Source organism: Impatiens glandulifera, chromosome 1 (assembly GCF_907164915.1).
Source record: "Impatiens glandulifera chromosome 1, dImpGla2.1, whole genome shotgun sequence".
Classification (NCBI taxonomy): domain Eukaryota; kingdom Viridiplantae; phylum Streptophyta; class Magnoliopsida; order Ericales; family Balsaminaceae; genus Impatiens; species Impatiens glandulifera.
Genome location: NC_061862.1, coordinates 67,016,179 through 67,160,357, shown reverse-complemented (window position 1 = coordinate 67,160,357; position 144,179 = coordinate 67,016,179). Strand labels below are relative to the sequence as shown.

Sequence of the window (144,179 nt, the reverse complement as noted above, 5' to 3'; positions counted from 1 at the left end):
CAACTTCTAAATAGAAAACATGAATGAATGAATGGATAAATAATACTATTTGAAGTGAAAAGGGAAGTCCTTCGCGTAACGTGAAGTCCTTCGCGTAACGCGAATGGAAGTCCCATCGGGAAACATAAACGAATCAGAGCATCATGGTGGTGTAAATAAACAACAAACATATCAGTTGCCACAGTGCTCATGCTCGTCGTGCTCATTGTCGCCATCGCCGTTTAGGGTTAGAGAGAAGGAGGAGAAGAGCGGGAAGAAAGAGAAGGAGAAGAAGAGAAATGAAAAAAATATGCCAAAGTTATATTAATTAGTAATGTTATTCTGGACTTTTCACATTTTTTCACTTCGCATTACGCGATAAGGGTATTTTCGTCTAAAAAAAATAAAGTGGTCACTAGAGTAATAAAAATTATGGGGTGACCACGGATGCTAATAAATGACTTATTATGGTCATTCCGTCAAATTTCCCAAAAAGAATAGATGTGGGAAGTGCCGTGTTGTGTTTGGTTAGAATTATATAATCATTCTCTTTCTCTTTATTATAATGTTTGAATATATCAGTGATAAATTATTATTATTATTATATTTTGTAACTAAAATTATTATAATTCTTTTTTTTTTGTTAAATATAAAATATTATTATTTTTAGCATTTGAAAATAATCTTTATCACTTTATTTTTTTTAATATTTATAAATTGAACACTTAATAGTCTATATATATTTTAAAAATATTACCATTATTTATGCCTTCTTAATCTGTATATCTATAAATAAGAACTTTATTTGTCGAAACAATAAAACCCTAATAAAAGATTGAGTCTCGACTCTCGCCGCCTTCATTTCATTCTGTCGTCCGAGAGTGCTTTCTCTCTATCGATTCGGTCCCTAGGCAAATCCCAGTCTTTTGTGTGGACGATGCTTTTGTTGATTGTCTCAATAAGAAAAGTTATTCCTCTTACTAAGTCCCCTTATGTGAGTAAACTCTGAGGATGGAGTTAGAGAGAGTTCGAATTCGATCAGAGAACCATTTTGTTTTGTGATTGTCACATTGATCACAAGGCACTTTCATTGGCTATTCGACATTTTCAATTCTAAACGATTGATCAAATTGGAATTTGGCTTCAGTGTGGAATCCCAAATTTTAATTTACGTGGAAATCTTAGTTGCAGATTCACGTGGACAAATCTTTTTTCCACAATATTTATCCCAAAATGGAAGAACCCCAAATAAAAGTATTGTTTCTTCACGAATAAAGGTTAATTTTCTATATTTTAGCATTGTTAATTTTTATCATCAATCAAACTTGTGTGATAATATTTAAAAATATTATTTCAATTCTCTTTATAGTAGATTAGTGTGAATCACATTTAAAACTATGAGTGTTTCCTTATAAAATCTATAGATTTGTGTATTCACCAATTGTTCTTGTTATGCCTTTACATATGAAATTGTATCTCCAATATAGTCTACATAGTTATAATCATGATTACTTTTATTTTTTTAATAATTAGGTCTCAAGTTTGACTCCCATTTAATGTACTCAAAATCGACGGTCCTGAAAGATTGAAGGATTCAACGCCTCAAAAATTTTGATCGTCAATATAAACTCCCGCCTTATGAAAATGGTAACAAAAAGTATTTTTATTTATAATACTGTTTTTTGTTATTTGTTTACATTAGTCTATTATTATTATTATTATTATTATTATTATTATTATACATTACAAGGGTATAAAATTATTAATATTTTTTATTGTTTTTAATATTAGATTCCAAGTTTGATTCGCATTGAAAAACACTTTGAAGATTTCGACAAATTTTTTACTACTCATCTACCTGCTCTACAAGACCGGATGAATCTCCAAGACACTCTTCTTGCAGGGGAATAGGGGATATAAAAGTAGAGTAGAGAGTAAATGTAAAATTAGTAAATAAACATAGATGATGGTTTTAGTCTTGTACATATCAAATTTCTCTATAACCCTAATTCTCTTGTCTCTTGAGAAGTGATTCATGATCAACACTAAATTCACAATGATTCAAAGAATATCCTTGAGAAGTGTATTATTTTAGTTGATAATTATGTAAATGTATTTATTTTCAGTTCATTTTCTTTGATTGGTTAAGGATGCAATATTCAAAAACAAGAATGAAACATATAAAGAAAAATGAATAAACTTGTATTAGTGAAAGTTGGTACTAACAGATTAAGTTATAGAAATATACAAGAAAAATTTGCATGAGAAATGACCAAATTTATTAAAAGAACATATGATTATAATCATCCTCCTACATTTTAAAAGTTAAATAAACGGTTAGAAACTAACTACTAATTGCTACTCACTAAAGGATAAAGAATAAAAAGTTATACATATCCTTGTACAATAATAAATTAATAAAATATAAACATATTTTTCTTAAGATCCTTCTATAAAATTAGTAACACTTGTATCAATTTATATTTGGATGTGCGCCGGGTCAAGGTCAATCAATCTGGTCTCTGTCTGGTAGTAGGTCGCCAAAGAAGGAAGTGAGAGCCCCGAGTTCGTTGGAGCTCAATGGTGATGTGAAAGCGATCAAGGTTCTCAGAACTTTAATTCTAAGCGCTCCTAGCTCAGAAACCACACAAAGACAAACACATGGAGGCCCAGTCCAACTCATAAATCATAGACTAACCAAAGAAAGAACATGAGAATTAGCAACATTCCGTAGAGTGCTTGATCAACACAAACACTTAACAAATCTCACAGTTTCTCAAAAGCATGTCTGCAATTTATTATTGAGTATTGCAATACTCTATATTTACAATTTCATTCTGGGTAAGTTCACGAAAAAAAATAAAATCTGGCATCTATATGTTTGATTCGTCCATACATGAAAGGATTTGTTTGATAGCTTGATTGTTAAATTATTGTCACATAATACCGCGGTAACACAACAAGAGCATGATTTACTTCCTTAAATCCTTCTTAACCATATAGCTTCTTACAAAAACATGATGCAGCTGCAATGAATTCAACTTCTTCAGTGGAGGATAAAGACACTTTAAGACCAAGATACTACTCTCCATAACAGACCATAAAAGATATCCACAAGTTCTTTTCCTATCATTGAGGTCCTGCAAAATCACTATACTGAGGCACATAGAAATAATTTGATTTAGAGATTTTTTTTTCAATTATATTATTTTTTTAATTATTTAATTAATTAAAATATTTTTAAAATTTGAATTTTAAATATCAAATAACATTATAATAATTCACCCATTAAAACTAAAATAACTTATTTTTCATCAAATAAAATAAAAAACTTAAAATAATCAAAATTAAAAATTTTAAAAGTAAAGTAACATTATAATAATTAAACCCAATAAAACTATAACAACTTATTTTTCATCAAATAAAATTTTAATAAAAAATTATTAAAAATCTTAAAATAACCAAAATTAAATAAACTATATGAGTAACTCTTAAAAAGAAATTAAAAATAATACTCGATATATTAAGATGAATAATAAAACATATATTCACCATATTGTAAACTATTTGGAATTTATTGGAAGAATCTTATTTTATCTCAATAATTTAATCCAAGCAACCCCTTATCTATTATTGCTCAAACCATTAACCAAAATATCAAATTACCCTTACTTTAAATTTTTTTATAACATTTTAAAAAATATTAATACAAAATTTTATTCATTTATCAAAACAGTCCTCTTTTTCATCATAAAAGGTTCTTTCAAAAAACAAAATTGGTTTTGTTTATAAAAAAAAAAACTATATGAAACAAGCTCTTAATCTTCTATGATCATGAAAAACAATGGAGACATCTTTATTAACATTTTGATTAAGAAACAAAATCTTTACCTACTATATTCCAATGCTGAGACATCTCCAAAAGTTGTTCATCCGATTTATCATTTTCAGTGCTTAACACGCCTATAAGACTTCCATCTTGTCTCAGTCTATGTGTTATGGCACGTGTATTGAATACTACTTCACCAACTTGGATTCCTTTACCATCTTCAAGAACAAGCCTCGCATCAGCCGTCTTCCATGGCTTTTCAGTCAACCCTACGAACATTAATACATAAAACTCTCATCATTTAACTTACTTAGGCCAATTTCCTAGAGACATGTTATCTAGTTAGGAAATTTTCAATAAGAAGAAAAGTAAGGCAATATTACTCATGCAATTGGGAAAATAAGGCATTTCTATAACATAGCTCTGAGAAAATGGAGCCTTACCAACAGATAAACCGTCCATGGGGAGTGAAGGAGAAGAAGAGCATCTGATTGTAAATATCCAGCCGTTCCTTGACGTAAAATGGAAGCAAGCACGTTTCGGTAGGACAAAGCTTGTCAGAGAGATATCCATTGATGCAGCGGCCATTCCTTCTCTATCGGGTTTGCAGTTACAGTGGCCACTGATGAATGTAGTACTGGTACAAGGGACAAGGCTTTGATTTGATAAACTACCAATCACCGTATGTCTCAAAAAACATTGAAAGTGTCTAATTTACGACCAATCAGTACACACACTTACAATAGAGCTAATTCTGTTATTGGTTAAGAAAATTGACTCAAATTCTGCTTTTAACAAAAATACATTTTCCAAAGACATGATTATTCTTAACCTTTAGCTTCAGAGATAACCAACGTATTACTTTTTAAGCTGGAACGCAAATGATGGAGTGGTTTCATTTGTTTCCTCTTTTTCCATTTTCCAATACTTGCATTCAGGTAAATGTTTCACTAAATAACACATCACTGCCTACGATGTACTAGGATATTACGTTTTTATCTTATGTATACCCAAACTGCTCAAGCTATAAATCATCTCTACATTACAACATCAGAACATAAGTTTATAAGAAGAAACAAAGGGACCTGAAAGGTGAGGCTAGACGGATTCTTAAAACCGCGCTTTGGCAGACGCTGCCTGAGAGGAGTTTGGCCACCTTCAAACCCAAATTTCATTGTCCCTCTCGCTTTCTGACCCTTATGACCTCTTCCAGCAGTCTTCCCCTTTCCCGACCCTTACGTGTCTTCTGCTTTGTCGCTCCTTTATTATCTCTCAGATCATTCAGAGCCAAATTTGAAGAATTAGTAGCATAGAGTAATTTTTTGTTTCATTCAATTAATAAGGAAACCTAATCCCATCTCATAAACCTAGAGTATGACAAAATAGCATAGTTTTAGTCTCCAAATCCATAAGGATAACTATAGTAAAAAAAATTGTGCACAAAGATTTGAGCTAATTGCATCACAAGGTTCATTAAATTTGTCCTGGTAGTAGTTTTTTACCTCATTGAGCTACAAATCCATCTAATTATCTCCGCAAAAAATATCCCTTCCAACTAGTTAAAACCAATCACCATCAGGATTTTAAGGTGTTATATATTAAGCATGTCAATAACCGAACTACACTTGAAGTAACTGGAAACTGAAAAATCGATTTAATTTGTTATTTAAAGAGTTGCCTACTCAATACATGTCCAATCTAGTAGGAATCTTCTATAGATATTTCCAAATGGCTGTCAAGTGTAATTGATTCATATTTTGGAGCAGAGCAAATAGTTCCCAAATAAACACACCAAGCCATTTGACTACAAATTTCCAGATGCTCCAAACTATTGAAATGGGTTTGAAGTGGGTTATTTGATATTATTTCCAAATAACACGCTATCCAAACAACAATCACTTCTTGAATCATTCAAATCATCACCCAAATGCCATCCATCTTATTTATTTTTCATTGCGACTTAAAAAGCCTGGTTATTTGGATAGATGATCAAACAAGGCTATTAAGAAATAATTATAAACATAAGGTTGTTTTTCCTTTCTACTTATAAATATAGTAGCATTAGTCATCTATTTTCCAATACCCAACTTAACAAATAAACATCAAAAGATCATCACACGTGAAAACTGCTCAAACTACAATAGCAATTAGATTATCAATTGCATCAATTAGTATGAAGAATCTTTTTGAAATTAGTTTAGGACATTTTGAGCAATCGACTTAAACATATGACTAACTACACGCATATATCAAACAACATGAAGAGTCACAAATCATATTACTAAATCAACCAATAACTAATTGAAATTTCATCTTGTAACAAACATGCTCAAGATCTGAGAGTTTTAGCATTAAATTGCGTATTGCAGCAATAGTCAATAATGCAACTAAGAATCATTCATACAAGTATTTAAAATCAACATAGAAGTGTTTGATTGAAGTTGCATGAAAAATATGTGACATTGCCATCTTACTTTGCTGCAGGGAAAGGATGAGCAGTCAGTACTTGAAGGAGAAGAGAGCGGCTAGGGTTGTGAGTCGGAACTTGAAGGAGAAGAAAGTATAAATGTAACTGCATTCATTCATTTATTGAAATTGAAGAAGAATAACAAATTCATTTCTGCAAGCTTGAACCTGAGTCCTCTAGAAAGTATAAATGGAACTCCAAGCTTGAACCTGAGTCCTCTAGAGAAGGATATGCCGAAGCAAAAATGACTAGCCAAGGATGAATTTCAACACCCCCATTCTTAGGCACTAAATTGAAGTTCAAGGGCTTCTCATTTATAGTCGCGCTTACAAAGTAACAGTTACCTATAAAGACATGTGTCCAGACGAGCAGCGAAACAGAGCTCCTTGCCCCGTATTTTAAAGAAGGTTATAAATATGAGAAATAGTTTTTAGAATAGTTGTAAATATGATAAATGAATGGAAGTAGTAAAGATTCAAATTATTCCTGAGAAATTTTACAGCTTATTCTTTCCAACCAAAACATATAACTGAATAAGTTTCATTTTAAGGGGAAATTAGGTTATTCTGTTATTAACAGTTTTTCCATCTTTTTTACCTATCTACATATGTTATTTTGTAAAAAAAACAAAAACCAAAATTATCAAGAAGTAATATGAACATGATTTATAAAATAATCTGATCATAAATATCATCTCTATACTAAATAAATCAAAAAATTAGAATACAATTTAAATCAAGATTTCAAAAACAATTTATATATCAAACAAAACGTTACAAATCACATAACTATCTAAATCTTATAGCAAACAAAAAATAAATCAATTTAATTTTGACAATTAAGAAGATTGGAACAAGATAACCGATTAAGAAGCCAGTAATACTTCATATTGAGCAGTAATTGAAGTAGACAACAATAGTATGAGCTCTTTCAAACCAATTCCAATATTTTTCTGAAAAAAACAATTCCAGTATTTTAAATGTTTAACTGCAGCCAAAAATAAATCCAGTATTGAAACAACAGACAAGTCTAGATCTCTACTCCAAAAAAAACACAAAAATTTTGGACAAGACATAAAACAGCCAAACAGTTTAGAATAAAAGAACACTTCATTTCTTTTTACTCTTTCCAGAAGAGGATGGGATTTTACCATAAGCCATAAGCCTAGACCGCGATAGCTTAAGTTCAGCTTGCCTCTTCCTTTTCCTGCTCCGACTTGACTGCTTGCTCTCACCACCACCATCGTTACCTTCTTCCAAGACAGGTGATTTCCCCTTATCGTCTTTCTGATTCTTCTTATTGTTGTATTTATGGTCGTTCAATCCCGCGCCTTCTAGAAGAAGCATCCTATTCCTCTGTTTTTGTTGGTATCGTTTTTCACGTGGTACCTTCCATTCTTTTTCCACGTAAGGAGCAAGTTTCTTAAGAGAAACATATTGATTCAACTCGTTATCGTCAAGCATTAAGATTTCTTCTACAGTTAAACCGTATCGTTTCGAACCTACTTCTTTGTACTTGAATCTTGTCTTCAAGTCTCCAATCGTATCTTCGTAGTCTAACTTATAATACTCATCCAATTCCTTGTCTAGAATCTCCTTCTCAGCTGTTGATAACACCTTTCCCCTTTGTTGCTTCTCATTATCATCTGAATCCGAATCAGAATCAGAATCAGAATCAGAATTTACTTCTCCTTTTGCGTTTGATATTAAATATCTCTCTTGAGTGGCTAAGAACCCATTTCCTGATTCGCTCCAACCTTTCTGGAGTCCAAGCAATTCATCCTCTTTATCGAAATCTGGTTTCTCCAATTTTTCAACACCGTCCTTTTCGTCATCGCTCTCAAAATTAGGGTTAGCATCGACTGCATCGTAGTATTCGTCGTTGAAATCTTCTCTCATCTTTCGATCGTACTCGTCAGGATCAAACTCGTTTTCTAGATCGTCAACATCCAACGGACAAAACCCCTCTTTCACTATACCCGATGTTTCCCTGATCTTCTCAAGCTTCTCTTTCATTTCTTTTTTCTTCAAATTCTTAAGGTGTTTCAACTCTTCCTTTCTCTTGAATTCTGCTTGTGCTAACCTCTCCTCTTTCCGTTCCCTTTGAGTTTTTCGAGCATTCGTTTTCTTCCTCACGGAACCCTCGATGACCCTCGAGTGTCCTAATATTCTATCGCCCGCGCTTTCTTCGTGCCGGAAGTTGTATCCGATCTCGTACTTCTCTTGCTAGTTAATTACCTCTTCATCCTCAGAAAAATCGAGTAAGTCTTCGTTCGCTGGCTTATTATCATCTTTCTCATCACCAATCCAAAACCTGTTTTTTATATACTCCTTGAGAAACTTATCATCCTCATCTAGATTATCGTCGACACCAAAAGCCTCGTCGCATAGAACTTGAATATCTTGGTCATTTTCGTTATCGATTTCCTCCTTTCCCCTTTTTTTCTCCGTCAAGAGTTCTCCATCACCATCAGCAACACAGAAAGCTGCATTTGCCTCGTCGATAAATGCTCGCCTCATATCCTCCAACTCCTCAGATTGGCTCTTGATCACCGATCCCATATTCTCTTCAATAACATCATCAAACTCAGGTCCCTCCTCAATCAAGTGTTTTGCAGTCACATCTTTCAAGTACATTGGTTTTACGCTTTTGCCCCTCCTCCCCTCCTCTTTGTTTTCTTCTTCGTCATCGTCCTCTTCATCTTCGGACTCGAAAAGCTTAACCTCTTTGTCTTTTGAGAGATCCCCTTTCTTTGCTTTAATCAAAGCATTCAAGAACTCCAAATCCTTCTTCGGGTCAACCAAGTGAGAATCATCATATTCATCTTCTGATGATTCATCAGAGGATTCATTAATAATTCCTTTCTTCTTAAGCTCATCTAACTTTTGCAGATCCTCCCTCTTCTTGTTGTGTTCAAATCGACGGGCGTACTCTTTGTCGATCTCAATCTTTGATATATCCTCCTCAAAACTGTCACCGCCATCAAAGAGCTTCATCGCCAAATTTTGCTACACCAGGAAATGAAAACCTTCAAGATCTATGACAAAGTTAATGAAAGAGTGAGATACTTAATAACAGATCAAGCTGCAATGAGATTAGCAAAAAGAAGACAATAACAGTCTTATGAGCCAACAAAACAAAAATATAGAATTGGAGAGACAAGTTAAAAAAAACAATCAGTTCCAATTGAAGATATTACGAAATTATTGGGTAAGTGACATATGATGCTAAAAGAATCTGATTGCCAATTTTCTTCATTTAACCCAAATAAATCAACTTATTCATCAAAACTATATTTTTTTTATTTTTGAATTAGAAAAGTATGTTACATATTTTTGCAAAAATCTCCATATTAAACAAGCTCCTAGCTTTCATAGATTCCAACTCATTGTACATCCCAATCCAACCTTTTTTAGGGTTGATTTTTTTTAAATAGTCCGGGTGTAAAGACTCAAATCTTTCTTTGTTTCATTCAGTCAATCAATAAGGAAACCTAGTCCCATCTGATAAACCAATGACTACTTCCAAGTTCCAACTTATATCCTCTCAAAGCCAACTCAAGACAAGTTAAGTCATCAATTAATATTTCTACTCCATGTTGAATAAACTTTAACTAATAAGGTATTTAGTTTTTGATGTTTAATAATCCTAGAGTAATAACTAGGGGTGAGTGGGATAACCAAGAGATTTGGGTGGGAGCTATTTAATATGCAGAATAATTTTGTTTTGTAATTTGAAGAGTCAAGCATATGAAGAGTCTATGCTTTCCTATAAAGAGTTGTAAAAATCTATTTGAGATAATAAGAAAGATATATTTTGGCATCTTGTTATCAACAAATTGGTATCAGAGCTATTGTGTGTGAGGTGAGCGTGAGAAAACCTGTTAGTCTCAAAAGAGAAAGCCGCGGTGTGCGCTGGCCGAGAGAGAAAAACAAGAGCGACCGAGAGCCTTGTGAGGTGTGTGTGTTGAGTTTAAACACTTGAGAGGAATGGCAGGTCTAACCAATGGCATCCCGCTACCCAAGTTGACAAAAGGCGTCAACTACGACAACTGGAAGGTGCAGATGAAGGCCCTTTTCGGTTCCCAAGATAACTGGGATGTGGTCGAGACTGGGTATGAGGAACCGGAGAACACAGATGGGTATTCAAATGCCCAGTTGAACGCGTTGAAGGTCGTTCGAGCTAAAGATAGGGCGGCTCTATATCTACTATACCGATCTGTCGACGAATCTGGTTTTGAGAAGATAGCTGACGCAAAATCTTCCAAAGTGGCATGGGATACACTCGAAATAACAAACAAAGGAGACGAACGGGTGAAGCAAGTCCGACTTCAAACCTTAAGGGGCGATCTGGAAAACATGAGGATGAAAGAGTCTGAAAGCGTATCTGAGTTCATTACTCGAGTGGAGACCGTGGTGAACAAACTAAATCGGAATGGTGAGAGTCTTTCATCAAACCGAGTTGTTGAAAAGATTCTGAGGTCATTGACAGATAGTTTCAAAAATATTGTGTGCGCAATAGAGGAATCTAAGGATCTATCAACGCTCACCATTGAAGAGCTTGCTGGGTCCTTGGAAGCGCATGAGCAGAGAAGGAAAAATAAGAAGGGGGAGTCTCTTGAACAGGCTCTCCAGGCGAAGGCGACAATAAAAGAGGAGAAGGTGTTTTATGCTCAGAGTACCAGAGGCAGAGGAAGAGGCAGAAGCCTAGGTGGTAGAGGAAGAGGTGGACGAGGAAGTGAGCAAGTCGGCCAACAGAACTGGCATGGCAGAGGTCAAGCTCGGGGTGGCCGAACAAACACAAATAATAATATTGAGTGTTATAACTGTGGAAAGAATGGACATGTTTCCAAGGATTGTTACTCGATAAAATGTTACAATTGCGGAAAGCTGGGGCATATTTCCAAAGATTGTAGATCCGAGAAGAAAAAGGAGGAACTAACAAACTTTTTTGCTGAGAAAGAAGATGAAGGGTTGTTGCTGGTGACAAAAATTCCAGAAACTGAGATCAAACCAAGTTGTTCTGATAACTCATTTTGGTACTTGGATACTGGGGCAAGTAACCACATGTGCGGCGACGAGAGCTTATTCAAAATACTCTCAAAGGTGGAGTCCGAATCCATTTCTTTCGGCGATGCTTCAAAAGTAGCCGTCAAAGGTCGAGGAACGATCAGGTATCAGCAGAAAAATGGGGGAATCGGAGAAATCAGAGATGTTTACTACGTACCTGATCTCAAAAGCAACATACTGAGCATGGGACAGTTGATGGAGAAAGGGTACTCGGCTATAATGAAGGACCGAGAAATGCAACTGAAGAATAAACTTGGGAGACTCATTGCCCAGGTAGAAATGAAGAAAAACCGTATGTACAAACTTGAGCTTAAAATAGTTCAAGATAAATGTATGCAACTTGATCTAGAGGATGAGGCCATGAAGTGGCATTATCGGTTCGGTCATCTTCACTTCGGAGGGTTGAACGAGCTGGTGAAAAAGGAGATGGTGCTTGGACTGCCTAACATTATATTCGAAAAGAGGTTCTGTGAAGAATGTGTGATCGGGAAACAAGCGAGGACTTCTTTCCCAAGCAGTTCTGAATACAGAGCAAAGGAGCAACTCAGACTGATTCACACAGATTTATGTGGGCCAATAACTCCAGAATCATTTAGTGGTAAAAGATACTTCATTTCTTTAATTGATGATTTTTCGAGAAAGACGTGGGTTTATTTTCTGAAGGAGAAGTCAGAAGTGTTTGAAAACTTCAAGAAATTTAAAGTGATGGTAGAGAAAGAAACAAACAAAGTTATCAAAGCAGTTCGATCTGACAGAGGAGGTGAGTTCACTTCTAACGAGTTCAACAAATACTGCGAAGAACATGGAATCAAGCGTTTCTTGACTGCTCCATATTCTCCGCAGCAAAACGGTGTAGCAGAACGAAAGAATCGAACTATACTCGATATGGTTCGATCTATGTTGAAAGGAAAGAATATGCCGAAACAATTTTGGGCAGAGGCAGTGCAGTGCGCAGTTTATGTGCAAAATAGATGTCCACATGCTAAGCTAGGAGAGAAGACACCTCAAGAGATTTGGAGTGGTATGAAGCCGAGTGTCTTTCATCTCAAGGTATTCGGTAGTGTGGCCTATGGGCAAGTACCAAGTCAGCATAGGACAAAGTTAGAAGATCGAAGCAAGAAGAACATATTTATCGGGTATGATGAAAAATCTAAGGCATATAAATTGTTTGATCCTATTAATAAGAAATTGGTGGTGAGTCGAGATGTTCACGTGGAGGAATCAGTGACATGGAACTGGAGTAACCCGATTGAGGAAGAAACTAGTTCAGAGGCTGTTATGCCTCCGATATCAACAACCACCGAGCTTTCAGAAGATGAATCTGAGCCTCTACAGCCCAGAATGAGAAGTCTACGGGAGATATATGACACTACAAATGAAGTCCACATTGTATGTCTTCTCGCCGACTCAGAAGATTTGAATTTTGAGAAAGCTGTACAAGACGAGAAATGGAGATCGGCTATGGATGAAGAAATTGGGGCAATTGAACGCAATAAAACCTGGGAGCTAACCGACCTTCCTGAAGGAACTCGACCCATTGGAGTAAAATGGGTGTACAAAAAAAAGGTGAATGTCGAAGGAGAGGTTGAGCGTTATAAGGCTCGACTTGTGGTGAAGGGCTATAGACAAAAGGAGGGAATCGATTATGATGAAGTTTTTGCTCCTGTCACGAGAATGGAGTCAATCCGACTTCTGATCTCGTTAGCTGCTCAAAACCAATGGCCAATTCTACAGATGGATGTGAAATCAGCATTTCTAAATGGAGTGTTGAAGGAGGAAGTGTACGTCGAGCAACCACTTGGGTATATGAAGAGAGGTGATGAGAAGAAGGTGCTGAGATTGAGAAAAGCCCTCTATGGGCTGAAGCAGGCTCCTCGTGCTTGGAATGAGAGAATTGACGAGTATTTCAAGAAAAATGGGTACCAGCAATGTCCGTACGAGCATGCCTTGTACACAAAGAAATCAGAAAATGATATGATGGTAGTCGCTCTCTATGTCGACGACCTCATATTCACCGGAAGCAACACAAAATTGATTGAGGAGTTCAAGGAGGTAATGAAGAAGGAGTTCGAGATGACAGACTTAGGTTTGATGAAATATTTTCTTGGCCTAGAAGTGAAGCAGTCAGAGGAAGGGATTTTTATATCCCAAGAGAGGTATGCGCTTGAAATTTTAAAGAAGTTTAAAATGGAGGACTGCAACCCAGTTTCAACTCCAATGGAACCAGGCACTAAACTCTCAAAGTTTGATGGAGGAGAACGGGCTGATGCTGGGAGATATCGAAGCTTAATCGAAAGTCTAAGGTATCTTACAAGCACGAGACCCGACCTAATGTTGAGTGTTGGGATAACAAGCAGATTCATGGAGGATCCAAGCTATACACATTGGAAGGCCTTGAAGAGAATTCTGAGATATGTTCGAGGAACTCTTTCACTTTGTATCTTTTATTCAAAATCAGATAACTACCGATTAGTGGGTTACTCTGATAGTGATTGGTGTGGTGATGTTGATGACCGGAAAAGTACTTCGGGTTATGTATTCCTACTCGGAAATTCAGCTTTTACTTGGTTGTCAAAGAAGCAGCCTATTGTAACTTTGTCGACCTGCGAGGCAGAGTATGTGGCGGCCTCTTGGAGTGTGTGTCATGCAGTATGGCTTTCAAATTTACTAAAGCATTTGGGAGTGATCCGAGACGAAGGGACTGTGATTCGAGTTGATAACAAGTCGGCGATCGAGTTGGCAAAGAATCCAGTTAATCACGGAAGGAGCAAGCACATTGACGTCCGATTTCATTTCATTCGAGAACAAGTCAAAGAAGGAAATGTTGAGTTAGAGCATGTTGAAAGTCGAGCTCAAGCCGCTGACATATTCACCAAGCCATTACCGACCACACTGCTGGAGAGTTGTAAAAGGCTGATTGGAATGAGAGATGAGAAGAATATTTAAGTTTAAGGGGGAAATTTGTTGAATAAACTTTAACTAATAAGGTATTTAGTTTTTGATGTTTAATAATCCTAGAGTAATAACTAGGGGTGAGTGGGATAACCAAGAGATTTGGGTGGGAGCTATTTAATATGCAGAATAATTTTGTTTTGTAATTTGAAGAGTCAAGCATATGAAGAGTCTATGCTTTCCTATAAAGAGTTGTAAAAATCTATTTGAGATAATAAGAAAGATATATTTTGGCATCTTGTTATCAACACTCCATTCTCATATCATTTTCAAATCAATCCTGGAGGTTAAACAAGCTACATGAATATACTAAGTATTGCAATCAAGTTATCAACATAGGTTAAACAATATGATTCAAAAGACAACTCACAATCACTTCAAGGAACTATCATTCAATTGAATTAAATTATATCACAGTAAATTAAATTCCACTCGGTACATTTAGGTCACGGTGTTTCAAAGGAAGATGAACAAAGTTTCAGTTTATAAATGCTTCCATAAACAAAGCTCGTTATGTCAGTTAAAAATCATCAACAGAATGCTCATCAGGATAAAAATAGAGCACAAATCATTCAACTAGATAGTCTAGATTCAAATCCATCCTAATCGCATTCAAATCGAAATCATACCTGATGCAAAAGTAGAAATTGGGCTAAATGATGAGATACTTAAATGATGAGATCCTGCTTGATTATCGTCGTACAAAACTGAAGCACGTCTCTGCCAACGGGTTCAACTGGACTGCCGTTTCTAGAAACATCCCAAAAAAGAATCCATTGGTGAAATTAGCCCTCGCCTTAGGTTACCAATTCCCCCTAAGGGCTTGTTTGAACTGCAACATGCTCCCCTATTTTTTTCATTTTCAAATGAACCTCTGAACTTTCTATCGTTTTAAAATAGTCCCTGTAGTAGACTGCAAGTTATTATCCTACATATTTTGATTTTCATGGACATTCAAAAATCTATACAAATTTTTTTATATTTTTTTAACTTTTTCCAAAAATAATAAAGACTTACTTCGTTTGAAAAAATATTTATTAAGATTTTAAATTAATTTTTATTTATTTGACTTTATTTTTAAATAATTAATTTAATATCGGATTTACATGAATAATAATCTTTATCACTTTTTTCTAAAAATATTTGTAAATTGAACGCTAAATAATCTATATATTTTTTAACAATATTACCATTATTTATTTATGTAATCTTAATAATTTATTCTACACATCTATAAATAAGAACTTGGTCTGTCGAAACAAAGAAACCCTAATACAATATTGAGTCTCGCCGCGTTCATTTCATCTCTTCATTCCGCCGTCTGCGAGTGCTTTCTTTCTTTCGATTCAGTCCCTAGGCAAATCCAGTCTTTTTGTGTGGATGATTCTTTTGTTGATCGTCTCGATAAGAAAGTCATTCCTCTTGCGATGGAGTTAGAGAGTGCTCAAATTCGACCAAAAGAACCATTTCGCTTTGTGTTCGTCACATTGATCACGAGGCGCTTTCATTGGCTATTCGAGTCTTTCAATTCTGAACAATTGATCAAATTGAGATCTAACTCGAGTGTGGAATCTCAAATTCTTATTTTGCGTGGATATCTTAGCTGTAGATCCTCTTGGAAAAATCTTTTTTCCACAGTTTTATCACAAAATAGAAGAACTCCAAATAAAAATAGTGTTTCTCGCACGATTCAGGTTGATTTTCTATATTTTAGCATTGTTAATTTTTATCATCAATCAAGCTCGTGTGAATCACTAAATAATGTTTAGAAATATTTCAATTCTATTTAGAGTAGATTAGTATGAATCACATTTAAAAATAAAAGTGTTACCTTATCTGTATTCACTTATTTATGTTATGCTTCACATATGAAATTGTATCTCACGTATATTAAAGTCTACATAGTTATAATCATTATTTTTTTTTTTAATAATTAGGTCTGAAGTTTGATTCTCATTGAAGTTACTCCACACGTTGCTTGAAGTTTTAAGTTGACTTATGGGTTATGAAGGATCTTTTACATGATTCTCCCCCTCATCATGGATGGATTCATTTGCCATGTGAAATGGTAACAAAATTAATTTTCTATTTATAATATTTGTTGTTTCTTTGCATTTGTTTATATTAGTCTATTATTATTGTTAATTACAAGTGTGTAAAATTATTAATGTTATTTATTTTTTAATATTTAGATCTCAAGTTTGATTATCAATGAAACACATCTAGATCGAAGAATCTGCAGAACAACTTTTGGATTACACCCATCTACCTCTTCTACAAGCCTAGATGAATCTCCAAGGCGTTCTTCTTGCAGTGAAATAGGGGATATAAAAGTAGAAAGTCGAGAGTAAGTGTAATATTATGTCAAGTCTTCAAGAGTACATTTAATAAATAGAAAAACATAGAGGATAGTTTTAGTCTTGTACTCCTCTATATAAGTTTCAAGACATTCTTTACAATTTGAATAACACGTCAGATTTCTTTAAACCCTAATTCTCTTGTCTCTCTTATTTGTGATTCATGATCAACACCAAATTCACAATAACCCAAAGAATATCCTTGAGAGGTGTATTATTTTAGTTGATAATTATGTAGATTTGGCTAAGGATGCAATATTGAAAAACAATAATGAAATATTATTTTTATTTTTAATATAGTTGGAGTTAAAAAGATAATGGAGAATAGTTAATGAAAAATAATTAAAAAAATCTGAATAAAATTAATTTTAATTTTCATAGGTGTAATCTGATGGTCAAAGATGAGATTTGCGGATAATAAAGTAACTACTATATTATCACATTATGTACTAGTGAATGCGACATTTAAATACAAAGTTTTTTTTAGCAGTAATGATTACCGACTCAGCTTAGTCGTAACATACGTTAATACCAATATTCAGACTTAGTACATATTTAAAGGCAATATATAACCCGACTTTCTTATTACCACTTTGACTAACCAATCATCTCATTTCACATTTATCCACCAATCCAACATTGAAATATGAAGTTTATAAGGTAATGATTACCAACACAACTTAGTTGTAACATGCATTAATACAAATATTTAGACTTAATATGTATTCAAATTGGCAATATAACCTGAATTACGAATCCTCATTTTGGCTAACCAATCATTCATTCTGCATTGATCAACCATCTCAATATCCACTTATTTTGTGACATTACACTTCACTTCAATCAAATTAACTATCTTCAATATTACCAATTTCTTTTTACCCTCACATTGGCCTATCAATCTCATATTTAAGCTAACTAACCATCTCATTCCACATTTATCCATCAATCACAATCAATCTTTCATCTCGTGACATTACACTTTCACTTTCAAGTCAACTTAGACGTAATATACATTAATACCAATATTTAGACTTAGTGTGTATTCAAATTGGCAATATACAATCTGAATTACGTATTCTCACTTCAATTAACCATCTCATTTCACATTAATCCACCAATCTCAATATCCACTTATCTCGTGACATTACACTTTCACTTCGATCAAATTAACCATCTTCATGAAGGAATTGTGTCCTTTAATTTAATGTGCAATGACTAAACTTGGATAGGACAAATTAACCGATATAATTTAATCCGATTATTTTAGGAGTCGTAGTGCTTTACTAGAAGCCAACTACGATTAATGGGGTTAAACTTATAACTATTATAATCGGGTCCTATGAGGTCACACACTTAGAGTTGACCGACTAGATAAACTAGAAAGATGGTTAATTATTAATACATATTAGATATTATTAATAATAATAAATATTATTTATTTGTGAAATAAAATAATATATAATTAATGGTTAATTATGGAGTTAAGATTGTGAAATAAAATAATATATAATTAATGGTTAATTATGGAGTTAAGATTGTGAAATAAAATAATATATAATTAATACATATTAGATATTATTAATAATAAGAAATATTATTTATTTGTGAAATAAAATAATATATAATTAATGGTTAATTATGGAATTTTATTTAATACAAAAGGATTCACTTATTTGCAAGAAAACGGAAATGAATAGAGAGAGAATTGTTCCTCTTTTAAAACGGTTTTTGCTATATTACGGTGAGAACTCCAAGAGGAAGAAATCATCTTTTAATCTAGCAATTGGATTGCTTCCCCTTTGTCTTTTTCGTCCTAGCAGTCGAAAGTAAAGAGATCTAGTCGGGCTCGTGTGGACCAAGTAGAGGAGCAATACGTGGGGCTCTCGACTATTCATTACTACCATATCTGATCCGGTTCACGCATCAAAGTTATATTTCTATAAACTATATATCATGATTCTATCAATTATGCATGATCATATGATTAGATGTTTATATTAGATCTATAAATTATTCCGCTGCGAACATCTAATTAACCAATAGTGGTATTAGAGCGCAAGGTTGCATATATTGAAAGGATCAATAAATTAACTGTTAATTTTGATGCGGATCTATATCGATGATATAATTTTACATAGATTAAGATATAAAACTATCTTTAAGAAAATAAAAAGAAATATTTAATTTAATTGGATTATATAAATATTTGGATCAAATAAATATGATATATTTGTTTTCTAAAAGTTAGGAAATCCCACTTATTAAAGATTAATATTTTTCTAGTATGGCCCAGAAATACGATCTGAGCATCGTTATGTTTTCTTATAACACGATCTACGTATCGTTATGTATTTTGTAATTTATTTTGATAATTAGATTATTATAAATAATTATGTAATACAAATAAGAACCATGAAGTTCAAGGATGGAGATCCATGAAGGGTGCAAGCATGGAGACCAAAGAAGTTTAGTTCTTTATATATATTTTTTTTCCTTAGGGGCCATACTAGGATCACAATTTTCATTACATTGTTTTTATTTATAATAATTTTCACTAATAAATAAAAGACAATCAAAACTTAAGTTCCTAATGAAAATTGGGGCAATGACTTTCCGTGTCATGACCCATGAAGTTTATGGTTTTGGTTGGATAGGTTTCGCAAAAGCGAGGGTGTCTTTCCTCAACCTTAGGCTCCTGAGGATGAATCTATATGGGGATTCATAAACCTTGATACGGTTGTACCCAACAAGAGACCAAAAGGCAAAGTTTTGGATCTTGAGGCATGGGGATGAATCCTACATTAGATGTGGATCATCAACCAAGAATTATAAGAAGTTATAATTAGTAATTGTTACTTACCTTGAACACACAAGACCTAAGGCAGTGCAAAAGTACGTTAGGGATTGTCTGTAATGGGATCTTGGAATAATTTTATTCATAAGGGACTATAAAAACTTGAATAAAATGTGCATTCACTTATTTTAAATTGTTCAATTATAAGTATTTTGCAAACTTCAAAACATAAACTGATTTGTATGTCATTTATATTCTGTAGAATATGTCGAACGATAATTTGAAATTCTCTCTGCGCTCAATTGTTGAGAAAAACAAGCTCAATGAAACAAACTTCCTTGATTGGGAAAGGAATCTGAGAATTATTCTCAGGTCTGAGGGACGTGAGGACATCCTAACTACCCCTATCCCTACTGTGACCGGAACCTCATCAGATGAGGAGAAGGCAACATCAACTCGGGTGAAAACTGAAGCATTACCTGTTACTTGCCTCATGCTAGCTGCAATGGAGCCTGAATTGCAAAAGAGGTTTTTGCATTCTGATACTTATACTATCATAACTGAACTAAAAACGCTGTTTCAGGATCAGGCAAGGATAGAACGATATGAGACTCATAAGGTTATACTTTATAGCAAGCTTGTGAAGGGAAAACCAGTGAGTCCTCATGTAATTAGCCTGACTGGGCTTTTCAAGAGGATGGAAAATCTGGGGACCCCATATGACCAAGAGTTGGCCACTGATATTGTTCTTAGATCCTTACATGATGGTTTTGCACCATTTAGAATGTAATACCATATGAATGGTCTAAAGCATGATCTGAATGAGCTCCATAACATGCTTAAAAATGCTGAAGGCAATATTATTGATGACAAGAAGAAGGAAGTTCTAAATGTCAACAATGGAAAGGGGTTTAACAAGGTGGCTAAGAAAAAGAACAATAACCAAGGGAAAGGCAAAAAAGTTGCCAAACCCAAGGGTGGTGAGAAGCCAAAGATGGCTGCTAATCATGATTGTTTTTACTGCAAGGCCAAGGGACACTGGAAAAGAAATTATCCCAAGTACCTAGAAGACAAGAAGAACGGGACTGTGAGTTCCACTTTAGGTATTTATGTTATTGAGATTATGACAACCGATGTTCTCACATTAAATAATGGTCCTACTTGGGTATTAGATATTGCATGTGGTGCTCACATTATTTCATATGTGCAGGGACTTAGAAATAAAAGACAAGTGAAGAAAGGAGAGATAGACCTGCGCGTTGGAAATGGAGCAAGTGTTGCTGCACTTACCGTAGTAGATTTAAGTCTATCTTTACCTTCTGGTTTAATATTAGAACTGAATAATTGTTATTATGTTTCTTGCATTACTAAGAACCTTGTTTCGGTTGCTGTATTACATTCTGAAGGTTTTGAATTTAGCAATAAAAATGGAAATAATTCTGTTTTTAAGAATGATATTTTCTATGCGACTGCTCCAATGAGTAATGGACTATTTGTATTGGATCTCAAATCAGAATTGTATAACATAAATAATAAAAGACAAAAATTAAATAGTTTGAGTGAGGCCTACCTATGGCATTGTCGATTGGGTCACATTAGTGCGAATCGCATGAAGAAGATCCACAAAGATGGGCTTCTAAAAGACATGGATTTTGAATCCATTGATACATGTGAATCATGTCTGATGGGCAAGATGACAAGGTCACCTTTCAAAGGAACGTTTGAAAGGGCTACTGAACTACTGGGCGTAATACATACTGATGTATGTGGTCCAATGAGCACTGAAGCTAGAGGTGGCTATAGATACTTCATCACATTTACTGATGACATGAGTAAATATGGGTATATTTACCTTATGTCACATAAATCAGAGTCCTTTGAAAAGTTCAAGGAATTTCAAAACGAAGTAGAGACTCAAAGTGGCAAGAAAATAAAAGCACTTCGATCTGATCGTGGTGGTGAGTACTTGAGCCACGAATTTGATCATCATTTGAAAAACTGTGGGATAGTCACACAGTTGTCTACCCAGGAACACCTCAGCTAAATGGTGTGTCTGAAAGGTGAAACAAGACTTTGATAGACATGGTACGATCAATGATGAGTTTTGTTAATCTTCCGGTATCCTTTTGGGGATATGCCTTCACTACCGCTGTACTTACACTAAATAGGACTCCGTCAAGAGCTGTAAACAAAACTCCATATGAGATATGGACTGGAAAGGTTCCAAAGTTGTCTTTTCTGAAAATATGGGGATGTGAAGCTTATGTAAAGCGTTTACAAACAGAGAAGCTTGCCCCAAAATCAGATAAATGCTTTTTTATAGGGTATCCAAAAGAAAGTTTTGGATATTACTTCTACAATCTAACTCAGCAAAAGGTGTTTGTTGCAAGGGATAATGTCTTTTTGGAAAGAGAGTTCCTTTCCAACAAGTCAAGTGGGAGAAATATTCATCTTGAAACAGTTAAAGATGATGAAGAGCAACAAACTCAACAACAAAATGGCATGGATGATGTCGATACAGAGATGATTACTTTTGAAGGCTTAGGGCCTCAGAACATCCAAGAACCAGAACAAGAGGATCTACAAACAGTTGTAGATCATGTTCCGGATTTAGTTGTTGAACAAGTTGAACCCACTCGTAGATCGGAAAGGCCAAGGGTACAACCAAGACGTTATGATGATTTCATCTTAAATGTAAGCCTTGATGTTCTTATGCTAGAACATAGTGAGCCTTTGACATATAAGCAAGCAGTGACGGGTCCAGACTCTAATAAATGGCTTGACGCCATGAGGTCTGAAATGGATTCGATGTTTGAAAATCAAGTATGGGACTTGATAGATTTTCCAGATGGGGTAAAACCCATAGGAAGCAAATGGATTTTCAAACTCAAAAATGACAAGGATGAAAATGCATCTGTTTACAAGGCAATACTAGTTGCCAAAGGTTTTAGACAAATTCATGGTATAGACTATGACGAGACATTTTCACCTGTTGTCATGATTAGATCCATTAGGATAATCCTAGTTATTGCTGCATATTATGACTATGAGATATGACAAATGGATGTCAAAACCGCTTTTCTAAATGGTTTTTTGGAAGAGGATGTGTACATGATACAACCTGAAGGTTTTGAAGATCCAAATCATACTAGGAAGGTATGCAAGCTTAAGAAGTCCATTTATGGACTTAAGCAAGCATCCAGGAGTTGGAACTTTCGATTTGATGAAAAGATCAAAGAGTTTGAATTCATTAGATGCGAAGAGGATCCTTGTGTTTACAAGAAGTTTAGTGGGAGTAAGGCAGCCTTCTTAGTCTTGTATGTGGATGACATACTACTTATTGGGAATGACATTCCGATGCTAGAGTCCGTAAAAGAATGGCTGAAGAAATGTTTCTCAATGAAAGACTTAGGAAAGGCCGAGTACATACTTGGAATTAAGATCTATAGAGATAGATCTAAGAGGCTTCTTGGATTAAGTCAAGGAACTTATATTGATAAGATTCTTAATAGATTCAAGATGCAAGATTCCAAGAAGAGATTTTTACCCATTCAACAAGGTGTATATCTCAGCAAGACGCAGTGTCCTAAAACACTTGCTGAGCTTGAGAAGATGAACAAGATCCCATATGCTTCTGCTATAGGATCTATCATGTATGCCATGGTATGTACACGTCCAGATGTTGCATATGCTTTGAGCATGTGTAGCAGATACCAATCAAGTCCTGGAGAAGCACACTGGAGTGCAGCTAAGAATATCCTGAAGTACTTAAGAAGAACAAAGGATGATTTCTTAGTATATGGGGGAGATGAAAAATTGATCGTACAAGGCTATACTGATGCAAACTTTCAGACTGACCGAGATGGCTTTGAGTCTCAATCGGGTTATGTCTTTATCCTTAACGGAGGAGCTGTGAGCTGGAAGAGCTCCAAGCAAGGTACTATAGCTGATTCTACAACAGAGGCTGAGTACATTGCTGCTAGTGAAATAGCAAAGGAGGCCGTTTGGATGAGGAAGTTCCTAGATGAACTCAGTGTTGTTCCTAACATTTTAATGCCTATCGACATCTATTGTGACAACAATGGTGCCATAGCTAAGGCAAAGGAACCGAGTTCGAGCTCCAAATCCAGACACGTTATGAGAAAGTATCACCTTATTCGACACATCATCACTATGGGTGATATTAGGATGTGTAAGGTGCATAATGATGACAACATTACAGATCCATTAACCAAACCTATGCCTAGTCCCAAGCATGAGAGTCACACTAGGGCTAAGGGTCTCAAGCACATTGGAGAATGGCTTTGAGTTTGCTTTTGTATTACATTATGTATTTATGAGTGTTAGACACCTGTTTTATGTTTGACTTGATGATTTTATGATATATGATATTTCATCCTTATTTATATTGTTTTTATCGATATTGAATAATATGTCCAAATAATTCATTATTAACAAATGGGATCACCTTAAGTGTTCTGGTGAATGAAACCGCATTAAGTGAAATGAAGTTTTGAATTATTAAAAGTCTATAGTTTGAAATCATCAAATGGACATAGATGATTTTATAAGTTACTATATTGTAAGCTGACTGATAGCGTCAGGTTTCATGGGCTATAAGGACATGGAGATGTATAGTCAATTACATATATGTGTATGGATGATACATGTAAGACTGACCCACCTTAAGGCTCTCCAAAAGAGATTGTAGAGTTTTAAGTTAAACCATGTTTAGTAGATTCCTCAGACATGAGTATGTTGTGGCCTCACTTGATGATTGGTATTTCTTTGACACTGTTAAACGCTTTCCGTAAAAAGGAGTTATAAAGGCAGTAGTTGGGATTGCTAAAAATTGAGTGGGAGCCATAGTCATACAAGAATGGATAAGTCCTCCTACTTCATGTATACTGTGATACATTGAACAGGAATGGTGTCTCGACCACTTGAAGAGCGAGAACTGAAAATGCATGGCCATGCTCGGATGAATTAATATGAATCATCCGTTTAATTGACAGTTCAAACTCAGAGTTCAAGAAACATATTTGATAGAAAGGTATGAATGTTACCATATCATCAAATAAGACATTAAGAGACAAAGGTATCTTATATTGCACACTTGTTTAAGGACAAGTGGGAGATTGAAGGAATTGTGTCCTTTAATTTAATGTGCAATGACTAAACTTGGATAGGACAAATTAACAGATATAATTTAATCCGATTATTTTAGGAGTCGTAGTGCTTTGCTAAAAGCCAACTACGATTAATGGGGTTAAACCTATAACTATTATAATCGGGTCCTATGAGGTCACACACTTAGAGTTGACCGACTAGATAAACGAGAAAGATGGTTAATTATTAATACATATTAGATATTATTAATAATAAGAAATATTATTTATTTGTGAAATAAAATAATATATAATTAATGGTTAATTATGAAGTTAAGATTGTGAAATAAAATAATATATAATTAATGGTTAATTATGGAGTTAAGATTGTGAAATAAAATAATATATAATTAATGGTTAATTATGGAGTTAAGATTGTGAAATAAAATAATATATAATTAATACATATTAGATATTATTAATAATAAGAAATTTTATTTATTTGTGAAATAAAATAATATATAATTAATGGTTAATTATGGAATTTTATTTAATACAAAAGGATTCACTTATTTGCAAGAAAACGGAAGTGAATAGAGAGAGAATTGTTCATCTTTTAAAACGGCTTTTGCTATATTACGGTGAGAACTTCAAGAGGAAGAAATCATCTTTTAATCTAGCAATTGGATTGCTTCCCCTTTGTCTTTTTCGTCATAGAAGTCAAAAGTAAAAAGATCTAGTCGGGCTCGTGTGGACCAAGTAGAGGAGCAACACGTGGGGCTCTCGACTATTCATTACTACCAGATCTGATCCGGTTCACGCATCAAAGGTATATTTCTATAAACTATATATCATGATTCTATCAATTATGCATGATCATATGATTAAATGTTTAGATTAGATCTATAAATTATTCCGCTGCGAACATCTAATTAACCAACACTCCAATATTACCAATTTCTTTTTACCCTCACATTGGCCTATCAATCTTATACTTCAACTAATCAATCATCTCATTTTACATTTATCTATCAATCACAACCGACCTTTCATATCGTGACATTACATTTTTACTTTCATCAAATTAACCATCTTCAACATTATCATTCTCTGTTTACCCTCACTTTGATCCACCAATCTCTAACTAACTTCTCATCTCGTTACATAATTTGTATTAAATGAAAGAGTAACACAACTCTGTCACTTAATTAAATATTCATTTGAATTAAGTTTATTTAATAATTGAAATTTAACTATACTTAATTATTGAGATTATGTTAAATTAAAATAAAAAAAGCTAAAATTTTAAAACTTTAATCCAATATTCAATTGATATTATGATATATTCAGAGAGATTTTTAAGCAATTCTTTTGACGAATTCTGTTCTCTATTTTGTGCTAGGATGACCACATAGAAGTAGGGATGGCAACGGGTACCCTACTCGTCGGGTAGTGAAGTACTCATCCCCGAACCTGATTTTCAAATTACTACCCGATCCCGACCCCGACCCCGACGGGTATCTCCATTTATATCCTCATCCCCGATTCGTCAGATACCCGATCCCCGACGGGTACCCCATTACCCGATATTAAATATTAAAAAATTATATTTTAATTAACTAAAACAATATAAATTAAATACAATATATTACTATAAAATATAATTAACCTAAAACTATTAATAAATATTATATCATTAAATAATAAATAAAAAAAATCATTCACACTATATAATATAAATTCATCCATACTACATCATATAAATTCATCCATACTACAAAAATACAAATAAACTTAAAAGTGATAGAACATAATTTTTAATTAAACACAAAAACTTCAAAAATCATCAAATTAATTTTCTCATAAAAAGCTTCTTTCTTGAATAAACTTCTTCAACACAGGTAAATTACAACCTACAAAATCAATAAATAAAAAATCAACATTAACAAATAAAAAAAAACAGAATTAAGATTAAAGTATTTAACTAATAACATACCTCAAATCTTCGACAAAAATAATAAATAACTAATATATTGAACTATTATTCCCTAAATATAATTAAACATAATATTTAAAAAATTCTTTTATTTTTGAACTAATATATTGAACTAAATATGAGGAACTTTTAATATTCCTTAAAAAACTCTTGACCCTTTATTTTTACCTTATAAAAATAAATAAATTTATTGTATTATTTTATTAAATTATATATTATTTTATAAAAATTTATAAATATTAATATTCTATTATAATTTACAAAATCCTAGATTGTGAGTTGTGAAAATTCATCTAACACTGGATAAATTTATATAATGTTTAATAACTGAGACATATTATATATATATATAATGAAAGTATGTCATATATATCAATTATATATATATATATATATATATATATATATATATATATATATATATATATATATATATATATATATATATATATATATATATATATAATAAGAAAATGTCTAGTAATCAAGAAATTCTATATATTAAACAAAAAGTTTAGAAATAATGAAAGTATTACTTACCTAAGTGTAGAACTTACAAAAAAAAAAAATCAACTTTATTATTGTTAAAACAGAAGGAGAAACTACAAAATAGAGATTAAAGATTAAGTTAATAAATAAATATAAGATTGTAAAAATTGTAGAACAACATGCATAACTTTATTAAATGAAAACATTACTTACTTACATAATCATGTAACTTATGTGGTAGAGATTGAAAAATATAACATTTGTTGTGTTGTTGGAGACTTTGAACAAAAACTAGAAGAATGTTGAAGAAGATAGAAGTTGAAGACTTGATGTCTTGAAGTAAGGTTGAATGGAGATATTATGAGAGAGAAACAGTTATTACAAATAAATAAAATAATGTTAAGCGTGATTTGCCTAGGAAATGATGTTAAGCGTGATGTTGAGAGTAATGATAAAATAATTAATATATTTATTTAATGATATTCAGTAGCTACAACTTGTGATGTGGAATTTGATAAGTCACTTAAATTTTATTAATATATATATATATATATTAATATTAATATATTCGGGTATCGGGTTTGGGTTTCCAACACTCCCCATCCCCGACCCCGAACCCGATCGGGTACCATTTTTCACTCCTCATCCCCGACCCCGAACCCGATTTAAAATACCCGAACTCGAGCATCGGGTACCCACGGGTATCGGGCATACGGGTACCCATTGGTAGAAGCCTAAAAGGTCACTTAAATGTTATAATTATTGGAAAATTAAATTAATATTTATAAAATGTAAAAATTATACAAAAACATTTTAAATTCGTTACGTTACAGACAGTCTTGTGACCTATTTTTCATAGTATTGTGTTTAAGGAGCTTCTCAAAAAGTCTATTGATCTTGTCACTTGATGGTCACATACAACTACCAAGTTAGATTATATATAAATATTTATTTATATAGATCTCTTAATTTTTTTAAATCTTTAAATCTAACTCTTAATTTTTTCCACCTTAATGGACATAAATTCGTTTGAGAAGACCTATTTCACTCGACTAAATGAACATTCGTGGTCAAAATCTATACTTGTCATAAATTTTGTTGTTGACGAAATCTAAATAGCTTTAAATTAAGGCTTGTTTAATCTTTAGTTATTGGGATAAAATTAAATTTTTATCTCAAATTCAATCATTATATCAACTAGCATTTAGCCCGTGCATTTGCACGAGTAATAATATAAAAAACCGTGAAAAAAATTACGGATAACATTTTTAATTTTATTTTTAACCGTTTTAAATTTATGGGTGGGTCAACACATAATCCGACCCAAGTATCCATTTACTCAACATTATTATATATTAGTTAGTTAAAAAGTTGAACTTATATTAATATTAAAACGTCCCTCATTTATCAAATTTGGTGTTTGAATTTAATATATAAAGTCTTTGTAGCCTAGTTGGTTAAAGAGTTGTACTTGTTTTGTTAGGTTGCAAGTTCGAAACATACCTCTAGCATTTTTAATTTTATTTTTAACCGTTTTAAATTTAAAAACGGGTAAACCCACAATCCGACCCAAGTATCAAAATTAACCACAGCTCTCGACCCGGCAATCCGGACACTTTAAAAATTAAGCATCATTATATATATATAGATTAGTTAGTTAAAAAGTTGAACTTGTATTAATGTTAAAACGTCCCGCATTTATCAAATTTGGTGTTTGAATTTAATATATAAAGTCTTTGTAGCCTAGTTGGTTAAAGAGTTGTACTTGTTTTGTTAGGTTGCAAGTTCGAAACATACCTCTAGCATTTTTAATTTTATTTTTAACCGTTTTAAATTTAAAAACGGGTAAACCCACAATCCGACCCAAGTATCCAAATTAACCACAGCTCTCGACCCGGCAATCCGGACATTTTAAAAATTAAGCATCATTATATATATATAGATTATCTAATTAATAATTTTATCAATTTAAATACTAAAATTATTTTTTTTAATTTTTTTTAATTTTTTTAATATAAATTAATTATTAAATAAAATATAAAAAAGAAGAAGAATTTGGTAAACAAATTTAAAAACCAATATTTTCCTAATTTTAATCCAAGTAAGAGTTTTATTTTTACTAAAACTCAAACAAAAAGCCCAATGAGGTCTTATTGGACACCGAGAATACCAAGACGTTGCAATCATACAAACTACAACAAAATTCAAAATTTTACAATTAGATAACCATATTTAAAAAACGCAAGAATAACCTATTATGAAATGTGCATAGTTGGAACACAAACATTATAAAAGATGAAAAACAATAAAAAACTATACTATTTCAATTGTCACATTTCTTTTAACTCTGTGACGATTTTTATATCCTTAAAGTTTTATACAATGCCAGGCCACATTAATCAAGTTATGTAAAAAATGGGTTATTCAAAATTTCAAGGTACATAAATTTGAAAAAGTAAAGTTATGGGTCAATATTAAAATTTAAAATAGTTGAAGGGCTTTACTTTTTCTCAAAATAAAACATTGAGGTGTATGATGTCATCTGCTTCAGCTTTTAACTACCACATGGCGCACGTTAGTGTTGGTTAAAAGAAGCATTTTCTTGCCAAAGGTGGTCTGGTTTTGCGCTAGGGCTTCGAAAGCGGTTTCTTCAATAACCGAAAATTCCCATAATTCTGTTTCCCGTCTACATAGTAGCTGTTTCGCACTTATACCAATCATCAGCCGCCGGCCCTGATTCACTTTCCGGCGGCAGTTTCCGGTGGCCTGAAGAAATGGTGAGGAATAATGCGAATAATCAGCGAGAAGAGGAAGAAGAAGACGAGGAAGTTCTCGCTCCGAGGACTATCAGTGGCTCTTCACAGAGAGGTATTTAGAGCTTGTACGCGTTTTATTCTCTTCTCCATATCCCTTTCAATTAGAGAATTTTGTGTTAGCAGTTCAAGTGGATGGGAGGAGTAATGATCAGAAGAGCAATGCTTCTCGGTCCAAGCATTCTGAGACGGAGCAGCGTAGGAGGAGTAAGATTAACGAGAGGCAAGCACATTCCGTTTATCTTTTTCTGCTCTTATACTTCTTTGTATGATTAACGTGTTTTGAATTTTGATCCATCATTTTTGTAACAGGTTTCAGGTTTTGAGAGATATTATACCTCAAAGTGATCAGAAGAGAGATAAAGCTTCTTTCTTGTTAGAGGTGCAGTAGTTAATGAACACTTTATGGCTTGTGTTGTTTCAATCTCGATCAAGTTTTGTTATGCATAATATGTTCTATGCAGGTTATTCAGTATATTCAGTTTTTACAAGAGAAGACACAAATGTATGAAGGATCCTACCAAGGTTGGTCTCATGAGCCATCAAAGTTGATTCCATGGGTAAGACACTGATGCAGCTATTTTTGGTCCTTGTGATTGAATTAGTCTTGAATTTTTCTTCTGTTATCGAAATCAAAATAAATGGAGAACTTGTCCTGCAACAGAAGTGCCAAGCGAGGAAATTACTAATTTGGTTTACAATGTTATATGAGATAGATTATAGAATTTAAAGTTAGAAGGGAGGAATTGGGTAAACCATAGTCCATAGATGAGAATATAAAAAAATAGGGGATGTCAGAGGCTCACAAGAACAACCCAAGGCCTAGATGAGAAGAGAAACTGAACTATTTAAGTTCATTCAATTCTTATTCAACCTACTCTATCTCACAACCAAGGCTGTGTTTGTAGCAGCCATTAACACTAACTTCCAAATTACTTGAACTGTTAAGGGTTTATTTATCTGTCACATATCTGCTTTATAACTGTTGGAAATTTGTATTTAACTAGGTGACATTTTATATATTTACATGTTGCTTGATGGACTATTGCTACCTAAAATAATACCTACTGTTGGATGACAACAATGTATGTCTCGTGATCTAAGAAGCATACAGATTTTCAACTGACATAGCCCATCAAAGGTCCTATTGTTACCTTTCAACTGACACAGCCGATCAAAGGTGACAGTTTCTACTTCCTACTTGGTTTTCCTCCTATGTCACCCCTCTAGTTTTGGCTCTCACTATATTTCTTTTCGTTTATTGAAAAAGGTCAACTTTTTCATTGTAATAAAAATATGATCCCAAGGAGCCACCGTTTACATTTAACAGAATTTAAAAGAAAACAGCATAAAACAGAAGACAGGTAACATCCATGTTTAAATTCCAATGAGATCAAAGTATTCCCATCATGCACATGTCCCTTTTTTTATGGAGGCGAACATGTGAAGGAGGAAACCTTTAATTCTAGTCTCAACCGCTTTCCTTGAAAAGATCTTTTATTTTGTTCCTTCCAAGTCCACCACATAATGAGTAGTACCAGTTCCAAAAGTCTTTAGTGAGCACCACCTGTTCCATTGATTCCAAAGCTCGGAAGCATGTTGGTCATAGTACACTGAAAGTTGAGCAAATTCTGAAGAAGCACCAAATGTCACTGACCATCCTGCAGTGGAAGAGGATATGATCAAAAGTTTTCTCTTTGTAGCAGCAAAGATCGTACATATTTTCCAAATGAATCCCTTCCCTCTGCAATCTATCGAGGGTAAGGATTCGACTGTGAATCGTCTTTTGCTTTCCATACTTCTTTCCAGGGGTAAGTTGTTGCTTCTTTTTTGGAGCAATGGCTCAAAAAATGATGTTGGTTTGAGCTACCTAGCAGAGAGCAATGCGAAAAGTAGATGAGTGATTCTTTGATTTCGTCTAACTGTTCCAGCATTAAGACCTGAGATTAGGCCCAGGCAAATAAGGCCTTCTTAACAATGGTATAAAGGGATAATAGATCTCCTTGCCTTAGGCCTCAGGAACTGTTAAAAAAGCCGGTAACTTTGTTTTGTATAAGAATTGAGAATCGTGCTTCAGAGATGCAAGTCTTTATCCAATTTCTCCACTTCAAGTCAAACCCTATTCTTTGAAGCATACAGAGCAATGAATCCCAGTTTACATGATCAAAAGCCCTTTTGAATATCGAGTTTACAGAAGCACCCATTATATTTTCTCCGAATAATTGAATCGATACACTCTTTTGCGATAAGTGAGGCATCAGTGATTTATCTTCCCTGAACAAATTCCGACTAATTTTAAGAGATGAGTTGCGGTAGTAGCTCCTTTAATCTGTTAGCAAGTACTCTGGCTAGGACTTTGTTATTTTGAAAAGGTTCAACTTTTCATTAAAAAGGAAACGCAAGATGCTTTTAAAGAATTACAGATGGAAGGGAGAACAAAAGGAGAAAAAGAAGACAAATGCCAATAAGATCAAAAAATTTTCAAACCTGAACAAAATCCCCTTTTACGAATAGAAGCAAACACATGAAGCATAAAGCCTTTGATTCTTTTAACTTCAAAACTTTTTTCTTGGAATGTTCTTCTATTCATTTCTTTCCAAATTGCCCACCAAATGATGAGGGGTATAGGCTTCCAATCGTCACTGATGTTATTGTTTGTTCCCCGCCTTATCCATTTTTCCCAGAAGTCAGCGACGGTAAGCGGGCACGTCCCAATGAAAGTAGTATAAACTAGTCACTAAGCTATTAGCTCAAATGTGTTTTAACTCCTTGACCCTTTGAATCTTCTTAACAAGAACGGTGAAACTTGAATTCCAGCTGTCCTTTGTGGTCCACTGTGGTATATTCCAGTAACTCATGGGTCTCTTCTCACAAAATTAACCTTAGCTATGTTCCATGATGAAAACATTACATCTAGCTTCAGGGGAGTGTAGATATAGTCAATGTAGTCTTTTATTATATTTTGAATTGTTTGCATTCCTCGTGCAGATTTATAATTGGTTTTAGTTAATTGTAATTTGAATATATTCTATTAATTTAACCCACCAAACTCTTATCTTCTCTTCGTTCTTATTCTATTGTTCTAAGAGATCTGGGCAAAGATCTGATGTTCGATTCCCACTAAGAATGACTTGTTGGAAAGGGAGTCGAACTAGCTTCAATTAAGGAATATATATATATATATATATTTAGAACTGAGAGATCGGGTCTTCCTCCATTAATTCTGAATTGCTCCTAACTTGCTAAGAGTTCTTATCTTCTCTTCGTTCTCATTCTATTATTCAATTGTTGTTGTAACAAGGTATTTCTGCACTTGAAATCTAGGTTCCTGTTATTATAAATTCACAGCACATAATACAAGAATTTTCAACTAATTCATTTTCTTAACTTCAAATCTATTTATACTACTTTGTTTGTAACTGCCACTATCTGCTACTAACCGCTATTCAACCCTAGGACATTAGCCCTAACCTTTTCCCCTCGTCCACTTCCTTCTTTGTGGATATCCACTTCCCGACAAGTTTTTTCTATAGAGAAGGTTCAAATTAATGTTGTACATGTGATTTCCTATAATAGTCCTTGCTATGGTCAGCAAACCTTACCTGCTTTAATTTAGGGTGTGTTTGATAAAACTGAAACTAAGTGTTAGAATGAATTTTAAGTTCAGAGTTAGAGTTGTTAAAGGTGTTTTGAAAATAAGTTGATAAAACGTGGAACTAATATTAGAAAAGCACTTAAAGAAGACTATTTTATCTTACGGTGACAGTTTGATTAATTTTCAAGGGTTAAAGTTGTCTTTTGTATGTTCCTACTATATTACCTAGTTAATTCGTTCATATGTTACAGAATTAATTCAGATTTTTTTAACTTAATTTGAATACTACAGAGAACGCATAGTGGACCTGTTGAAAGCTTTATAGATCAATCTCAATATGTTGTGAGAAATGGTGGCTCTGGTCAGGAGGATAATGTTGTTACACCACCTCCTGCTATCTTCTCCAATGTTCATCAGGATTCTATGGAGTCTGATTTTTGTGAGAATGCTGAATACCAAGAAACTGCTGATCATCATCAACTTCAGTCAATGCAACAACAGCAGTCAAATAATTTATATGATGACATACATATTCAAGAAACTGAGAAACTGGCTCCTTCTTCCTCGGGATTTGAATTTCCTCAGTTTACAGCTTTTGCAACTGATAATTATGCTGCAAATAAACTGGTTGAAAGTGAAGAAAGTAACCTTTCGAAAGCATGCTCTCAACGGTGAGCACCTGTATTCATTTCCGGTAATTTTTTTTTGGGGAACGTACATTGTGTCATTTTTAATACAAAGGTCTCAGGTTTGACATGCTAGCTTCCTCCAGAGAATATACTCTAATTTAAAAAAAAAAATAGAAAAATGTTGAAAGGAAAGTGAAAATACAAGTCATTTTCACACGTTTCAAGAACAACAAACAAAATGAAACATTTTGAACAAATGAAATTTCGGGTAAAACTTATGGATCTTAATAAGTGGATGTATCTCAGACAAGACTGTTTTTTTAAATCTGTTTTAGGTTGTTGAACATGATCAGTCAACGGCTGAGATCTTCTGGGGTGGAATTGTCACCGGCTAGTATGTCTGTTCAACTTGACCTTGGAAACCAGTCAAAAACTGCAAAGGTATGTAAATGTTTTTTTTAGGGGTTTTATCAATAACTGACTTCTTCTAACTGCATTTCAATTGTTATGAATTCAGGATCATCATGAGAATCTGTCTGTGGGCAACCAATCAAGGGTGATTACTGGAATGAGGAGCGGTTGTGAGGATCAGGGTCGGAAAAGGCTGAAGTCGATAATCTCTTAGACATGGCCTTGGCCTTGGCCGGTCTTACTAATATCTCTCGTCCAATTTTGTTGGGTTTTCTTCCGGAGTTTCTTAGCATGCAAAGTGTGGGGAAGTTGCTATGTGTATATCGGTTATGGCTTTGCTTCTACAGTTCAGGTGCATGTTTTTGTTTGTTTGTTTGTTTTAAATTGGTGTTAAAAGAGTTGCTGCCTTTTAGAGACTTAGTTTATGATTGCTTGAAGCTTCCAGTTTAACATTATTGAGAAGAAGTTGTTGCTGCTGCTGCTGCTTATTAATTAAGAAAATTACCTTTTAAACTAATTTCTAATCTTGTTGTCTTTTGTACTATGTTGTATTATCACTGTCTAAGTATTTAAAGAATGGTGGGTAATATCATGAATATATATTAAGCTTATTTAAAAAAATTGTTTAGACAATGCTCTTAGATTATTAATTTTATATAGTAAAAAATACAATATAATTTAAAAAATATGCAAGAGAAAATAATTATTTTAATTTTTTAATCAGTTTAAATAAAATGGGAGAAAAATCAGTTTTTTCTAGATCAGATAGTTTGAAAACAAAGGTTTGTTAAATGTGGGATTATTTTCTTTTATATGGTGAGTGTTTTACATAAAGTTTATCTAAAATTCTTTATACTCTTAAATTATGAATTTTTTATAATAAAAATTACAATATAATTAAAAAAAACTTATTTAAGGAAAAAGAATAATTTTACTTTTTTAACCAGTTTAAATAAGATTGTTATAAAAACAGTTTTTTCTACTATCTCAAAGAGAAAACCACAGTTGTTTGCCTTGATTTTTAGTAGTTTTGCACTTTAATTAGATAGTTTGAAAATAAGGGCTTGATTTATGTGGGTTTATTTGGAATAATCTTATTTGAGTATAAATGATAAAAATATTCTTACTTACATTCAATATAAAATCGAAATTTAGGTACATTTATAAATTGAGATCGAGGTAATAGGTAAGTAACGGTGAGATGAATTGAACAAATTTTACACAAATTTATCTTCAAAGTTACATTTTAAACAAATTTATCTTTTCTATATTGTACTTCTTTGTATATCATGATATGAGTATTAAAAAATAAATAACAAGTACTATCATGACACATTAAGTTTATCTAAAAGATTGTTCATATAAAACACCTATATTATGAAAATTACATTATAATATAAAAAAAAAATATTAGAATAAATATATATTTTAATTAATTTAAATAAGTTTGTGACAAAAACCAGTTTATTCTTGATCACAAACAGAAAGTAAACACAATTGTGAGACTTGATTTTCTTCTTCTTCTTTTTGAGTTCTACAATCTAATAAGATTAGTATGATTTGGGACTTTTTAGATTAGTTTTTTGTTCTATATTTATTTAATATAAACTCGAAATTTTTGATACATTTATAGATCTATATATGTTATAATATGTAATCATGGTTAGATGAATACAACAAAATAAAATGCTTATCTATTATTCTTCCTCTTTTACACACAAAAATAGAATTATATGATAATTTTGAATTTATATATATCTGTACATTATTTTTATTTATTATTTAAAACAATTAATTATATTTTTTTAGTAACACATAATAAACAAAATATTAAAAAATATATATATTCATCTAGATTTTAGACCATTAATTAGCTATTACCCAAAATATAGAGATATATAGTTTTTTGATTTTATAATTGTTAAAAAAGATTTAACAGAAGAATGTGATATAAATTGTTTTTTATTTTAATTTATTTATTAAAAAAATTATCATATTATTAGTGAATTTTAGATTTTAGAGTTTGTTTTATCTGTTTTGACGGAATAAAGGGAAAAATGAAACTGAGAGGAGAATATGAGATAGCACATGAACCCAATCATTCTTCAGAAATTTTGAATATATTCGCAAAGAAAGTTTTCATGCACAAATTATTTTTTTCATAATCCACTCTCTCTTTATATACATACTATATACAAGGGCGGAGTCACGTTCAACCTTATCAGGACGGTAGCCCGGGTAGTACCATCGTTATTGATAATTTCCCGTCACTAAAGTATAATAGCTACATTAAACTTGTTTTATTTTGATTGTTTGCTTTATAATAGCTCGAATAGAATTTTTGAAAATAATTTAGCTCGGGTAACTTTCAAATCCTAGCTCTTTCTCTGTTCATATATACTTTTTTTAATTATTAATTTTTAACTTTTTCATTCAAATAATTCACTTTTTTTAATTTCAAACTAATACTATCAAATTATAAAAAATAAAAAATATATATATATATATATATATATATATATATATATATATATATATATATATAATTTGAATTTTGAATGATATATTAGTTTAGATGGATTTTATATAATATGTTATGTTCCCAACTTAATTAATAAATTATATTTGGTTTTATTTTATATATTTTAAAATAAAATCTAATTAAGGATTTAGTACTAGGATTTGTGAAACAAATTGGAAATATAATTCTGATTAATTTTAAATGGTGGTCTCATTAATATTTCCTTTCCTATCTATTATATATATATATATATATATATATATATATATATATATATATATATATATTTATTTATTTATTTATTTATTTATTTTTGGAAGTGAAGTGATCAAGTAGCTAATTTAGCTATTTTTAATTCACTTCAAATATGTCACATCATTCTTTTACAAATTCCTGTTATATATTTTTCGTTCTCTATTAAAAATGCCTATGATCCTCTAGACCCTAACAGAAACATTACATTACTATCAAATGGGATGTTACATCGTGGATTAAGGTGGGCAATGGGTTAAATAAATACGATCCGACACGATCCAACACGAGATTTGTACGTAACAACACGATACGATATTATCTCACTCGGGTCTTGGGTTGACATGATACAAATACGAAACGACATGATCACGACACAATTATGAATTTATACGATCATAAAACGGTTACGAGTCGACACAGACACAACACGAATATACACACAAAACAATATAAACACAATTAGTCACATGACCTAAGCAACTTACATTTACATTAACATTCTCTAAACATATTATATTTTTATTCAATTAATAAATTATTTAATTTCATAAATATAATATTTATAATTAAAATTAAACATACTAAAATATAATATTAAAATAAAATATTAACTTAAACAATATAAATTAAAATAAAATAAATAAATTATATAAATAAAAATTTAAGTCTATTAATAATTCTTTTGATATTATTTTATTAATTACTTTTTAATTTTTTAATTATTTATAATTTTAATTATTATTAATACCTTAAAAAATAAATATATGATAATAATTCTAACTTTAATAATATATATTTATAATTTATACCCACATTTTTCACTTTCTTTCCCATTTTTTTACTCAAATTACCTATCTATACACTAACATTATCAAATTATCACGTCTCTCTAAATATATTTACATTTTCATTTAATTTATAAATTATTTAATTTTATAAATGTAATATATATAATTAAAATTAAATATACTAAATATTAAAATAAAATATAAATATTAAATAAATAAATTATATTAATAAAAATTTGAGTCTTCATAATAATTCTCACACTACTTTTATTGATTTACATATTTATTTTTAAAATTTTAATTATTTTATTATTATTAATAATACATTAAATAAAAAAATATGATAATAATTTAACTAACTTAATATATTAATTTTTTAAAATAAATTAATAACTTTAAAATAATAAATTTAACTAATTTTATTAGTATGTTTTAAAATACATTTTAAATATTTTACATTCAAATTATTATTTATAAAACCATATGTTAAATTTATATCTACACATTTTACATATTAAATAATTTTTTAAATAAATTAAATAAAATTTAACTTATTAAACTAATTTAAATTTTCTAAAATTTCTAAATTAATAATTATATTTTATAATTTTTACTAACAATATAATTTAATATATATAAATAAATGATTAACATAAGTGTGTCAAGACACAGTTGTATTGACACGATTACAAAACTAGTCGGAATAATGTGAAACACATATTTAAACACGGGTTAGAACAATACAAATAAACTCATAACAAGAATAGCACGACACGAAAGAGTCCATGGATCATAATATTTTGAGTGGGTCAAGACACGATACGACACACATAAGATTGAGACACGACACAACACGACACGATTGAGAGTTTAACACGATTTATTCGAGTCGAATACGAACGTTTATGCAAGATTATGAACGTTTATTCGAGTCAATTTTTTTTTGTATTTTAGGGTTTCATTTTTTTTATTAAATAGCTACAACTTTTTTTTTTAAATAATTATTTAATTTATTTAAGTTCATAATTTAATTATTTTGAGTTAATAGATAAATATCTTTCTCAAAATAGTTATTTATTTTATTTTTAATCTTTTTAAAAATAATTTAGTATTATGAATACAACATTTTCCCTAAATAATTATTATTTTATTTATTTTAATTATTTTGAACTTAATGAATAAACTATTTATCTAAAATAATTATTTAATATCTATTTTAATTTAATTAACTTGAATTTATTGAATACAATATTAATATAAAATAATTATTTAATCTTTTTTCTCAGGATAAGTCTAGAGTTTTAGAAAATTATTTTAATTGCTCATATTTTTTTTATTTGATCGATGAGTTTAATTTGAATGTATACACACATCTATCAAATTTTGTGTTGGTTTTAAAATATAAAGGTCTAGTAACTTAATTGATTAAAAAATTTACTTATATTATTAGATTAAAAGCTGAAAACTTATATATATTATATTTAATTTTATTTTATTTTAATTTAACCGTTTCAAGTTCTATGGACGAGTCAACTATAAATTAATTACTTAGGCTCGTTTACTCTAACAAAACGAGATGTGTGTACCACAACGAGAACTCTTTGAGACAATTGTGTTTTTATATATATATATATATATATATATATATATATATATATATATATATATATATAATTTTTAATTATATAAATGCAATTTCACATGTTTAACAAATTTTATGTTAATTTAAAAATATAAAATTATATTAGCTTAGTTTAGTATGTTAAAGTGTTATATTTATTCTTAAAGTTTAAGACTTATATTATATATCTCATTTTTAATCTTTTTTTTTATTGAAATTTAACCGTTTAAAATTTATGAACGGATCAAACCACAAACTAATCATCCCGCTTACTCTAACAAAATGGGTCGTGCGTTATGGTGCAAAAACCCATTAATGATTTGAGTAAACTATGTTTCTACATATAGAAATAGATTATAAAAATTAATACAAAATTTAAAAATTATATAAATGCAATGTCACATGTTTATCAAACTTAATGCTCATTTCAAAATTGTAAAGCCTTATTAATTTAGTTGGTTAAAGTATTATATTTATATTGTTAGGTTACAAGTTCAAGACTTATATATCTCATTTTTAATCTTATATTTTTAATTTAACCGTTTGATGTTATATGGATGAGTCAACCCACAAGATAACAATTAAACTCGTTTACTCTAACAAAACGGGTAAACTCGTTTACTCTAACAAAACGGGTAGTGTGTTATGGTGCGAAGATCCAGTAATTTGAGAAAATTGTGTATGTATATAACAAAACGGGTTGTGCGTTGTGGTGTAAAAATTTAGTGATTTGAGAAAATTGTGTTTCTATATATATTATAAACATTAATACAAAAAATTTAAATTATATAAATTCAACATTAATACATGTTTATAAATTTAATGTTATTTTAAGATTAGAGTAATGATAGGGGAGCGAAACATTTGCAGCGAATGGGGCAGCGAAGCTGACTAGATAAGCTGACTCAATATATATTTATTTTTTTTCTTTATTTTCATTAATAATTTTCTCTCTCCTCTCAATACTTACCTTTTCTCTCTATATTAATTAAGACTCATTCAATAAAAATATCAATTATTATTATTAAAAAACATTTAATAATTATTTTCTTTAATTTTTATTATCATAAATATGTTTTTTTTAAATTATTGTATATATGCGGTTATTATACACGTTTTAATTAATTCTCTCTCTCAATAATTTATTTTTTTTTATTAAAAAAAATAATTTTTTTTTTATTGAAAAAAATAATTTTTTTTTATTGAAAAAAATAAAATTTATTTTCAATAATAAAAATTACTTAAATTAGAATGAATAATAATTAATTGTGTTATATTTAATTAAAAATATTTAATTGGATTAATTTACTATTTTATATTAATAAATTACACAATCTAATTAAAGTACTAAAAAAATATGATCCAAAATATAAAATAAACTTACCAAAAAAACATGATACAAAATGTATTATAACATCTACTTTTAGAAAAACAACATAATATAATCGATAAATTGTCTTTAATCATCTCATCGCAATAGTAGTTTTCACTAGTCTTCTATCGTCAACATATTGAAATCGAAAATTTCAAATCTACAAGACAAATTAGAAATAATATATAATTTAGAATAAAAATAATATAATTTAATACTAAAAATAATTGTCTAAAACATAATAAATCAAACCTTTTTTCGAGCCTTTGTAATTGATTTCTTCACAATTTGTTCAATAACATATTGTTTTCTCTTTGTGGGTGGATGACTCTCATACTTTTAGTGGAGAGTATATTGTTTTTACACTAGATATTTTCCCTCCTTTAAACTTTTCAACAATTAAGAGTTTAAAAAAGAGAATTAATCAGTTGAGTAAAATGATTAATAATTTATTATTATTATTAATATATATTATTAAATTAATAGATGATATAATTAATTAATTGAATTTTAAAAAAATATGTTTATGATAATAAAAATTAAAGAGATTAATTATTAAGTGTTTTTTAATAATAATTTTTTTTTTATTGAATGCGTCTTAATTGATATATATAGAGAAAAAGTAAATAGTAAGAACTGAGAGAAAATTATTAATGAAAATAAAGAGAAAAATAAATATATACTGAGTCAGCTTGTCTATTCAGCACTCCACGTCCTTCGCTGCCCCATTCGATGCAAATGTTTCGCTCCCCTATCATTACTCTTAAGATTATGAAGGTATGTTTGTTAAAGTGTTATACTTATATTCTTAAGATATAAGTTTAAGACTTTTATATATATATATATATAATTTAACCCCTTCATATTATATGGACAGTTTAAACTTTTATATATATATATATAATTTAACCCCTTCATATTATATGGACAGGACAGAGGGAAATTTGATGAAATGCCCCCATAATAGGTTAAATTCCAAAAATGGACCGCGCCGATTAATGTTGCAAAAAGGGCTATTTTGCCTTGCGAAATGTCAGAAATACCCCTCGGGCGCCATATTTTACACTCATTGACGAGATTCGTCATTCACGCGTTTCATCTAAAACGCGTGAGTTGATTAACGCGTTTTAGATGAAAACGCGTGAATGACACTTCTCGTTTTTTAATTTACAAAAAGTGTCATTCACGCTTTACATCTAAAACGCGTTAATCAACTCACGCGTTTTATCTAAAACGCGTGAATGATGATTCTCGTCCTTCGTCGTATATATAACTTTTTGGCCATAATTTAAAATAAACCCCCCTGATTCTCCCTCCCACCCCTACTTCCAAAACTGCATACTTTACAACTGCAGACTTTCCATTCCGACTTCGTTCAACATCATCGATCAACCTCGTTCAACATCATCATTCCTCGTCCAACATCATCGACTTTCCACCGTCTCTTCGACATCATCGACTTTCCACTGTCTCTTCGATATATTCAGGTGAGTTTAGGGCTTAAGGTTTAGGTTTAGGTTTTGATGTATATTATACCGTTTATATTGATGGATATTTGATGTATTTAGGTTTAGGGTTTGGTTCTGGTTTCGTTTATGTGTGTAAATGCTTTTAGGGTATATGACGAGTATTATATTAGTGTTCTTATTCTGTATGCATGCATTTCTCGTTTATTCATTCATTTCTCGTTTACTAATTTCTTGTTTGTTATGTTCTTGTGAAAAATGGTATTTTCGTGTATTCTTTGATGTTGCTTGAGTTGTTATATTAAGAAATGACACATCATATGCTTAATGTATTTAGAACTGTCAATTTGCAAGCATTTCTCAATGGTTAATTCTATTAGTGATTTTGGATTATTAAAAACTAATAAGACAACTAGTTTTAACATGATTTTGGTTGCAGTATGATGTGCAGTATGAAACTGGGAAACTTAGATCTTATTTGAAATAGTTTGCCAATAGTTTAGTTAATTATAATTTTCTCGATTTGCTTACTCCCATGTTGTTCCTTGTTTTGTAGATGGAGTCCACCATAATTCCTGAGTTTGCTGGGAGGGTATCATGGAAAACCAATATGGGAAATATTGCCGCCAAGTTTGCGTCAATGAATCTAACTGAAAGGGTAGAGAAAATCCAATTCAGATTCTTATTCAAAGGGAACCCGTTACTGCAGTTCTCAGGAGCGGTTATACACCAAATGCTCCTTAGGAAGTCCAGCTCAAATTCTATGAAGATGAAGTTCCTTGTGAATGGAGAAGAGTTGTGCTTCGGGATGAAGGAGTTTGCATTGGTCACATGTCTCAATTTTGGGAGATTCCCTGCGGAGGAAACGATTTTCAATCAGATTGAAGAATCTCCAACTTTGGTTGTTAATAATTTAAAAGTAATCCACTTATTAGAACAACAGACCTTCATTCAAAATTTGTGTCCTGCTCTGATAGGGAAGATGCATGGAAATTGGGACTGGTATACCTAGTTTCCCATTATCTCTTTGTCCTTGACCCGAAGAGGATAATAAATATCAAACTCCCCAGCATGGTCGATGACATCAACACCTTCCTCAATTTTCCATGGGGAAAAGTGTCCTTTAGAGCAACCATAAAGGGTTTGACCAAGGACCTTAATCGCTACAGGTTGCTATATCTGCAGAAGAAGGATGCCTTGGGGAAGAAAAACAAAGACAAAGATGTCGATGTTTCTTATATCGTATATGGGTTCACACTAGCCTTACAAGTGTGGACATATGAGGTTATCTAAACGTTTGTCCCCAATCTTGCAATTAAAACGATGCTTCAAACGCAAGAGTCTGTCTTCCCAAGGATAATACAGTACAAATCCAGGAGGAAGAGCACCGCCTCTGATCTTCACACTTCCCTGCAAGGCAAGATTGTTAGAAAATGGAATTTTCTGAAGAAGAGAAGATCTTATATACTGGGAATGACTTTGAAGATATGTGAGGTAATGTTTATGATGTCTTTTTTTATCTTGATTGTAGAAAGAGGAAATTTGGAGACATTGACGATGTAGTTCCTCATAAATCTGTCATGAGGAAGAAAAAACAAATTACTCCTGCCAAAGCCAAACCTTCCACGCGTAGAAGAACCCGCAACCCTACCCCCAGCACCAGCACCATCAGCTCTTATTCTGTCGAGAGCGCCACAAATAGAAAAGACGAAGAATCCTCTCACACAACTCCAACAACAACAACTCCCCAGGATAGACGTAGATTGGATGAACTTACAAATGAGCTAAATGAATTCAAAACTGAAATAAGAACTGAAATAATTCTCATTAAAGAGATGTTAAACCAACTACAACAAAAGTTTGGCATATTATCAGCCACACTAGGGATGAACAGAGAATGAGAAGATTTAATGAGGAAGATTTAACAGAGAAAAAGAAGGAGAATGAGGAAGATTCTGAGGTGAATGAGCAAGATTTGGATAAGGTGAATGATGATAAATTTGAGGTATGCATTTCTTGCATTTGGTACATTTCTATTGTATGGTCTAATTAAAAAAATTTGTTTTTTTTGTAGGATGGGGAGAAAGACAATGATGGGTTTGTGGAGGAGAACAAAAATGACGATGTGTGTATTGAGGATTTGTTGATTCATGATAATATTGAGGTATGCATTTTTTGCATTTGGTGCATTTCTTGCATTTGGTGCATTTCTATTGTATGGTCTAATTAAAGACTTTTGTTTTTTTGTAGGATGGTGAGAAAGACAATGTTGAGCCTATGGAGGAGAAGACAGATGAAGATCGTGATTTGTTGATTCATGATAATATTGAGGTATGCATTTCTTGTATTTGGTGCATTTGGTGCATTTGGTGCATTTCTTGTATTTGGTGCATTTCTTGTATTTTGTGCATTTCTTGCATTTGATGCATTTCTTGTATTTGGTGCATTTCTTGCATTTGGTGCATTTCTTGCATTTGGTGCATTTCTTGCATTTGGTGCATTTCTTGCATTTGGTGCATTTCTATTGTATGGTCTAATTAAAGACTTTTGTTTTTTTGTAGGATGGTGAGAAAGACAATGTTGAGCATATGGAGGAGAAGACAGATGAAGATCGTGATTTGTTGATTCATGATAATATTGAGGTATGCATTTCTTGCATTTGGTGCATTTGGTGCATTTCTTGTATTTGGTGCATTTCTTGTATTTTGTGCATTTCTTGCATTTGATGCATTTCTTGTATTTGGTGCATTTCTTGAATTTGGTGCATTTGGTGCATTTGGTGCGTTTCTTGCATTTGGTGCATTTTTTGCATTTGGTGCATTTCTATTGTATGGTCTAATTAAAGACTTTTGTTTTTTTGTAGGATGGTGAGAAAGACAATGTTGAGCCTATGGAGGAGAAGACAGATGAAGATCGTGATTTGTTGATTCATGATAATATTGAGGTATGCATTTCTTGCATTTGGTGCATTTGGTGCATTTCTTGTATTTGGTGCATTTCTTGTATTTTGTGCATTTCTTGCATTTGATGCATTTCTTGTATTTGGTGCATTTCTTGCATTTGGTGCATTTCTTGCATTTGGTGCATTTCTTGCATTTGGTGCATTTCTATTGTATGGTCTAATTAAAGACTTTTGTTTTTTTGTAGGATGGAGAGAAAGACAATGTTGGGCCTGTGGAGGAGAAGACAAATGAATATCATGATTTGTTGACTGATAATAATATTGAGGTATGCATTTCTTGCATTTGGTGCATTTCTTGCATTTGGCCTATTTCTTGTATTTGGCCTATTTCTTGCATTTGGTCTAATTAAAGACTTTTTTTTTGTAGGATGGGGAGAAAGACAATGTTGGGCCTGTGGAGGAGAAGAAAGATGAAGATCGTGATTTGTTGACTGATCATAATATTGAGGTATGCATTTCTTGCATTTGGCATATTTCTTGCATTTGGCCTATTTCTCGTAGTTGGTCTATTTCTTGCATTTGGTCTAATTAAAGACTTTTGTGTTTTTTGTAGGATGGAGAGAAAGACGATGTTGGGCCTGTGGAGGAGAAGAAAAATGAAGATCGTGATTTGTTGATTCATGATAATATTGAGGTATGTATTTCTTGCATTTGGCTTATTTCTTGCATTTGGCCTATTTCTCGCAGTTGGCATATTTCTTGCATTTGGTCTAATTAAAAACTTTTGTTTTTTTTGTAGGATGGACTAGTGGAGAAAGACAATGTTGGGAATGTTGAGGAGGCTGATGTGGTTGATGGGAAATCCAATGTTGGGAATGTTGAGGAAGCTGATGTTCTTGTGGAGGAGAATGTGGTGGAGAATTTGGAAGAGAATGTGGAGGAGAAGGTGGAGGAGAAGGTGGAAGAGAATGTGGAAGAGAAGCTGGAGGAGAAGGTGGAAGAGAATGTGGAGGATATTGAGGTATGTATTTTGCATTTCTTGCATTTAGCCTATTTCTCGCGTCGCGTTTTGGCCTAATTCAATGATTTATTTGTAGGTGGACGATGATTTCATTGTGCAAAAGGGTAAGAAAGTGGTGCAGAAGGGTAAGAATGTGGTGCATAAGGGGAAGAAGGTGGTGTAGAAGAAGGTGGACGATCATTTCGTTGTGGAGAAGAAGGAAGAGAAGAAGAAGGACAAACAGATAGAGGAGGATGTGGTGGAATTGGAAGATGCATCCCACATCCAATTTAAGATAAAGAGGACGATGTCGAAAGCTCTAATTAGTCCCTACACCGTCCCTCGTCCAAGAAAGAGGACGATTGTTGTCGATCCTATGTCGAAGTGTAATCAGAAACTGAAGACAAAGTTCAAGAAAGAGTTGGCGAAAGGGGCTGCATTTAAGAAGATCCACCTCTCTGATGGCACTATAGACCATGTATTCTTCACTACAATTCTGAGGTTACATAGGTGGCTAACTGATGTGGAGATGAATGACGGATGTTCTCTACTAAGAGCAAGAGCATTCGCCTACCCTAAGATGTACCCGTCGGATTTCACCATCTTAGATTGCCAGTTTTCCCCTTTGGTTAATGCATTCTATGCCGATTTTGTTTCTGACTCGGCTGATCCTTCTAAACCAGATGGCCATATTTTTTATGAAGCCATTTACCACTGCTACTGGGGTAGAAAAGATAAACATATGCTCAATTGGAGCACTGTTGATGATGTTTACTTCCCCCTCAACCTCGACAACTTACATTGGGTACTGTGTGTTATTCGATTGCAAGAATGGAGAATTGATGTTTATGATTGCGATCAGACAATTTTCAATGCCGACGATTTTGGAGAATTCATGAAAGCCATTTTTGAGATGTTGCCGCCCTTCCTTCATAAAGCAATGTCTGAAGTTGAAATGGCCAGGTATTCTAACATGAGAAATGAGACTTTAAGATTTCAGAGAATCCCACATCCTGAAGTACCAAAAGCATAATGGAGTGGGAACTGTGGCGTTTTTGTATTAATGTATTTAGAGTACCTGACTGCTAAACTTGGTCTAGAAAATTGCATATAAAAAAATATTCAATTATATAGAGAAAAGTGGGCAGTTAGGTTGTTCCACCAGATTTTAGAGCCATGAAGTTGTAATATGTTGTTAATATTGTTTAATATGTGTAATACTGAATATTGTAATATTGTTGTAACATATTATACTGTAATACTAAATTATTGTTGTAACATGTTGTGTAATACTGAATATTGTTTATCATCATCATTATAGTCATGAATGTTGTAATAGGTATCATAAAAATGTTGTGTAATATGTGTATGCGTGAGTTATGACTCACGCGTATTATAATATGCATCAGTTATCACTCACGCATATTCGAATATGACTCACGCATATTGTAATATGCGTCAGTTACTACTCATGCGTATTACAACATGACTCACACATATTGTAATATGCGTCAGTTACTACTCACGCATATTACAATATGCGTCAGTTACTACTCATGCATATTACAACTTGACTCACGCGTATTACAATATGCGTGAGTCACTGTATATCATTAGCATGGCCAACCTAGATGCATTAGACAATCTGTATACAACTTTCAAATAAAAAAACATAGATAATATTCATGTAATTAAAAACAATTTGTAGACAATTTTCAAATAAAAAAACATAGACAATATTCATGTAATTAAAAACCAACAATCTGTATACAAGTTTCAAATCAAAAACCATAGACAATATTCATGTTTGTGGCTGAGATGATGGATGCTGAGATGATGGCGACTGAGATGATGATGCTCTTGCAGCTCTTGTAGTAGAGGGTGCATGCATCACTGATTTGCATGTTGCCCTATTATGACCTTGACCACCACATGAGCTACATCTTCTCGGTACCTTATGAATTTCACATTGGGATGACCTACGCTTTGTTTGAGGTCACCCTTTCTTAACCTTAACATGTGGTTTAAGGCACACTTGTTGCTTGATATGTTTTGGAATATCCCAATATTCTTCATGACAAACTGGATAGCATGTTTCCGCATATGCATTGATCCATAAATCACTTGAGTAATACCTCAAAGATAACAATTGAACATGTGAGAAATTGGTTAGTTAGTTAGATAGATTCAAGAGCAAATAAAGTAAAGTAACCTTGAGCAGAACTTATAGGCATCCAATTTATGGGTACGGGCAACAGCTAAGGCATGAGTGCAAGGAAGACCAGATACATCAAATACCCTACAACTACAACTCAATCCTTTCAAGTGAACTTTATAATCAGATTCACCGTCATGGGCATAAAACTCGAATCGGTTAAGTGGATGGACGTTATATAATCTGGCCTTCTCAGCTTGATCACGTAAGAACTTTTCATAATAAGGAGATAAACATTCATTGTGATTGGACGCTTTTCTCTTCTAATATTAAACCAATCTTGTAATGTGAATCTTAAATAATCAACTAAGATTGATATGGGATACTTTCTAGCTTCCCTACTTTGACTATTGAAGATCTCAGCGTAATTGCTTGTCATTTGATTGTATCGTTTACCAGAAAAAAGGCACGACTCCATCTCTCAAATCCAATATCTGCCAAATACATGACAATACGAGGGTCCTTAACATTGATCTTGTCAAAATGCTGATTAAACTTCAAGATTGTGTATGCTTGAGAAGCCAAACCAAACTCGGTGTGGCAGTGATTGGTTTTGAATTTGTCCATAATATTCATCTTGATGTGATATGTGCACGCATCGTGGTCAGCTTTTGGAAAAAAACAGCACACAAGGCATTGGCGATGCTTGGGTATCTAACGGATACGAAGACGAGATCATCAACCAATCCAATTGTATCTCTAAGTTTTTGCATGAAATAAGTCCAAGAGTTGTTATTCTCTAAATCAACAACGCCGAATGCAACATGATAGAGTTGTTCATTCGCATCTAATGCTATCGCCACCAATAGCTGATCTTCAACCTTGTGCTTAAGAAAACTGGCATCGACGCACAATACTGGATGACAACAGTTTTTGAAACTCCTAATTGAGAAGCCTAGGGACATGAACATATACCTGAAATAACTGTGCTCATCCGTCTGGATGTCTGTTATAGTACCCGAATTGTTCTTCTCCAACATGTACAGGTATGATGGCAATTTACCATAGGAATCTTCTACAGTTCCTCGCACCGCCATTAGGGCCTTTTTCTCTAGACCTCTAAGCCTTATTATAAGACAACTTTATTCCATAAGTTGTCTGTATGTCTTCCATTATTTTCTTGGGCATGTGGTCATGGTGATGGTCCATATACTTGCTCTTCATGCATTCCCCCAAAACCCATGCTGGTGTTTGACTTTGATTCTCTTTCCTCGTCACAATTGAACATGTATGATCTTTTACAAATTTACGAATCTTAAACATTTCCGAGAAATTTACTCTGAAAACACGCAATCTCCACTTGCAATTCTTATTCAAACATTTCACACACCAAAGTTCTTTTTTTGACTTCAACACTTTGAATTCAAAATGGTTAGTCATCGCATATTTATATAACCTCAGTTGAAGTTCTTTTTTATTCTCAAACAACGAACTGACTTCCAATCCGATTCCACTAGTTACTGCTTCATGTATAGGATTTTCACTACTTGGTATGTTACTAGCAACCCATTCACTGTAGCTTGGTTGGGTACGAACAACAATATTGTTTGGTTGTGTACTAGGAACCCAAGCATTGCTTGGATTGCTACTAGGAACCCAATCAGAACTATTAGGTTGGGTAATAGGAACCCAAATCATCATCATCATCATCCCCCAGATTCAGACGCAAATGTTGATCTTCAATTTCATTTTCAAAGAAAACCTCACGCTGCTTCGGGAAGACGTTAGGGTCATCAATTTCTAAAACCGCTACACTTTCTTGAGTTTGTAGTGACTTCTCTACTAAGGATACACACAATAGAGTGCGGTTGTGGACTGAAACCGCTTCATGTAAAAAGAACTCCACATCCACATCTTTTTTATATCAATTATGTAAGAAAATTTGGCAATCATGCCAGGAGCATTATACTTGGCTTGAAGCAATAAATCATATCTAGATTTGTCAACATCAGTAGCAGAATAAATTAGATCAACTAATTGGGCTAAAATTTTGGGGAACAATCATACCGCTGTTTGACTTTGCAGAAAAATGAGTAAGATCATCCGTAGTTTTTAATTCTCCATCAAAGTAAAGAAGTACAGGTACTTGAGCTGCAATTGAAAACAGTTCAACAACATTACAAGAATTGAAAACAATTCAACAACATTACCATAACTGAGGAGTAGTTTACTGGTAGAGTTTTAGGAAATCCAATGCAACAACTTTTCCATAAGTTTGCTTCAATGAATTAATGGGATAAGAGCCCCTTATCCAATAGGTTCATTGAAACAAACTTGTGGACAATTCTTGACACATTGTATTTCCATGAAACATACCAGCAAACTCCTCCTCAGTGAGTATTTCGCGTGAGTGGGAAACAATACGCGCGAGTGAAATACGCGTGAGTGAGCTACACTATGCCAGCAAATCCTAAACCTTAATACTAGAATAACAACATAGTATTGATTCACATTCATTCGAATACAACCTAGCTAAACTATAATATATATAACCTATTGTTCATAATCACTAAAAACCATAAAATAAACATACCCATTTTGAGAACGAAGAGTAGTGGGTCACGAATTCAAACGGAGAGGTCTCATGGTGTCGTCGTAGTTGTCAGCTGTTGCTGCTGCTCATGGTCGAGTTCTTTAGGGGAGTACGGTTTGAGGGTCGAGTCGGAGTGGGGAAAGCGAGAGAAGAGAAAAGGAAATTAGTGATTCGTGGTTTTCTTATAAATTAGGGCAAAAAATTATATATACGATGAAAGAAAGGGAAATACCATTCATGCATTTTCATCTAAAATGTGTGAGTTAATTAACGTGTTTTAGATGAAAATGCGTGAATGGTATTTCTCGTTAATTGAAAGACGAGGAATGTCATTCGTGCATTTCATCTAAAATGCGTAAGTTGATTAACGTGTTTTAGATGAAACGCTTGAATAACAACATTGTTCCTTGTTGCTTGAGTTATGTTGTAAACCAAGAAAGCCAATATGCGTGATGATACACAATACGCGTGTGTTGGATTGTTCTTAATAAGCATAAATTATGATACTAAATTCACGTATTCTACACAATATACGTGAGTAATGTTGTAGTATGGTGTATCATCAAATTAGAGATGGCAATGGGTACCCGTATGCCCGATACCCGTGGGTACCCGATAGTCGGGTTCGGGTATTTTAAATCGGGTTCGGGGTCGGGGTCGGGCATGGGGAGAGGGAGAAGGTACCCGGTGGGGTACGGGATCGGGGATGGAGAGTGTGCGAAACCTAAACCCGATACACAATACCCGGTTATATTAATATTATTAATTTTTTTATTAAAGTTTAATGTGTGACTTTTCAAAAATGCTTCATCATTGCAAATGTATCATAAATATACATTATTTAATTTGATCTTATCCACACTTCACTCCAAACATAGTCATAAATACACTAAACTCCAACTTTAATTATTTTATATTCCCAAAAAACTATTTCTCTACATAACTTCAATTTTTATTTTAATAACAAAATATTACTCTCTCTCATAATTCTTCATATTCAATCTCTAATTTTTTTTCAATGTTCATTCTATTTTTTCTCCACTCTAGTTTATCTTCTTCAAGATTTACAAAAATGATGAGGTAGGTAAGTAATGCTTTTATTTTTATTTTTAATATTAATAATGTTAAAATTATTTATTAAAGTTGTGTTTCTTTTTATTCAATCTTTATAATCTTATAAGTAATTTAATCGGGTAATGGGGTACCCGACGAATCGGGGATGGGTATAGAAGTAGAGATACCCGTCGGGTTCAGGGTCGGGGTTGGGTAGTGAAATGAAAATCGGGTTCGGGGATGGGTACTTCACTACCCATCGGGTAGGGTACCCGTTGCCATCTCTACATCAAATCGATTAACTCACCTAAATTATAAGAAAGTCAACACAAGTAATAACTGATAACTAAGGCGTATTGTAATAAATCAACAAACCATAAATAGAAGAATATTCAGTATTACATTAATGATGATAAACCATCATAAATTGAAGAATATTAAGTATTGTTAACAAAAGTTTAAACAACTTCAAATTAAGTAAGCAAATGCTGCAAATCACAAGCAGCAATAGATTGAAGCAACCTTGTGTGAGGAACAACATGTTCATCCAATATTTATGACACAGCAGCCACTGTCTCAAATAGCCAATTGTCGGGAAAAATATCAAAATCATTTTTCATTGGTCGATTTCTGCTGTCTATCTCCAAATATACTATTATAGTTTTTTCGTCCCTTGGCTCAACAAATGGATTATTCATTTCTTTAATACTACCTCCTCTAGCAATTATTAACTCAATTAGATCTTGTTTGTAAAGTGGGAAGAAATTCCCTACAAATATAAAAATATAACTGTCGAACAGTTTTGAAAGTTGAAAAACAAACAAAATAATTTCAGTTATCAAGCAAAATAATAAAAGTCCATAGAGGAGGAATCAGACCAAACTCGCATTATTCAACAACCGAAGTCTGCCATTTCTAGGACCACATTGGGCTCCATGATTATCTTGTTTAACCTCATACGGTTCTTCATCAACATAGTTTTTGGTTTTCATTGATAATTTTATCCCTACACAAAAACAATTTTTATTTTAATTTAACAGACATATATATGAAACAAATCGTGTTAAGAGAGACTCACAATCAATTGTAAGGACCCATTTCCCGTTCAAAATTGCCTTCAATACTTTTTGAGTTCGGCCGCATGCACCATTAGGATCAGTGTAAGCAATAACATGAGTAACATCTTCTCTCCACTTCATAGACACCCTTGCACCAAAAGTGCGAGCAAATTGCACTATCAACAACTGTGTCAAACAATAATATCATGGTTATTACATTCAAAACTAGATAATATGGACATGGTCAGTGAAGAGAATAGTACATTATCTTCACAAGATAATTGATTGGGACATAAGGTCATCACAGGGTTTGTTGCCTACATATTATAAAAAAATTGAGTTCTGTTATTACATTCGACCGAATTCATCAAATTATCTTAACTAGGGTTTGTGAAAAAACATAAATATGAACATTTCAATTCAACATAACGACCATTTTATTGAACGAACTAGGGTTTAAGGTTTGTGGTTTCCTAACTAGGATTTTTATTGTACGTACCATTTTGTTGAACGAACGGATCAACCCGGTTGTGGTGGCGGTCGTGGCAGCTCCTGATCTAAATACATCAATATCCATCAATATAAATAGTAGAATATACATCGAAACCAAACCCTAAACCTAACCTAAACCTAAATACATCAATATCCATCAATATAAACGGTAGAATATACGTCGAAACCAAACCCTAAACCTAACCTAAACCTAAACACATCAATATCCATCAATATAAACGGAAGAATCCAAAACCTAACCCTAAACCTAAATACATCAATATACATCAATATAAATGACAGAATATACATTGAAACCAAAAACATAAACCTAAACCTAAACCTTAAGCCCTAAATTCACCTGCAGAGACGGACGGAGGACGGACGTAGGAAGGATGGAGGACGAGGAACGATGATGTTGAACGAGGTTGATCGATGATGTTGAACGAAATTGGAATGGAAAGTCGGCAGTTTTGGAAGTCTTGGTGGGAGGGAGAATTGGGGGTTTTGTTTTAAATTAGGGTCAAAGAGTTATATATACGACGAAGGACGAGAATCACCATTAACGTGTTTCATCTAAAACGCGTGAGTTGTTTGACGCTTTTAAGATAAAAAGCGTGAATGTCAATTCACATAAATTAAAAAACGAGAATCGTCATTCATGCGTTTTCATCTAAAATGTGTTAATCAACTCACGCGTTTTAGATGAAACGCATTAATGGAAATTCTCGTCAATGAGCGTAAAATCTGGCGCCCGAGGGGTATTTCTGACATTTCGCAGGGCAAAAAGGCCCTTTTTGCCAATATTAGTGGGCGCGGTCCATTTTTAGAATTTAGCTTGTTATGGGGGCCATTTCATCAAATTTTCCCAGGACTGACCGGTCAACCATAAATTAACAACTCAATTAATTTACTCAAATAAATTGGATCGCGCGTTATGGTTATGGTTATGGCGTGAGGATCGTGATTTGAAAAAACTATGTTTATGTTTATATATATATATATATTTGTAAGAAATTAATTTAAAAAAAGTTTAAATTATATAAATTCAAGGTGACAAGTTTATCAAGTTTTATATTGATTTTAAAATATAAAACTCTATTAATTTAGTTGGTTAAAGTATTTTACCTATGAGTAATGATATATACAGCACCTTTATACAGTACCTTCGCATAGCACTTATCTCATTTGGAAAGAAATAGAAAATATTATTCTCTCTTGTATTTTTTTTAAGATATATTTTCTCTTTCTTTTCAAATGAGGTAGGTGCTGTATAAGGGTGCTATATGTATCATTACTCTTTACTTATATTATTGGTTGTAAGTTTTAGATTTATATATATCATTTTTAATCTTATTTTTTAATTTAATCGTTTCAAAATTTAGTGGGTCAACCCGCAAATTAATAATACGCCCCGTTTACTCCAACAAAACTAGTTATGTGTTGTGGTGCGATAATCTAGTGATTTGAGAAAACTGTGTTTCTATATATAAATAATAAAAATTAATACAAAAATTTGAAATTATATAAATTAAATGTCACATGTTTATCAAATATATTAATTTTAAAATATAAAGCCTTATTTGCTTAGTTGATTAAAGTATTGCAATTATATTGTTAGGTCGTAAGTTTACTATTTATATATGTCATTTTTAATCTTATTTTTTAAATTTAATCCCTTCAAAATTTATGATCAAGTCAATACGTCGTAAAAATGGGTTGTGTGTTGTGATTCGAGTACTTAGTGATTTGAGAAAAGTGCGTTTATATATATATATATATATATATATATATATATATATATATATATATATATATATATATATATATATATATATATATATATATATATATATATATATATATATATATATATATATATATATATATATATATATATATATATATATATATATATATATATATATATATAATAAGAAATACAATTCACACGTTTATCGAAATTTATATTGATTTAAAAGTATAAAATCTTAGTTATATTGTTAAGCTGTGAGTCAAGACTTTATTTATATATATATATATATTTTTTTTTAATTAAATATAATCATTTAAATTTTATGGGTGAATCAACCCGTAAATTAACAACCCGACCAGTTACTTTAACCAAATAGGTCGTGCATTGGGGTGCAATTACTCCCTCATATGGAAAAAAAAAGCATTTATATATATATATTCTAGTAATTTTACATTAGATAGTTTGAAAATCTTGGCTTGTTTAGGTATTATTTGGAATAATCTTGTTCTAAGTATAAAAGATCAAAATGTTCTCATCTTAATTCAATATAAAGTCAAAATTTTGGTTACATTTATAGATTGTGATCGAGGTAATATGTAACAATGGTTAGATAAGTATAAAAATCAAAATATTCTCATGTTTATTGAATAAAAAGTCAAATTTTTAGGTACATTTATTGTTCGAGATTGTGGTATATGTAACAATGTTAGATGAATACAACACAAATTATTTTTTATTAATTAAGAAAATTACAATTTTAAACAAAATTATCTTCTTCTCTATTGTACAATATTGTATTATCGTTGTTATGTTATTCAAAGAATGATATGTGTTATCAAAATTATCTTCTTCTCTATTGTACAATATTGTATTATCGTTGTTTAGTTATTCAAAGAATGATATGTGTTATCATGATAAGTTAAGTTTATCTAAGATATTGTTTAGTTATTCAAAGAATGATATGTGTTATCATGATAAGTTAAGTTTATCTAAGATATTGTTTACGTAATACAGTGAGAAATTTGATGTAATAATTCTAAAAATAGTCAAAATTTACAAAATGACCTAGGCTCAATTAGGGATGGCAACGAGTACCCTACTTGTTGGATAGTGAAGTACCTATCCCCCTACTCGATTTCTATTTTACTACCCGATCCCGACCCCGAACTCGACAGGTATCTCTATACCTTTCTCATTCCCAATTCGCCGAGTACCCGATACCTGACGGGTACACCATTACCCGAATAAAATCTAAATTTATATATTTTACTATACAAAAATACATTGATGAATAACTAAACAATAAATAACTTTAAAGTAGTAATATCAAAATATAAAAAATAAAAACATTATTTACCTATATAAAATGTTATAGATGTCGAAAAACATAAAGTTGTTACTATAATTGAAAAAAAAAATATTGAAAAATATTAAGAGATGAAAATGAAGAAGGATGAGAGAGAGAATTTTTGATAAATGAGGATGAAGAGATAAATAAAAGAGTGATTAAGGAGAAAATAAGTTAAGTATAGGAAATGATGAAGTGTGAATAAGATCAAATTAAATAATGTAATTATTATATAGATAATGAGGGGATGTGAAAAGTAATATTAATATTTAGCAATAAATAAATATATATATATATATATATATTAATATAGTCAGTACTGTGTATCAGGTTTAGGTTTCGCACACTCTCCATCCCCGACCCTATACCCGATCGGGTACTTTCTCCCCTCCCCATACCCGATCCAAACCCAATTTTAAATACCCGAACCCGACCATCAGATACCCACTGGTATTGGCATAGTGTACCTCATTCTTAGGCTCAATACATTTTGGGCATTTGAAATGATCCCTTTGCTCTTATTTTTTTCTTTTTTCTTCTCTTTTTTTCTCTTCGTTACGCAAACTGATTTCCCCTTCTTCTCTTCTCCGTCACCGCAAACTGCAGATTCTTCTCTTCTTCGTCAACGCAAACTGCAGATTCATTTGGAACCGCGAACTCCCTCATCTCGACGACGTCTTCAGCCTTCAGCATTAAGCATTTCCGACGCCTTCAACGCATCCATTATTCATGTGAGTTTGTGTTTTTGTCGTTTTCTTCATTCCCATTTCTGAGTATGAATGGTTTTATGGTGAATAATAGTTTGTATGAATAGTTTTAGGGTTTTAGGATGAAGAATAGTTTGTATGAATGGTTTTAGGGTGTGAATGGTTTGAAATAGGTATATTATGTTGACGCAAACTGCACTCTATGTAGACACAAACTGTTTTTAGGTGTGAAATAGGTATATTTTGTATATAAATTTCACTTTGCTTTGACACAAATTATTTATAGGATATGAATGGTTTCTAGGTATATTATGTGAATGATTTTTAGGATGTGAAATAGATATATTATGTATATTTCGTTACGCAAACTGCACTTTTTGTTGACGCAAACTCCACTTTTCGTTGATGCAAACTGCACTGTGTTTTAACTAATCTAACAAACTGTTTTTTTTAGATGGCGCCAACCAAAACCATTAATGAGAAGTTTTACTGGCGTGTTTTATGGAAATCCATCAGCACCAACTTGACAATGATAAATGAGAAGTTACTTATCTTGATCTTTTAGATAAAGCTTTACAGACTCAATTTCAGTATCTATTCAAAGCCTCGGCCGTATTGTTCTTAGGAACTAATTCCATCAGATGCTGATTAGGAAAAACAATCTCATTAAATAACATACTCATTGATTCAACGTTTGTTAGAGATCTAATTCGACTACTTGATGGAGTCAGAGAGAGATCGCATTGCTGCGTTGTTTGGAGAGTCGAAAATGATCGTGGGGAGGAAATAAAGAAAATAATAAAAAGAAGAAAGGAAAATGGGCAAAAGAGTTATTTCACATGCCCAAAAGATTATTTTGGCAAAAATTATTGGGCCTGAGTCATTTATGGAATTTTGACTATTTTTTTTTTTTGGTCAATTTCATCCAATTTCACATATAACTTGAAAATAAGGGCTTGTTTGATGTGGGATTGTTTGGAATAATCTTATTATTATAAAAGATCAAAATGTTATCATCATCATTTAATATAAAGTCAAAAAATTTGATACATTTATAAATATGAGGTTATTTGTTAGAATGGTTAGAGAATAAAAGAAATAAAATAAACACAACGAAATAGTTAAAATTGAAAATTGTTTCTTAATTTACTTTAAACCGCAATAGTTTACTTTTATAAAATATTATTTATATATATAATTAAGTATAAAAGTAATAATACATAAATAACATTAACAAATTAATTACATTAGTTAATTTATTTAAATAAATAATATATTTTTTTTATTTGTAAATATAAATCTATTTTTTTTAAATGTAAAAAACTTATAAAATATTAAAATCAAAATAATTATAAACTTATAAAATAGTAACATCCAAAATCATTAATCAAGATATTTTTATAAAATATTATTTATATATATAATTAAGTATAAAAGTAATAATACATAAATAACATTATAAAATTAATTACATTAGTTAATTTATTTAAATAAATAATATATTTTTTTTATTTGTAAATATAAATCTATTTTTTTTAAATGTAAAAAACTTATAAAATATTAAAATCAAAATAATTATAAACTTATAAAATAGTAACATCCAAAATCATTAATCAAGATATTTTAACTATTTTAAACTACCTCTGCATAATAAGTGAACACTAGAAAAAGAAAAGAAAAAGAGTTGTTAATAAACTAATTCATTTAAGAACAACCTGAACTAAGTGGAGTTCAAAAAAAAAACTAAGCTAGTGCATACCCAAAGGTGACTACAAGTGTATAATATAATGTATCAATCAAGGCATATAAACTAAGAATGGTCAATTTTTGAATTTTTGAACCCTCTCAAATATATATACTCAGCAATGTGAACTAGCAAAATTCAATGCTTGGGTAAAATTTTCGAGTCTTGAGGAGGCCAAATCGACGACAGCCCTTCACTCAAACCTTGGCAGTATTCCCATGTGGAACAAAACAATCCTAACTTCGGTCTCCTCATATATACATCACATGATCTGTCTCTTCTTCTTGTTGTAGTAAGCATTCTTGAGGATTGGCGTGAAAATAATCCTCCTCTTTCGGTCTCTCCTTGATAACAACACGTTTTCTAGGTCTACCCATTCGCCCCGAATGTGCTTCCTTAACCATTGATGAGAATGAGTCCCAGCTAAGTAGCCCATTACTATATCTGTCCATCAAATCAATCAAAACCTTCCCGTTCAATTGAATTGTCTTCTTGAACCCTAAATATCTGGAAAAAAAAAATGTCTCATTGTAAATAAAACAACCAACCAGACATGTATACATATTCTTCAAATGTCCAAATCAAAATGTACCAGTTATTATTTATTTACATGCCTGCGATGTCCTTCAACAACTTTAGCCATGTTTCCGTCATAAGTTGGTATGAATATGTCGCTTTCAAGAGATACCAAATAGTCTAATGCAGCCATCTGAGAAGAATGGTTCTGGAAAACCCTCAAGTCTGAGGATTCCAAAAGGGTTTCCTTGTTCACCTGTTAAAACCATACAACAAAATTTGATTTCATGCTATAACCATTATTATTAAGAGCTTGTTTGATGTAGGATTACTTTACACATAATCAGATTATTTTTTATAAAATTGTTTGATGAAAAAGGACTCTAACACAATTTCTCACCGTCGTGATCATCCTACTATAACAAAGGTCGAACCTGAGACACCCTCTTAGGTATTGAGCTACCATGGGTGGGTAAGAACTAAGAACTAAATTCAAATACCTTTACTTTATTTGAATTAAATGACTAAACCTTTGTTTATAATATTTTTCAAATTTATAAAAAATAAAGTACAGGGTCTTTTAGGGTCTTTTAGTTGATGAATCGCATGATTTGGTTGATCAAGCAATTTATGATGGGATAAGGAGTTACTACTTGGAATTAAATTCAAATAACCCTTCATCAATCAAGGTCTAAGTTAAGACAAGAGTTTGTTTGCTAACCAATTGGGGGAAAGTGGCCGCCAAGCTTTCCATTCGTTTTTGTCCACCGTAGATTTCTCCAGAAGCAATGTAAATTTGATATTTTGGATTAATATCAAATGCCCTCAATATTAAAGCAGTCTCTTCAGGTGTCAATGGACATAAACCTTCTCTCCTTTTTATCTCAGAATCTATCACTTTCTCCTTCCACCATGGATAAGCATATCTATAAACACAGTGAAAACAATGTTTGGCCTTAAATTTAAAAAGGATAAATAAATAAATAAAGGAACAGTGATATAACATTACCTCATTCGAGTTAATTCATCGACTTCATCGTTTGTACAACCACGAGTGCAACCCGAAAAGGCTAGCATGTCGATTTCATATCTAAGATGGAGGACAACAAAGGGTCCATTCTTCTTCAGAATCTTGACAAGCTTTCTACCCAATTCCTCAATCCGAGATGTGAATCTCAAACCTCGGAAATTCACCATGCAACGTAACTTCTGAATCTCTGGCGCCAGCCCATTATTAGCTAGTCGCGAATCAGTTCTGTTCAGATGAACAACTTTATACTTCTTCACTAAAGGAAGAATCTGTTAAACCATATTATCTTCTAAGTCAAGTGTATTAAGAAAATGAAAAGAAATATACATAAATATATACATATAAATAATTAGACGGTTATGGTTCAAAAGCCGACCTCCTTTTTGTAGTAGGATATGTCTGACCAACTAATGGGTGGTAAGGAGTAAACTTTTCCCACTTCCACTCTCCGTTTGAGCCTTGGAGGTAATTCTTTTAGTATTCTAACCTCACCCCTCAAAGAGGTAATAAAATGATCAACGTCAAATATATCTTGGAAATCACTGGTGACAAAAAATGAGATAAAGAGCAAGTGTAAGGATTATGAAGAAGAAAATTTCAATGAGAAAAGGAAAGAAACGAAGAAGGAAACCTTGGATCAGCCCAAAAGGAAGTTTTATCTAGCTCTGGGACAATAAGTGTGACATTCAAATATCTTGCAATAGTGACCATATCGCATATCTGCATGAAACAAGAGAAGCAACTCATATAGAGATTAAGATAACTTATTACTTAATCTAACATATAAGTGCCTAGTTAAATACTTAAGTTCATTTGGTAACTATTATCAAATAAATCTAGAATTCCTAGTAAATGACTTAACTCGATAATATAGTCCGAACATACAAAAGAAGCAGCTTTAAAATTAATAAAACACATCATTATAAGGGTAACATATTCTTTAACTACTTTTGTGGAATTAATTCATCCTCTTTTTTCAGGGGTTTCATAATTGGACATTGAACCCTTTACATATGATGGGTTTCACATTTTATCAAATCTACTTATATATCAAGTACTCAAAATTCAGATACTTACATTTGCTTTATTCAGCATTTAATTTTTAGACACTCAAAATTCAGTATATAACATTCAATACTTAATTTTCAATTATCAAATCAACTTACCTACCAAGTACATAAAATTCACACATTTTCCATTTAATTTATTTTCAGATACTTAACTCATTCAACACTTAAAATTAAGTATTCATTCAGCATACAACACTTAATTTAATGTTCTATCATATGCACCTTTAAGCTTATTAAAAATCCAAAAGAAAAGGTTGCCAGTCAACTTACTGCTGCTCGCATTTGGTTGAGTCCTCCATTGCAAGAAACCATGAGATAACCATTATTCTTGTAGATTCCTGCAATAATATTCTCCAATTCTCAGTTTTGGTGGCTTTCTCAGCAAAAAAAACATTCAAAATGGAAGAAAAAAGGGAAAATTTATACATGATACCCATATACTAGTGTAGCATTCTATACTAATAGAGGAGCAAAATTGCAAGTAACCTTTTTTTAGTAACAAATTGTAAAACAAATCAAACTGTCAAATTAAATGAGATTTATTAGCATAATAACCATTTCGTTTACTCAAATTCCATAAAAGGGAGAACCGTGCAGGGGAGCACACAATTTAAATAAGCATAACTAATTTTATTTTGTAAACAGGGTGACTAATCCTTGAAAGGGGCTAGCACAACAATCCACTGTCATGGCTTCTCACTTCAATCTAGTGTTTTCAGTGGGAATCGATCCTTATACCTCATGATAGAACTATCAGTAAATATGTATTTTTGCCTCAATTCTAAAGGTTTCATTTATAAATATGCCCAAATTCTTCGAAATGGAAAAACTAAAATAATTTAAAATACTCTATTGCGCAGATCGCAAACACTAATTTAAACAGTAGAGGATGAACACAATTCATACCGGTATTGTTCATTCTTTTATCCTATCATCTATTGTTTGTGATCACTCAACAATTAATTCACTGAAAAGATTGATATTGAATGCTAATAGTGAAATGAAGACAAAAAACTGTAAGCTGCAAAAAAAGATGAAGAATAAAACAAATAGTGAGCTAAGAATAAAAACCTTAATAAAAACTCACTTTTTGGAGGAGGAGAAGTTATGTGAGGAACAGAGGACAAAGTATCATCTGAAGAAGACACATCAGAATGACCAGAACAAGAAGGCCAACTTTTCAATAGTCTAGGTCTCCATGTTTCATCCAACGCCATTAGTTGAACCAAACCAATCCACAGTAACATCGTTAACAAGACTCTTTTCATCCAAACCTTCATCCCAGCCCTAAACACAATTTGATTCGACTTCTCCACAAAAATCATATTCACATTCAGTGTTTCCTCTCTACATTTGCATTTCTCGTCACCTACGATTAGTCTGACCATTTTGATACCATCAGCAACCGTTTCAGCCTCCCCCGCGCTCTCTCTTGATGAAAGACGTTTTTAGGGCTGATCCGAATATTTAAACCCTAAATATGTTTGATAAAATAATATTCCCTGTAAAACTGGTGAATCCTAACCCACGAACATTGATGAATTATTTTAATTGTGGGAAAAGATATACCAAATCCACCAAGGTGATGACTGATGATGAACAGCAATTTCAATAATTGATCATTGTTTGATGAATCGTGAGTAGTATAATACACCTAGAGAGAGATCTGAAAAGAAAAACCTCAAAAAATGGCCGCATTCATCCAATCCAGCGATGATTTGATTAGACCAATAATAATAACATTCTACTCTTCGCTCGATTTGCCACCAAATTGATAGGTATCACTGTGGAATGAAATCTAAGAAGAATGCGACTAAGAACCGGAAGCAGATTCCGACAATGGCCGATGGCCGCCGGGAAGCAGAATGGATGAATTCTGCGTAAGAAGTAGAAGAGTGAAAGAGAAGTCGTGGAGAGAAAGAGAGAGAGAGAGAGAGAGAGAGAGAGAGTGAGTGGGGGGAGTAGTTGGAAGGAATGAAACCGGTATTGCCCTTCAATTACGGCGTCATTGGTAAAACTTATTTTAGTTTTAACCTAAAGTTATTTATTTAATTATCATATACTAGATTATTCTATTTGTTTTATTTTATATTATATTATATGACCGATTCAAGAGGTAATTAAGATGACTCCAATAAATGACTTGTTAATAATGTAATATGAGAAATAGTCAAACTTATATATATATATATCATAAAGAGCTTGTTTTATTCTGAGTTATTTTAGATTATTTTTTAAATAATTGAATATTAGGTGTAGTATATAATTTTAACTATTTAATTTATATTTCTATAAAAAATAAATTTTAAATATAATAAAATATTTTAATAATTTAATTTATAAATAAGATTATTAATCACGACCAATTTGTTGTAATTGAGGGTAGTACTCATTTTCTACTAAGAACAAATTCTACTTTATTTATTAAATTTTAATTCAAAATAATCTAGTTCAAAGAAAAATTAATTAAGGCATGCTTAGTGAATTTTTTAGTTCGAAATAAAAAAAGGATTGAATATAAATGTTTGATTGAATGATTTAAATTTGTAGAAATGAAAATTATTTTTTTTATTTATTTTTTCTTTTCATAATGTTTACTTTCTATATTATATATATTCTTATAATTATAATTTATTTATTGAAAAAAATTATTTTAATTATTTAAATAATATCAAGTGATTATTTAAAATAAAATATAACTAATAATAATTTTAATAAAATAACTCTGTAATAATAATTACAATAATTAATAATAATATAATTAATTTTAAATATTATATATTAATAATAAAATTATAATAAATTAATTAATATATAAAAACTTTAAAAATAATATAAAAAAAATATGTATTTTATATATAAAATTTTTATATATAAAAAAGGAAAAAATATTAATTTTATATATAAAAGTTTTTTACCATCTTATTAAGTATAACATATATTTAAGTGATTCACTATTTTTATATTTAAAGACTTTATCTTATATCGGTAGAAAGCCTTTTTTTATTTTGAATTAGTATGACAATTTATATTAAATGTTTATATCTTTATTATTTTATTAAATTATGACATTTTGTATATTTAAAAAAAGAATATGATGTAAACAATAATAATATCTTATATGGGTATTTATAGTTTTTCTTTCTCTTTTGTATGCTTGTGAGATTTAATAAGGAAAATAAAATGTTTCTTTCCATTGGAAATGGTAATCAAAAGTAAGAAAACACATATATATATATATATATAATAAGTCTCCCTTCACCCTATTTCAACCCCATATCAATAAGAATTGAACCTTTAAAAGAGTTTTCAGGGTTTATTTCCTTAAACAAGTGAACAGGACTATATATAGAGTCATGACCTCTCCTAAATCATAACTCTTATAGACAATTTCTCGCACTAAGATTTCATATCGACAGACAATTATATCTCTATTATACTAGTTTGGTTGGAAATCATTTGCAAAACTCTATAAGAGGTAAATGCTCCTCCCCTTCGAGGGAAAAGAAGTACAAAAAAGTTGAGTGGATCAAACAACATTACTCTATTATTTATGCAAGTAGAAAATAATTGTTATTTTAACCTTGCTAGAGCATTTCAGCGTATACAAATAAAAAATGAAGAACCTGAAGAAGAAATAGCAAGGGGAGGGCGTGGATAATAGCTTCAAGAGTGCGCCTGCCTGAAATGATTTTAAGAGTAATCAAATGAGATATCCATTCGTCAACCATTAATCAAAAAGGAATACATCTATAGATAGAGGTCGATTCTATTACCAAACCTTTTTCAAGTATCCACTTTTCCTCCACCACCACCGATCGAATCAAACACGAAATCTTCACATTTACCAGCGGCTGAGATCACATCACCTAAAGCTCCCATAACATCAAACGCCTCTTGTAAATCCGCCGCACTATTTATATCGTCCAGCCACGATTGCAACTCCCTCGACAACCCAACCATCTCCTTCACATTCAACAGTCTCTCTTTCATCCTCACTTCCCACCCTTCCAACTTTCCATTCTCATCCACCAACGCCTCCTCCTCCGATCCCACATTTCCACTTTTCTTCACCTTGAAGAAACGCTGCAGCTGCTCAATCAATCCCGTGTAAATGAGAATCGGTTTCACAATCGGATAGAGCTCGTGCGATTCCTTTTTAGGTTGATTGGAGGATGACGATGCGTGAGTGTGCTGCATATAATTATGGTATATACCACGCTGCAAGAAGGCTAGACGGTGCTGCAGCCAGGACTCATAAGATTCGGATAGAAGGGAATTTACCATCGAGAATTGCACTGTTTCTTCTGATTGTTGTTGTTGTTGTGTACCAGATGATGATGGCGTTGAAGCAGATGACAAATATGTGTCTATAGCCTTTGCCATGCTACTGCGTTGGGAAGGGTTGCCCTGGTCCAGGAAATGACGAGCCATTTGAATCATGAAAGGAAGAAATTTCGAGTTACTTTCCTTTCCTCCACCTTTACAATCCGTACTAAAAGAAGCACCCATAGCAAATCGAGCAAGCATCTGCAGATTAAAAATACCACACCATTGATCAATACAAGTTCCAACAAAATGGTTTTGGCTAACTAGAGATAGATGTTGGATCCCATGGAAAAACTTCAAGTTTAGAAACAACCTAACCAAACTAAATATTATATAAGGAAAAGATTCAATCACTTGATAATTTTCTAAAATGAGAAGATGAAAAACTCCAACAGTCAAGAAAGTTACAAAGGCTGTGAGGGCAACTTACAAACAAATAACAAGATTTTTACCAGAGTAAAACTTACCAGATTTTTTCATTTCCTGTAGTTTTAATGAAGTTTCCTTTTTTAAATAAAATTACCAGACAACTATGAGCTTGTTTGATGTATTTTTTTTTGGGGGGGGGGGGGATGAAAAAGTGGATTATTTGGCGTTATCTGGGCTTGTTTGAAGAAGGGTTATTTGGATTAAACACCCCTAATCTCATCAACAATAAAATTATCAACTAAAATACCCTTACTTGAGTTTTTATAACATTTACAAGAAAATACTAAGGATATTTTAGTTATTCAACCCAGCAAATCTCAAATAATATACTTTTTCATCAAACAAGGTTTTTGTTTTTCATATAACCAGATTATTTCTATATAACCCTACATTAAACAAGCTCTTGGGTTAAATGACTAAAATAAATATCCTTGGTATTTAATATGTAAAATGTTATAAATAATATACATATCCTTGGTATTTAATATGTACAATGTTATAAATAATAAAGTAACGGTAATTCTGTATTTTGGTTGAAGATTTGAAAGATGATGAGATTAGAGATTATTTGGATTAAATCCAAATAACCCTTCATCAAACAAGGCCTACATTTCTAAAGTAGAGAATGCATAAATATATTGAGAAGTAAAAAAAGAATGTGACTACATACCAGAACAATGTCATATGTCAACAACCTGAGACGGCTTCCATCTGAACGCCCTAAAGCATGAAGGTTATCCCAGTACAGATCCACATATCGAACATATTGTGAGACAGGGACGGATGGACCTCTCAGGGGGAAGAGACTATTGCAGAGGGTCTCATTGTTCCTAAGGGCAGCCCCATCCCATTCCTTTTTGGGAGTTTTCAATGCAGCATCAGCTCTTTTGGCTTCTTGATGACACTGAAAATGTATAATATTAAAATGGCTAACAGTTGTGTAAACATGCTCCACACGAGCAGTACTACTGCCTGCTGTTGTTCCAACTCCTAGGTTAACACGCTTGCTGAAAGTGTAAACTCCAAGCAGGTCAGTGGGCCTTAAACCGTATCCTTCCCTGCATACCATGCATGCTAATCCACCTTCCTCCTCTTCCATTTCATCCAAACCTTCAAGAACTGGCCGAGCTACTACAATTCTCTCGCCTCCATCTGAAGAAATTTCCTGTCGCATCCCAAGTCCCTGTGAAATTAATAGAGTATATCACGTCAGACAAAGACCCCCCATTCAGACACACCTGGATACAAAACTTGTGGAACCAAAAATGAGATTATGTTTGGAAACTAAAATTATTCCAAGACAAATTTGGAAATTCATTGCATGTTTCTCATATAGATTCAAATTAGGAAACTGAAATTTTAAGTATTTTCAAATCAAAATGAAAAATATTACTCGTATTCTATCATTCATCATCTCTTTATACTTCACTCTTTTTGCATAATGAGAATCAAGGACTGGAAAGAGATAAAAAATAACTCACGTCCAAAGATTACCCACCAACACGTCCTACTACAGTTAACATCTTTTACATAGTTTTTTCTGTATAAAAATAAAGGCACGACAATCATATCAGAAATTGGGAGTCCATTAAATTTATATCTAAGGCCTTGTTTGATGTGAGAATTCCAAATAAACCAATATCACATCAACATCATCAACTAAAATACCCTCTTTTTAAAGAATATAAAATAAAAAATGTATTCATGATACATTTATACCCCTCGTGTCTTTTTACTCAAATAATACCAAATAACCTGTTTTTTTCCTTTTTCCCAAAAAAAAAAGAAAAATAAACTGGTTTTTCATAACCTATATCAAACAGGGTTATTTAAAAATAACCCCATATCAAACAAGGCCTGAATGATTCATGAACAGAAATAAGATGCAAAAGAAAAGTAAAGAGAAAGAATTTGAAATCAATAAATCTAGTATTTAGAAGCTCTGAAAATTTCAAACCTTAAGCATCTGTTCTCTCTTTATCAAAGCCTTTCGCCTCATCTCATCCTTGGTAGCATCCCTCAGTTTGTGAACCTTCTCAGCAAGGAACCCATCTCCTGTACCCTCCTTGTTAGAAACAACATCCAAAAGGTTCTCAGCTCTGGCTCCAATTTCATTTTCTCCCGGGACTCCTTCCAGAGCATGAAGCAAAGGCAATATTCCTCCATCGTCGATACATTTTTGTGTGGGAAGGTGACCCATGGACAATCCCCTCAGCATAGACAGCACAAAAGGAATGGACGGAAGTTTTAAAGCTGACGCCCATTCAACTGAAGATCTAAATGCAGTCTGATCAATAAATGCAAAACTCTGTCTCAGATGTTTCACTGCAGAACGAGTTATTCCTTTCTCCAAAATTATGTCCTTAAATCGTCCACCGCAGGAACTTGTCTTCAGCGACTCCGAGACTCTGACAAAGTTCTCTACTGAAAATCTCTGTTTTTCTGCGTGCTGTGTGGTACTGTCTTCATGATCCATTTGTTGCAACTTGTCAAATTCTCTCCAGTCTTGTAGGTATGGGTCAAAGTGCTGTATAAGGGTTTCCATAGCCGCAGGTTCCCCGTAGGTCAAGTAAGGCAAGATTCTCGCAACCATTTCAGTATTTCTCTGTTGCTTATTTGATTTTTTAAGACCTGGTGGATGACACAATCTATCAAGGAACATGAGAACTATTTTCTTTGCTTGTTCACCATCACCAGTTTCTCCACTAGTAACAGTAAGAGATCTCGGTGCAAAGCTAATGTTGTCACTTTCATTTGCCTCCAGTGTAAGACTTTCCACAATCAGAAGTATACCTTCAGCTAGCTCCATAGCATCCACAGTGAAAGCATGCCTTACAGTTTCAAGCAGTACAGTTAAAGCTCCCAGCCTAAGTAAGGCCCTTCTATTCTCTCTTATTTTGCAGCAAAGCATTAGGAGATTAAGCACTACAATCAACTGCTCCTGACTCGACTTGAAATCATCACACAGACGCTACAAAACAGAGATGTGGTGGTGACTATACAACAAATTTTAATATTCAAAAAGATTAACAACTGATGTGGTTTTCCAAAATTATGAAAATACCAAGAGAATGTTCACTATCAAATTAACAACTGATACAGTAAAACCTAAAATTAATAAATTATCATGCACCAGTTATCACATTTTTCCATGACCAAGCTCTGTACAAAATAATATGCACATGGACAGATGTCACAAACAAATTATGAAATAGATCGTGTTAAACAAGCTGAAATGTAGACAAAACAACCATGAACTTTTTACAATTTCATGTTTACAAGAAATGCAATGCGTTCACTATTTTTCAACAACATATGTCAATGGGAGTTTAAAAGAAATACCACATATGATGATATAGGCTTGAATACCTGAATCATGCCCAAGATAATCTCTAGCCCACCACACTCGCGTACTGCAGCTGCTATTGCAAACTCAACTTCTGGGTCCTGGCACTCCTCCCTGTCTTCTTCCAATTCTTTTATCATTGGTTCAGTAGCCTCACCATCTAGTCCCTGCCAAAATTGCAGAAGGAAAATTGGTTTAGTAATACACTCAGTAGACTATCTTCAAAATTTCTATAGCTGCAAAGCCGATAAACTGAAACCTTATTTAAACTTGCTCCTAAAAAATCAGTATTTCAAATGCAGGACACCTGCTGTTGTATTCTTTCATCCTTATCCCCCAGGACTGATAGGATATTGTTCGCGGTGGGCAAAAGGAAATTGGGGAAACAAAATCTAACTTAAATGTGATCTGGATATCAATAAACAATTAACCAAATAATAAGTCTATACTGAAGGAGATGGTGTGGCTCCATGCATCTTGATTTAGGTGGGATAGCGATGCTTATTTCTAGTTTTTTACTTCTAGACATTTATTTAATCAAGTGTGTTGCTTTGAATCTATGTAGTGCATCCCCCTTTCACTTATATTTTAATTTTGATTACTCTCACTTGTACTTTTTAAATTGTATTTTGTAACATTGCAATTTATATAAGCATAACTTTTCAAAAAACAATAATGTCTATAAAGTTGGTACGAGTATGAACAAAGACCAACATGATATTTAAACAAACAACCAGAACAAAACATATTCTAACTTAAAAGTATTAAAGAAACAATGTATCTACTTTTGTAGATAAAGATACAAAGTCTATAATAAACTAACCTGCAGTCGATATGTCACTGTCATTGGAGGACATTCCCTAACTGAAGTAGCAACACTAGTGGATACTGCAGCAGTGCCAGCTGTATTATGTGATGACTGGTTTGTTTTTCTCCATACTTGTTCATACACTTGAGCAATGCTCAGATCCAGAGAGATGATACTCCCAGCTACTAGCAACTCCATTCCGTAGTCATCTTCAACAAGACCTAACATATCTAACTGGTGGCAGATCTTGTTTTTCACATCACGCATCAAAGGACCAATCTCAGCACTCGAATAAGGGTTTTTTGTCATTGAGCCTCTAATAAATTCCTCTTGAGTGTGTGCTTTGTTGAGAACTAGAAGATATACAGGCTCAGGTTTAGAGGGGGAAATCAGATTGCAAAGCTGCTCCAAGATGAACTGTATATGCAGAGGAAACAAATTATCATCCATTAGAAATTTAGGCAACTTCTAGAGTCGCAGTAAACAATATGAAGACAAAGTGCCTGTAACCCACCAAAAAGGAAGGCCAAAGAAGTATAACTCTAATGAAGCAAAAACAAAGGAAAGCAGGGAAGAATAGAAACAATTTTTGCAAGCTCATCTATTGCCTGCCAGTTTGTTTTGCATGTTCTGCTAGGAACAAAACCCGTATGATTAACCAATGCAAATTAAATTCAAACAAAGTGCCCCAAGAGGCAATTTGGGGCCACAATGGTGCCAATCCATAATGAGCCTTTTTGGATATCCACTTTTTACTTTGCCAAAAAATAAATAATTAATCTGTTTGGCAAAAAACTTTTCAAAAAAAATGTAACATGATATAAAAGAATGTCCAAAAATCACTTTATTTCATCCACTTTTTACCTTAAAATATTTAATCCAACTTAATCGCACTTTTACACCAAATGCAAACAAAATCACACATTAACTTTCAAAAGGAATTGTGATTGTAATAAAATACCACTTTCCATAAATGCACAATATCATGGAGATTAAACTTAGAGTTGGAGCAATGTTATGATATACCAACAACATGCATCAATAAATTTGATATTAACCAAACAAAGGTTCTCCTACATACCAAAGATGTTCGTTCTTTGCCATTCTCTCCATGAGTTTGCAGACCACTAACACAGGCCTGGATGAACTGTTTCTTATTCCCATCACTCTCAAGGGTAAGACCATCCAAGAGGTTCTTTAGAAGTAGATTTGAATCACTTATCAATTTAGTCTTCTGCACAACCAAACCTCTAATAACAATGAAAGCCTCAAGCACTCCAGACAACAGCTTGTCCCGCATAAACCTGGAAATCAAAACTTCTTAGAATGATGAACAGTATGATCAAGAATCGGTACATATAAGCCCACAAAAACGTACCTCGATCTAATATTAGGAACCTCCAAAAATTTTCCCAGGAGCTCTATGAGTTTGTGAAGAATAAACCCTTGTGAGATATCAATGTGGAGGCTCCTCTCTAGTGATTCCACATTGCTAACTTCTTGAGTAAGTAACTCACATATTGTGCCGAGACATCCACGAACTGTCAGGAAAAGCCGAGACTCTTCAGATTCAATCATCTTAAAGAGTAACTCGAAATACTCAGCAGCATTTTCACCCGCAGAAAGAGTAGCGGGTAATAGAGAAAGAAGCAAATTCAATAAGCGGAACTGCCTCGAACTATTTTGGCCACAAAGCAAGCTGATCATTGAGCACATCTCAGATCTTATGGATTGTGAACAGGCACTCAATACCAGTTCTGTAACCCAAGATCCAAGCTCAAATGATGTCAAATCATTCTTTGTCTTGCAAGCACGTCGCTTCCACTTAAGAGCGTATTTCAGTGCCAGGTAATCGTATCTTTGAGGACGGGATCTTTGGCTCCCTTTGGCAGCAGCTTGAGACACTTTATACTGCCGCCTTACAAAATCAAGATATGATGCGCCCTTCTCCCATTCAGTGTAGCTCACTAACTGAATTTCCTGAGTCTTATGAGAACCATCCCAAGTTTTTTCTGAAGTTTCTTTTCCAGATTTGTTTCCAGGAACAAGGCTTAGCTCTTTGTTAGCCGTATCAGGTTTTGGAGGAGTACATACCTGTGATATAATCCTCAGACATGGAAGAATAATATGCTCTGATATTGCAGGATGTTTGGCTCCAAGTTTAATTGATGAAAATAACAATTGGAAGACCACCCGTAACCTTGACTCCCAAAATTCATCTGCCAAAGAACACACCTCTGAAAGTAAGAGCAGTTCATCATGGGTGGCCAAGGCAATGTCCATAGAACGGTGATGCTCTAAACAGTACATCACTTTCTTCTGTATTAAGCAGTTTAACTCGGTCACTGCATTGATATCACCTTCAGAAAAAGCACAAAGTGCTGCCCTGGCATGAACACGGGCAGTTTTTGGACCCTGATGAATATTATTTTCAAACAATTGAGATAAAATTCCGGCAGAGACTAGTTGTTTCTTGGAATTGGGGTGCCTGGATAACACCTGGAGTATTTCCAAGCACTGTGCAACAAAGGTCGAAGCACATCCATAACAACTATTTGATGACCTAGATACAATAAACCTTGATGAAATGTGTGTTTGGCCAGAATGCTTTTGATGCAGGTAAGACATCAAAACACGTCTAAGCCCTTGAAGAGTCTGCACGCTTTTGCTAACAGAATCAAAAGCAGCTTTACACTTCTCACCATAGAGGACACCAAGAAGAGCAATTTTACGACTTATCTTACAAGAAGGCCCAGGTAAAGAAACCATCATCTGCTGAACAGAATCCTGCTGCGGTTCCATCTCATTTTCCCCAATGCTTGATACTATCTTCAGCAATGGCTTCTTAAAACCCAGAAGCTGTTGATATCTCCTGTGAGCATTCTCAGATTCAGATTCTATGGCTGATAGGCCCCGCTTCATGTCTTCATCGTTCTCCATTTCATCAAATGTGAAACTGGGCTTTGCCATGAAATTAAATTCAAAACGGCCATATTTGCTGTACCCACATTCATTGCATAGAAATGAATCCAAATTCTCATAATTAATATTGCGGCATTGCCTGCACTGATATGCATTTTCATGACAATTGCTGCAAATCCCATGCTTATCAGTCACCTGCCTACTGCAGCGTGGACATTGCAATGGCTCAAGAGACAGAGCTTGAAGATTTTCATAGAATGAATCTAGCTCAATCATGAAATTACATGCTGTAATAGGAATGGTGAAGTCTACTTTTAGCTCAGTCTGATTGAACGTTAGATGGCAGCTCTTTGCACGTTTCCATAACGACCAGTTGTTCTTTAACTCTGACAAATCAGCCACAGGCCTGTTATTGTAATAAAGGTTCAAGATTCTTACTGATTTTGATCTCCGAGAATCATGAACATTCATGCTCACGCTCTGGATGGTGTAGCTTCCTGTGCATTTCACTATAATGCGATTGTCAGTGAACTTTGTTTCTGATTTCAAACTTTCTAACTTCATCCGGCTATATGGAACCTCTGGAGTGCTACAGGCAACACAAGGTTCACTCTCGAGATAATAACCATCAAATTCCACTAGACTACTCAAAGTATTGTAGATAGCTGAATTGGGATGATTAGCCAAAAGCTCATTTTGCGAGTGAAGTGTCTCAAATATGAACCTTACCACATCAGGGGTCAAACATCGTTCTACAATTTCAGAGCTCTGTTGCTTTGACAGGTTATCAGAAATCTTCTCCAGCAAATGTGTGACAAGTTCAGTATATTCAATGATATTCTGACCATACATCGGCAAACACTTAATTTTCTGTAGAAGAGTTATCAATATCGTTTCTTTCAATGGATATTTCGTGTGGTGCCAAATGCCATAAAGAACAGATCTAGCTTCCATCCTCACAGAGCTTGAGTTCCACTCCAATAAGAAGTAATCAATGAACAGCTTTAAGATATCTCCATCCTTAACAAAGAAAATGTCCACAACTTGCTCCATATCCAGGTATGACTTCTCAGAGCCAGATTCAGATCCCTCTTCTCCTTTCTTCTTCTTCTTTGGCTCCAGAGATTGTGATCCTGATTTATCTGAACTTATCCCTGTATCCCCAACTTCAAATTTCTGTAATGATTGGCTAACATCCTTACCAGTATAGAATGCCAAGCTCAGAAGCTTAAGAGTCTGAACGACAGACTCCTCCCCAAAATAGAACAACCCATCCATCAAAAACTGTAAGATATCTGTATGTCTTAGACAATACTTTTGCCAGTTTCTGGGTCGTGAAGCAGCTACTTCAGCTACAGTAGAAAGGCACTTGACTATTTTAACACTTCTTTCATATGGGAGTGTATTCTGGAAACCACCAGATTTTCCTTTGTACTTGTAAAGCTTCTTAAATTCACTTGAAAATTGCCAAGAATCTCTAACACTGTAATAGTGAGTTTTGCTGCCACATAGATGCAAGAAAAGCCTCCTTGCATACCTTCTCACAAAAGCTGTACGCGGGTTATTAATGTAACTACAAAAGACATCCTGGTAACCATCTAGTTTCAAATCTTTCCCAGAGGAAACCTTGCAAGGCCTTTCTCTCTCCCCACTCTTGTCATGTTTATCTGGTCGAACCAAAGTATAAACAAGGCGGAAAGTATTTTCCAATAACAGCCTGTGGTAATCTGCAAATATATCTGCCCGGTGAGATTTCGCATATGAATCTGAAAAAAATGGTGAGAAATTGCCAGCTGGTAGATCCCGTTTCACCGTTAGCAAAGCCCCACATCCTGAACTAAGGTTTGGACTATTTCCTCCATCAAAATTAACATTTTGTGACTTGAAAACATGGACAAGCTGTTGTAGTATATCCATTAGATAATTTACAAATGATTGCTGTTTGAGGGAAGCACAAGCTTGATGCAGCTGCAAAGCAAAATCACTTTTATCTTGATCATCCAAAGAGGAAGATGCAGCACTTGAAGTGGAAACTGGATATGCAATGCTACCTCTTTCATGAGCATCTCCACTTCCATTTGATTTTGAAACAGAACTTTCATTGCCAGGATGATGCCAGTTTCTTAGCATCAGAGTGAAGAACATAAATACCAGAATAGCAACTTCACCAAATGAAGAACGTTCTCTTGCAACAAAAGGCTTGTTTAAATTAATCTCTTCCAGGAACCATCTTATTAATTTCTCCAGATCTACATTTTCTGGTTTTGAGCTATCAACAAAAGGTCCTCCTACTGTAGATGATAATCTGTAAAAGAACTGCATTATGGGCACAGCCTGAACTCCTGATATAGCTTCCATCCAACCTTTCATTTGCTGAAGAAATTCAGACAGAAGCAAGGAATTCACTGCCCTTTTTGAGGCTGAAATCATAACCGGATCAGTCACTATAGCAGAAAAGTCTCCTGACTCGCTAGGTTCAAGCGAATGGATGGATGGAGTAGAAGTTTGGGCATTTTTATCAACCGCAGGTGGTAACAAGCCTGAATCATGTAGATCATTTGCAGAGAAATTCATTTCAGTGCCTTCTCCACCTAAAATTTCTACTTCTATTGGAATTGCCGTCATTGGATGATCTCTAGAATGTGGTGGAGGGAGCCTGTCCGCAACTAGTTCATGACATGCTTCACACAAATCAAAGTCAGGGCAAATAGTGCAATGCCATCTACGTCTGAGTATAGGGACAGTTGAACAGCCATCACAACAGTACTGCACAGAGGATGTGATAGCGTCCTCTTCAACCATGATCTGATCATTACCAACAGTAGTGGTTCTCATGTCAGTGTGTACTGGGACAGGTGGAACATTCTCTGCAGACTCGTCTGCACTTAACATAGTTTGCTTTGGAAATGGAACCTGAAGCAACCGTGAAGATATAGCCAAGCTGAAGCAAAAGAATGGAAGTAATGAGCTAATATACCCAAAAAAATAGACAATATGAGAAGCCAGAGGCCTATGGATGATGCAAAACAAAAAAAGCTCCACAAATAGAAACTACCTGCTGGACGTCTGAACAGACTCATCAGAGGAGAACAGAAGTTTCTTGAACAATGACACAGCAGGGGCAATAGAGTTCCTTTCTGAATCTTTACCGTGTAAAGCCAGACATTCAGCATAACAGTATATCAATTCCACAGAAGAGATAACAATATTGTTCATTGTTTGGGTATCTGGCTGTTCTACTTCCAAAATCTCCCATAGTACTTGCATAAGCCCGTCAACAACTTCCGAACCTACATATACAAGGACAATGGTAACACGGTGAGAAACCTAAATCTATGTGCAAATGACAAACATTGTTTTCAAATACCGCTGTCAATATCAAATAACAAGGATAATATTTGGCTTGGAATATTCTACACAACCATGGGCAAGAAAATGCATACTTTCCCAACTCCATAGTGCAATCAGTCAAAGGAAATGTTGTGAATCATTAATTCATATACATGATCCATTTTATTAACTCGTTTTCTACCAATCTAAAAAAACATGAACTCAAGTGTCCAAGACTCCGTGAATTTCCAAACCTTAATAACCAAGAAATATTTTGTTTTAGCACCTTAAATGTATCTCTTTTTTTAAAAAAAAAAGAAAGAAAAGAAACTCCTTACACGTATCCAATCTGATAACAAAATAGCAAGTCATGTTAAAGAAAGAACAGGGTAGGGATTACAACAAACTAGTTCACAAAGATCACACATGAATTACTAGAAATGATGTAGCTTTTGACAAATAAGTTACGTTTGAATTACTGGAAAAAAAGTTTCACATAACAAATCAGTTACGTCTGTAACCAATTGAGAGTGAGTACACACAGCTTTTGACAATCAGGACGACAACAAAAAAGTAATAGCAATCCGACAACAGATCATAATTTAGATGGGAGACAATTAGAGAATAAGCTACCAACTGAAAAAATAGCAATGACATGACAATAACATAAGACCATCACAAACAAGATTTTTGATATTTTGGTAACAAAATAATAATAATAAGAAGAAGAATAAAAAGGTCTTTGATAGAGATATAAGAGAATAAGTTATAAAGTAACAGGATAAATGTATGATAAAAATGAAAATTTACACATTAGCAACAGTACCATTTCTCTCCAGAAAGGTGGCCAAGTTAGATCTACGTTGTAACGCGATCTTGGAGACTGCACGCATTTGAGCTGTGAACTCTTCAATAATACACCCAGCTGTGGCATAGCCAACACCCAACTTCGATGATAGCATGGCAGTTGATTTCATCACTCCAAGGAGGCGCATAGTGTCCTTTACCTGTGCAAAGGAAGATACACATAAAAACAACAGAAAAATATCATGTACAGAACATAATTGCCTGACCATATGTATAAAGGAGCAGTACTTTGTAATACATCTCCTTCTTGGGGAATACTGACTGCAAGACGGAACAAGCAGCAGCCTGCAACAACGGTTCCTTGTCACTTTCAAAGACAGTTTCTAGTAACTGCTTGCACTTCAGTTTGCTTAGGTCCACTTTTGCATCATCAGCCTTTGAGATTCTAGGAGACCTACACAGTGAGTAGAATTTTGACAGAAACCTAAGACCATCTGCCACTATCCGTTCCTGGATTATTGCAGATTGTACAATTCGACGCTTCTTCCCTGATCCTCTACCCCAGGAACCACAACCGAGAGCTCGAGCCTCCATATCCAAAACTGCCTCCATCTTTTCTTTCCATCCAAATTCATCCTTAGCTCGGCCATAGACTTCCAGAGAGTCAATTCTAGGTAATGAGGAACCACTGAAAGTCGAGGAAACAGATAATACAAATTCTTCATCGGCAAGAAGCGACTCAGCTACAGTAAACGGAATATCATACCAAGACCTCATGCCCTCATCTAATTTTATCTCTCTTTGGAATATGGAAATATTGGTAGGTATATGATTCGCTGATGTATTCCCCACATGTAGCCGGAAACCAACCATGACTATATCAGGATTGGGATTTGAAACAATTATCTGAGCAAAAAAAGGGAAATATGCATTAAATAAAGTCAATACTAAGCAGTTAAACAAAGAAACAGACCTCACTACAATTACATTATCTGAGGGAAAAGATGCTAACACACTGGTAATAAATAAGATAGATTAAATTCAAGGTCAAGTAGATGTTTTGAAAACAAAAGAGAGTATATCAATTTGTAAAAGGCACTGTTTGAACCCCCCAAAAAAAGTTAAATCAGGAAACACAAACACATTTTAGTCACAAATGTAACATGCTTCTGGAGCACTATGAGGTTCTACACAAATATAAATAGCTCAAAGACAAGGAACTGCACCTTGAAACCAGTAGGACTAGGACTCTCCAAAAACCCATCTTCAGAAGCCAGGCTCAATTTAGCTCCTTCAGAATCACCATTCCTGATAGCATCCCCACTCAGTTTCACATCTGTAGTAATGCAAATTGTTTTCTCAAAGAAATCCAATGGGAATTCTGTGTTTGACCCACAATAAGCCTTGCTGAGTATACCAGAACCCAGTTTTTTAACTCTGTCAGACACTGCATTTGCATTTACATCCATGCCAATAGGGATGTGTGAATATATCTGAAGGCTCCCATCATCATGTAAGACTAGACATTGGATTTTGTCTTTCGATAATGGCTTGTATGCAGTTATCCCCACTAAAGGTGATGTTGAACCCACCAAATGCCGCAAATTCTGTGCAAATATCTCATGCTCTCCCAATGAAATAACAAGTGATGCATTGGACTTCGTACTAGAAAAACAAACAAATAGGTTGCTTCCAATCAGCAACTCTCTCCAGTGTTGCAATCCCGCTGCTTGCATCTTTTGATCATGATCACCATCATATACTGCTGATACCTCCATAAGAGATGCTGCATTTGAATTCAAACGGCCAATCAAAGTAGTTCCATCTTGATAAGAAACAAAGAGCAATTTATAAGTTGTGGAGAAGTATAAAGATGAGCCTTTCCCGCACACAACCCTTCCCTGAAGCTGAATCATCTCCGTCAATGGTTTAACCGCGACATTCGCCTCTATTGACAATTCTAACTTGTATAAGCATCCATGTTCTGAAAGGACAATAAGAAACATTTTTCCCTGGCCAACCACAGCAAGTGTTGCATCCACAATAGTCTGAGGCAAGGTGAAGTAATGAATAGGACTGATGTTGTCTTGAGATAAATCATATATCTTCACAAACTTGTTTGTTACTACCATTAACTGAACCTGAGAACCTGGAACCCAGTCCACTCTTCTAATATAAGAACCTTGTAAAGCAAGTTCAATAGCAAGCCGATCAGAAACCTCGCCACGATGACTTACAGTAAGCACTTGACAATCTTCATAACCTGCCACAGCAAGGTGATTCTCTACTGCCGGATTGAAGATGAGATGCACTATTTCAAAGCGAACAATGTTCTTGGAGAGAGGTTTGACACTAGACTTATCAGCAGTGACTGGAGTAATAGTGGCTTGTCCAATCAGTTGTCCAACATCAAATATAGCCACTTTGTCACCTTCTCCAACAGCAAGCCGGCCTCGTGTACTGATGCTAAGTAACGACTTAACAAGAGAACCACTAGTTAAATGAGATTTAAGCTCCTTCGCATAAGAGTAATCTGTTTTTATCTTAAGATCAATAGACCCACTTTTATATGCCTTCTTCAATTGCAAAAGATCAAGACCATAAGAAAGCACTTTGTCCTTCCCCAGCACTATTTCTCTATCTTTTGAAGGGTATGAATCTCTTCTGCTCGTTATGGAAGGCAACAAAGAGGAGCAAAGTTTAAGCACTTGACCCTCAGCATCAAGTTCTTGGAGTAACAACTGAATCCTGCTTTGAATCCCTCTTGGAAGAGAGAACATGGCAGTATCAGCCTCTGAAGGAACATCTTCATCAACATCTGAATCACTATCAGGCAGCTGATCTCCTTCTTCAGTAAAAGGTAAGAAAGTGTGAAAAGTTCCAGCACCACGAGGAGGTGGGACACTACTACCACTAAATTTTCGAGGCTTTAAGCATTGGCAGTTACTCCCTCTAACACCACCAGCTCCACAGTCACAAAAAAATCTACTTGAGCGGGAATAAACAACACGATGACCACGATGGCAGACTTTTGCGCACACAGAACAACAGCCTTTAGATACAGTCAGATCACAGGTGTAGCAAAAGTACCAGTGTTGCTCCATAAAATTGCTGCCACTAGATGTAAATGTGCAAACTTTGGAAGCAAGAACTCTTTCACTGTTAGGATCCTCATCGTCCTCCTTGTCAATGCTAGCTGCCTCACCGTCTGAAGTTTCATCATCCTCCTCATCTTCATCTAAAGAAGTTGCATCACAATCAATAGCTGACGTACCCCCTTCCTGGCTAGGAGTGAGAACAAAAGCCTCCGAGTTTTTCCTTGAACTAAATGATCTTGAAGACACGGGTGCCATATCCGCATTGCTATACAGAGATTTTCCAGAAGAGCTCTCCACTATGCTTCTGTTTGACCCGCAATCATTCAAAACAGTGATAAGAAACCCAAAAAGGAACTTCAGACCTTGAAGAAGTTGCTCATCTCCTGAAAACTTCTCCATTAGCATCAAACTTCTCTGCAGAAGGGATCTAATTGAAGACTCATCCGTTGAAAGTTGAACAAGAAAATTGAAATAAGATTTTGCACTACCGGTTTCAGAAAGGATAAACGTGTTATCTAACAAAAGTAGAGCAGCTTCAAATAGATGACCATGCAATGCCTTTGACTGATCAGAAGAAGAGGACAGCAAACAAGCAACAAAAGTCATAGTCAATTCCCTAAGAGAGGCAGAACACTCTCTAGAACAGGTCGCTCCACCTGATACTTCAGCAATCAGACCTAATCTCCTTTCCAGCCATTTTGACAACACTGAGCTATCCATGCAAAGAAATCTTTCCTGAACTTTTTGTACGATGCCAGGACAAGTCTCTCCTGACAGATCTATGAAAAATTTAAGAACCTTCATGTTAACTGACTCAGAGCTACATTTATCCAGTAAATCAATTAAAACCAACAAGTCACCACGCTGGGAACCATAAAGGGCCTTTACTTGCTCAGATACATCTTCAACAGAGAGGAAGAACCTCAAAATTACAGCTCTGGAAGGATCCGTTCGCATGGAGTCAACCAGATCAATTGTCTTGTTAACAACCAATTCATAGATGCTATTGTCATCGACCTCTTTGGCATTGATTTCCAATAAAATGTGTTCCATACGTTTCAATACAAACAAACACTGCCAATCAGTTCCTTCTATACCTTTGCTCAAGCTCAGGAAAATTGATTTACATTTTTCATGAAGACATCCAAATATCTTGTCGGACTTGATTGTCATAGCTGAATCAAGAATCTGCACACATGCATTTGTCTCCATACATGAAACTCCTAGAACATCTGTGATCTTGAGCAGACCATCCAAAACAGTTGTGATGCCTCTAATACAAAGGATACAAGTGACAAAAATTCCACTTGTCGTTTGAATATGAGAAGGAAAGCCATGTAAAACAGATTCCCAGAAGATTTTAGAATGGTTTCCTATGGACAATTTGTCAACAGTGCAGTCTATACTTAACAGATAGTCAGGGAGACCTTCCAATTCACGTGCATTCTGTGCAGCTTTAACAAGGATCTCATTATTGTCGAACTCTGAAAATTTTAGAAGCAATAGGGGTGAAAATTTCTCAGGATTAGAATGGCCCCCATTTAAAGCAGAAAGAAAAGCTTCTTCATAAACTTTTAAATATTTATCCAATAAAGATGACAATGTCTGCAGTATCACTGGAACTTGCTTGCAATCAAGAATACGAGAACCCAAGGTTTCTGAAAGAGTAGAAATATTGATGTTTCCAGATGTGTTCTCCAACCACAAAGGATCCATGCAAGTGATGGCTTGTTTAGAGCATTTCCCATGAATGCCAGCATTAAGTAATAGTGTAGCCAGTGAAATCCATGCACTATCCCTCAAAAAGTCCCAGCCAAGGTCCCTTGTGTCTTCTGATATGTCAGCATGCAAGCCCTGCAGCATAGAATGAACCATGCCTGATAAATCTGATATCTCGGTCAAAACCCCACTATGTTCCAACAGCGAGTGACTAAAACAAAATAAGTGCTCCATGTTCGAGGTGTCTAGACTCTGCACTCCACTCCAAAAGCAACGAAGATCTTCCTGAGTGGAAGCCATGTTAGGGATATCAAAGCAAAGTACAAACATATATCTCTCTATGATCAGATCATCCACAGTTAAAGCTATTTTGCCTCTCCAAAAGCTCAAAATATGGGAGAGAGTGGTACATAAATCAGCCCAACGTAAATTCAAACGATCAACATCAGTCTCATCTCTACAAGACAAAGCCGGAAGTGGAACAATATCAATTAACTGGTTCAGTAAAATATCAGAAAAAGGGCTATCTCTGACCCGTTTGCCCATTAGATTCTGAACAATAGTTGACAACCAAGATGAAGATTGACCGTTTGTGCTATCACAAGCACGTGCCCCAACAAATGGAGTTTCCCTAAGCTTTGTTCTCAACTCCCTAAGCAATAAAGGTGGACAAGAACCGGGATAGAATAACATATGGCGTAGTACTAGGACCAACCTTGAGACCATAAGAGCCCAAGATGATACTTGCATACTTTTCAAACCTGCTGGAGGACCATCAATTTCTTTGAGTGAAGAATATATCAGATTTGCCAGTGCAATTTTCTCAACTTCAGAGGATAAGTGGAATGCCATAAGAAGAATTTCAATATGATAAATAGAGGGCAACATCCCCAGAAGTTCCTCAAGAGTGGGACAGCTCAAAGACATTGATTTTATCTTCTGATCAATGAAACCAACATATATTCTGAATATTTCACTTCTCAACTGGCTACCAGGCAAGCCTGCCCTACATATAAGAATATGAGCAAGCAAGGTCAAAGTTTGCTCATTGTAAGCAAAAACACCATTCTCAATGTTCAAAACCTTTTCGACCAGGAATTCTTCCAGTGAGCCAGACAAAACCCTGCGTATGATAAGGTGGTGCAACAACTCAAAGCAAAGTTGATGAACACCAATCTTCTTTTTTTCATATGATGTTATACTCTCTTCAGAACAACAGCCCTGACAAGTAAGGATGGAAAGTAGTATATCGATGTTGCTTCCTTTAAGCTTTGTGCAACCACTGCTATACAAAGAAGAAAGCCAATCAGGGGAAAAGACACAATGTTTAAGGAAGCTGAGTAACTCTATTCCAGCTTGAATTGGCAAATTAGAGTTGGGGATTGGGCTTGACGTAATAGCTGGTTGATCGCATACATCAGTGGATCCAACTGAGCGTCCACTCTCAGAAAAAAGGTCTCCAAAGAGGGCCTCTTCCTCATGGCAGATAGTATTCTCAGCCTCCATGGATAATGCTGCTTTTGCAACACTGGAACATGACCTCTCCAGCTTTTTTAAACTTACTCCTTCAGAATGAAGAAAATGAACTGCATGCATCAAATTTTCCAACCACTCATTAGATATAGGGAAGATGAGGTTCAATAGTTGTTCAACATTGTACTTCTTCAGGAGAAATACTTTATCAGATCGAACGTGGCAAAAAGGAGAACTTCTCTGTGCATCAGCGCCGCTTACATATTTAATATCAAAGGCTTCCCAGTCTAAAGACTGATCTGCTTGCTGTTTAATGTCACCAACTTGTTTCAATATACAAATGACAACTCGAGGAAAGAAAGCCAACGGAGGCTTTTGGCTTGTAGCTACTTTGTCATAGACCCATGCACTAGCATCCATGTGTTCCATCATTGAAGCAACTATACATGCCCTTACATTCTGAAATATAGTGCTGCTAAAATTGGCCTGAACAAGTAAGAGAAACTCTTCCAACAGTGACAATACAAGGCTTTCAACGTTATTCTCAGCAGCAACATTATAGCTTCCAAAATCAAATCTCTGCCCAAACAATCTAGTCAGACAATCAGCAAAGTATGCAACCGACTGCAGCAATTGGTCACTGTACTCTACATGAGGGACATCTTTCCCAAGAATTCTCAGTAACTTTATGATCCTCAAACAGAACGACAGTTGCTTGCAAAGATTTGTGCAGAATATTTTCTCGTCAGTTATATCAGGAAGGTGAAGCAATTCCTTGCAGAGCAAAATAAGACGATGAAAACATTGCAAATGAGCAACTGCCCAGTGCTGAAAAAGAGAAGACAACTCTCCACTATCTGGAAGATAACTGGTTCCAGTATTTTGTTTATCAAGTTGCATGCATTCAGAAGCTAATGTACTCAGTAGCCGGTCCACGGAATGATCATCATTTGAACAATTACACCCTTAAACCAAGGAATATGTGATGTTAGAATGAAGTTCAGAATCTAAGAGAACAAAGCCTGTATCAGATTTCTCGATTAACAGATAAGCAAGTACCTTGATACAAACACTTGGTGTGGACCTCTAAATCAATGGTATCATTTTCAACAGAAGAAGCTGGCAACAAATATATAAGTTTGTTTCCAAACAAATTCTGCAAAATATCCCTTTGTGTTCCATCTGTGAGTGCAATCTCCAATAGTTTTATCAAATTATCCTGTGAGACCAAGGCACAAAACTAGTCAGGTTACGAAAAATAATAATACCACCAGCCAATCCCAAACATATGGAATTAGAGATAGCAACAAAGATGACTTCATTACAGTTCAACTTAGTTAAATCAACCATATTGCTGTTAGAAAATCTAATGTCTCCCACTTACAATCGAGCTTAAATAAAGGAAATTCAACAAACAGCACGATGACTTGTGTTTTATTAAAAGTCAATGGTCAGTGGTTGCATTAAAACCGTGTATCTTGGAGCGTACACTTAATAGGACAGAAATACCAAGTTCTATAACCAATAAGACAAGGTAACAAGATACACAAACAAAACAAAAAAAAAAACAAGTATAACATTCATATAATTCGAAAATCAAACTCAAGAAATGGAATAACAAACCTGAACAGAATATTCATCAATTCTTGATACGGAATTCTCTAAATAACATATAGCAAATTCCAGTGCCTTCTCCACGACAGCGAAAACTATGGGCTCCGCATTCTCAACTATTGAATCAAAGATTCAAATTAACACCGGTGTATGCAAGAACGTCTTATATAAAATAAACATCAACAAAAAAAAAAATGCAAGTAAAACAACCTGATAGAGATCGAGTTGAGTAAGCAACAGCACAAGCCAGAAAAGCGACAGCTCCTGCCTGAGACTGTTCCCAACTTTCAAGACCTAGTTTACCGTCTCCATTTACTTCCACTCCAAATTTGAGAATACAGAAGAAACGCTCAAGCCCTAGCCTAACTGACGAGTCGGAGCCAATCAACTGGGAGATATCGCCTGATGATTTCTCATCGAAGACTAGCTCGATGAGCTTTGCTATATCAGTGGCCATAACTTTGACCCGATCGGACGTCCTAGTGCAACGAATCAGAGCATTAGATGATTGATCGGAGAAACACCGCCTAAGATTTGAGATTTGAGAGAGAGAAAATGAAATTGATCCAAAGAAGAAAAGTAACAATTGTATCTTCTTCTTCTTTCTTTCTTTCCTTTTTTTTTTCTTAGGAATATGATGAGACTTTAGTTAAGAGGTTTAAGAAACTTATAGACCAAGTATTTATAAAATTATTATTATTAGATTAATCTTTTTTAATATTAAAATAATTAGCTTAATCAATAATTAAGAAGTACTTAGGGATAGATGATAGAAGTCTAATTTTGTCCAAAAATATAGATGAAGATTTGTACATGATGAACATACAAAATTCGAATATATTTTCTTTATATTTTAAAATTAGAATAATAATATAAGGGAAATGATATAGAGAACGAATTGGGGGAACGAAATGGGGAGCGAAGCCACCTGGCATGCCATGGAGGAAAGAGAAAAAAATTACATCTCTTCTCTAGCAAACCCTCAGATCATTTCCCGCTCATCAAACAAAACCCTCCTTATTCTTCTTCTTCCATTTTCTTCACCATCGGCACGCAGTTTATCATCTTCTCATTCCATTCTTTAGATTCGTCTTCATTCGCGCCGTCTAGCTTCTTCTCCTTACATTCTTTAGATTCGTCTTCATCCTCGTCGTTTAACTTCTTACTGTTATTGCGTCTTCATCCTCGTCGTCCTTCCGTTCTTTAGTTTCGTCTTCATCCTCGTCGTCTTCTCCTTGCGTTTTATTTAGATTCGTCTTCGTCACTGTCCGACTGTCCGATTAGCTTCTTCTTCTAATGGTATATCTTCTCTTCCATCATAGCTTACTATTTTCTTTTTTTATTGTTCTTCTGTTTGTTTCTTGGATTCACATTTTTTTTTTGTTATGTGATTGTTATGTGTAGGAATCAATATGTAGCTAGAACCTGTATAAAACTGTTAATATTTTTGTTATTTTCAAGAACCTGTATAAAACTGTTAATATTTTTGTTGGTTTGTGTTGTCCTCTGTTTTGTTCTATGTTGTCCCGTGTCTTAAACTATGATGTCCCGTGTCTTAAACTATGTTGTCCCGTGTAAATATTGAAGTTGCTCTAAATGTTAATATTCTGATGTCATTTGTGTTATTGTAATATGTTGTTCCGTGTTTTAAACTATTTTTTTTCGTTTTAATACGTTTTATCCAATATGTCTTCCTGCATTTTATTAAATATGTTGTCATGTATTACTGTAATATGTTGTTCATGTGTTGTCATGTATTATTTGTGTTGATTTCTCTTTTTTGTCTTATGTAGCCCTATGTATGAACCATCATCACCATGTAGGCATATATTGGCTGTTTTGAATAGAATGAAAGTGAACCAGGTGCCAGCATATTATATATTGAACCGTTGGCGTAAAGACTTGAAGAGCGGTTACCAAATATTCACCAACATCTATGATTCGGATGTGGTCCCGACATCTTTTTAAAACCTGTGTAAAATTTTTAATATTTTTGTTGTTTTGTGTTTCCTCTGTTTTGTTTTATGTTGTCCCGTGTCTTAAACTATGATGTCTCGTGTCCTAAACTAAGTTGTCCTGTATTTTTATACACTGGTGTCATGTGTTGTAAATATTTAGTTACTCGAAATGTTAATATTCTATTGTCAGTTGTATTATTGTAATATGTTGTTCCGTGTTTTAAACTATATTTTCATGTGTTTTATCCAATATGTTGTCCGGTATTACTGTAATAAGTTGTTAATGTGTTGTCATGTATTCTTTGTGTTGATTTCTCTTTTTTGTATTTTTGTGTAGCCCTATGGATGAAGCACCATCACAATGTACCGAAGACAAAATTCCAAAGGTTGGGATGTCGTTAGTGTCGAAAATTATGTCGTCATTTGTCCAATACTATGTTGTCCCGTGTCTTATACCATGTTGTACTTTATTTTGTAATATGTTGTCATGTGTTTATTATTATGTTGTCCTGAGTACATAAATATTGTATTTCTAAAACAAGTAATTGTTAAGTACGATTTGTTGTTTCACATTAAAGCGTTAAGTACAAATTGTTGCTTCACAACAAGTAAATGTTTTAATTCTACTAACATGAAACCATTACATTAATGTTTCGGATAATTTGGTTTCATACAACTTTATGGTCTTGTATGTTAAGTTCATCCGATAATTCTTAGGCTCAGGTTGTATTGTTTTTGATGGAGTTGTGGTCTTGGATTTAGAAGCAGCCTTCGCAAACACTAGTAGGGGGTCAGAGGGAGCAACATTCTTCTTGATAATCTTCCTGTTATATACCACCCCACTAAATTTTCTGCAAAATAAAAAAGAAGACACTATTATTGTAATCGGCAGGACAACATAACTAAAAACACAGGACAACATAACTAAAAACACATGACAACATAGTCTAACACACAATACAACAAAATATTAACAGTTTAAGCTTAATATTTATCAACAATGGACAACATAGTATATGAAAACAGTACACCAACGATAAGTTCATATTACCTTTCATCTCTATCTGAAGATTTCCTTTTACCTAAAGTCTTACTGTTCTTCTCTGTCATTGTTGACATACTTACTGTAACAATAACCAAATGCTAATTAGTAACAAAACATTTTATAGATAGGAGAAGAAGAATTTGATTAACGTTTGAAAAAGAAGTTGAATAAAAGAAGCAGATAAGCGGATACCGTTTCAAGAGCAGCAGATATTTAGGATTAGTGTTTGAGTAGATTTCGTTTGAAGATCAGCAAATACTTAGGATTAGGGTTTGAGTGGATTTTGTTTGAATAGCAGTAGATACTTAGAGTTAGAGTTTGAGCGGAGATAGATTGAAGAGAGGGAGGGTTTAGCGGAGATGAAAGACAGTTTGAGCTTTGAGCGGAGATGAGAGGTCGTTGCCGTTTCAACTTTGAGAGGAGATAGATTGAAGAGAGATAAAGAGGAAATGAGAGAGTTTAAAATGAGGGAGAATTATCCTACGTGGAAAAAAAACAAAAAAAAAATTATTTTTTAACCTACGTGTCCTGCCACTGGGATTCGCTGAGGGATTCGTTCCCCCAGTTTCGTTTCCCGTATCACGCCTCATAATATAATATCAATATATTAGCTAAGAAAATATATTATTTAATTTATAGTATTTTCATATAAGAGAAATGATTTCGGGATGCTTGTTTCAAATAAAAGAATATTGTAGAAAAAATATATAAAAAAAATGGCACAAAAATTATTTTTTATGAAATATTGTCATTTTTTTTAATTTATTATTTTTTTAATATGAGTTTTATCATTATTATTTCTCTCTCTTACACAAGTGTCACGTCATGTGGCCATGTGAGAATCGTGGTATTGATTTTGTTCCCAACTTCGTTGCCCTTATCACGGCTGAGAAATGATTTAGGCAACGAAAACAATGTCACAAATCCGACATAGTCTACCACATATGCATTAGAGGGAAATAAAAAAATTATGTCTAAAAAAGATTATAATAAATTTTAAAAAATGGTCATGTTCGAGAAATGATAATGTTCGAAAATTTTTGTCTCGAACATGGTCATCTTTTTTATTTTATTATTTATAGTATTATTTTTTTTATTTCTCTCTCTTACAAAAGTAGTTAGGCTTCGTTACCTCTATCACGATCTATTATACTTATCTAACTCATTTTTCTCTTTATTTGAAAGAGGACAATAGTTTGATTAATTAATATTTGTAACGTCAAAATCGACACTTTCCGAGAAGAGGTTTTCGTTACTCGATAATTGCGCCCCATTACTCACATTCCTCTCGAGTCTCAAGTGAGACGATGAACCAAAATGATAGGCTTGACTATAGTGCATTTAAAAACATTGATTTAGACTTGCTTTGACTTTTTAAAGTCACCACCTAATTTACTACTCGAGAAATTAGGAAAGAAAAATATTTTGCATGTTGAAACACATTTTAAAGATTATGTTCTTGGTTCGGTGTTTGGTTACACATTAGAAAGGCTCTCGCACTATGTCTCACGTGCCTATCACATTACAATTTCTATTTTAAATTTTTGGTCATTTAAAAGAATATTATTTTACAACTTATTTATTTATTCAATCCTAGAGCATGCGTCTAAAGATAATATAAGCTTAAATATGTGTCTAAATATGTGTCTAGTTTTGTATCATTCTGTCCTAAAACACGCGTTTATATCATGAGTCTTAAATATAAAAAATAAAAATAAAAATGCTAATATATATAGACGAGTGACGAAACTCGTAGAATGACACCTATACAAAAAAACATTAGTACACAATTAAATTTAAACAAGGCTATAAGGAAAATATTTTTATGTTTTTATTAGAAAATAATCATTATATAGTATAATATATACTTATATATTTTATATATTAATATATTTGATAATCATATATTTTATATTATATATACTTAGAGGTGGGTCGGTACGGTATACCTTAATATTTTATCCATACCTTATATCTTACCTAAAATTCCGGTATGCGAAAAATATATATTTTTACTTACCTTGATTTCGGTATACTTTGATTTCGATATATCTTAATTTCGGTATACAAAAAACTCATATCTATACCTTACCTTGATTTCGGTATACTTTAATTTCGGTACGGTATTAATATTATACCTTTGATACCTAAAAACATATTAACTTAAAATAAAACAATCTCATCTGTAAGGTAGAGAGGCATATATAAAATAATATTTCACTATAATTATATTTTGATATTATTCAAAAATTATATTTCTATAATTAAATTAATATTAAATTTATTTAATTATTTCCTTATAACTATTATATATATAAATATATATATTTATATATATATATATATATATATATATATATATATATTTATATATATTTTAACTTATAAATATTATTTCGGTATTTCCATATATCTCGATATACCAAATTTTTAAAAATTTCATACATTTACCGTACCAATAATTTTAGTATCAGTATCATACCTTACATTTTTTCGGTATACCTTAAAATTCGATATTTTCGATATATTACGGTATGATATTTTTGTTATACCTTTAATATCGGTATTTTTTTCCACCCCTATTAATATACTTATATATTTTATTTTTATAAAATTTATATATTTTTTTAAATTTAATAAAGACATTTGAATTAAATAAGAACAAAATATAACAAGAAATAAAAAAAACAAACTAGCCCTAAGGTCAATCGGTTGCCACGTGGGATGTGGCACATAGCCTAGACACGGGTCGGTTCATGGGCGGTTTGGGAGACGGGTTAAAGTGCAGATTGGGTGAAAATGGGTACGTGGTTGTTTGGACGCATTTGATGTCCTAGTTGAGTTGGCTGGTAGTCTGGCCGGAGGAAATTGGGAAAGACGTAGGCTCGAATCTTAAGAGCTTCCTTTATCATTATTTTTTTAAGAATAGGCAGCGAAGGATACCTCATATGCCTGATGGTTGTTTTACATAACAAAAGCACATTTGGTATAGTGACTTTGGAGTCAGTCATTGAGTTGAGAAGCTTTAAATAAATCTCTCCGATCTGATAAAATCTGTAGCCGGAGATTTGATAGTGAAAAAGATGACAAGAATGGAGAAATTGATAAACTATTATATCTAGTCTAAATAAGTCCTTAGACTTATATTCGTTATAATGTTGGAGGAATGAAAGTTAATTAATCTAACTAATCACAAACACGTGATACTTAATTAACTCCCTAACAAATTTACTCAAATCATAACAATTTTGTTAAACAATATTTAGAAATATTATTTTATCTCTTCACTCCCCTTCAAGATGGAAGTCTTTAAGTTTTAGCTTAACCTTAAATCTTAAAATTGTCTAACATCAAGAGCTTTGGTAAATATATCTGCATTTAGAACATTAGAGTAATAAAATCATCTTTGTATTTGTTTATTACCAAATGACAGTTAATATCGATGTGTTTCGTTCTTTCATGAAACACCGAATTTTGCGTTATATGCATCATTGCTTTATTGTCACAGTACAAAACAATAGGTAGATTAACTTTGATCCGAAAATCAGCAAGCAAATAAGCAAATAAGTCAGTCATTGTAAATCACATACTATGACAGCCATATATCTATATTCAGCTTCAACTGATGATCTAGATATAGTTTGTTGTTTTTTTGCTTTTCATGCTACTAGAGCATTGCCAATGTAAATACAATAACCTATAAGTGATTTTCGAGTATCATAACAAGAAGCCCAGTCACTATCAGAATATGCTGAAATAACAAAATTAATCTTAGATGCATAAAAAAGGCCTAAGGATGGTGTTCCTTTAAGATATTTGACCACTTTGACAACAGCCTCAAAATGTGATTTATAATGTTTATTAATATATTTACTTAATTGTTGTACTACATATGCAATATCTGGCCTAGTGAAATTCAAATATAGTAAACGACCAATTAATCTTCTATATACTTTTCAACGTCACAAAGAGTATCATTCATTGATTCTTGAACCAATTAGGTATCTCTAGTCATAGAGATAGATGATAGTTTAACAACAATCAAGGACATATCAGAAACAATGTCAAGAATATATTTTCCCTAGTTAACATAAATTTCATCATCAATTTGTATAATTTCAAGACCTAAGAAAAACTTAGCTTTACCCAAATCTTTAATAGGAAATTTAGTATTAATCATACTTTTTATTTCATCAATTTGCTCTATTAAATTTCATGCTAATAGGATATCATCAACATAAATAAGCAAACAAACAATATTAGATCCGTCATTTTTTATGAATAAACAATGGTCATTCTCAGATTTTTTAAAATCACTATTAGTAAGGATGTTACAAATTTGAAAATGTCATTGTCTAGACGATTGTTTCAATCCATATATGCTTTTGTTTAATTTATACACTTGTTTTGGTAGTGTTCCTTTTAAACCTTCTAGAACTTTCATACATAAATCTTCTTCAACTAAGCCATGCAAGAAAGCATTATTTACATATATTTGATGTAAATGTCATTTCTTAGCAGTTGTTAAAGAAAGAAGTAGTCGAATAGTCGAATTGTTAGCTACAGGGGCATATACCTAATGAAAATCAATTCCATCTTTTTGGTTATACCCCATTGCAACTAGTCTAGCTTTACATTTATCAATACTGCCATCAACATTTAATTTTATTTTAAAATCATCTACAACCTATTGTTTTTCCTTTAAGAAGTTATAACCCAAGTATTATTTTTATGAAGAGCAATAAATTCATCATCCATAGCTTTAATCCAATCTGGATTTAAAATTGTCTGTTTGTATGGAGTTGGTTCAACAAACTGATCAATGTTGCCCAAGAATTCAATATATTCTTCATTGTTGCAAGTTGATACAAATAGAAATGATGGTGGTAAATAACTTTATTTTTTATTTGCATTTGTCTCAACTTGACTTACAATATAATCTTTCATCCAAACAGGTTGTTTATATAAATCTTGAACTTTTTTGAGACACGTATTTTATTTCATCTTGGACAGGTGAATGATTAACTTCATGTTCATCTTAAGAAGCAGAAGTTATCCCTTCACTTGTATTCAATTAGGGTTCAAATTAGAATTCAAAATTTGATGTTCTGAAATTTCATTTTGAACATTTTCTAAATCATTATCATAATCTAAATTATCTAATTCTGTTTCAAAGAAATATGGAAAATTAGAAGATTTGTTTCTTTGTAAATTTTTTTGTTTTGGATAATTTTATCAAAAAATGGAAAAATATCTTCATGAAAAATAACATCTCTTGAAATGCTAACATTTCCTGTTTCAATATCATAAAATGTATATCCTTTTTTTGTTTAAAAGATATCCAATGAAAACACATTTATTGGCTCTTTTTGAAAACTTTGATTTGTTTGGATAAACATTTGCAGAATAACACAAACAACCAAAAACTTTAAAATAGTTATAATCTGTTTTTTTTTTCTGATAATATTTCAATTGGAGTTTTCCCATTTAAGATATTAGTGAGAATTCTATTTATTAGATGAGTTGCAGCCAATAATGAATAAGGACAAAATTTAAAATCTAAATTAGAATAAATCATTAATGACCTTGCAACTTAAAGTAAATGCTTGTATTTTCTCTCTGCAACACCATTTTGTTGAGGTGAGTAAACACAAGTTGTTTGATGAATAATTCCTAAGAAATTAAACATTTCAGAACATTTTTCATTAAAAAACTCAGTTTCATTGTCTGATCTAATTGTTTTAATAATTATGTCATATTGATTTTTAACCAACATAAAAAAATTATGAAGTTTTTCAAACACAAATACTTTACTTGTCATAAAAAAAATTCAAGTACATCGAGAGTAATCATCAACAATAGTAAGCATGAAATGTGTGTTAAGGATTGATTCCTTTCGATATGGACCCCAAATGTCAATATGAATAAGTTCAAAAATCTTTGATGTTTTAGAAACGCTTTGAACAAAAGGAACTCTTTGTATTTTAGCAACAGGACAAGTTGAACAATGAAAAGTTTTATTCATAACAATAGGAAATACACATTTTAGAACATTTAAAGCAGGATGTCATCATCGTTTGTGTAAAAGAAATGAATCAGAAACAACATTTAAAGAACAATGAACTATAGATTTTTATTAAAAATTGGACTGTCTTCAATGAAGTACAGATTCCCCATTCTCTTTCCCAAATTGATTTTGAACCTTGTCTCAAGGTCCTGCATATAACAATTAGATTTTGAGAAAATGCAGTTCATTTTGTTATTCTTTGTAAGTTTTGAAACTACAATTAAGCAATATCTAAAAGACGGTACATATAATGCATCTTTAATCAAGAAGTTTAACAGTTCCTATTTCAGTTATGTTCCTACTTGATCCATCAGCTAAGTACATAATTCTAAGTTTATCAAGTTGTCTTATATATGAAAATGCATTCCTATTATTGCATATATGAAAAAATTCTTCTGAATCAATAAGCCACATATCTGATATGTTTGTTTATTCATTAATGCTGAAATCATATTCAAATGAATTAAGAATATAGTTAGGAAACTTATCTACAGATGAAGAAGATCCATTTGCCTTGTTCTTGACATCTCTCATGTTCTTCAAGAACTATTTATACGTCTTGTATTCATCAATGGAAAGTTCCTGGAAATCATCTTTGTCTGCAGTGGCATGAACAGAAGTTGATGGTCTTTTTTGATCGCATTATCTTTTGGTTGTTTCGACCATTGTGGATATCCAATCAACTTAAAGTAGTCATCCTTCATGTGACCTTTGCCTCCATGGTGAGTGTAGCTTGCACTCTTAGTCTTGTTTGGAGGATGATAAACTCTTTCACCTTCTTCTTTTATTACCATTGCAGATTCTTGAAAAGGCCTTTTATGTTTGGTCCTCTTTTCGACATTCTAAAACATTGTAAATGATTTATAAACGTCTAACCATGGATCTTGCATGAGCATTTTATCTTTGACATACTCGTATTTATCATCAAGCCCCATCAGAAATTGAAGAAGCTTAAGTTCTTCATCGTCTTGAAGTATTTCTGCTTCAAGAAAGCATCCATCACAATTAAGTCGAATTCCTTTACATCTGCATCTTTTTAGAGGTTTTAAGCCCATCATCTCATCCCACAACAATCTCACATTAGAATAGTATTCTTCTAAGAAAAGGTCACCTTGTTGGACAAAAATTATTCTTTTGAAGGTTGTACCTCATCAGACCTTTATTTTCTTCATATATGGACTTGATCTCAAGTCACAGATCACGATTGGTTTTCTTGAATTGAAATCTTCTTCCAATTCTTGCCTATATCGTATTCATAATCTAGACCCTAACTAAGTCATCAACAATACCCCATTAGTTTGCATCTTCTTGATCTTTTAGTTCTAGATATGAACCATCAATAAAGCCTATCTTAATTTTTGCTTGAAGAGCAAACCTAATACTTAGACTCCATTCGAAATAAGTTTCCCTTCCAATAAGAATGACCGAGGTAATATTTAGGCATGGATGATCTGTTGATGTATAAGAAGAGGATCATTATTGTATTTCATTTTTGTAATTGTTTGGTTAGGGTTCTAGTTTGGATTCTAGGTGTTAGGGTTAGGGATTTGAGTCATATTTGGTGTACGAGATTTAACTCTAAAACCATCGGCCTAAGAGTAGTATACAATTATACTAGAATTTCTGGAAGTTGAGGTTCAGAACTTACATTATTATCTGAAGATCCATAAACCATGTCTTACTTTGATAGAATCGGTAGATCGTCTTTTCTTCGCCTATATTCGCTCTGATACCATGAACAAATCGATCGGAGATAGATTTAATAAAATCTATAGCTAGAGATTTGATAGTGAAAGAGATGACAAGAATGGAAAATTTGAGAAAAGTGAAAATGACCCGAATAGGGGATTTCTCATTATTCTGCCCTTATTTATATTGTCTCAATTACAAAATGAGTAATAAACTATTATCTCTAGTCTAAATAAGTCTTTAGACATATATTCGTTATAATGTTGGAATGAAAGTTAATTAATCTAACTAATCAATACTAAAATAACTAATGCATTGAATTAACTACCTTAACAAACACTTGACAGTTAATTAACTCCCTAACAAATTTATTCAAATCATAACAACTTTGTTAAACAATATTTAGAAATAAAAAAACTTATTATTTTATTTCTTCAAGCTTCTTCAAGGGTGATAGATCTATGATTTCTTGGGATTTTTTGTTTGGACTAATTTGATCCAACGGATCTGAAGCTACAATCCTTTAAAGAAAGCCTTTATTGGCTGCAACGAATGACCTTGGGAAGAAAGGAAAGTGCAAGCCAGTATGAAAAGAGAAAGGGTGTGCCTTTCACGTGTTGCATGCGTTTGGGCATTTCATAGGTTGGAGTTTCCCAAAGAGGCTCATGTCGATTGCCTTTGGTTGCGATCTGATGCATCAGGGAAGAAAGAGAAAAATGGACTAGAACGGGTAAAGAAGAGGAAAGAGGTATGGGTTAGGGATGGCAATGAGGCGGTTTGTGGTGTGAACTGGGAAATGCATTTATCATCCCCGTTCTGTTTTTACTTCGGAGATTTTTTTTACTACCATCCCTGCTCCATTCGGTTTCGAGGAAATCCCCACGGCACCGTTTATAGTATATTCTTAATAATAAATAATTTTTTTTATATAATCAAATTATATAAACAAATTTTTTAATATAATATAACTTTATATTATTATATAGAAAAAACTTAAAACTCTTATAAAATATAATGAATAAATAAATATATTAGTGATTTTATATATTTCATCATGTTTTTAGTGTTCGGGGCATAATTAGAGTGAAATCATGGTCGTTTAGGGCGGGGGACACAAATATCATCCTTGACCCATCCCCGGTCAACTATTGGTCAAACCGGAGAAAAACGGCCTCAAACGGGGCAATTCGATTTAGTTAACATGGGGCAATTTCAAATTTCCATCCTTAGTATGGGTATGCCTTCTGCGCTTGGGCCCTATTTATTTGTTATTTGGGGTTTTGGTGCTTTATTATATTTGGGCCTTGTTTGATGTGTTATTCTTCTTTTTCTTCATTTGAAAAAACAAACACAAGAAACCAACATTAATGGATATATATACTTTATTTTAAAACCATTTAGTATATAAACATTATATAATTATGGTGTAGAATTAAGGTGTTTATAGAATGTCCCTCTTGGACAAAGTTTGAAAATTGAGACTATGTTTTAGAAAATGCATGTCCAAGTTTGACACAATAGACACCATATTTGCGACCAACCTAATTTATAATTTACTTGAAATTATTTTTAATTATTATTAAATTGTGTATAGATAAAACCTAACGATCACATGATCGATGTTACCCGATTTTGTTACACGTTGGTTACCTTGTCGGAGGATTTAGTTGAAGGATGTTCGTCTTGCTTCATTTGTGAAACGTGGTAGGATTGGATTTTAACTCTGGACAATGTGTTGATTGGTGACGTAAGTGTCTCATCCGGGCATGAATGTCGAGACATTACGAAACATTGCATGAGGTTTTGTATCATCCTTCAAACTGATGAAAATGATGTATTAATCTCAAGTTATTATGGTCCGAAGACCTACTATGTGAGATAGTCAAAATGTTTTCATTATTCTACGGATTGTTGAACATGGTTTATTGATCTCAAGCTTTTATGGTCCGAATACCAGCTATGCGAGATAACTGAAGAGTTTTGCACCTTTGTGCGAGTGGACATCTTACACATACTTAATTTCATACTACTATAATCCATAGACAAGCTGCATGAAATAGCCAAGGGATTTTCATCGTCTTTCGAATCAAGTGGAAAACCAAATACATTAATCGTACGTCACTATAGTCCGTAGACCAGCTATGTAGATAGCTAAAGGGTTGGCGTCCTTCCTCAGATGGGCGACTATATCATATTAACCTCACAATCCTAGTCCCGAGTGCGTATCTAATTAGTCTAAGTGTACGTGTTTAATTAGTCTGAGTTACGTGACAGAATTCGTGAGATAGCTAGAGGTTTGCATCAGCTTGGTAGATTGACAAATGAACAATTTTACCGGTCTTGTGATTGCGTAGTTTGGAGAGCTAGACGCCTGACCACACAAGAGTGGTTTGGGTTGCATCATTTGCACAATGAGCGACTTACTGTTTAATATTTGTAACTACTTCATGCCTCGGTGGGGCGCTTCTATGCAAAGACATCTTTCAATGTTTGTTGACATATTGATCTCACGAAGGTCTAGAAATAGGGAACCTGAAGGGTATAATCTTAAGGAGATTGTCTCAGATTGTTTCATTATTTTGTTATGGAATTTTTAAATTTTCAGGTCGTCACCACTTTTTTTTTCTTTCAAGAAAGCACTTTTCATCATGGTTTCGGGTTTCTCTTTTTTATTTAAAGACTTCGATATTTTTTTTAGAAAATACCCTTAGTACATGTCTTGGGGTTTTTTTGTTTTGTTTTTTAGAAAATTCTCCTAGTGCATGACTCGGGGGTTTTCTTTTTTGTTCATTTTGAACACTTCGACGCTTCATTTATTTTGGAAAATGCCTTTAGTGCATGACTTGAGTTTTTTTTTGGAAAATTACCTTAGCACTTGTATAGGTTTTGTTTTTCACTTTTTTTTTTCTTTTTTTGGGTGGAAAATTCCCCTAGCACTTGTCTAGGATTTTTCACTTTTTTATTGCAAGTTGAAACGTGCCTTGATCTCTCTCTTGTTTTAAAACGAATCCCGGATCCAAACATGTTAGGAATCTAACTTCGAGTGTCGATTTTGGACTATCTCAAAAGGAGGCCGATTTTCCTTATATTTTCGTTCGACACGAAGGTCATCAATAATGCACTTGAATCCATGTTCTCACGATTATTTTGAAAAAAAGTTAAAGAGAATTTTCTGCCCAAGCATCATTTATGACATCTTAATCAAGATTCTGCTTTGCGCCATGTGCTTTGGAATTTTGTCCCGCTTCCTTTATTACATTTTTTTATTCGAGAGAATCTTTGTCATTCTCGACTTTAAAGAGCTCTTATTGTACTCGGGTACTATTTGACATAATCGGTACACTCGTGTTGCTTTTGAGGCATATCAAGACGTGAGTCTAAATAGCATTGAGTGGTGATTTCAATGTCTCATCCACTTTGAGTATTATTATACTCCCTCTGTCCCATTCAAAACTTTACACTTTGCCATTTTGGGCATCCCACTCAAAGCTTACCTTTCCAAAAATGAAAAGTATGGTCCCTACTTACTTATTACAACTATCCCCACTTTTTACTTATATTACACTATATGTCACTCAATTAACACACACTAATCATACACAACTCTATACCTTATAACTCGTCCACTCAATTAAAATTCTCTAGATTCTTCCATTATGAAACCCTGATCATATTCTCTACCTCTCTATGTCTCTCTTCTCTCGTCGATGTCTCTCTCTTCTCACAATAGTCGACCCTCCACATCTTGCCTCTCTATCCGATTATGTCCTTCCCATTTTCCGATTCTCCTGATAGAAATGGGCTGGAATTAGTAGATTTTCTAAAGGATTCATGGGTCCCTGAATCGATGCCGGATTTTTGGGAGTCGGTGTGACCAGATTCGACTCTAAAAGGGTTCGAAAGCCTATTTTCATCGTCAGCGGACACCTTGGTGGCCGAAACGTTGTCGCTGGAGGCCGGGAAGACAAAGAACGAGACGGAGGCTGAAATGGAGAGGAGAGTCAGGTTTTTGGCTATGCTTGTTATTCTCTGCCCTCTTGCGATGACACTTCCTGAATTCCAATAAGTGTTATTATTTTTGTTTTTATTTTTGGCGATGAAAGTTAATAGATCTATGGTTACTTAAATTTGACTGAAATTATAAAAATTAAAGCATTTAGTCACCACATATTGAAATGTTAGGAGACTTAGGCTTCAAATACTCTATGATGATCAATTTTTAACAGTTGGAACCCTTAATTACATCAGAAGTTAGGCCATGTTTACTACATAAACAAACTCCCTACTATGGAGATGTTTAGTAGTAGTAAACATACAAAAACTGACATATTCTTCCCTTTAACACAAAAACTGACCTATTCTTTCCACCAACACAAAACTGACATATTCTTCCCTTCAACACAAACACTTACCTATGCAACCTTCAATAGTCTCCTTCTAGTTAATTTATCTCTGTTATCAACTCCTCAAGTTCATCAACTTCATTTAATTCCACCAAGTAGTCTATATACTCCTTCATTAAGTACTTATCCACTACTAGAACATGTGGTAAAGTGCATGCCTTGAGCTGAACTTCTTTTTTCATATGTGGGGTCTTGTAGTTGTTATGCCCTTTTTCCTTGAGTATTTCCATCATGCATCCTTGTAGGCTTAGAAAAACAAAGTTCAATGTTGTGTGTGATAAATCCTCAAAGCTTGATTCCACTACCTTTAGCAATGCACCAACAATATATGATGATGTTTTAACAAGTAATGATTGTAATGCTCTAAACCATCCCAAATCATTAATGATAGTGTCTGGGTTATTTGGTGGTTGAAATTCAAGATGAATGTTAAACCCATCACTACTGGCAACATGTCTAAATTCTGGATCATTATCTTTTATGTGAGGTCTAGCATTTTCTTGTTGAATTGTGATATCCTTACTTGCAAAATTTGGACATTTAACCTTTATTGTTGGGATAACCTATAATAATATCACCAAATAAGACTGTTATCATTACAGTCTTATTTTGGAGACTTGTTATAACTACTCTATGATGACATTTAATGTTTAAGAGGGTTAAAATTTGTTACCTTGTTAGTCAAACATTATTTTGTGATTTCTCTAGTGACTGATTTTAGTGCTTTTATTTCCATTGTACTTGTTGGCCTATTTTTTGAATTTTTTTGAGCTGGTACATATTGTATGAATGAAAATATCCAAATTTTACCATCAAACAAGCACTCACCATTAATCCCATATACGAGCCTTGCTACTACACAAAGGAACATAACCTTGGTTATGAATCTTTTACTTTGACAAGTCCTATATGGTTCTTCTTCCCCAGGGACAAGATAGTATCTCTCATTGGTTCTTGTAAGATTGAATCACTTCTCATCAATATGAACTGTTAGTTGCATACTTTTGAACTTATGATTTTTTTATCATTATCAACCTTTAATGATAATAGGTTAAACTTCAGTCTATTGTACCTATTTTGTCAGTTAATGTTGACTTGATTGCATTTGTATGAGCCTTGAGTAGTTCCTCTTTGAACCACCTCCCAACAGTAATTTTGCTCACCTCCATCTCCTTGGTTATGCTTCTAAATGTTCCTCTTTTTGATACTTGAACTTATTTTAGTTTTTCTGGATCAAATGTTATTCTTTTTTATTGTGAATAAACTCTTTTTCTATTGATGAAATTGATGGGATTACCTGATTGAATTTGGATCATTGTTGTCTTCCATATATCACTGATTGTTTGACGACTGTAGTCGAACTTTCTTGCTGCCTCTGTGACTGTGAGCTGTGGTGCACCATTAATGCAACTCTCAAGAATATACTATGCAACGAAATTTCTTTGATCATCACTAATGTTAGGTTTTTTATTTGACATTGTTTTGGTGGTTGAATGTGTAGTAAATGCCTTGTAATGGAGTATTTAAAGCATTGTAGAAGGAGAGAAATATTGTACTGTTGTAAATTTTGATGTAAAAGTTAGAGGGAAATATTGTATTGTTGTAAATTTCCCTCACTAATCATTTTTTGTAAACAGCACTGTAGCAATCTGATTTTAATTAAAGAAGTTAATTACTTTTATTTACTTTTTATAAGCATACAAGACTTAGGGGTATTATAGTCTTTTTTATCTTTTCTTACACATTCCAACTACCCACTACACATATAATACATTATTTCTTAATAAACGTGAAAACAATAACCGTAAAGCTTTGAATGGGACGGAGGGAGTAGATTTTTTGTTTTATTTTGTATTGACCTGGTATATATGATAGAATTGATACACATATGCTCTTGTTTTTAGCAATAAAACAAGAGTCTGGGTGAGCACTACGTGATGATTTCAAAATCTTAACCATTAGGAAAGCTTTTTTTCTTTCTTTTTTAGCAATATGGGAATATCTGATAGAATCTATACACTCGCGTTTTTGCTTTTAGGCAATAAAACACAAGAGTCTAAATGAACACGCAGTTATGATTTCAATGCATCAACCTTGATAGTTACTTTGGTTCATTTATTATTATTTTTTTTTCAAGCCTAGAGTTTCGAGTCATCTCCCATTTTTTAAAACATTTTTTTTCTTTTAGGGCGGAACAATGTTCTTTATTCACGTGATTTGAACTTAGACTATGATTTTTTTCACGAGATTCCCTTTTATTTTTTTATAATTAGTCGCGATTACACGAAACGATGCAATCAGATATCCTTTGCTCGAACCATTTAGAAAATTATCGAGTTCCTTTTGAAACGATCGTATAAGAGGACACTCCCATCTCGACTCGTACTTGTTTTCTAATTTCAATTTTTTTTCTTTCTTTTTTTAGAGAGGAATCTTGGTAACCTTTCTTAACATTATTTTTTAGAAAACGAATAGTCACAATCGGGTCTCAAGACAAAGACTGCCTATGTATCCTCTTGATAGAGGAATTAGGTCGAAACGTAGTTAAGGTGCAAAAGTGTTAGTTTTATTTTGGAGATGCCCCTAGTGTGAACTAGGGTTTTATTCTTTTTTTTCGTTTTTCATTTTTTGGAATGTCTTTAGTGTGAACTATGTTTCCTTTTTTATTTATTTTTTGAATGGTTTAAAATACGTTATTTGCGGCAAATGGTTTATGTTTGTGACCATTGCTTTTTTATTTTAAGATTGATTACAACGCGTTATCAAAGATACACGTCTTACATCGCATCTCTTTTTTCCTTCTTCTTTTATTTAATGATTTAGAATACGTTATCACTGATATGTGTCTTACATCGCATCTTTTTTTCTCTCTTATGTTTAGATGACTTAGAATGCGCTATCGGTGGTAGGCGTTTTACATCGCATCTTTTTTGTATTTTTATGACTTAGAATGCGTTATCAAGGATAAACATCTTTCATCGAATCTTTTTTATTTTATTTTTTTTGGTTGGATCTTTTATTCGTGTTTTCCGAAAAATATCCCTAGTCTTAACATAAGATTTTTTTTAATCAAGAATGTCGTCTTATTTGTTTTTTTACAAAGAGAAATGACGATTATGACTGAGCCTAGTGAATAGGTTGTCTACGTAATTTATGGAAAAGAATCAGGTCATTGACGTAGTTCGTGATAACTTGAATAATTTTTTTTCATTTTGTTTGTGTTTTTATTTTTTATTTTGAAGATGTCATAGTGTATGAACTATGATTTCATTTTATTAGAAAATCACTTAGCATGAAAACTATGGTTTTATTACCATTTATTATTTTGATTCTTTTCTTTTCTTTTTTCTTTTTTCTTTTTAGATATTTTCATTTATCATCTTTTTTAGTGCGCTTAGTGTAAAAATTAAAGTTTAATTTTGTTGATGTTATTATCATTTTTTTTATGTTTGTTGAGGCACATATTTTCAATGTAAATGATGTTAATGCATGTATATGTAAATGTAATCCTACGAAGGGTTCGTCTTTAAATTCTTCATTCATGTCATTTTTAGACCACCAAATGTACCATCAATCAAGTATAAGAAGAGATTTTGTCATCAAGTTGTCCGAGAGATCCTTCATTGTCTCTTGTGATCTACCTTGAATGTTTGACTCACTAGTTCAAATAGACATTGAGTTTCTTCTTCCATGAGCATCATTCTTGAGTCTGAACTTTAGTCGTGATCTTGGGACCTAGAGCCATTGCTTATGATATAGAGATCATGTCCTAATTTTATGCTTAGATTTTTCGGAAGGTACTTCATCGTCTTCCGTGATTTACCTTGAATGTCTGACTCACTAGCTTGAGTAGACGTTAGGATTATTTCTAACAAGAATCGTCCTGGAGTCTAAGTTGTAGTCATGGTCTTAGGACCTAATGTTATTGCTTATGATTGAGAGATCATGGTTTAGTTAATACCAATGAATAAACATAATTATTGTCGACTTCAGATTTATATTGAACATCAACACTTGCTCGAGCTTCTCTGAGATGTCGTGTGAAGATTTCGATAGGGCCATGTCAAAACTATAATAAGCTTCACATTGATGGAGTGCATCATTCTTGTTTTCCATACCGAGTTAGCATTCACATGTTTGCTTATCCACAATGATTGCTCAATTTACATGGTTGGTTGATCTAACTACTCCTTTTGTTTGAATGTAATCATAGATTCTTTAAAAGGGTTGAGGCCAGTTCAATTTTGTTGAGTGTACCAGTGTATACAATATTGAAGAGTGATGTATATTCTCGTCCTTGTATTTGATCGTCAACCGAGCTATATGGATCTAAAGTCATGAGTTATGACCAAAAGATCATGTCCAACATTGGAGGTTGATGAATAAGCGTGATCATCCTAAATTACGTATTCGTCCTTAACATCTTCACATACCTAAGTTGCTTCGATATGTCATTGTTTATACATATAGTAGCTTGACAAGCTCCATTAAACTATAATAGGCCTCCCATTAATAAAGTGCATCATCTCTCGATATTTACATTGATATAACATTTTTTACATGCTTGTATATCCACACTATATTGCTCCATTATCATATGGTTAACTTTTTTAGTTACTCATTTTTCTTGAATGAATTTAAAGATTTTTCAAAAGGTTAAAACGGGCTTACTTCCATCATATTGAGCATACCAATGTATAGAACTTTGAAGAAACGATTTACACTCTCGTCCTTGCATTTCTCATGATCATTGTGTGGATCAAAAAATGACTTTGTCCAGATGACATGATCATCCTTGTCTCGAATCAAGGGAAAGTCGAAATGTCACGAACGCATCTTATGGAGTGATGACCCTTCAATGCCTATATGCAATACAAATGTTGTGCATGTGAAGCCTAATAAACTATGCGACTTTTGTGATGATTTCAACTAATGGATCTCGTTTTTAGTTCATCGTGAAGAACATATAGATCTAGAAGGTTGGTTTTGAAAAGAACTCACACTAGTCATATGACAACCCTTGTCATCATTTATGCATGTACGTGTTCTAAGAGGAAATAGGCGCACATTTTCCAACTCATTGTTTTAATGTAAGATGATTTGTTACAAACTTTCACCCATCGTTCTCGTCTTACAAATGCGCATGATGTTTTTACAAAATATAAGAAAGGTTTTATGTTCAATGGATAAGAAAATCAAGTGTTCTTTAAGCTCCTTCCTTTATTGTCTTTTTGGTCTTTCACCTTCTTCATTTGCCTTGGCTTGCCTCTTGTAGAAACTTACCTACAAAGGTCAAATCTCTTTCTTGTCGAGATCGTCTTCATGTTATTCCTCTCAAAAGAGTAAAAGACATATAACTTGTGGTTGATCATGACCTTTATGATTAAGTCAATTCCTCAAAGGGTGATATTTCTCTTAACTTGAAAATATCGTGGTGAAGCCCACAATACTTGCGATGGGCGGTCTGAATGACTAGCTTTGTGGCATCGATTATAGACCTACTTACAAAAAAACACCAAAGACAAGTAAACATTATTATTTTTCTTTTCAAAAGCCAGAACGTACTTGTGGTCACCTATCTCAACTATAATGCATACACGTATTTACATAAGTATAGTAGGCACATAAAGGCTATCGACGTGGCTTGACCATTCATAACGACAAATGGCTAAGTCTTGGGAATCGTAACTAGGATTTGTTTCTATGGAGAAATCATAAGAGAGAGTCCACTCATCTCGGTCAGAGAGCATAAAAAATCGCCAACAAGAGGAAGTGTCGTCTCAATTGGGAATTTTTCCTCATCCCCACGATGCATATCTCTCGAAAGGGACCTCTTCATCGGGAAGAAGGGTCAATCTCGTGTACCTAGGTTCATCCTCTCGCACCATCACTCAAATTTGGAACAGATCGTTATTCCTCATTGACTAATCTTTTCAGGTAATACTATAGGTGTACAGATGACATCGCACAACGCACATCGTGTACTACCTCAAAACAAAGGGGATGTACCCAAGATTAGAACTAATGCACATAAAAATGCGAAGTTGGGTGATGTACCCTTTTTCGCCTTTATTTATTATTTTTGTCTTTTGGATTTTTTTTTTTTTTACTTTTTAGAATTTTGTTGAAGGTGTAATATATTATTCTTATGATTGACCAAAAATTTATTTCAAGTTAAGCATCCAATGTCCCCAATAGTGTCGCCATAAAAGTTGTAACGCTAAAAATCACCCTTCATAAGAATGAGTTTTCGTTACTCGATAGTCGCACCCATAACTCACCTTACTCTTGAGTCTTGAGTGAGACGAGAAACAAAAATTGTAGACTTGATTATAGTGCATTTAAAAACATTGATTTAAACTAGCTTTGACTTTTTAGAGTCGCCACCTAATTTGCTACTCGAGAAATTAGGAAAGAAAAGTGTTTTGCGCATTAAAACGCATTTTAGAGATTCTGTTCTTGGTCTGATGCTTGGTTACAAATTAGAAAAGGCTCTCATAGTATGTCTCACGTGCCTGTCACATTATAGTCTCTATTTTAAACTTTTGACAATTTAAAATAATATTAATTTACATATTATTTATTTATCCAATTTTAGAACATGCGTCTAAAGGTAATCAAATGCTAAACATGTGTCTAGTTTGTATCATTTTGTTCATAGAACACGCGTTTATGTCATGGGTCCTAAATCTAAAAAAATAAAAATGCTAGTAACTTTAGACGAGTGACGAAACTCGCGGAATGGTACCCTTAAAAGAAATCAAACATTAATACACAAATTATTTTTATGTTTTTTATTAGAAAACAATCATTTTATTATTTATTATTTATTATTATTATTATATATAATTAATTATACATATTATCATATATATATATATATATATATATATATAATCATATAATTATATATTTTATATATTAATATATTTGATAATCATATACTATAATATATTATATAGTTATATATTTTATTTTTATAAAATTATATATATATATTTGATTTCCTTTTAAAATTTAATTAAGGCATTTAAATTAAATAAGAGCAAAACATAACAAGAAATCAAAAAATAAACTTGGCCGTTGGCACATAGCCTGGACGCGGGTCGAATCGGGTCACGGGCGGTTCGGGAGTCTGGCCGAAGAAAATTGGGAAAGATGTAGGGAATCTTAGGAGCTTCATTCATTTATCATTTTTTTTAGATTGTGCGGCGAAGTAGACCTCATATATATGCTTGATGATTGTTTTACATAACAAAAGCACCTTTGGTGCAGTGGCTCTGGAGTCTCTGTTTCATTTTATTTTTATTTAGCAAAGCTGGGTTAAATAGAGGCTTCTTCATGTCATGTCATGTCATGTCATGTCATGGGTGACAGATCTATGGTTTCCTGGAATTTTGTCTTGACTGATTTAATCCAGCTGCAATCCTCTAAAGAAAGCCTCAATTGGCTTGGCTGCAACTAATGACCTCAGGGAGAAAGGAAAGAGCAGGCTAATATGAAAAGAGAAAGGGTGTGCCCTTTCGCGTACGTGTTGCATGCATGCCTTTGGTTGCTGGATATGATGATGATGCATCGATCAGGGAAAAATGGACTGGAGCGGGTGAAGAAAATGCAATCTGTTGTTGATGGAGTCTATATATGTGTCTGATACATTTGATTATAATTAAGCAACAGATTCTCCATTAATTATTCATGTCCTCTCCAATCTCCATATGATGATATGATATGATTCTCCATTATTCCGGTGATAATTAATCCTCTCACTTTTCTCCTACCAGCTCTTCATTTTCACCATGAATGAAACTTATTATAACATCCTCAAATAAACCGAGTCTATCCATCGATGTCATAGCGGCCCTCTTTGAATCTCCCATCACCAATGTCTGCGGAAAGCCAACTTCCCAGTGGCAGGATTTCGAGGAGATCGAGCAGAAGTCACATTCATTTTTTTTTTCCACATTCATTTTCATAAATGTACTTTTAGTAAGAAAAATGTAAAAAGTAAAATCAAGCTATATAAAAAAATCTTAGCTTATTTTTAGTCGTGATTTTGAAAATAATAAATTTTTTGATAATTTTTTTTTATAGAATATTAATATATAATGATAAAATATATTTATTTAACTATAAAATATTTAATTATTAAATTAAGTGAAATGATTAATAAGAGAATTAAATAATATTTAATTATATTAACAAAAAAAATTTAAATAAAAAAAATTATTAACCAACAAAAATTTACAATTCTAAATATACTTAAATTAAAGTAAAGTACCGATCTAACTATTATTATTTTTTTATAAAAAATAAATAAATATATAATAATAATAATAATGTTTAATTTAAATTTATGTACATAAATTTAATAATTGCGTGACATTCATAATAATATAATTTATATGCTCATTAATTATATATTTATTATTTTTTTTTATATTTACGTATAAATAAAAATTTAACCTATTAAATCATAATATATATATATATATATATATTCAAAATAAAATATATATATATAAATAAAAAATATATCTATTTAGTATTTTTTTTTTAAAATATAAAAAATAGTTAAATATAATATAAATATTTATATATAAAATTAAATAAATAAGTATGTACCATTATATAATTATTATATATTAAAAAACAAATTAAAAAATAAATATTTTTTATTAAAATAATATATATATATATATAAGATAAAAAAATAAAAAAAATATTTTTATTAATAAATTTATATAATATATTGAAAAAAATTAAGATATAATAATAATGTTATATATATTATTATTTTTTTTATTGTATTTTGTTTTACATATAATTGTTATATAATAATCTTATTTAATTTTCCCTCAATTTATCGTGATAAGTGATAAACTAGTGTAATTTGCATTTAATGAGGGTTTAATGTTCGAGCGACAGTGAACCTAGTCTCTTCGACTTGTTTGAAATCTGAAAGGAGATTACGATTCTTCATTGCCTCCTGCGATTCACAGGTTTGTATCCATGTTGGTTGATTTTACTGTTCATGTAAGCTTTTAGGGTTCTACAGCTAAACCCAGTTTCGCTACTTTCTTGTTTCCCCATTCACGAATTTGTCATCTTGGAATCAATAACGTCAATGGGTCTCCTCTTTCTCAGTTTCTTTGAACTGCTTTTCATTTGGGTATCTTGAAATTTTAGCTATTTTTTCTCCTTAAATTGTTAGAATTATCCTAATTAGATCCTAATTTAATATGTGAGAAATTAAAATCTTAAATGCTGCGGAAGCGTACCTTAATTAATCGCATGAATTGTGAATCTTCTCCTTCCTTAAACTTTGCATGCATTGAATGATTCTTTCCTTAAACTTTCCTTATATGGAATGGTTCTTCCATCTGATGAGTAAGTCAATCGATTTCTCTCTCTGTTGATGGGGACGCAAAGGAGAATTGACATTACTTCAAATGGGGACCATTACCGTTACATGTAACCAACAATAAGTTAGTTATTATAGTTTGACAATTTCTAATTTAGCCCCTTCATAAAATTAGAAATGTCACTTAGGTATCCTCACTTTATTTTCATGACAAATACACCCATAAGCCATAAACTTAATTTCACATTAGATCACATTATTTTGGCTTATATTAAATATGACACATGCACAATTATTTATTATACAAGTGACCCTAAAAATTCCAACAATCTCCCACTGGGTCACGTATGTACAAAAAATAAATGTATCAACCATAATGCGCCTGAAGTTTTATGCCATCTTAATCATATGTTGTATAAACAATTTTATCAATTAATTATATCAATATAGGACCAAAGAGCTCGTCGTTGTATTTAAGCACAACTAGACCCAACAATGATCACATAAATCAATACAATTAATTTAAAAATCATATCATGAATGTGAGGAATGAAAATTTCATGCAAGGTGATCTTTTCATGTCCATTTTCAACTGATCCTACTTGACTTTTGTGAGATCATACTTTAAACATAATTATACAAAGTGTAATGAACTGAATAATACTTAATTTTTGATCAGAATAAAAAACCTCATAAATATCTATAAAATAACTAAGTTGAAAGACAACCAAACTACAAACTTCCACTGAAGTTAGAGATTATTGATCTCTACGACACTCATACGAGCCATATTTTTATGAAAGACATTAGGTGATAAACCTATTGCCAAGAGGTTCATAACCATAGAGTTTGTACATAAATATTTTATAGAAATCTATTCACTTTGTATCATTTCTTTCATAACAATAAACTTGATGTCAATATCACTTAATTTGATGCCTGGTAACATGTCATAAATTTCACTACAATAGTGGATGATGCCATAAGTATTTGTTTGACACTTCTTTAAAACGACAAAACCAACTAGCGAAAAATATAACCTAAATTGAATTTTATATTGTTTTGGCATCCCGTAAGATCGGAGTCAGAATACTTAATGATCTCAAGACTTTCCGACTTTCTATATGTGAGCATTTAATTTTTTGTTCTTTTCAAATATCTCGTAAGTATTGGCTACTTGATGTCAAGCAAAATTTGTGACAAACAAAATGTCACCCATAATAAAACCATAAATAGACGTTTACTCCCACTGAACATGTGATACACAAATAATCAATTAAATTCACCTCAAAACCAAAAGAGAGAATTATTATTTTGTAAAATTTGTGGTATCACTAACGAGATGTTTCTTTAAGTCTATAGATGAATTTCTTTAATTTGCAAACCATATTAATTTGGTCTCTCGACACAAAGTATTTTCATTGCACCAAATTGTTTTTTCAATGTCTCTATTAAAAACCCCTTAACATCTACTATGGTGAAGCTCCATATCAAAATATGTAACGGGTACCATAAATTGTTCTTAAAAGTAATTCAATTAAATTGGATTGTCATAATAAAGACACTTGATTTTGAGGTTGTTGAGTTTGTACTTAATGAGTTTGATCATATTGTCTTGTTACTCTTGATTTTTGAACATTATCCTCAATATCAATAAAATCCTTATAAATGTCAAAAAACACTTGAGATATAAATCAAGTATTCCACAATAGGAATTATTGATATAAATCATTTTTAAAGACACAATCATTTCTCCCTCAAACTCAATATCCTCAAAAATATATTATAGTCTCGTCTAAAAAAAAACTATCTTTAACTTGACATAATAAAAATTATAGCCCTTAATCACTTAGAATATTTAATAAAATAATTGCTCACATTTATAAACTTAAGTAACAATTAAATTCAAATAATGATTTATCCCATCTCAAAATACTTAATGCAACATTAATATCAAGTCTTTGGACAGTAATATTAATTGCTATTAGTATTTTGGTGTAATGATCAAACATTAATAATAAGACATGTCAAATAATCAATCTATCTTTGGATCGATTAATTATTCACATGAATAAAACTTTATAATTATTACATATTTATCATCACAAGTATTAATGCAATTCTGTCAATTAATTATCAGCCTTTGGGCCAAATAATATAATCACATGAATTACACAATACTACCATTCAAAATTGTCTTGAATTTATTTCAACAAACATTGTCACTTTGGTGATTATTTGTATCAATCAATACAATCCAAATAATGAACAATAATATCATTAATTTGAATTTAAATGTTATATTATTGTATAATCCAAATCAACAATATATGATTTTCCAAAGAAACATATAATTTATTTTATTATAAAAAATAAAATTATACAGTAAGCCAAATTTTACCTCTTGAATTTGAAATTTGTAATATCTTATATTAATTAAATTAAATAATAAATCTTCAAGATTTATTTGACCAAATTTCAAATATTCGCCTAAATCCAATTATTAATTAATTTATTAATAATCATTAACCTTAATCTTTTAATCCTAAAATAAAGGATATATTAAAATTTTATTATATATTAATTTATATATATATATATACCCTTAAACATTATTCCTTAATTCTCTTTGATTTATAATATATATTATATATTATTTAATCCCTTAACAACAAATATCAACCGTCAATTTAAAACACGGTCAATTTAAAACAAAGAATTTCTCCCTTTAACCCCTTTAACGAGAAAATCTAAACCGTTTAACAAGAAAATCTAAACCGTTTAACAAGAAAATCTAAACACGGTCAATTTAAAACAGAGAATTTCTCCCTTTAACCCTTTAACGAGAAAATCTAAACCATAATCTAACTATCAATAAATCTTTATATATATATATATATATATATATATATATATATATTTTTTACTCAATTATTCGATATTATCAAAAATCAATATATCCATATATTCCGTAAAGAGAAAATTCAAATATTCAATTTTAGGGATTTTATCATCTTAATTATCGTAAAATTCAAATATCCCTTAATCTATTCATCTATATATATCCGATTGAAATTTTCAAATATATATATATTCTCATCATAATTTATTGAAATTATCAAAATCAATATATATTCCTAATATTATATTTGAAATTCTCAAAACCAATATATATAATCCGAAAATATGAAATTATCTATAACCTTAATATTATGTCTTTGAAATTATCAAAACCAATATATATAATCCGAAAACATGAAATTATCTATAAATTCATGCATATATATATATATATTTATGATTACTGAGAATCTAAATATCCCTAAACCGAAGAGGAATCTTAATTATGAGAGAATTCAAATATCTCTTCCCATCAATCTTCATGATAACATCATATGATATTAATTAATATATAACTGTTCCTCTTTACAGAAACTTAAAGATCTAGGAACTTAACAAAACCAGAGAATCTAAATATTTATAAATTGATAAATCTTTATATCTTTATACCAAATTAATATATATATATATATATATATATTCCTAATAACATGCTTTTATTTTTATTATGAATTGCATGCCTATAAATTTCATGCCTATATATCTACGCCGATATAATTTTTTTTTCCACATAATTAAATTAGGATGGCTCTATACCAATTGTTAGAATTATCCTAATTAGATCCTAATTTAATATGTGAGAAATTAAAATCTTGAATGCTGCGGAAGCGTACCTTAATTAATCGCATGAATTGTGAATCTTCTCCTTCCTTAAACTTTGCATGCATTAAATGATTCTTTCCTTAAACTTTCCTTATATGGAATGGTTCTTCCATCTGATGAGTAAGTCAATCGATTTCTCTCTCTGTTGATGGGGACGCAAAGGAGAATTGACATTACTTCAAATGGGGACCATTACCGTTACATATAACCAACAATAAGTTAGTTATTATAGTTTGACAATTTCTAATTTAGCCTCTTCATAAAATTAGAAATGTCACTTAGGTATCCTCACTTTATTTTCATGACAAATACACCCATAAGCCATAAACTTAATTTCACATTAGATCACATTATTTTGGCTTATATTAAATATGACACATGCACAATTATTTATTATACAAGTGACCCTAAAAATTCCAACATAAATTGGTTGAATTCATGGCTGTTTAGTCTTAGACAGTTAGTTAGTTCCTTAAAATCTTTGAATTTATGTTTTTCAGTTAATGTAAAGCTTCGAGCTTTTTTGATTCGTTCGTGTTGATTAGATGCAATTAGACAGTCTTTTTGTTTCCTTCAATTGTGGATTTAGCTTTTAGAAATTTTTGAGCAAAACAAAGAAATAAATAGAGCTTAGAAATTGAATGCCTTGTAGTATAACTTGCAGTTATTGTGGTGAGAATCTGTGATTGAAGTTTGAAAATGGATGATGAAGCAGAGATATACGACGGGGCTCGATCTCAATTTCCTCTCTCTTTCGGCAAGCAATCGAAAGCCGCAAAACCCCTCGAAGCTATTCACAATGCCACGCGCCGTGCTTCCTCCTCTACCGCCGCCGCCACCACCATCTTCAAGGATGACCAGTCAAGCGGCCGGAGCGATTTCCCTTCCCTATCCTCTTCGTCCAAGGTTTGGATTGATTCCCACAAAAAAACCCCTAGCTCTCGCAACACTACTGCTACTAGCGCGGGTGGTGGTGGCGGTGTTATCATCGGACCATCTAGACCGCCAGCTGAATTTAATGGAGTGAAGATTGGGCCTCCCAGACAGTCGCTTCTGCTGGAGACAGCTGATGAAGATGATCTGCTGGTTGGACCGCCGCCTCCTCCCCTGACCATATTTGAAGATGGGGATGAAATGATTGGACCGCCACGTCCTCCTACATCTGGCATTATGCCGGATGATGAAGAAGAAGAGGAGGAGGAGGATTCAGATATTGAAGAGCAGTCCTATAGAATTCCACTCAGTAATGAGATTGTCTTGAAGGGTCACACTAAGGTATTGTCTTTTATATTTTATCTTGAGAATTACAGGATGACCGACCTAGAATGCTTTCAAAATTGTATTTCTCATAGTGAGTGAACATTCTTTACCATTATTATGCAGGTTGTTTCTACACTTGCTATTGATCATTCCGGATCTCGGGTCCTTACAGGTAGCTATGATTACTCTGTCCGCATGTTTGATTTCCAAGGAATGAATGCCCGATTGCAGTCCTTCAGGCAGCTTGAACCATCTGAAGGCCACCAAGTACGTACCCTCAGCTGGAGCCCAACTGCAGATAGATTTTTGTGCGTGACTGGATCTGCTCAAGCTAAGGTAATTAGGATATCAAGTGTGATATTTTGTGTTTGCAAATTCAATTCAAGTTAGAAGATTTTATTCTAATTGTTGCTATTTCAGATTTATGATCGTGATGGACTTACATTGGGAGAGTTTGTCAAAGGAGATATGTATATCCGAGATCTTAAGAACACCAAGGGCCACATAACTGGACTTACATGTGGGGAGTGGCATCCTACCACTAAGGAGACTATCTTAACATCTTCAGAGGATGGCTCACTTCGTATATGGGACGTTAATGACTTTACAAGTCAAAAACAGGTTTGTGCTTCTTGTTTTCTTGCTTAATATACTCTTTTGTATGGTGCTTTCTGATGTTAAATTGATTCCGGTCTGTCTTATAATGATTGATATGTTACTCACATTTGTATAACTGTCAACTTTTTTGCTAATAGATAGTCATTATTAACACGTGATATATAATACTTAGGGCTAACCATATATTGTCCCTTCAAGTATGGGCGGATTTTAAAAATTTTCCTTAAAAAGTATGATTCTCTTATATCCACCCTTAAAAGTATGCCATGTTTTGATATCCGCCCTTTCTTAAACAGAAGAAATTAACACAGATATTTTAGTTTCCTTTTCGACACATTGGACACCACATGAGTAAAAAACTCCTTGGAAATTAAGTAGTAAACGGTCAGTTATATATATTTTGGAAGCGTAAAACAATAACAAGATTTTAGATTCAGAAAAGGATGGAAAAGTGGATTGCATAATCCAGTAGATAAACATTACGCTATCAGAACCAATGAAATATTCATCGAGGGAAATAAGAGAAGATATCAATCATATTGAAAAGTGGGCAAGTTGAACTTCTTCCTTACATTCTAAGTAGGCTACATGATTGACCATCCTTTGATTCATTCATATTAAGAAGTAAAACAAGGAGCAACTTCCAATAAAACAGAATGATTGACTGATAAAACTACATCCATTACACTTATGAAACGTTTCCTTCACAAATCTAGTCTTTGAAATGATTATAGGCTTTAAATTGTTGCTCATTTTCCCAAGCAGTGCCATAAACCCTCTGTAGCCCCTTTATTATGCCCTGGCAACAGATGCAAGTTCAGCTGCTCTCCTTTTAATGAATGTTTCTAATGGATTCATAAGGCCCAACACAAATATCCCACCATTCATTGCCTATTCCATTACACAAAATTTACTTCCAATATCATTTCAATAACGAGTCTATAAAATGGATACCTGTGTGATATGTTGTAAGGAGTTAATATTTTATAATGACTAAAATATCCTAGCTGTTAATATTTTAAAATGTCATAATGAATCAAATAAGGATACTTTGATATATTAGTTGATGATTTGATTGGAAAGAAGTGATTGATGATGAATCAAAATAAAAAACATCAAACAAGCCCTTGGTCCTCCATAATCTTTCATTTATCATGATCCCAAACACATAAGAAACTAATCAGTTCTAATGGAAGCCTGATGAAGTTAGCACAAATTGTTGGCAGGTGATCAAACCAAAACTTGCGAGGCCCGGAAGGGTTCATGTTACAACATGTACTTGGGATCGAGAAGGAAATAGTATCGCTGGTGGTATAGGTGATGGCTCCATACAGGTGCTTGAGCAATTTTTACCTCTGTTCCTGCCAAAAATTATTAACCAGAAAATGATTTGAATATTAAATGACATTTGGAAATGGTTCATACTTCATAGGTATGGAATCTGAAGCCAGGTTGGGGAAGTAGGCCAGACATATATGTTGAAAAAGGCCATTCAGATGATATCACTGGACTCAAGTTCTCTAGCGATGGCCGACATCTATTGTCGAGAAGCGTCGACAAAACCCTTAAAGTAATCAAAAGTTTATGGTTGATGCTTTTTATATAACCTTTGCATATATTTTGTTAAATATTTAAAATAATCATATGCAACAAACTGCAGGTATGGGATTTACGCAAAATGAAGGAGGCACTTAAAGTTTTTGAGGATCTTCCTAACCATTATGCGCAAACAAATGTCACATTTAGTCCCGATGAGCAACTCTTCTTGACTGGCACCTCAATAGAAAAGGGTAATGCAACTGGCAGTTTGTTGTGCTTTTTCGATCGAACAAAACTTGAACTTGTGTCAAGAATCGGAATATCACCTACTTGCAGCGTCGTTCAATGTGCCTGGCATCCAAAGCTAAATCAGGTGAACTTAGTCAATTATTTTATTTTATTGACTCATATAGTAACGTGTTTGGTAACACAACTTATCACTTAATTTAAATGATTAATGTTTATTTGAATTAAGTTGGTTTGATAACACTTATTTAAAGTCACTTAATTATTTAGATTCAGCTCAAAATGCATTAAGCTAAAAATCTGGCTAAATACCATAAGAGAGTATCCAGAATACAAAAATGAATCAATTTACATTTCTATAAGGGTAAATAGTTTTGACCGACTTTCCATATATTAGTTTTACATTTTATCAAATCAACGTTCAATAAAGTAGTTAAAATTTATATTCAAGAAAGTAGTTAAAATTTATATTCATTTGGTTAATTCAACATTTACTTTTCCATCACTTTAACTTATTCAAGTCAGTATTCAACACTGATTTGTTTGTAGTATGTATGAGTTTGATTTTAAATGTTTTTCTATCAAATGTTTGGGAAGATCTTCACGACATCTGGAGATAAAAGCCAAGGAGGAACTCATGTACTTTACGATCCAACTATTAGCGAGAGAGGAGCTCTGGTTTGTGTTGCACGTGCCCCAAGGAAGATATCCATGGATGATTTCCAGATTCAACCAGTCATCCACAACCCACATGCACTACCTTTATTTAGAGATGAACCAAGTCGAAAGCGTCAAAGAGAGAAAATGCTAAAAGATCCTCTCAAGTCTCATAAACCCGAACTTCCCATAACGGGACCTGGCCACGGCGGTAGAGTTGGGACTACTCAAGGAAGTTTATTAACTCAGTATCTTCTCAAGGTAATGTTCTTCTTATATATTACAAATTTTCATGTTAAAAAGATTGTGTTTAACTATATTTTTGAAGAACTGTCGTGGTTGCAGCAAGGTGGCTTAATAAAGGAGACATGGATGGACGAAGATCCAAGAGAAGCTATTTTGAAGTTCGCAGAAGTGGCAGAGAAAGACCCAAAATTCATCGCTCCTGCTTATGCATCTACGCAGCCAAAAACCATGTTTGCAGAATCAGACTCTGAGGAGGAGGATAAGTGATGTTTATGAATTAGCCTTTTACAAATGATGATACTGAAAGAACTGGCTCTGATCAAACAAGTGTCTTGATTGCTATATAACAAGAGAACCGTGGTCGCCTTTGGTTCCGGAAATCTGGTTGAGGTCACGAGGGATATGGTTGAGGTTTTGTCTCATGGGAAGGGATATAGTCTCTTATAGTTTATGGGGTGAGAATTGAATATTGGTTGGTTGGCCCAGTAAGTAAGGGACAGTTAGTGAAAAGATTGTTGTTATGTTTTGTTCACATTCAATTAGAGTGTTTGTCTAGTTATGATAATGTTACTTAGGTTTATTCATCAATTAAATTATTAACAAAAATACTAAAAACATCTTTTTTTTTTTAATTAATTTTCCATTAAATAGGAACATTTTTCACTAATTATTAACACATTTTATACTTTTTTAGCAAATAAATAACCCAAATTCAAACAAGAATGTTATTTGAAAATTTATAAAATATGTTGAATTATTAATGTATGAAATAGAGTGTCTCTTAGTTGACCAAAAAAAAAAAATTGTCTCCTTAAGAGTTTGTTTGATATTAACAAATCAATTAATTTATTTATTAAAATATTACGGAAAACTGGAAATCAATTCCCATCATCATGTGGTGGACAATAGGAAAAGAAAGAAATATAAGAGTTTTTGAAGAGAAAAATTATAGATACGAGCGTCTCAAAGAATTTATGTTACATGTGTTCACCTCAATTTGAAAGAGAGAGGCTTGTATGCCTCAATTTGAAAGAGAGGGGCTTGTACGAGATGAGAATTTTATGATCTTGTTGACATTTAAAATTATTATATTGTTTTATTATTTATTGTTTTGTTTTTTACTTTCCTTTTGTAACATTTGAACGCATCTTGTGTTCTTTTTAATAAAAGTTAATATTTAAAAAAAAAAAAAAAATAATATAAAAATATTGTTACTTTATTTTAAACACATCTAAAATAACCCATGTTTTATATTAAACAATATTTTTATATTTTTTTTACAAAACTCAAAATCAAACAAGCTCTCAAAATTTCACCTTCTCTCAAATATATTATTTTTTATAAATAATTAATTCACATTAATTTAAAGAAAGAGATATAAAAACAAAAATATTTGTAAAAAATATAAAATTATATTTATAAAATCCAAACAACTAAATGAAAATTTAGATAATGACAAATTTGTAAAAGTTAAAATTGTAACGGAGGAATCTAATCATTTTGAAATTTTTTTAGAGTGATTTCAAATATGAACTTGTTTGAATTTCATAACGAGGAGTGAAAGTGAGGAGTGAAAGTAAGTAAGTCAAATCAATTAAATAGTATCGAAAAAATTATTACAAAATATTTTGAACATCAACAAAAAAAAATTGTATTTGCTGAGAGTTCATAAACAACTTCAAAAAAATGTTATTGTGATAACTAGTTATTTATATATATTTATATATATATATATTTATATATATATATAATTAAAATAATCAGAATGATTGAAGAATATTCCTAAGATCTCCGAATAAAATATTAATTTCATAATTTTTTTAATAAAAAAAATAAATAATTATATATCTAATAACTTTATCTCTTTTAGTATCAATCTCAAAGTTTGGAATATCCTAAAAAAAATATTTATATTTTTTATTTAACTTGCTATATTTTGTGATATTAAAAAATATAAAATTTTGTATTATAGATGTACAAACTAGTATATAATTAGTTAAATATTATGATAATATTTATGATAATATTTATCAGATCTTAATTTCAATCTAAGATAACTCTATTTAAAAGAAAGAGATTAACACATTGGAGAAAAGATTATTAAGACTTAAACACAATTGACAGGTGTGAATAAGAAACAATTATCAAAAGTTAAAAGTATTATTCAAATTATAAATTTTTAAAACGTCAATTCAGTTAAACATAATGGTTAGCCAAACAAAATTCAACACTAATTCATCTCTAAATATGTCAAAAAGAAAAAGCGAGACAGGAGATGACAATGAAACATTTCGAAAAGTGAAGTACAAACTTCATCCTTATCCCGATTCCTCCGAACATCAACTATCCCGTTCTGATCAAGATGGGAATCTCATGACACAAAAAATATAAGATATTTTCAAATTGTATAAATATATCAAATTTAATCCGATAGATCTAAATTATTCAAATACTATCGAGACAGTTTTAAATTATAATCCCTAAACCAGCCACTCTCCAATAAAAAAACACACTCCAATAAAATATATATATATATATACTTCATATTGGATTTTTAATATGATATATACATATAGATAAAGAGAGAGAGAGAGAGTTTCACCTACCGGCGATTACTGCGTGTGGTTTTAATTCCGCACTTCCACCATAGCTTTTGTCGCCCAAATCCAAATTTCAACACCCATTTACAGAATCGGAGTCGTCTGTTTCCTGGGTTCTGCTTCCCCTTCTCTCTCTTGTATGTCCACGAGAGACGAATAGTCTCTTCCTTTTCCCCCCTTCTATCTACCCGCAGTCGAGGTATTTTCTGAACCTCGATTTTGTTTTGTAGATACCCATCATCTTATTCTACGTTTTCTAATATTCTTCTCTTGACAATCTGTTCAAAGAAAAGCACCGATCACTGTCAAAACTGATTCTTTTAAATTATCTCTGCTTATTATCATGAAAAACTGCACTTTTCTGAATGTTTCGCTTTCGCTATTGGAGACGATTGTGTTGCACTTTTTCTTTCTTTTTTTTGTCTTTGATGAATAACCTGAGCTGGGTTTTATTAGCAATCGCCTAATTGAGAATCAGAACCGATGTTCTTCAGGAAAGGATTCCTCTTTTTTCATCTGGACTATTGTGGTTTGTCTTATGGGTTAACCTTGAATGGACCTAAAAAGTTGCTGTCTTATTGATCAAATTCACTTGTTTTTTTCTTTGAAATTACATTCTTGAATACTGGTATTTGGAATCTTTTGTTTCTGAAATGGGATTGTCTTATACTTTGCAGGTAGAGTGACAAAAACTTGCAAATTGGTTTAGAAAGATCGGGCTTTAATTTGTATGAGAGAGGCTACTGGTTCGGGGATAAGTGATGTTTCCACGAGCTTAGTACCCTCTCATCATACGATAAACTTGTTGATCTTGGTGATGTCATTGATTTTTTGACATTTAAGTGTTACTGGACGACGGTTTTGATTAAAATTGTACTATGGGCTCTGTTTGTTGTTGTTTGCACGAGGACTGGGAAGATTATGCTAATCCAAACAGTACAGTCTACAGGAATTGTTTGTGTCTACAATGCTTTCTGCAGAACTTCATGCATATGGTATGCTTCTACAAGTCTACTGTTTCCTTAACATTTCATGGTTATGCTGAGAAACACTTTTTTCTTTTGCATCTGAGTTTGGATTAGAAAAACGTCAATGAGTTTATTTATGAATTTATGTCTAATTGAGTTATTTCGCAAAACGTTGTCTCATCTAGATCCACACACGGATTAAATACTTACAAAAAAAAGTTTGCTTTCAAATGAATTTATCTACCATTTCTCATCCAACCCCAGATCATCCAGACCCAAAAAGTGTTTTCAAATGGACTCATTGACTGTTGTTTTGTCCAATTAGATGCCTTTGGTCAATGGCTTGAATTGCAAGAGTTTGGCTGTTGTCATTAAAGGTTTTTTGATGTGGGTTATTTGGATTAACCCATCATTTCTACTATCAAGTAATTCAAACCATCAATTAAAATACCCTTATTTGTATTCTTTTTATCAGTTTTAAATATCAAATATGAGTAGTTTGGTCATTTGACCCAAGCAAATCCAGTTTCTCATTAAACAGGATTATTTTCAAATAACCCTAAATGATTGTTTTTTGGGTAATCCTAAAAGATGTCCCCAGTTGCTCGGTATTTCTTAGACAATACACTACTTTAAACCTGTCTCAAACCTTATCATTGTTCAGATGATAGAGTTATATTCTTTTGATTGAAGCTCATTTGCCTAGCTTTTACTGTATTATGATCACGTGCAAAGTTAGCTTTAGGTTGAACTTAATAAATTCGTTCTGTTTGCTTTCTTTGCGTAGTATTCATCAATATCATCCCGAAGAGGGGAAGAACATGCCATGTCATCGTCATCTCAGGGGACAACCTCTTTAACTTCTCCATCATCGCTAGATGAATCCTTTGCAAATTTGTACCAAAATCCTCCAAGGCCCTTGCCATATGATGTTGATCCGAGATATTTTTGTCTGCAACGGGACAGACTTATGGAGAAGGGCTCTAGTCATACACAGGAGGAAACAGAACCATTAAGGAGAGACAACAATAGTGATGCAGACTCTGGATGCTTGAATTCAGGAAACAAATGGAATGAGTGTACTACTTGTGATGAAGAGGTATCTAAAGAGTATAGTTCAAGGAACTCATTGAAGCTCATGTCTGCTGCAAAGATGGTGACAGGATATGCACATATTTATTCCAATTCTGATGATGAAGATGTTTGTCCTACATGTCTTGAAGGTGAAATGAATTTTATAATCTTTCATTATTTATTAATAATATATATTTAACTAATCCCACCAGACTAGCTAAAGTTGAAAAAATCTTTCCTAAAGAGACCAAAGGTCTCATTTTCGATTCCCATTAAGAACGCTGGATTGAAATGATAGGCCATTGCTGTGGGAGGATCGTGCTAGCTTTCTCCAAGGAAAACCCATGATTTTCAAAAAAACAATAATATTTATTTAGCATGCGGTTATCAGACATGTAAATTGACATTTCATCCCTCTTACTATACATGAAGAGCTTGTTTGAAGTAAAAGGTAGTTTATTTTGGTAAAATGACCAATATATCTTTGGTATTTAAAAAAATAAAGTAAGCGTGTTTTAGTTAATGGTTTGTTGGAAGAAGTGATGTTGAAATAGTGGTTTATTTCTATTAAATCCAAATAAACCACATCAAACAAGCCCAAACTCGTTCTGGATAAATCCAATCATACATTTGGCTGATTTTGTTTCGACATTGGTGTAAACAAATTCAGCTTCAATGACTACTCCTTTGGCTATGTGAGATTTTCAGTTCATTTTCTTAGACAAATTTTCTTTGATTGTATTGCGATACTATTTATTTTGTTAATACTGGATTGGATTCAAATATATATGTTTTTAAGATGCGTTTTTTGTGTTGCAGAATATACAACAGAGAATCCAAAGATAGTTACAAAGTGTTCACATCATTTCCACCTTGGTTGCATTTATGAGTGGATGGAAAGAAGTGAGAACTGTCCAGTTTGTGGAAAGGTAAAAAATAGAATATATGTTTACCAGAGTCGTATAACTTATACGATGTTTTCTTATTATAAATATTGTTGTTATTTCTCTAGGCGATGGAGTTCGATGAGACAGCATGACCTTGCAAGAAAGGTGTGTTGTCGATGAAGCGTGCTACAATCTTGCAGTTTTTACCTAAAGGTGAAGATGGTAAAAAAGGAAGAAAATGCAACTGAAAATTACAAGAAAATGGGGGTGTTACAGAAACAGATTAAAATGTACAGTCTTTTGTGTATATATAACATATATATATATATATATATATATATATATATATATATATATATATATATATATATATATATATATATATATATATATATATATATTTGGTTTGGGAGTGTAACATGTAATTTACCACGGTTTCTCATGATTTACTGTCTTTGTCATTTGAATTGTGGTCAAAAGTTGACTTATTTTATTGGTGAAATGTTGTTTCTCTTCTGTTTATTAATTAGGCCTTAATTTGAGGTAAAAAGTAAATTTATGTTGATAGAAAATCTTATAATTGAATGATTGTCTTTGATTTTGATAGTTGAACTTAAACAAACAAACAAAAAACTAACTCAATCAATATAGCAGCTTTACCTTCTAGTTTTACACTTTTACTTAATCCATTTTTATTTATTTATGTAAGAAGTTGATAAAAGAATTTTTTTTAGAAAAATACATTTTAATCACAATTAAACCAGGTTAAGATTTTTTTCTTTCTATATTTTAAAAAAATAAGCAAACTGACATTATTTTGGATTGTCCATTGCATTATTGGGATAGTGGACTTTGACAAATGTTTCAATGTGCTGAGTACAGTGCTTGTTTTATATTTTGAAACTTATTATATATAACTCATGCTATAAAATTTGTATAAATTTATTTGGTTGAGTTTTTCACCATTATTTTTGTGTCATTTGAAAAATTGTGGATTAATGAAATAATATTCTACTAATATATTATTTTATTTTTTAAATCATGGTTTATTTTATTGGGTAAGATGAGGTGAACATTTGTTACAAAAATAAAATAAAATTATTTTGTCAAAATTCAAAAGAATTATATTTATTAGAAAAAAATTGATCAATTTTTTATGTAATTTTATCTAATAATTTATTAAAAAAACATTACAAAATTTCATCTAATTCAATTTCATCTTTCATTCTAAATAAAAAATAAAATCACTCCCACTTTTATTTTGACAATTTAAAAAAATGATTGTGACAAAATATTAGTTTTTAAATAATCTCAAATTATATATTATTGTAGGGGTTGTTTGATTTTGCCATTGGTGATACAATTAGTTAAACTAATATGTGAAACCATATTCAATTAGACAAATAGAAAAATTCGAAATTCTATCGTAATCTTTTTTTTTTAGAACGCTGGTTATGTTTCTTTTTAAAAGCACCTAACCTGCAAACACAATCAACTAATTTAACTAGACGAGTGGAACATGTCGCCTTAAGGGCTCAAACCCAGAACCTCGGGAAGATTAAGAATATTCACCTCTTTTTGTCGCTAGGTTAGAAGCGAAAGCTCTACTTAATACATATGGATTTTTCAGAGTATACAAATCTCATCTTACCTTTCTTTTTTTATTTTAAATAAAGGAGAGTTAGCATTATCTAGAGATGCATTTATAAATAATCATTTAGGTTGCCATAAAGAAACCAGAAAAACATTGGTTATGATGTGTAAAACCACAATTGTTAGATGTTGTTAAAGTAATAAAGAATTGAATTTATTATCATATGGGCTACCATGGAGAAGTTGTGCATTATTTTTGACCTAACACAAAGATTCTAAACTTTGATTAAATGGTGTTTGTTTATTTAGAATATGACAGGGATTATTCCATTGCAAGGTTTGTGCGGAAAATGATTGATTAAAGTTTGTGGCCTTACAAAAGGTCCATAATATATTAATCTGATAATAAATAGGATACCTTATTATATATGTATTTAAAATAAGTTTTGGGCTATTTTTTATAGTTCATATAAAAAATAAGAATATCCAAGATAGCTTTGGAATATCTGAGGTGAAAAACAAAATTTGTTATTTATTTAAGTTAGTTACTACATTTGATGTTATATTGCAAATATATAATATTTTTTTTATTAACAACAAAAACAAAAGTGATCTAATATAATTGGTTCTTATTAAACAACTTGTGTAAAACAAAGTTGAAGTGGAGTTATAAATATTTTAATTTTAAGAGTATTTATATACTAAGTTAATTAAAATATTAAACTCTTGCTATAAAATATTAATATTTCAAGTGTATGAAGTATTTTTGTTATATATCTTATTTGTGTTTTTATTATTATTGATCAATCATTGCATGTTATTCGGTCATTTTATTATGAATATAGATGTTGTATTAATTCAAAGTATTAATAATCTCATTGTGTAATGGCCTTACAAAAATATTTTCAATTTTTTTTTAAGAAATGTTCAAGATATTCAAATTGGTATTCAACAAATTGTTTATTTGGGTATGGATTTTTTTTCAAATGTATTTCCCTGTTGAATTGAAGTTTATTGAGTTTTAAATCTTATTTTTGAAAAGAAATCACTCTATATACAAAAGAAGTTATTTTGTTATAAATATATATATATATATATATATATATATATATATATATATTATAACTGAAATTTTATAAATCTTACAATTTTACTTACCATCACAATTATATGAGCTTGTTTTAAAGTTAAAAGTTCAAAATGTAAAATCGACATAACTATAATCAACTAAAGAGTTAAGAAAAACCGATATAATTTTAAGATGTGATTCCATTTATACATCAAAACAAAAGATTATTATAATTAAATAGTTGAGTGAAAAAACTTCAACCTAACTAACTTAGACACTTGGACCACATGTTTCCTAAATTTATTTAGGGTTTGTTCCATTTTGGTGATGAATTTAAGCTTAAGTGAAAGAGACTAAAGTAAATAAAAAAACATCATTGTCTAACATAGAAGATTTTAATAACCCTAAACCAACAATTCAATCCAACCACTTACTATCTAATAAAAACAAACATTTTAAAACCACAAAAGATAGATAGCAATCAATGGTAACAAAGAGTAAAACCCTAATTAGCATAAAAATAAAAACTTGATAAAGTCTTTATGCCAAATTAATCCATACAAGACAAAAACTTGTTTAAATGGAGATATGAGAGGGCATATATAGATAGATCTTTTACATGCTTATCATATAGATATATATAACAATAATGTCTTCTATTTTCCAAACACACTTATTAGATAAAGGCCAACAAAAACATACTTTTCGGGTAGAATTCTTGCGATTCTTCTTTTCATTTCTTACAGCATCCAACCGGGAAGCAAACCGTTAACATTTTGATCATGGGCTGTCGCTGCTGCTGCCGCCATTTGATTTGCAGTTTCTGGATCATACCTGTTTGTGTATTCATAAAAGTTAATGTTTTTCAGGTGGTTAAATGAAATTGGATTGTAATTAGATAAATAACAATTTTATTACCCTATTTGCAAATTGGGATTACAGTCTAATGGTTGGAAAAAACCCTGAGATTGAGCATGGTGTTGTTGACCATACTGACTGTTACTTTGTTCACCTACTGTCCATACTTGTTGAAGTTGATGTTCTCTGTATATCTCATCCAACTGATCAACAAGAAACAAGAACAAGACAAACAAACATTTTAAATAACAATTGAGATTATAGATTAATATTGTTATTGAATTTGATGTTTTTCTTAATTATAGATCTTAATCTATATTCTCCTTTTCCCATTTGACCTCAAATCCTGATAAAAATTAAAACCTTAATTCTAAATCAGCCTACCCTTGTTTGATGTGGGTTATTTCCAAAAAATCACTAATCAATCATCAAATCAAAATACCAAATCATCTATTTAAAAAAATATAACTATTCATTAATATTTGTACCCTAATGTCTTTTTACCTAATTAATCACATAATCTTTTATAACCTAGAGTTTGTTTGATGTTAGTTTCAAAAAATTGGAATACAAATTCAAAATTTTATTTGATAAAAAGTTAAATTACTTGTATTTTAATTTGTATTTAAAATTAAAATTTTATAAAAATAAAGTAAAGGTATTTTATTGATAAATTGAGTTATTTAAATGTTAATTAAAATGGTATCCTTGATAGGTAATATGCTAAAGAATTTTGAAATAATTAAATAACCCAAGATCAAACAAGCTAGGTTATATTGAAATAATCATTTGATTATTCAAATAACCCTAGATAAATCAAACAATGCCATATAAATATAAGAAAATCAATTCAAATGAGAACCTTTATATGCTATATATTCAGATATTCAACTAATTAAGATCAAAATAAGCAATTACCTTTCTTTCCAAAGCCATGTTAGCCTCAACCCACATCTTCTCCTGCAATTTGAATTACCTTTATATACATGTAAAATTGTCAAAAAAAACATTTATTGAGATATATATATATATATACCTTTGCTTGAATGTCAGATAGCTGATCAAGCATGAATTGTGTCTGCATATCATGTTGAATTGTTAGGAGGAAATTGTGAGTAAATTATAAAGTGGTATTTGGTTTAATTTGTAATTCAGATGAAGACTACAACTTCAAAATCATCTTTATAGTTTCAGACATTTTAAGATCAATAATACAATAGTTAACCTATAGTGTAATCTTAGTTTATACAAAGACTAGTTAACCTTTGTTGATCTGATTTGTTTCAGTGATGAGTCTAGTTGATGTTCAAGATGCTCAAGCTCCTTTATATTAAGTGGACCTAGCTCTTCACCAAGAAGGTGCCTGCATAATTCAATACAATAAAGATCATGAGAAACCCTAATTTCTTTATATATAGGTCACACAATGTTAGTGTTAATTTGGAGAATATAAAAATAAAGTTACCCAATTCAATAGCAAATAAATGTTAACACAGCCGTGATGAATAATTCAAATACATTTCTTTTGAAAGGTTTATGTGTATTGAAGACATTCCAATTCAAAATATTAACAAAAACAAGAGAACTAACTATTCCTACATCAAGGAAAAAGAGAAATGAACATTAAAAAATAGGTTCAAAATGAAGTAAAATTATGCACATATTTAGAGGAATTGGGTTATGAATTTGTTAAGTACCTTTGATGACATTGTAATGTGTCATATCTTCCTTTTAGTTTCAAGTACTCATTGTAGCTACTTTGCTGTTGTTAGCAAATCAAAACAATAAATTAATTGTACCAAATAATTATTATAAAAAAATCAAAGAAAATGAAAAAAATTAATGTACCTCAATGTCTCTAGCAACATTATTCATTTCAGGAGTAGCATAACTACACTTTTGATACCTTTCAAGTGTTTTAACCATGCTGATATCAAATATGACACATTTCAGCAACAAAAAATTTAAATTCATCGTACATAAAAGAGATTTGCATATAAACACAAATATATATATATATATATATATATATATATATATATATATATATATATATATATATATATATATATATAAACACCAAAAAGTTAGTATAAGATTGGAAAAATTACAATGAGGAATTGTGAATTTCATCTATCAATCAATTAGATACCTATAAAGGTAAATATGACACTTTTTTTTAAAAAATTGATACTGCTATGAGCTTAAGTTTTAAGATACCATCTTGGAATTCAAATGATAACATTGTAAACAAGTATATATTCTAGATGCCTAGATGGAATGCCATTTTATTAGGTTATCACAATGATGTATTTTGTCTTATCTAGTTTTTTTATGCAATGACCCTTAAAAAGAAAGTTAGCAAATTCAAATAATCAAATAATGAACCATTGTGATAGTAATTTCAGAAAGTTGATCAAATGTCAAATTTGTTTTTAGAAAGAAGTTGCAAGTATTTGAAACCACATAAATGAAGAAAAGTAAAATAAATTAATGTTTCAATCTCACACACAAAGACAAGAAAACAGGATAAAAATCCAGACAAAACAGGATCATGAAACATAATATAATCTTTGAGATGTGTTTTATTAAAATTTTGGAGCATATTTGAAATACATTTTTTCACTTGTTTTCATAGAATATTTGTAGAAAGACCATGATTCAGATTCTAAATATTTTTAAAATGTTGGAATTTGATAAATAGAATGAAAGGGAAAAAATAGTAGTAGATGAATATGTATTGCCTATCTATCTTCTTCTTCTTCATAAAACTCATAGATTTGAGACATTTATTAAGGTTTTGATGTTCAATAATAAAAATAAAAGATTATCCTAAAAGCACTAGAAAAAGAAAAAAAAAAAGTTTTTATGAGTTGTATAAATAATTTTAAAAATCTCATATCAAATAGAAAATAATAGAGAATAAATAGATTAAAGACAACAAAAGAGTTAACTTCCTATTAGGTTTTAGGATAGTTGGATATCATGTTTAAGAATCTCAATTAAATCACTCTAGTAATCATAGAACTAATCACAATTAAATACAATATTAAAATGACCTAATAATTTAAGATCTTAGATCTCTCAAATATCTTTAGATTCTCTAAAACTGTCATTAAAGTTTCCATTACAAATTACTTAAGTTTAAGTAAGGTGATTTTGAATTACTTTACAAAATTCAATGATCATTTCTTGATCCCTAACTTTCACCATCCTATATATGAAGATCTATGTGCAGATCTTTAACTTTAGAACAAATTAATGTTGATCCAAAGCATATCTGTTTTAGGTTTAACAAATTATGAACGGATCCCTAACCATAACAAATACCAAATAATAAATCAAAATCAAAGTACATAGAACATAATTTTGACCATATAACCTAGCTATATATGAACATGATTTACCAAGAATCATCATGGCAACAAGATCTGGCTGATTTGATGAAATGGGTAAGTAAGAAAAATGATGAAAAGGTTAATATAATGATAGATCTCGAGTAAAAAAGAAACATACTTTGAAGTGCTTGAGAATTCATAGAGTTTTCCACGGTTAGAGAAGATGATAAGAGCAACTTCAACATCACAAAGAACAGAGAGTTCATAGGCTTTCTTGAGTAAACCATTTCTTCTCTTTGCAAAGGTAACCTGTCGATTTATTTTGTTTTCTATCCTCTTCAGTTCAACTCTTCCCCTACCCATCCTTTGTTTTTCTTTCTTTCTTACCTTTTTATGCAATTTTATTTTATTTATATTTTTTTGTAAATTTTTCTTTCCCTTTCTTCTTTCTTCTTCTTCCTTCTTCTTCACCCAGCTACAACTTGTTCCTCTTTTTCTGAAAACCTACACAATTTAACCAAAAGAGTGAAAGACATGAACGAAAAGAGAAAAAAAAAAACCCTAGCTAGAAGAAAAATATAGAGAGAGAAACAAAGAAAAATGAGTTCTTTCTCACTTACTACTTAAGCTTTCTTCTTCATCTCTCTTTCTCTTTCTAATGCAGGCCTGGATTATATAACCATCTTCAAAGCTATAACTCTTCTCTTAAGCTCTTAAAATCAAAAATGAGATTTTTTTTTTCTTTTTTTTTTTTTAATTTGTAAGAGCTAGGGCTGATATAATATTACATAATTTTTTCATTGACCTTTTAAAAAAAAATTATTTCAAATCGCGTTTGAGAGATACGCGCCGTTTTTGACAGTCAGAAACCAAACACGTGGGAGTCACGCGCGTGGGTATTTTTAACAATCAGATTCACTTTGAAACATTTTTGTGAGGACCTGAAAAACATCAAGTCTATAAAATACAGGTGTCGGATTATAATTGGATAGTAAATTCCAACTATTCTGTACGTGTAATTCCTAGTATTTGGGCTTCCTAATATAAAATTCTGGGATTGTCTTTTTTAAGTTAGTTTTAATAATTATTGTTATGAAATATTAAATAAATAGATCATATTATATAAAATTATTATCCTAATTGTTTTAAGGTTTATAATTATTTTATTAAGCTGTAAGATTAATTTTAATTTTAATCGTTTTAAATTTATGATCGGGTCAACAAATAATCCGATTAAATATTCATTTACACTTTTTTATATATATCCAAATTAACCATAGTTCTCAACCCGCATTCTAGACACTTTGAAATTAAACATCATTTATATTTATATATAGATTAGGCCTAATTTTATTTTGGTATAAAAAATATCTTAAAATAAAATAAATGAAATCTTCATATTGATGAGAGATTATGAGAAAATTAACCAATCACCTAAGATTGAACATACAACTTTATTATAATACAAAATAATTAATTAAGGTCCAAACAATATAGTCAATTAGATTCGTAAACACTAATATTTATAATAAAAATTTGATTTGATGGGTTTGAAATATATTAAGGAATGAACAAATAACTTTTTACATATATAATTAAATCTAACATGAAATATTGAAATGTGTAAATTTTATTTTTATCTACTTTTTGTAACATTCAATTGATTGAATATTATCCTTTTTAAAATTTTTTACTTCTAAATATTATAATAGGTATGTATATGAATAAGAACAAAATTAAGTTTTGTATTGTTCTTAATTAAGTTTCTTAACTTGTTTTGTTTAATTGAAAATTTCATTTCACCCCTTACACCCCCTTTAATTATTAAAGTTTATTTTTAACTTATGAACATACTTCTAAAGTTTTTTTTGTTAATTTAAAAAGAAAATATTATGTTAAAATGTTTGTATTTGATATGATTAAATTTCAAAACTAGCTTAAAAACATAACAAATTTAATTAGTGCATGTATATAATCGAACATTTACAAACAAAAAAATATCAAAACTTTTATTTTTTTGTAACATCCAATTTTAAAAAATAAATATAGGGTCTTTATAAAGTATAAATTAATACAATAAGGTTGTATTTAAGTTTATCAAATAATTCACTTTTCTATCCAAATATACAAATTCATAACTTTTTCTTTTTACAAAATTGAGATAAGGCACTAAAATTGTAAGAAGTGGATCCACTTATGTTTGTCTTGTAATTATCATCAGATTAAAAGTGTAAGAAAATTAATCCTTCCAACTATTGTTTTTTTACCAAAAACTCATAAATATTATTTAATTCATCCATCAAAATATTAAAATATTCTTGTTTTATTTTAATAAAATTTGACATTATAATAATTTAACTAATTAAAAACTAAAATAAAAAAAAAAACAATAAGATGAAACAAGGCCTAATAGAATAGATTCTTGGAGACATTAAATGGACAATGACTAGCTATTTGAATGGAGAGATTTGTGTTGATTAATGGCTAAAAAAATATTGCAAGTCAAATAAGAGATCATTTATAAAGGGAGAAGTTGCCGTGTAAAGAGGAGTTATTGTTGGGTCTAAAAATGGCTGTGGATTATATACCAATTGGTGGTATACCAATCCTCCTCCTTTATAGAACAAACAATTATAGGATCTTATTATTCTAAATATGTCACTAATCAGTTTTTTTTAGTCTTTAAAAAAAAGTTGATGTGAAACTGTTTTTTTTATATAGGTTTTATCATGTATTTTCTTAAAAAAATCTTGTTTGATATATATATATATTTTTTTTAAATCAAATTTTTAGGGTTAATATATCAAAACATTTTGTGAAATAGTTTGAGTAACAAGAATAGTTATTAAGAGATTAAATGTCACATTAAGTTAGAAGGGAGAGTCCTGACAAAAAAAAAACTAAAAACTCAAAAATCAAACTAAAACAAAAATAAAAATACACTATTTTTGCATTACTCAATTCATTAAAATACCTTTTATTTTTATTTTTTATTTTTTATTTTATCATTATACATTATGAGAAATAACTTAGGCAACAAAAAATATAACTAAAGAAAAATGTGCAGGAGAGAAAAAAAAATATTATGCCTAAAAATAATAGTAATAAAGTAAAAAAAAAGCAATGTTAAGAACATTTTAATGAAATGTACACTGAAGTGTATTTGAAATTTTTTGTCCCCAATATTCTTTTGGCATTCCTTTCATCCCGAACATAGTCAGATTGTTTTTATCACGTTAGATTTGTGACATTGATTTTGTTCTCAACTTTATTGTTTTTTATCACGGTTAATATATTAATATATTTAAGTTTTTTTTATCAAAAATATATATATATATATACATATTCATTTTCTTAAAATTATGACAAACTATTATTTTTTTCAAAAAAAAAAAACTGCTTATTTAAATAATATCGATTCTAAAAGGTGTAATTTAGTAATCTAATTAAAAATTAACATCTATTTTTCATTAATAAATAATAAATAAATAAAATAAAAAGTGAGTAATTGGTGGATTCCTTAATGGTAGTGGAGGTGGCAGAGCAATCAAATCCCGGAATTTCTGTTAACACCGTTATTATAGTACAGTCTTCTTCTACGCCGCCGCTGACAGCCAGCTGTCCACCGCCGGTCGGGAACAGTGTTTGTTCTTTCTCTCTCTTTGGTCATATTATTGAGATTTCATTTGATTTTTTAGATCCATCTAGCCTAGCTCAGGATAACGTGTCGCTATAACAGTGGTTACAATCACCGATCAATCGCGCCCTTGATCAAAGAGTGCTTCCTTGGGTCCCATTTCGACAGTTGGCTTAACTCCGTTACTTGTCAGGCTGTCAGGTATTCTTCCCCTTTTAATAATACTTTTTAGAATTTTATCCTAATTTAATACTTTTTAATTATTTGTTATATATATATACAAGATTATTTTATCTTTTTTCCAGATTGATTAAAAAAACAACCATTTATCAAATATAATTCTTTTTAATTATCAAATCAATTCATTAATTATCTTTTAACATTTTTATAATTTAATTAAACAAAACAAAAAAGTAAAACCCAATATTTTTAAAAAACACATAAATCTTAAGTCTTGTTTTCCAATATTATCTAAAAAAATCAAGTTAAAATCAGTTTTTCAATCAATCACACTAATTATTTCATTAACCAAAATATTAAAATACCCTCTATTTTAAATTATTATTTTTTATTTTATTCACACATATAAATACAATTTAAGTCTTTTTATCAAAAATAGTTATCATTTCCTCAAAATTATTACCAATTATTATTTTTTTCTCCTAAACCTTTAGGTGGTTATTGAGATTTGTCTTTTTTTTTTATAAAAATTGTTTGATTAAATTTTCTAAAAAATTAGTTTTTAGGGTTAAAAGGTTTTAAAGATAAATTAGTTTTATATAATTAAATAAATAATAATTTTGATATTTAAATATTTAAAAAGAGTAATTAGATGGTTGAAATGAAAAATAAAAGAATGATTAAATTTTGTGATAAAATTCTGAAAAACCAAAAAAAATGGGGAAATTTGATGAAATGGCTCTCATAAGAGGTCTAATTCCAAAAAAGGCCCACGGTTGATAAAGTTGGCAAAAAAGGCCTTTTTGCCCTGGGAAAAGTCTGTAATACCCCTTGCGCGCCTGTTTTGTCGCTCAATTACGAGAAATGTATTTCTCGCATTTGGTATTTCTCGCATTTGGTGCTCAATTACGAGAAAAATGTATTTCTCGCATTTGGTATTTCTCGCATTTAGTGCTCAATCACGAGAAATGTATTTCTCGCATTTGGTATTTCTCGCATTTGGTATTTCTCGCCTTTGATATTTCTCGCATTTGGTATTTCTCGCATTTGGTATTTCTCGCCTTTGATATTTCTCGCATTTGGTATTTCTCGCATTTGGTATATCTGAGTATATATATTGAGATTCAGACATTTCTCGTTAGGGTTTCGAATCGATCTACAATAAACTACGAAAGAACAATCTCCAATAGAAGACGCGATCGCGATGCATTCATCTCTGGATATCAGATTAACACACATACATGACGACGACTCAAGACAAGAACGCCTTATCATCGGAGGCTCCACTTGCCCCTGTCACCGTCGAACGCAATGTTCGCTCCGACCTCGACACCACACTTCCAAAGCCTTGTATGTATTCTCTAGCTAGATCTTGTTCTTTCAAATTATTAAATCTTTGAGATTGAGTCTTTCATCAAATATGCAGACTTGGCTAGATAGGTCAACTGGGTTTGAAGGAAATGGTTGGTATTATTTGAGATTAGAAATTCGAATCCCTAAAGTTGAATCTTTTCTCTCTGTGATTAATTGGGTTTTTTTCGTTTCTTCTTTAGTTCTAAGGATTTTCGTCTTATGTATACAAGATAAAATGAATCACCAAAGATGTTATAACAGCAGACAAGGAACGAATCCGAGAGATACACTGCCGGAAAAGGTGGATGTAAGTATCGAGATGTTTCTTAGGTTGCTGGTTGTTGGATTTCTACAAAAGTAAATTTGATTGTCTTACATATACTTCAGATATTCATACTCTTGTGTTTTATCTGCCAATTAATCACAGGCCTACTGAAAATGTTGATCTTGATAATGTAGAACAAGATTCATTGAATACACAATTGTCATCTTCTAATATTGGATTTAGGCTTCTCCAAAAGATGGGTTGGAAAGGAAAAGGTCTTGGGAAGGATGAACAAGGTAAATAAACATCAGTTCTCCTATTGAAGTAGATTGATTATAATATGTTATAACAAGGTTTTATGGGTGAACTGGCTCTCAACATAGACACTAGAATTGAACATTTTTCAGGAACTTCATTGTTTGTGCATCTGTTATGTTTTCTCTATCAAATAATTGGGTAGTAAATTATTTTTTCGGTTTATATTAAGGAATAATTGAGCCAATAAGGTCTGGTATGCAGGATGCAAAATTGGGAGTTGAAAAATAGGAAGAGGATGATTTTTATACTACTGAAGAAAATATCCAAAGGAAGAAACTTGACGTGGAGTTAGAGGAGACAGAGGAGATTGCTAAGAAACGAGAGGTATGCTTTTTGCAGTTTGTATGTGTGCATACCCGGATAATTGGAGCTTAATGCTTGCTTTTTTTTTTTTTTACAAAACCAACATTTATTAGCAGAAGGCAGCACATATTTCTTTTATATGTGTGTCTTTTGAGGGGAATTGGTATCATCAAGTTTGGAAGGTCTTGAGAATTTCGTGCAGTTTTTATTACCTGGTTGCTTGCTTCTAATGCCAAGGTCCAAGATTCTGCAAAACAAACTAAGCCAAAAAGGGAGGCAATTGTTTTTCATTGTTACTTCTGTTGGGACTCTTGTCATTGTTGTTTCCTAATTAGGCAGTTTCTTATGTTGGTTAGATTTCAAACAGTAGCTCGACAAAGAAGAAGGCAAAGATTCCAATAACTTCAGTTTTTGGGAATGATGGTGACGAAGAACAGTGAAATATGTTTGTTGGGTTGAACCAGAATCTGTTTAAGTTTGTAAACTATTATTGTCTTTATGTCTCTCTTTTGTATCATCTTTAAGCAAACGTTATGCCAATTACAGTTTATTTATGGAGTTTTTACAGTCAGATTGTTAAGTGAAAATTACAGTTTATTTGTGGAGTTTTACAGTTAGTTTCTATCCAAATGTTTATTATTTTTTTTCTAAACCCATTATGTTATTAAGACCGCAGGCTGAAAAATATCTGTTTTGAAATAATTTTATGACTATGAAAATCGAAATCAGATGATAATTGACAAATCGTTGTCTGGTTTCATTTTACGAGTACAAATTTATAAGCATTTTTCATCATAAAACATGCACAATCTCTTAAAGTGATAGCTAAAATATCCTCTATAAAAGATACAGATTTTTCTTTATTTCATGTCAATCCGACAGACTCATGTTTCAACAACTGGAATCATGTCAATAAGAGGCTAACTATGGAGAAATTAAGAGGCTAACTATGGGCCTTGATAAGAACACAAAAACTCCTTGCGGCTTTTGCTTTGTCCTGTAAGAATTGTTTACATTATATATGTTGGTATTAGATATAAACCCTTTAACCATCTACTTTATTTATTCCCCATTTTCTTGACTAGATGTTTTACATATTTGAATAGCATGTTTGGTATGACCCAAAATTGAAAACACTCACATACATCAACATTCATAAATATGTTATGCGTATCACAAGAATTGAAAAGGTATATGATTCTAATCTCAGTTGTGAATCAAAAAACAAAATTGACAAGTTTTTAAAAGCAAAAGAGTCCCCCGACTTTATCAGACAATAGCATTGGTAGCACTTGCAATTCCGGGTCATAAATCAGCACATTCCTTCCTAATTGGACCAGTAATGGCAGAACCTGGTTTTTTTTACCATTAAACAAATAATTGTGAGTGAATGAATGAGGTCTAAAGATGATATAGTAATTTAACACATTTTGAGATATTTTTTACCTTTCATTTCTCTCTTAAGATTCACTATCACACCAACATTATCTGCATAGTAACAACATATTTATCAACCAATATATTTACATATTACAATCAACAAATTTCATATATAAAAAAGACCGAGAAGTAGGTAAGACTTAAAACGCAAATAAGTGAGTATAGTGTTTCTAAATACATCATTCATCATACCATAAACTCTATTCATTATCCTTAATACTCTTTCTTTAATATCTTAATGTGTATATACAATACCCAAATACCCTTGAAAACCAATACTAAAGAAAAACTATTTCTAAATCCTCAGCATAACAAATAAGGGATTGTATCAATCAGATCGTGAAAAGAGTGGGTTCTTGTCTAACTGTTCTAGTAAAGAATAACAAAAAAATGGTTAAACAAATAACAAGTTATAACACAAAACAAAATCAAAATATACTAAATCACCTTCAAAATACATGAACACTCCATCCTTTCGACGCTAGGGCTTGCGTTGTCTAACAATGACAAGCATGAACTTCTTTCTCAAATCAGGTTTCCCTTTCTTCACCGTCGCAATAACCATATCTCCCACACAAGTATACGACAATCGATTCAAACGACCCTTGATCCCCTTCACTAATATGATGTAGAGATTCTTCGCGCCGGTATTATCAGCACAGTTGATCGTAGCCGCCACAGGAAGACCCAGTGACATGCAGAACTTGTTTCCCGCCAATCCTCCGCGACCTGAAACGTGTTGTTTTTCAACATTGAATTACTATCAAGTATCAAGCATTTAGTTAACAGAGAATTGTATAGAAGATGAAAACACTAACCTTGCTTCGACATTTTAGCAGCTTTAGAATACAAGGACAGTGTGAAATTAGGGTTTTAGAGTATTTATATGAGAACCCTAAATTTAGGGTTCGTGGCCGGATAATATTTACCAAATGAGAGAAATACTAAATGCGAGAAATACCAAATGCGAGAAATACATTTCTTGTAATTGAGTCTACTGTCATTGTAAGAAACGCAAGCTTGACACCGAAAGATGACTATTCCATTGTCATCTTGATCAAAGAAGGAAGAATGTTGCTGGAGGACACTCATGCCATATTGAGGGTGCCCTATTGTTTCTTGTGGATGGTCCATATCAGGAGCAGTCGACCCTCTAGCCAAGTCTTCATATTTGATGAAAAAAACTCAATCTCAAAGATCTAATAATTTGAAAGAACAAGATCTAGCTAGAGAATGCATACAAGGCTTTGGAAGTGTGGTGTCAAGGTCGGAGCGAACATTGCGTTCGACGGTGACGGGGCAAGTGGAGCCTCCGATGATAAGGCGTTCTTGTCTTGAGTCGTCGTCATGTATGTGTGTTAATCTGATATCTAGAGATGAATGCATCGCGATAACGTCCTCCATTGGAGATTGTTCTTTCGTAGTTTATTGTAGATCGATTCGAAACCCTAGCCATTTTCATATATTTTACAAATGTCTGAATCTTAATATATACTCAGATATACCAAATGCGAGAAATAGAAAATGCGAGAAATACCAAATGCGAGAAATACCAAATACGAGAAATACATTTCTCGTAATTGAGCCAAATGCGAGAAATACCAAATGCGAGAAATACATTTCTCGTAATTGAGCCAAATGCAAGAAATACCAAATGCGAGAAATACATTTCTCGTAATTGAGCCAAATGCGAGAAATACCAAATGCGAGAAATACATTTCTCGTAATTGAGCCAAATGCGAGAAATACCAAAGGCGAGAAATACATTTCTCGTAATTGAGCGGTAAAACAGGCGCGCAAGGGTATTACAGACTTTTTACAGGGCAAAAAGGCCCTTTTTGCCAAAAAGGCCCTTTTTGCCAATTTTATCAAACGTGGGCCTTTTTTAGAATTAGACCTCTTATGAGGGCCATTTCATCAAATTTCCCAAAAAAATGAATACATAAAACGAGCTCTAAAAGAACTTTAGACTCTGGTTTGATGTTGTTAATGTTGTTTTGAATTGTTTGATGAGCTATTGAGATTTGTAATTGATTGAAATATTAGAATGTATTTATATTTAAATTTTTTAACTTTATAAAAGTAAAATACAAATATTTTAATAAATGAATAAAGTGATTTAATAAAATTTTATTTTAATAAGATATATGGATTTTGATTAAAAATCATTACTGATAAAACCCACATCAAACTAGTAATGCTTACAAGATGAACACATTTAAGACAATGCTAGAATTAACATTGAGAGTCATAAGAGTGAATATGGTATTAGTTTTCTTAATAACCTTGTTGCTATGTAGTTACTTGAATTATTTAAATATCATGTATTTAAAATATTTTTTGGTGAAAAAAAAGAGTATTAAAATTATTTAGGTTAAATTATTAGTTAATTTGATAGTGTCTTTTACTTATTTTAGTTTTAGCTATAAATTAAGTAGTTTATTAACTGAAATATGTCATTTAATAATATATTTTTTAAGTCAAAATCATGAAGGCATGGTCCATTCAATCTTATAAACCTATTTAATCATACTAATGATATTTTAGGTTAAATTTTGAATATCATGCAAACATCATCTCTCAATTTTCTTTTATGTGGATTAATTTTTAGATATTTTTGAATTTTATATATTTTGTAAAAACTCTTTTTATAACATATTATTATTATTTCTTTCATCAACTAAAATATTCTTATTTTAGTTTTATAAAAATTTAAATATAAATTAAAAATCCAAATAACTTATATTTTCTTTAAAATAAAGATTATTTTAAATAAAAACCTACAAAAAATTTAAATTTTAACTTATATGGAACTAACCCTAGCCAAACGAGCTTGAGTGGATTTGACATGAATAATGGAGTTGTGGTTTGTGTTGGAGCCCGTGTATATTTTTGTTTGCTTATGTGCATTTTACAAATTTATTATTATTATTATTATTTATTTTAATTTTGACTTTGGATTAGTTGAATTTATATAAGGTTAGTTAATATTATAATTGGGTGAATTCTGATAAATAAATAAAACAAGATACGATTATACGAACTATCCAGATAAATAAGAGTAATAGACTTTGTGTTGATTTTGATATCAATTCACGTGCGCCATGTCATTATTTTTAATTTGAACTTGCATGACTCGGGAAATTTGAGCAAATGATCCTGCTCACAGGCCTAAATGCGTATGGTGCGCGTGCATAATTTAAATAGCGCTTCTGACCCTCTTTTTTTTTAATGACTATTATACCCATGCGTCACGCATCCTCCAGTTGCGTGACGCATCCGAAACCCTATAAAACCATTTATTTATTTTTCATTTTTGATCAATTTTCTCTCTCATCTAGGTCTTCTCCGCCGTGAACCCTAATGGCGGAGAAGACTTTCACTTGGAGATGACGTATTTATCGTCGATGAACAAATCAAAAAGGCACTGTGGACCATTCCACTATATTCAATGGCGTAGAGCGGCGAAGAACTACTTCCAACAGCGAACTACGGCTCCAACGGCGAACGACGACGGTCAAAAGATAAAATTTTCACTATATTTGTTGTATTCGTTTATATTTTGTGTTGATTTCGTTTACATATGATTGTTTGTGTTGATTTGTGAAGATTTTGTTTATAGAACGTCATCGATTCGTCCTGATTCGTTGAATGTAGGTTGGTTGGATGCGTCACGCAGGATGCGTCACACAGGATGCGTCACGTAGCAACCTGCCTGCGCAGCAACGAACGGACCATAGAAAGAAAGCCGCAGTCAACTATTTTTCACACATCTACAAAATCAATCCCTAAGTAATCTAAGTACCCTTCTTAAACGTTTCAAAACCTAGCTTTTCTTCTACTTCAATTGCAACTGCAAAAATCTCTCTTCAATCTTATTCGTTTGATCCGATTCCTTGCTCCTTTTTCAATCTCATTCCAGTACATTACAATCAGATTGTAATCCTCAAACAAGTAAGGTATCTTTTTTAGTTTCCCCTTCGATCTGGGCTGTCGTAGGAAGAATTGAGCCGCAGTAAACTGGAGTTTTCTTTGAGGTATGCACTTACTTTTCCCCTTTACTCGAATTGGTTGCTTAAGAAGACATAATTGACAAGATATTTGTTGGCCTGACATGACTTCTATAATGGCTTACAGGCTATTGGCTTGTTAATTGGGGTTGAAGATGTTTCACCGGACAAACAAGCTGATTTTCTTTCAGCATTGCTTAATCCCCTTTGCCAGCAGGTTAATAAAATATTAATTGTCCTTTTGTATAGGCCCGAGTTAATGTTACACACTTGTATCTAGTGCCTTTCTTTTTCTGATATCTGTCGAATGATGTTGTTTGATATAAAATAATTAGGTGGAGGTGTTGCTGCAAAATGTCAAACTTCACGATTCTGAAGAATCTCCTGCAAATATTGCTAACATTCAGCAAATCATCATGGCGATTAATGCCCTGAGCAAGGTGCACTTTTGTTCTTTCATCAAGTCTGAATATTTATAAAGCACATGCATGATTTTCTACCATTTTGCAACTTCTATCTATTTACCGTGCATTAGGGAATTATTACTACTTGATCAAAATAATAAATAAAGATAGAACACTTTCTTCTTTTATGGTTCCTTGTTTTCTGCTCTCTGTTATCTAAGTTGAATTTTGTGGACATAGAATTGTTATATAGGGTTTGATTGCAATATTTTATTTAATGATGGGCATAACTGCTGATTGCTTGAAACTCATTATGTAATGCAGGGATTCAGTGAGCGACTTGTGAATTCTTGATCTCATTTGAGTTCCCTTCCTGCTCATTTTAATCGGCTTTAAATTACTGAAAAATGGTGATTGTATTAAAAATGAGATGGGCATAACTGCTGATTGCTTAAATCATCTTAAAAGAAATGAGAGTTAGATGTTGTGGGTACACATGAATATGGATTTCCTGCAAATTTGTATTGCCTCTCCTTTGTACTACTCATTTTGGATTTAGTTATTACTTTAAGTTGTGGGTATTTCATTGGTTTTGTTTGGATGCAGTATATGTCAAGACATGAAAGGGATTTGGTGGCGAAATGTTACTTTGCAAAGCATAAGCTTGTATGGGAAGTTCTTGATGGTGGTTTGAAGAATAAGATTGAAATTCAGTGGTCAGATATAATGTCATTAAAGAGTAATTACCCAGACGATGGGCCTGGGACTTTGGATTTAGTGGTAATTAACTTGCTTCTTTTGATTGTTGTTGTTGGTTCGGTTTAGTGTTTGAATGACTCTTGAACTAATGTTGGTGAACTTTTGATTCTTTTGAAGTTTTCCACATTATGAGCCTTCTCATAGTTTATCAGGTAGAGTGCAACTAATTATATTTGTATAGTAATTATTTTGTTGTCCTTTCATTTCATCAATTGACAAATTCTGATCATAATGCAGTAATGGACAGTCATGCAATAGAAGAATATGACTCAACCTGCTCAAAAGATGTCGAGAATAGATTCACTTGGTGAGCTGCTGGCTAATTTCCCGAAAATTGCTTCTCTCCCACAGTTCTTGTTCAACATTCTAGAGGATTCCAAGATGAACCAAACTAGATAACCTTAAATCTGTTGTTGGGAAAGTTTGTTCTAGTAAATGAATGATTGTTAAGAGGATTCTGAAATCGACGTTAATAAGTTGTGTATGGATAATAGGTCT

At 32.2% G+C, this 144,179-nt stretch overlaps 8 protein-coding genes and 2 pseudogenes across 12 annotated transcripts; 4 read left to right on the top strand and 6 right to left on the bottom strand.

The window, feature by feature from the left end:
• Positions 1-2,681: 2,681 nt before the first annotated feature.
• LOC124918780 (carbamoyl-phosphate synthase small chain, chloroplastic-like) lies at positions 2,682-6,661 on the bottom strand. 3 transcript variants are annotated; one of them, XM_047458823.1, is made up of 5 exons: positions 6,283-6,661; positions 4,894-5,079; positions 4,252-4,445; positions 3,871-4,077; positions 2,682-3,130 (listed from the first exon to the last, which is right to left on the bottom strand). In XM_047458823.1, the coding sequence occupies exons 3-5, from the start codon at positions 4,394-4,396 to the stop codon at positions 2,952-2,954; spliced, it is 531 nt and encodes a 176-aa protein (XP_047314779.1). In that variant the 5' UTR covers positions 4,397-4,445; positions 4,894-5,079; positions 6,283-6,661; the 3' UTR covers positions 2,682-2,951. The 3 variants fall into 3 exon arrangements, with proteins under 3 accessions (XP_047314779.1, XP_047314781.1, XP_047314780.1); XM_047458825.1 differs by having other exon boundaries at positions 2,682-3,119; XM_047458824.1 differs by having other exon boundaries at positions 2,682-3,005.
• Positions 6,662-7,196: 535 nt separating this feature from the next.
• LOC124918779 lies at positions 7,197-15,074 on the bottom strand (annotated as a pseudogene).
• Positions 15,075-19,261: 4,187 nt separating this feature from the next.
• LOC124930771 lies at positions 19,262-20,240 on the top strand. The gene is made up of 2 exons (XM_047471128.1): positions 19,262-19,327; positions 19,770-20,240. The coding sequence occupies exons 1-2, from the start codon at positions 19,262-19,264 to the stop codon at positions 20,238-20,240; spliced, it is 537 nt and encodes a 178-aa protein (XP_047327084.1).
• A 9,390-nt stretch (positions 20,241-29,630) lies between these two features.
• Positions 29,631-35,006, top strand: LOC124918777 (transcription factor BIM2-like). Its single transcript, XM_047458822.1, has 7 exons — positions 29,631-29,911; positions 29,983-30,079; positions 30,169-30,238; positions 30,321-30,416; positions 33,743-34,122; positions 34,416-34,521; positions 34,598-35,006. Exons 1-7 carry the CDS (start codon positions 29,818-29,820, stop codon positions 34,703-34,705), a joined length of 951 nt encoding a protein of 316 aa, XP_047314778.1. The 5' UTR covers positions 29,631-29,817; the 3' UTR covers positions 34,706-35,006.
• A 24,241-nt stretch (positions 35,007-59,247) lies between these two features.
• LOC124918776 (rhamnogalacturonan I rhamnosyltransferase 1-like) lies at positions 59,248-63,886 on the bottom strand. Of its 2 annotated transcripts, none has more exons than XM_047458820.1 (8): positions 63,026-63,882; positions 62,209-62,276; positions 61,500-61,588; positions 61,245-61,410; positions 60,848-61,137; positions 60,560-60,764; positions 59,937-60,094; positions 59,248-59,829 (listed from the first exon to the last, which is right to left on the bottom strand). In XM_047458820.1, the coding sequence occupies exons 1-8, from the start codon at positions 63,324-63,326 to the stop codon at positions 59,574-59,576; spliced, it is 1,533 nt and encodes a 510-aa protein (XP_047314776.1). In that variant the 5' UTR covers positions 63,327-63,882; the 3' UTR covers positions 59,248-59,573. The 2 variants fall into 2 exon arrangements, with proteins under 2 accessions (XP_047314776.1, XP_047314777.1); XM_047458821.1 differs by having other exon boundaries at positions 59,698-59,829; positions 59,915-60,094; positions 63,026-63,886.
• Positions 63,887-65,467: 1,581 nt separating this feature from the next.
• On the bottom strand, positions 65,468-86,417 carry LOC124918775 (auxin transport protein BIG). 2 transcript variants are annotated; one of them, XM_047458819.1, is made up of 15 exons: positions 86,024-86,417; positions 85,823-85,929; positions 85,259-85,418; positions 79,136-85,164; positions 78,198-78,815; positions 77,929-78,109; positions 76,828-77,062; positions 72,229-76,713; positions 71,932-72,154; positions 70,866-71,267; positions 70,066-70,209; positions 68,654-69,667; positions 67,367-67,879; positions 65,715-66,468; positions 65,468-65,620 (listed from the first exon to the last, which is right to left on the bottom strand). In XM_047458819.1, the coding sequence occupies exons 1-14, from the start codon at positions 86,268-86,270 to the stop codon at positions 65,725-65,727; spliced, it is 15,102 nt and encodes a 5,033-aa protein (XP_047314775.1). In that variant the 5' UTR covers positions 86,271-86,417; the 3' UTR covers positions 65,468-65,620; positions 65,715-65,724. The 2 variants fall into 2 exon arrangements, with proteins under 2 accessions (XP_047314775.1, XP_047314774.1); XM_047458818.1 differs by having other exon boundaries at positions 65,720-66,468.
• A 23,443-nt stretch (positions 86,418-109,860) lies between these two features.
• Positions 109,861-119,166, top strand: LOC124918773 (WD repeat-containing protein 70-like). Its single transcript, XM_047458816.1, has 9 exons — positions 109,861-109,974; positions 114,724-115,334; positions 115,443-115,655; positions 115,740-115,940; positions 117,164-117,271; positions 117,370-117,507; positions 117,598-117,849; positions 118,320-118,640; positions 118,725-119,166. Exons 2-9 carry the CDS (start codon positions 114,759-114,761, stop codon positions 118,890-118,892), a joined length of 1,977 nt encoding a protein of 658 aa, XP_047314772.1. The 5' UTR covers positions 109,861-109,974; positions 114,724-114,758; the 3' UTR covers positions 118,893-119,166.
• Positions 119,167-121,200: 2,034 nt separating this feature from the next.
• On the top strand, positions 121,201-124,469 carry LOC124918771 (E3 ubiquitin-protein ligase At3g02290-like). The gene is made up of 5 exons (XM_047458814.1): positions 121,201-121,424; positions 121,903-122,220; positions 122,981-123,416; positions 124,087-124,196; positions 124,280-124,469. The coding sequence occupies exons 2-5, from the start codon at positions 122,104-122,106 to the stop codon at positions 124,304-124,306; spliced, it is 690 nt and encodes a 229-aa protein (XP_047314770.1). The 5' UTR covers positions 121,201-121,424; positions 121,903-122,103; the 3' UTR covers positions 124,307-124,469.
• A 2,999-nt stretch (positions 124,470-127,468) lies between these two features.
• LOC124918772 (agamous-like MADS-box protein MADS2) lies at positions 127,469-131,428 on the bottom strand. Its single transcript, XM_047458815.1, has 8 exons — positions 131,191-131,428; positions 129,523-129,601; positions 129,372-129,436; positions 128,938-129,037; positions 128,711-128,752; positions 128,593-128,634; positions 127,735-127,877; positions 127,469-127,650 (listed from the first exon to the last, which is right to left on the bottom strand). The coding sequence occupies exons 1-8, from the start codon at positions 131,373-131,375 to the stop codon at positions 127,557-127,559; spliced, it is 750 nt and encodes a 249-aa protein (XP_047314771.1). The 5' UTR covers positions 131,376-131,428; the 3' UTR covers positions 127,469-127,556.
• Positions 131,429-138,337: 6,909 nt separating this feature from the next.
• On the bottom strand, positions 138,338-139,339 carry LOC124919380 (annotated as a pseudogene).
• Between the last annotated feature and the right edge of the window lie 4,840 nt (positions 139,340-144,179).

Bases quoted from the DNA above. Each gene is read 5' to 3' on its own strand.
- LOC124918773 (XM_047458816.1), top strand. From the start codon at position 114,759: ATGGATGATGAAGCAGAGATATACGACGGGGCTCGATCTCAATTTCCT. The intron at 115,941-117,163 runs GTTTGTGCTTCT...AATTGTTGGCAG, and splicing joins ACTTTACAAGTCAAAAACAG to GTGATCAAACCAAAACTTGC. The intron at 117,508-117,597 runs GTAATCAAAAGT...AACAAACTGCAG, and splicing joins GCGTCGACAAAACCCTTAAA to GTATGGGATTTACGCAAAAT.
- LOC124918780 (XM_047458823.1), bottom strand. From the start codon at position 4,396: ATGGCCGCTGCATCAATGGATATCTCTCTGACAAGCTTTGTCCTACCG. The intron at 4,078-4,251 runs GTAAGGCTCCAT...TAATGTTCGTAG, and splicing joins CATGGACGGTTTATCTGTTG to GGTTGACTGAAAAGCCATGG. The intron at 3,131-3,870 runs GTAAAGATTTTG...GCCTCAGTATAG, and splicing joins TCAGCATTGGAATATAGTAG to TGATTTTGCAGGACCTCAAT.
- LOC124918777 (XM_047458822.1), top strand. From the start codon at position 29,818: ATGGTGAGGAATAATGCGAATAATCAGCGAGAAGAGGAAGAAGAAGAC. The intron at 29,912-29,982 runs GTATTTAGAGCT...TTGTGTTAGCAG, and splicing joins CAGTGGCTCTTCACAGAGAG to TTCAAGTGGATGGGAGGAGT. The intron at 30,080-30,168 runs GCAAGCACATTC...TTTTTGTAACAG, and splicing joins AGGAGTAAGATTAACGAGAG to GTTTCAGGTTTTGAGAGATA.
- LOC124930771 (XM_047471128.1), top strand. From the start codon at position 19,262: ATGACTTTCCGTGTCATGACCCATGAAGTTTATGGTTTTGGTTGGATA. The intron at 19,328-19,769 runs GTGTCTTTCCTC...GAGAAAAACAAG, and splicing joins TAGGTTTCGCAAAAGCGAGG to CTCAATGAAACAAACTTCCT.
- LOC124918771 (XM_047458814.1), top strand. From the start codon at position 122,104: ATGGGCTCTGTTTGTTGTTGTTTGCACGAGGACTGGGAAGATTATGCT. The intron at 123,417-124,086 runs GTGAAATGAATT...TTTGTGTTGCAG, and splicing joins TTGTCCTACATGTCTTGAAG to AATATACAACAGAGAATCCA. The intron at 124,197-124,279 runs GTAAAAAATAGA...TTATTTCTCTAG, and splicing joins ACTGTCCAGTTTGTGGAAAG to GCGATGGAGTTCGATGAGAC.
- LOC124918772 (XM_047458815.1), bottom strand. From the start codon at position 131,375: ATGGGTAGGGGAAGAGTTGAACTGAAGAGGATAGAAAACAAAATAAAT. The intron at 129,602-131,190 runs GTATGTTTCTTT...ATTTGATATCAG, and splicing joins GAATTCTCAAGCACTTCAAA to CATGGTTAAAACACTTGAAA. The intron at 129,437-129,522 runs GTACATTAATTT...TGCTAACAACAG, and splicing joins ATGTTGCTAGAGACATTGAG to CAAAGTAGCTACAATGAGTA.
- LOC124918776 (XM_047458820.1), bottom strand. From the start codon at position 63,326: ATGGTCAGACTAATCGTAGGTGACGAGAAATGCAAATGTAGAGAGGAA. The intron at 62,277-63,025 runs GTGAGTTTTTAT...ATATTATTGCAG, and splicing joins AACTTCTCCTCCTCCAAAAA to GAATCTACAAGAATAATGGT. The intron at 61,589-62,208 runs GTAAGTTGACTG...TGTTTCATGCAG, and splicing joins TCAACCAAATGCGAGCAGCA to ATATGCGATATGGTCACTAT.
- LOC124918775 (XM_047458819.1), bottom strand. From the start codon at position 86,270: ATGGCCACTGATATAGCAAAGCTCATCGAGCTAGTCTTCGATGAGAAA. The intron at 78,816-79,135 runs GTGCAGTTCCTT...TTTTTTGCTCAG, and splicing joins CTAGTCCTACTGGTTTCAAG to ATAATTGTTTCAAATCCCAA. The intron at 71,268-71,931 runs GTATGTAGGAGA...CTGCATATACAG, and splicing joins GCAAAGAACGAACATCTTTG to TTCATCTTGGAGCAGCTTTG.